Here is a 144,179-nt window from a genome sequence, read left to right on the forward strand (position 1 = left end):
TAGGGAGGCAGATCTAAGGGGTCTCTGGGCTTTCACCTCGTTGAAGCTGATGGGCACCGAAGAGGATGAGAAGTTGTCATCATCATCCACTGAGCCTATGGCAGAGGAGCTGCCTTTTACTTTCGCCTTCTGCTTAGCAGACAGTCTCCTCTTTAGTGATCCCATCAGGCTCTCACTCTTTATGCGGCCCTTATTCTGGCCTCCTTTGTCCTCTTCACTACCAAGGTCACAGCCAGATAGCTCTTTGGTGTAGCAGCCCCCAAAAAGTGACTCTTCCTTAGAAAAATCCGTCGTCACCGAGGGCTGCTGGAGCATGACAAAGTCACCTTCCTCTTTGCCCTTTATGCTGAGGGACTTGCGGATGGTCTTAAGGCTTATCTTCTTCATTCTGACAGGCCCTCCAAAGCGGGGGCATGGGATGGCTCTCCTGGTATCCTGATAAAAGTACTATCCACAGTGTCCTCCCATCAGGTCGCACCAAACAAGTCATGCATACAGTGGAGCCATCAAACCCTGCAGAGGAAACAAACACAAAAGATTATAGATATAACATTATTATCATATTTGTTCAAAAAAATATTTCCAGAGGGTTGTACATTATATTCATAATATTGAATTATCCCAATTAACAACAAAATGCAAAATTCAGAAAGTAACACACATATCATAGCAGACTAAAACGATTTCATTTAACAACAGTGCAGCTTATAAACATTCATTTTTGTTGTCACATTAGACAGAATAAAGCAGCACATCCTCATAGTTGAGAAGCAGGAACCTGAAAATGTTTGGCATTGAAGCTTGAAAATGAAGAGAATACTTTTTCATTTCCTTATTGTTTCAGCTCTGAACTCTGATTAACAATGATTATTTGTTTTACTTTCTGGAACACGCTTCTTCTTTTTTTTTTTTTTTTTATCCATACTTAGTGTCTGGTTGTAAATCCTTTGTTTATCGACTGTTTAAGGTGTATGATATACAGATGTTATTATACTTGGTTGTTTTGGCTGTGTGTTTAAGATCACTGTGGCAATGTCTACTGTGGAAAATACAAAACTCTTACACAGCCTTATAACTTAAAGCCAGCACTCATACCACACAGTCAATCTCTCGTTTAAAATGTAATTGGCTAGGATGTAAAGCCAAACATTAGAAAATATATCACGGCTCCAATATTCACTGCCCATACTGTAACGTAATTCATGACTACATTAAATGAACAAAATGAATTTATCAACACAACAAGATTAAAACAGTATCTTAAGATCTGTGCCACCTAGACTTTAGCTAAATAAAGCTGCTCGATAAACAAGACAAGTCGTAATCTGATTACTCACCATTATGTGCAGGAAAATGGTGACTCAGTTGGATGGGTCAAGTTCCACTTCCACTTCCACCACCTTTCATTTGAGGCTCTGAAAAACAAAGCCAGATCATTTGAAAAAGCCATACACGTCTGATTTACACTTGATTTTATAGGTTATTAACACATAATATGCAATACAATATATATATATATAGAATCAGTGTAAATAGAGTATCTCCTGACCTGGTGAGGCCTACAGACACAGCAGCATGCCTTTAGCTTAGCCTGACAGCTTGTGACTGTAATGACAGTGTCCTGAAACTGTCTGCACAACTGTGATACAATAGCTTGAATGCTAGGACCATAAAAACAATGTGGTGTATCGATACAAACTGCTAATATAACAGATATTGGCTTTCTTGTATGCTAACATCAAATTGCTAACAACCAGTGAGCTAGCTAGTGTGCTAGCATGCCTACTTTCAAAGCCAATCTGTAAACATGTCACATATACGTGTGTATACGTGCACTTTAACAAGCCTCTTACCTGGTCTCTTCTGCTTGTCTCACTAGTCAAAACAACCCAGAGATGATTGCATTTCTCTTGCACAACACGCTCATGAAAGGTCCGCTTCTTCCCGATTGTTGGCTAATGCTAGCGTGGCTAATGTTAGCTTGCTACCCAAGTCACTCAGCTAGCTAGCTAGCTAGCTTTGTTAGCATTTGCTGTCAAAAAAACATCACCGCTCGCCTCCTTTTTGTCCACTATTGAGCCCAAAGGAAAGAACACAGCGTTGTGATGTCCGAGTCTGGTTCCTCTTATATATTTCGGACTAAAGTGACACAATATGGTGACATCTTTCTGTCCAGGTTGGCTAACACTTTGTAGCTGACGGCCTCTTCCTTTCTTCCTTTGTTGCCTGTTGAATTGTGGGAGCAGATTGAGATGCAGCGAATCAGCAGCTCCTGCAAGTTTTGACGTCCCAGAGGCACAGAAACCTAAACACTTACATACAGACATGTGTATGTGTTTTTATCTAAATAAATCAGGAGGGGGATTGCAAAATTTAAACAAATCATGCTTTCAAAAATTGTTTCACCTAATTTGCAAATTATTTGAGATACAAACAAATAAATGTGTCCTGCAAAAAAAAAAAGCATTATAACCAACAACAATAATAATAATAATAATGGATTTTATTTATATAGCACACTTTAAAATACAAAGAAATCTCAAGGTGCTGCACAGGGTAGAACAATCACAATAATCAAATATAATAATAAAACACTAAAAACAAACAAAAAATAAAATAAAAATTTAAATTAATTCATTAATGAAATCTAAGAATATCTATTAAAACCGAACAACCACCCAAACACAAGCAATCCAAATTATCAAGACCCTAGGGGAAGGCAGAGAGGAACAGGTGAGTTTTAAGACTTGATTTAAAAGCGGTGAACAACAGACCTAATCTGTGTCATGTTATATCTTATATCTTTGCAGTTTTACCTGAAAATTACAGTTTTTCTCCATAAAAACTAAATAGAACTACGCACACAATTCTGAAAAAAAAACATGTTAGTATGGAGGTTCAAATGCAGGCAAAGACTTCAGACTGATACATTTCATTTATTTTTTTAACACAAATATAAATTCTGAACCAAGCCTGAAAATCTTAAGGATTTCTACTTTAATAACTTGGTTATAAACATAAAGCTCAACATTTTAGGGTGGTGAAGTGACATTTCACCTTCCCCCAATCACCCACCACTGGATGCTATTGAGCAAAGCATTTTACTATAATTATTCGGAATGCTAAGTTACCAAAAGTAGAAGGAAGTGATTGTGCAGGGCAGCTGCAATGGAGCAATGTGTTGCAAAATACATGCATGTTCTGTGAACCTCTGTGAAAAAAGGGTTATTGAGTTAGGATATAAATTGAACATTAAAACACTTAAATCAATGGCTGACACTGAAGCAGTATTTATTGTCTTTCTTGAGTGTCAAAGCAGAGGATGTTAAGATGTCTCACTAAATATCAGTACAAGAAAATTCAAATAGGTCAAAGATTTGAAAAAAAAATAAAGAAACAAATAAAACTGTACAAGAGGCATAGCAAAACTAGAAACAGGCAGTAGTGGCTGCAGGAAGTTGCCCATTCACAGTCCCTGAAATAATTTGCTTTTGTACAAATGACTGAAGATTATTTTAGCAAGGTGCTGCTACACTCCCCCAGACCATGGTTTCAAATGTATGATCCAAGTTATTTGGAGACTGCAGCATAGGAAGATTTTAATGTGACATGGGTGCGTGTCTAATAAAATTCCATTCTAATAAAAGGGCCATTTTCATTTTCTTAATTTTCTTAAATCACTGATATGTATTCCAGTCTTTCATCTGAAGTGTCTTTTCTTGAATGTTTATTGTAGAAAAATTTGACACTGAAATCCTAGATATTTTCAATATTTATTCATTCATTTATTCAATATTCAGTTTATTTTGTTAAACCAAGTTCTGTCTAGCCTGTGTATATACTGCAGCTGCTTATGAATATACTTAAAAGTAGCCCATGTCAAATGTAAAGCTAATGGCTGAAACATATTTTATGTGTGAGTGTATGTAAGAGCAAAGAATGTACGGTTTGCTTGTTTGCTTGCTAGTCACAGCATACAGTTTTTATACAGAACATAACTTCCCTCCAGTGCAATAATCCGGATTCCATTTTGCGCTATATCAGATAACTGAAGAAATATCAACCACTACTTGTATTTCCCTAAAGCTTGCTGTGTTTAGCCTTTATGCAGGAAGGTCTTTCTAATTTGTATTCCAGAAACATCAAGTTGGCTCTCCAAGTATTTCAAGTATTTGATACAGCAACTAAAACTTGAACTCTGAAATGATACATTGGTTGCCTAATTAGTGTCAGTATGTTTCTAAAGGAGATTGTGTTTACCACAGCCAGGCTAATTTGATCCATATACTGAACATTACATTGTTTTTCCACACTGTCAAGTATATGGCAGTCCTTCCCCAACCTGCTTAGGGCAGCTGTGTGCAGACAGGCTCTATGCAAAGACTCTAATTACCAGGCCCTATTAGGGTTGATCAGGCTGCCTTCACTTGATGTGTTGGCACAGGGGGGGGCTGGCGTAGGGGGAGGAAGGAGGGGTGGCAGCTCTTAGATATAGCACCAAGGACACTGGGAAGCAAGGATGCAATGTTTCTATGAGCTAAATTAGACCTGACAAACAAACTTTAGTCTTCTTGATATTTGTTGCCAGACAGGAAAAACAAGCAAGTATTCAGCTTGGGGCATAACCCAGACTGTGTCATGACAGGATAAACAGATCAAATAGTTACCAAAAGCAGGCTGTTTAGATTGTACACGAATGAAATCTAAGAGTTTATAGTTTATAGGAATTGAGTATCTGCATTATGTTGTCCAACACCTCACAGCACAACATGTGAGGGCCTCTGGCGCACCTCGCTCCCTCAAGATCAATATGTCCAAAAGGATTTGAATTTATTTATAAGCAAGACTCAAAACGCTGAATCTCGAGTCGAGGTGGAACATTGTGCACACGGAGTGAGGCCACACTGTTTAATGAGATTCCTCCACATGGGGAAGCTCCCCGCACTTCATCTTAATTTCAAATGAACGCTGCATCAGCCATACATTATTTGCACAATATGTCTGTGCCTGCTTCAGTTCGACTCAGTCCTTTGACTTGACTCCTTTACCGATGGGGGATTGTCGGGGGCCCCTCTGTGCCTACGCTCATATCCTCAACACTTGCAGTGGAGCGGAAGACGGGTACAGAAGGCATGTCAAACAGTGACAGGGCCAGTGGGACCACTTGTTGTTTTTCTTCAGGGATAACTGTGGAATAACATAGAAAGGGATTGCCTTAAAAATGCAGTCTGAGCATTTACTGTATTGTAAGGATGCCTTGTTGTTTTGGTGTGGTTCACCTGATTTCAGTGGCTTCATTCATTTATTTTCCTCTTTTTGTCATTGTGATATTTAAAATTCAATGAGTGTCTCATGCTTGAAACAGTCCATTATATCACTTTTTGCCTCAGGTAAATTGTCCTTTAATATGGCATATTAATTGCTATTACACCAGCTGCATGTAATGCAATGTAATGACTCAGCTATAGAAACTTGAGCTCAGTCCAATGACTGTCTGGTTAAAACAATGAATTTATTTAGCATGCTCGCCTATCTTCTTGGGGTCCGATAAAGTTCAACATCACCCTTGATTTCGCATTAAGAATTCTGGAAGTAACTGCTTGTAATTTGTCGCCATATGGGGTGCTGAATTTTGGACAAGTAGAATAATGATTTTATTAATGAGCGGATTTGACCTTGTTTTAAGCAAAAAATGCTGTAAGGGCAACAACAAATCCTTTTGCCCAGCAGCCCTCGTGAAACATTTGGTGATAGACTTACTGAACATGGTTTAGTTTACTGCAGTTTCCTCACATTTACATTTACAGCCAAGTTTAAAGTCCCTAGATGTGCAAATATGCATGGACTGTATGAAAATTACTAGAAAGGGTCGAGGAAGGGTATTTTTCTTGAATTTTTCATACAGTTCCTATAATTTGTTGTGATTTTGCAGCATGTTTTGACCTTGTCAGTGGAAAAAATGCAAATTTATGCTGCTTTTCCAACTCTATACACTAGCTTATCTCTACCAATTATCTCCTAAATGAACCGTAAATCAGCAGTATAGTGCTCCATGACTTCTCTCTGTTGGCCAATGTGGTCAGGCCCATGAAGACTCATGATCAGCTTTAACCATTGTGAGAGTCCAGAGACTGAGATGCTTCATGAGTAAATCTGGCTTCAAAGTATTTAAATTGGCAGGATTTCCAATCAGAGATCAGGCTTACATTCATTAATCGCCCGAGGTGTTTTTTGGCCCATGAGTAATTGAGCCTGATTTAAAATAAATGACAGATTTTGCATAGGAATTAAAATGTTAAAAAATCCTTAAATTGCATTTCCAAACAAAGGCAATTAAAGGCTGAAAGTGCAAAACACAAATATCCCTTCAAACTTAATAAAAACTTATATAGAGTTACAAAAATGTTTACAGGGCATATGAATAAAGGGATAACTGCAGGTTTTGGGATATGAGGGAAAACATCTGTAAAGACATCTGGGAGAATAGCATACCTTATGTCTGATGGTCAAAGATGCAGGGCTTAAAGACATACACCATACCCCATGTTTTCATTTATTTAAAGTGAAGTTTTGCTTCCTTTCTGCAGCCTATGCTAACAAACGATCGAAGACATTCAGTGGTTGTCAGACAGAAACGATGTGATGTACTGTTTGAAGCAGACTCAACAGCTATTGAGACCTCCTAGTCTGACCTAGGGCGATGTATCTCTCCACCAGGCAAAGAAGACCTCCTCAGTTGTTTGGGTGTCAGAACTCTCACTCCGTATTCTCCTTGTACAACTGCAGAATGTCAACAACATTAAAATACAAACTCAGTCCTATATACTCTATCAGAGCTTGGGCAAACCGTAATGTATTTCTTAAACTCCTCAAGTCGGACCTTTTGGCAGGTTCATCAATATGACGCATGCTGTGCAGACAAACTCTGTTCCAACCCACAAAACTTTGTTTTGAATTCTGGTCGAGGTGCAAAGGTTTCCAAACATAACAAATGTGTCACACAAAATGACAGGGATGTGTGTAAACAATAATTTTCCATTCATCCAAGCATCTTGGATTTGAATATTTGGCTCATTTGGATAGTAGCTCTGGAACAAGGATGTGATGTATCTAACATTAAAATTACTTATGATATTGTTGTGATGTACTTACATGTGAAGTATGTAAGAGTAAAAAAGTAATGGATTATAAAAGGATAGATTATCCTTTTCCCTCAAACTCTTTTAGGTGATAGTAGAAGATACAACACGCAGCCAAATTAATTATGGGCTTAAATCCCTTTGGAATTTTCAAAAGCTGTGTCATTATATTGTTATCATATCAAATTACCATTTGCTAAGTTTGTTAATTATCACCCTGTCAGCTGATCATATCCACATCACATCTCAAGTGTGAGATCTTTTGCAACTGGATTAACCTAGGCACAGAGTTTCAAAATAATTTATGCCTGCACTTGTGTTAAGAGGCGATGCAAATCACCTTTGATTTTTGAGAACATCAATGATTTACAAGATTCATTTAATAATGTGTAATCCTAATTTAGGATAATGTGGCTGCTGTTTGAAACATGCCCTGAAACACTGATTATCTTTGCAAGGGAAATTGCGTAAGCATGTTTAACATTTCAAAAGATCCGATGAGAGAGATATGCCTTAAATTGGCACATCAGATATGTCACAAACACCGTTTAAAGAAAGGCCCAGCTACAGACAGGGTGTCTTTGGACATAATGAGATTAGATCTACTGCACATGTTAGAGGGTCCTTGGCAAAGATAGTAATAGAAAGTAAATGCCTTAAAAAGAGTTTAGGGCTGCTAGTGTCATTGAAGGTGGTAGAATAAATAACAAACTTGGACAATATACGATACCAGTGTTACTTTTAACATACCAGTCAAAAGTTTGGACACACCTTCTCATTCAATGGTTTTTCTTTATTTTTATTTTTTTCTACATTGTAGATTAATATTGAAGACATCCAAACTATGAAAGAACACATATGGAATTATGTGGTAAACAAACAAATGCTCAACAAACCAGAATATGTTTTATATTTTAGATTCTTCAAAGTAGTTGAATGAGAAGTACTGGTACTGTACCTTAAGTTATTTACAAGTATCATAGCCCTTTGGTTGGTTGTGTAACTGCTGTTCAGCTTTTGTCTAAATCTTACAGGTTTTTTTTTTGTTGTTGCTTATATGCAGCTGCAATTTGGCAACACTTAATGTCTGTTCTCTCTGCACTTCCATTGCTGCAAGCTGGGTTTCAAAGAACATGCTGCCCTGTTTGTATATATGAGAAAGTATAGCATAATTTCTGTGTCTACACTCACTGTGCAAATGTTTTGTGGATCTTTAACTATGAAGTATCACAAAAATACAAACAAAAAAGTTTGTCCTACACAGTTGAACTCTTGAACGCACCCTGGGACTCCACCGGAAGTGGACCGACTGGCGCGGTTGTTGAAAACAAACCCGGGCTGTTGTGTTGACATGTCACTGGCAGACAACCACTCAAGTCTCGGTCGTTGATGGAGATTTATAAACTGTTTTTCACACAAGAGACGCAGTACATTGAACATGGAGTTATCTCCACTTATAAAGAAAATAGGTGAGCTAACTCTTTAGCTTAGCAAATGACTTTACCTGAACTTCACCTGTTGTTAGCCGCATGCTAGCTAACGTTAGCTAACAATACAAGTTTCTGCTCAACTTAACGCTTTGTTTTAACCTTAAGGTCACACTTTGGTGGAGATACGAGTTCGTGCATTGAAGAACATCATATGTAAGCTGGACCATTCCCTCATATCCGTCTCGGACATTGTCCAAGAGAAGATGCTTTTCGTGCATCTCCTTGAATGGTTCAATTTCCCCGAGGTGCCAATGCAGGAGGAGGTCCTGGAGTTGCTCTCAACTTTATCAAAGGTAGATACATGTCTAACTACATGCTAGATAACATGCATCACCAGGTAAGTGGCTAGAGAGGAGCAGTCTGCTAGCTGCACATATACTGATGAACTTTAAATGTAATTGTGGCCTCTGTGGCTTCATCCTTTCTTTAACCAGGCTAACCAAACTTTTTTGTCTTTTACCAATATGTGATTTAATAAAGTTTCATGTCAGGCTTCAGTGTTTTGCCCAGAGAGAGATTTGTTATAGCAACACCCATGCTAAGTGATTTTACACTGCTGCATTACATTGAACTATAGTTGTTTTTTTTCATTTATTATGTCATTCTGTCTTCCAAGCATCCGAGTGCAGCCCAGATGCTAAGAGACGTTGGGGCCGTGGACTTCCTCACTCAACTGTCTCCTAATGTGGAACCCAGACTGCGAGCTGTCATTGATGGAACCCTGGACCAGCTGTTTCTGCTACCTGAGCTACTCCCTTGTCACATAATGGTCTACTCGCATGGACAGCGTTCTACAACTCCAACAGGTGTTGCAAGTTAAAGCCAAATGGTTGTTTGTTTTCATTTTGTTTTCTAGAAACCTCTAAGTGTTTGTCATTTTATGAAGAAGAGAGGCCGAAGAGCATTGTGTGGGTTGTCAGTTTGCTTAATACAGATTTATGAAATAATTGCAGTATATAAAAGGGATATTTTAACAGATCTGGTGTCTCTGTGGTAGCACCTACAGTTGTTCCAGCTGAAGACCATTTTCCTAAAATGGGCTATTTCCACAAGACCATGCCAAGCCATACAGATGTACCAGCGCAGAAGATAGCAGGTACCCGTACTTTGAATACTCTTCTTTAGAGTCCTTAGTGTGCTGGCTCTCATTTTGAATTTTGCTTGCAGTTTTATCTAAAGACATACCCTTATGTTTATTCTATGAATTACTTGTTTTACACGTTTTATCCTTCTGTGTTGTACAGTGCATGAGTCTGTGAGATGTCTCAAGTTTTCTGTGTTTCCGTGGCTGACTTTGACAAACACAGACAGACACATACTTTCATCCAATGAGAGGTGAGAGGCAATACGTGAACCTAACAAATGATATATGCCTGGTTAAAATGCAATGTAATTAACGCAATGTAATGTTAAATTAACAAAATAATGATTTATTTAAGGAAACAAATCATTGAAGAACTAGTTAACCATACTAAGAAACATTCTGTGCTAACTTTTGTTACTTGACAGTTTAAATTCCAAAAAAAAGGTGTTTATGCAGTGATGTTAAATTACTGAGTATTAAATATATCTGACCTAATTCCTTTGAATCAGTTCTCTAAGGAGCAGCAACCCAAACTTGGTGCGGACCACATGTGAACTTCTGTGTGATGTCATTATGCAAGACTTTCCTGCTGAGATCTTCCTGCAAAGACCAAGTATTGTACAGGTATTATTACATTCCCATGTTCTTGCAGTAACAATAGTATTGTAAATGTGCATACAATTATGCTTAGCTATATGGTACATTTTTGAAAGATTTGTGGAAAGATCAAAACTTAAATTATACAAGGTTACAAGGTTATTATCTGCATTGTAGGACACGGTTGCACAGCAAAATTTGGATTCCAGTCCCAATTTGCTAAAAAGAAAACAAAAAACTAGTATCAGAAATGGTTTATTGCCAAGTATGTTACAGATACAAGGAATTTGGCTAGGTGAGAGGTGCTAGGTGATAATATTTTATATATGCAGGTTGGAGGATGAATTAAAGAGTCTCAAAGCCAGAGGAAAGAAGCTGTTTTGAAGTATGGTGGTGCGGTAGCTGATACTTCTGTATCTCTTTCCAGATGGTAGCAGGGTGCAAATGTTCTTTCTGGGTCAGGTTTTGTATTTTAATATCCCCTTATCTCTTTGCGGGCTCCTCTTCTCACCAATATCACTGATGCTCAGTAGATGGGTGCCAATGAGGTTTTGGGCGGTTTAATCCCCTGCTCCAGAGCCCTCTTGTCCTGTGCCGTACACATCCCATGCCAGTTTGTAATGTTCGCAGTCAGGAGGCTTTCTATTGAACTTGGTGCCGGAATTTTGCCTTCTCAAGTTTCTTTAAGAAATACAGCTATTTATGAGCTTTCTTCTACAGGATGGAGATGTGTGATGAACATGTTTTTATTATGCTGATTCCCAGGAGCTTAAAGCTGTTTACTTGCTCCACCTCAGCTCCATTGATGTAGACAGTGGTGTGTGCCTCCTTTTTTCTAAAATCAACAACCAGCTCCTTGGTTTTACTGACGTTGAGCATTAGGTTGGTATTTGAGCCCAAGTCTGCAAGGTTGTTGCATACAGAAAGATGTTGCATACAGAAAGTGTGCTGTAGTGGTTGCAGGTCCCATTATTTGCTTTCACAAGTTTAATTCCAGGCTAATACAGGTAATGTTAGAATCCAAGCACCTTCTGGTACAATGAGTTTCTTCTGAATGTTTCGGTGTCGCTGCAACTGTCGGCATACTGAGATCAAGTATGTCGCTAAAAATAATAACCAGTAGAATTTGTATAAATTTCAGCACCTTGGACAGGGCATTAGAATGGCTGTCATTTTTACTTTACAGGATGTTTGATTTGTGACAGTTCCAATGTTTATGCTTCAAGACAAAAGCCTGTATTTGATTTGCACTTACTTTACTTAAAAATAGTGGATTGTTGCTTACTCTAAAATCTCTCAATGCTTGATTCAACATGGCTGTCCCAAGAGACAAAATTAAAGATGTGACTGAAGAATTCCACCTGGGCATGTTTATTTTCTGAAGGTTCTCGGCCAACTGTTCGTAATGTAAAGCATTCTTGTTTAATCACATCAGTTAGATGAAATGGATTGCTTTGAGTGGCTAGCGTGACCATCCCACAATGGAATTTATGGGATGGTCACTCAAGCTACTGTCAAAATAATAACCTGTCAAATGGTGTCCTTGAACAAAACACCAATTTATAATTTGGTGTCCCTGATCTTGTAGGAGGTTGTGGAGCCCTCTGGGGCCTTACTTTGCTTGAGCGGGCACTAGATTGCAGCGAGGATATAGTTTGGTCATGATGAATATCAGGGATTCTGTAAAACTGGTCCAAGTTGTCTGCAGGAGTCCTTTTCCTGGTCTTGATGGCTTTGGAGAAATCTAAACTGTCATTTGTTTTCAAATAAAAAGGTAGTTTTGCTCGTGTCAAGTTAGTGTGTATTGTAACTGAATTCACATGGGGCCAACTTATGAAAATCAACAGCAATCCCCATTTATTTTTTTTTACATTCAAGAGATATACTTTCTCCGCATTACTGTAAAAAGAAAAAAGAAAAGGGGGACTGCACTTTTTGAGGTACCCACTAGTATCATGTTGGCAACATAGTTCATCTCTTAACTGAGCTCTTCTTTTAATTGGCATAGACAGAGTGTTGGTGAAGACATGCCTCGATGAGCCACACTGTGAACATTAATGTTTTGTAATAAAGTGGTGCATTCCGTTAGATCGTTCTCCAGGCAGTATTAGCAAACTGTCACCCTGCAGTCTCATCATCAAAAAGCATTATGGGAAAGTACTTTTCCAATTGTGGCTTTACTCTGCCCTCCTTTGAGTTACAAGAGCTTTTGAGGATTTTCAGACATGACATCATTAGCCAAAGAGGGCATGGAATCAAAACTTTGAGTAAATTGTTGCGGTAAATGGTTGGAGTAAATAATTCAATTCTACTTGCCCTTTTTATTTAGCGAACTTTATAACGAGTTTTCTATCACTGTCTGAGTTTAGGTCCTGTTTGAACACTGTCTTTGTACATTGTTTCAGTTTGGGCTCTGTTGTTTCTGTTTCTGTTGTACAGAGCCGTCAAGAAATGTATTTAGCCAAGATAATGTCCTAATTGGATGTTACTGGTTGGTTATTAGGTCCTCAGAAAAACTTCCACAACCCAGATTTACAGTTATGATAATGCTCTAATATCCCTTTCTGTTTTCAGAACCTTCTGTCCCTGTTGAGGCTGGGTTCAGGTAAAGGTGAGGCAAGGTACCTCCACTTGCAGGCTCTTTTGTGCCTGCGGCAGCTTTGTGTGGGGCTGCGGAGGAGACTGCGCTTTTATCAAGATCCAAGCTTCTACTCTACAAAGCAAGGTACCATGCCATATGAGTTGCAGCTGATGATTTGTAGATTTTGGATGCTTATGCTGTTAGTTTACATGTGTCCCTTTATTATGAACAAATATATTTATTATTTGGTTGCAATTTTCAATCATAAGCTTTACACGATCAATTCCCAAATCATAGCACATTGTTTTACATGTTTCAAGTGTTTGTTTTCAACATTCTGAACTATTTCATGTTGCATGTTTTGATGTGTAGTTTACCTTTTTCTTTTTCAAATTATCAATTTAATTAGAATAAATGTATTCGCTTTTTGATCCAACCGATTCATTTCTTACAAAGAATCATTTTAACATAATCTTCACTTTGCTTTATCATTCAGGGTCTATGTGCAACTAATGTGCAAGTATGCACTTTTTTTGTTTTTGTTGTTGTTTAGATCCTGTGTCCCCGAACTCGTCCTTTTCCCACTCCCAGGAAGTGCGTGGGACCCAGCGTTCCCAGGCCTCCTCTCCGGCGGCAGAGTGCTCTCCTCGGCCCTCTGTGGTGGGACGCACAGGCCAGAGAGCCAGTGGGGATGGCCAAGATGGAGATGCAGCTTCCACCAGGTGTGTGCATGTAGGCAACTCCACATTAACGTCTAACTGCATTTTCAAAAAAATTCTGAAAGAAACTAAACAGTCTCTCTTTTGGTACTTATGTTCTTGCTCGGTATTGTTTCTTTGCATTTCTCTAGCAATCATCTTGGCAGTGAGAGCAGAGATTCACTCAGCTGCACTTCTGAGGCACAAATAGTCTATCTCTCTTGCTTGATGAAATTACTTTTTGATTTGATTCAGCATTGTTGTCAACTCTGTTCACCAGACCTTACACTCAACAAGAAAGTCTCATACTTTTTAGAAACTTGTGCACTGTGAGATTTTTTGTGGCTTTGATAATGACAAAATTGCTGGTGACACCAGCAACCCCCACACTAAGATAAAACGACATCAGAAAGAGTCTGGAGGATGTTATTATTCTTTTTTAGATATGAATAAGACCAGGAGCCCTCTAGCGGACGGTTTACAGTGTTTTAAAAATCAGTTCTGATTCCTGTGATGGCTCATGTTTTATGATCCATCCCTATACAGCTCGTACGTCACTCCTTGTATTTGAGTGTTACAAGTACAGATGATGAATTTACAGTTATCCTTCTCTCTTGTCTGTGATCCATCCAGTGTCAGCTCGCACAGAGGGGGAGCATCAGTCCAGGCCCCCAGGCAGATGCCCCAGTCACCTGCAGACGCGACCCACTTGGAGTTTCCTGACCTGGGTGCAGAAGATGTCCTGGAGTTGCAGTTACAGCAGCTCACTTTGGCTCAGTTCACTGTTGCCACCATGGAACATGCCATCCCACTGCTTAAAACAGGTAGGAGTCTTTTATGTAAAAAGGGAAAGATTTTGCAAATTATATAAATCAGTTACCACTGTCTGTCTTTTTTTGCTTGGGTAACGATCACATATTGCCCATATCCACTTTCACCTGTTTCACCATATTGACTGCATTCTGTCAATTCTTGATCCTACCAAAAAAATAAATATCTTCCTTGCTCTTGCTCAGTTCCTCTCCCCCTCTCTTCTTTCTCAGAGGGTTCCCATGCGCTCCATCGTGTTCTGGAACTGCTGTGCGACGCCGTCCTCTTGCTCGGGGACAGTGTTAGTGAGCTGGTCTGGGACGATCGCAGCCTGGTGGGGATGGAGCTGGCAAGTCAAAACACAACTCATGACAGCCTCTTATGTAGATGAATGGATACACTTTACTGAAAGGGGGAACTGGGTTGGCCACCAGACAGTTTGCGACAGACAAACAGGCATACAGCACTCAACTATCAAGGAGAACTGTAGGCATTTGATTGAGCTGAATGAATTATATAATGTTACAAAGGCTTTCTGCTGGTTACAAATAGCTTCTTACACATATGTGCACACGTCTGTACCCCTGGGTTTAAGTACAAAATTGTTTAAGTGTATAAAGTCCACACACGATGGATTGTGTTAAACTGGTGTGTGTTTTTTAACCATGCAGAGTTATTTGTCACCCTCTGACTGTTTAAAGAGTATGTTCCTATGTAGGGGGACTTATGCACTTGTCAAGCCCAGGTCCCTCTGGCCCTCTGCTGTTTAATACATGCCCAGAGTCTTGCAGCCTGAGAACTGTTTTGTCATCTTTATGTGGAGAGCAGCTTTAGTTGGCCAGACCTCTAGGTTTTTCCTGTGGGATCGGGCCAAACTGTTCATGCCAGCCACAGCAATGCACAGGGCATTTACTGCCCCCTGCTGGTTCACTTCTTCTATTGTTCAATTTCTCCTCCCTAGAACAAAGTGGCTGAGAATAGATTGTTCCAATTTATTCATACTGAGATAGGGTGGATCTGTATCTAGTCCCAAAATAACCCTGAAATCTGATTACATTCAATTCCTAACGCCTGGAACGAGCAATTTTCTCTTGGCCCACAGCCAGTAGCTGTGTGTGTGTGTGTGTGTGTGTGTGTGTGTGTGTGTGTGTGTGTGTGTGTGTGTGTGTGTGTGTGTGTGTGTGTGTGTGTGTGTGTGTGTGTGTGTGTGAGAACATGCACGTGATGTGAATGCATGTACGTGTGTTGCTGTGTTTGTGTGGCATGCATGCTTTTGTCTAAATTTCTGTCTGTGTTTGTATTTAGAAGGAGAAGCTGCAAGCCTGCATGGAACTATTGGGGGACATCCTCAGCTACCATCAGAGCTATTCTACAGATATTCCACACAGCTCTCAGGTTCATCACAGAATAGCCTACACAGGCATTGCTGTATTCACCATTAAACTCCTACAGACCATCCTCCCTCCTGAGAAGGTGTGTGTGTGTTGTTTTGTTTCTTTGTACGTGCTTGATCAAATCACAATACTTTCTTTTCTGGTTTTCTGTGATTACTTAATTTAAACTCAAAAAGCAGTAGCCTAAGTAAATTAAGATTTTTTTAACATCACACAGGCTAGCGACAATCTCCCGGACAACACAGCAACAGCTATTTTTCACCTGTGCTTGGACACTTCATTGGGAAGTTTATTTCCCAGCATGCAAGAGACAGCGGTGGCCTACTTGGAGCAGGTGAACTCAGACAGCCATGACCTCTACAGGAGGGTGAACCGCGCTGCCCTCTGGATGGAATCCACTTGTAACTTTCTCAAGGAAGCACAAGCCGAGGTATGAGCCGCATGTCACATAATCACAGTAAGCAAATAGCAAAATGAGGTCTGCAGTCTACTATGAAAGGGCAGTCCTCTATTATAGATAGACACAGATGTTACTGTCACTTGCTGTGGCCCTCAGGCCTGTTTAGCCCGTCACCCATTAAGGCTTTATTTCTTCATTCATTGATTTATTTCTCCATCAAGGGAGAGAAGAACTGGTTGGAGTTACTGGAGCTGGCAGACCAAGCCATAGACGGCCTCCCCTTTCACAAGCACTTGCCCATCATCAAGGAATGTGTTCACATCTGCTCTTACCTGTACGTTAAAAATCTTGCAATGTGAAGCCAGTCATTTGTTCTGCTGCATCTATATATCTTATTTTTATTATGCTAGTTTGAATTCTTCGGTTTATCCATCACTAGGTGGAAGTTTGATCAGCCCAGTCCATTCCTCCGAACAGAGAGCCAGAAACTTCTCCTCAAGCTGCTCTCCCATCCATCACTGCCTGTCAAGATGGAAACATACGAACACACTTTAAACCTGGTCAAGGTTAGAGTGAGCCATCTAATATCAGTGTTTAAGTGAGAGTGTGCAGGTTCATGGCTAAAATTATGGCTACTAAAGCCATAATGTGGGTCTGTTTGGTGGGGCACCCATATGTAAATAAGTAGGATGAAGATGGATGAATCACACATCTTTGACAGCGTGCTATAAAAAAAACCCACTTGACATTTGAAATCAGACTTGCTTTCAATTTTTACTAACCACCGTCTAGAGCACACAGCTACGTTTAAGTGAATTGGAACTCCTGTATGGGAGCACAAGTGAGAGGATAGTGATAATTTATGATGTGCTTTGGTGTGATTACATACACCTCTAGGACTGCCTTGGCATCCAGAATGTGTCACGACAGGAATCAGCAGCCTGCGGTGGAATCAACTTCCTTACCCACCACAGGGTGCTCTATGAAATAAGTGCTTTTGGACTCCAGGATTCCGCAGAGAAGGTAGGCAATATCACATGTTTATAGAACCAACTTGACTTTTACTCCTTACATTTTTAATATGCTAGTTTAAAGTTGAAAGGAATAAATGTTATCAAACAAGAGTATTCATTGAAAGTAAAAGTAAATGTGCATGGGTTTCTGTGTGTTTTGTGTTGTTTTTTTTAGAGTTTTTGTACATTGCTTTAGGTCATGCTAAGCTGTCAGGGCTCACCTTTGTCATGTGATTTAGGGGTTTAAAAGTCTGTCACTGACAGTACTTGCTAGTAAATGTTTTGCCGGCAGCGCCTTTGTGAATTTACCTGTGATCTATAGGTGAACGTTGCTGCCAAGGATATCCTGCTATTCCTGCTCAAAGGACGATTGATGATGACAGCATCAACCTGGGACAGATTCAATGAGGCACTCTACCCGGTCATGCCCATATTACAGGTGTTGTGCTCCCTGTAGAGGCTGTGTTGCATTTGTACTTCGGAGCTCATAAGGCTGCATCATGTTCGGAACTTATTTAATTACATTTATGGCACTGGGGATGTGCCATAATCAAAAACAGCTATGATCAAAAGATCAATTCTAGCACTGTTGAACCACAAAGACTGTATATTGAGCTGCCAGTGAGAAAAATGTAGTTATTCTCTCATTTACATATTCTTTGTTATATTGTTTCCTTTTTCGGAGGAAAAAACAAGCTTTTATTAATTGTTCAGTTTCAGGCAACAGAAAGCCTGGAAATTCTTCATGAATATACATGAGACTTTGACTAGGCTGTCAAGTGTGATCTAATTCAAGGAGGCCATTCATAGATGCCCACCATTTCAACAAGAGACGAAATGAAACCACCCATAATCAAAGCGATGCATATTTTATTTACTGTTGTGCAGCTTAGCTGGAATTCCCCATTGTTTTCTCCATTGTCTGCCAAGGCAGTCTGAGAATTGCATTGTGTGTTTCTGTGTGTGTGTGGCAGGGTTATGCTGGCACTGAAGAATCACTGGGAAACTGCGTCCTGCTGATAAGTGACATGTCGGACGTGGCAAGAGACAACGTGTTTCCAAGCACAGCCAAGCTAAAAGCAGCGCTCCGACTGCTTTTTACCAAACAACCCACGTGAGTCTGGGTCTTTCTTTTGTCAATGTTGTGTCTCTTTGTGTTTGTTTGGGTGATATGTGCCTGCCCAGATGATTGCACATATCAGAGATGTGTGGTTGTGTATATGTCTGTGATGGTATGTTTCTTCTGTGTCTTAGTGTTGCAAAGTTGTTTGATTAGTTTGACGTTGGATCTCGGGGCTTTTTGTGATTCAGACAAACTCCTGAGAGTCTAAATATGCTGCTTTAAAACACATAATGTGATGGACATATTACTTCTGACTGGTGCTGTCAGCTGATGTTCATATCAAGTCATCTAAGTGCTCTGTGAGGCATGTGTAAAAACAGCTATCCAGTCCCAGCCTATGAATATTGATAGAGATGGAAATTAACACCCAACACTGGCCAGGAGACAAGCCCTGGTAAGTTTTGGAAACAGCTAATAGATTTAATTGCCATGCCAGCTGTTTTTTGACAGTCAATCACCATATGGATTTTGTGTAAGAAACAAAAGGCAGGTATTATTTTCAACCATGTATAAGTACTGAAATGCAGATAAAAGGCTTGCTTTGCCACCTGAATAGAGCTGTTTTATGTGGTTTTCAAGCTATGTTAAACAGTAGGAGTTTGAATAAAATATTTAACTGCAAGTATTGCATGAATTTTGCTCATTATTAACAGTGTGAGAATAGCAGCAGTGCAACAAATCCTGCCCCACTTAACCAGCGATGATGATGCTAACACCACCAGACCAGACCTGGATCAAACCGTGATCTCCCTGCTCCCCAATCTCTTCTGCCTCAGAAACCCTTTAGACATCACGCTGGACACCAGCAACAAGTCTGTCCTTAAGGTATAAATCCACATACACATAAAGAAAAAACACACTTAGATACACATCTGCATAAGCATATATAAAGTGTTACTTAATGTGTTTAATGGTGGCTAGGTGGAGTCGGTGGAGAAGCTGTTTGGTATCCTGTCCTCAGACACTGTTGACATCTCGCTGAGAAGATCAGCGGCGGAGCAGCTGTCTGTAGTGCTACAAGGTCAGATTTCTGTAAATGATACTGACTTTAATATACATTATTTGTTATAAACTCTTCTATTGTATAGTTTTTAAACATGCCATGCTGGATCTAGGCTCTGTCAGGCTTATACTTAAATAAAACCCTTTAAGTCTTTCTCTGGGCATTTAAATATCTTATGAGAGTGCTCTTGTTGAGGAATATTTTAATAGGAAACACACTGACTGTTTATACTGTGGACCCACTCTGTACCCCACAAGTACTTGCAACTCTGTAAAGGGGATAATATCCTTTCCTTGTAAAAATAATTTGCAACCACTGCAGCAGTGTGGGTGCCCTCCCACCACCATATGTTTTAGACAGGCAGAAAAAGCAAATAGTTTATGATTATGCAAATGTTTATTGTCTGTATATTGAATTGTTCTCTTATTTCCCTGCAGACACAGCAATGCACTCAGTGCTGAAGACTCTTGGAATAACAGAAAAAATAGTTTATTTCATTACAGGGAGTGTAAACGGCAACAAGGTAAAAACAGACCTGCTTTGGCAAAGTGATAAATGGATGTGTGTGAAATGAATTGCTGTTGACGCCAAGTGAAACAACCTCTGTACCTCATAAATGCAATTTCATGTGCTCCCGTTCGTGTACATGTCCTCGTTTATATCTGCTCATGTGAGTACATGAGTTGCCAGCGGATGTGGAGGAAACCCACTAAGGCGTGCATGATAGAAGGATGGCCTGTGTTAATAGTGTCAGACAGGCCTTGGTCAGCAGTGATTTTTGCCCTCTAGTTACTACAGTCTGCTGATCATTCCCAGGCCTTGAATCAGAAGCTGCTAACAGGGGTAATCGTCCAGCATGTCTGGCTACATGGAGGTGAAGGAACAGGGCTACAAAGAATGATTTGTCTCAACTAACAAGTGTGTATGAGAGGGATGCCCACAGGTTATATTTGTCCCAACACTCCATTGCCTGTAACCTGAGCAGTCTTGGGTTTAACGTATGTGAAGAGACAGTATAAAGACCCTGTGAATTTGTATGTGAGAGACAAAGAGCAGGAGGAGACAGAAAGAGAATATGTGTGTTTGTTTGTGTTTTCCCTGCAATTAAACACTGGGTGCGTATGTTGCTGTTCTCCCCAGAGCTTAGATTGCCTGCTGGAGCCTTGTGTATGTATCCTGAGGAAGCTGGTGTATGCGGATCCATCTCTGAGGCACAGTCTGGCACATCGCAACCTCCTGCTCCTCACACTGCTCAGGGGTACATTCACAAGGCAACTCATTAAGTAACAGCTATACACGCTGTGTTGTGTAGCTCAGGGGCATATTCTCAAAAAAAAAGATGACAAGTCATCCATTGATGCATAGCTTTTAACCATGTTGTCACACTGCAGTAATTGGCATTTTAGTATGATGCAACTAGTTGCCATGGTGCTTATCTCTGCATAATTTGTGCCTAAATTATCATTCACTCATTTTGAATTAAGATACTTTTTAATTTAAATTATAACATCTTGATTGTGACTACCTGTATAGTTGTAGATTCAGACAGACATACATGTTATTGAGAGGTTTTATGCAAAAAATATGTGCCAGGTTTTTATGCTTTACAATTGTAATGTTTAAACAACTCAGTTTTGAGCGCTAACTTGTGGCGTTAAAACCTCAAATGCCAAATTTCTGAATTATAATGCAGGAAAGGCCTGATGAGGGATGGGAAATCTAGTAGAGGGTTTCCAACTTTGTTTTTCACTGTAATGTAATTATAAATGTGTGTTATATACATTTATTCATGAGATTGAGAGTGATGGTTGTAATATAAATTGGCTATGTTATGTCCTCATTATAGCATCACTGATATTAAAGGAGAACAAAGGCAATGGAAATGAGATCGCTGTCCTGATGAGTTTACTGCTATTTGACGAGATTGCCAGCATTGAAATATGGTGAGTTTATTTTCCCCTCATTTTGAGCTTTACATTTCCTAAAATAAATGTGCATCCATTCAATATTTTGTTGTGCAACCTGCTTTCATATCAGGTCGGACATATCTAACACAGATGTGACCCTCACACCATTCTCCCTTCCACTGTCAGTAATACGCAGGTAAAGTCATCTGTAAAATTATGAAGATCAACATTTAACATTCAACATCTCTGCACAAGCAATACAAACAGTTTACTCTTCTCCAAGGTACAACCTCCCATTCCAGGCAGCGAGTCATCACGCTGTCAGCCCGTACTGCTGTGTCCTACCCCCGTCCTCTGACCTCCTGACCCTGGCTCCCGCCCGCCTAGCCCTGCAGGTGGCCTGGAACACTGCATGGCATTCTGGGATAGACAACCTTCTTGAAGAGTTACATGGCATCTCTACCGATGTTACTGAGTAGGAGCCCTAATGTTTCTTACTCTTACGAAGGCAGTGGGGTGTTAGCATATAGATATAGATATAGATATAGATATAGATATAGATATAGATATATAGATCCTGCCACACAGCACTCTTATACAATGTTCTCTCTAGTGGAGAATTGTAGTAAAGATTTTGTTTCAAAAGGCTTGGCATCTTGTGTTTCATCTGTCTTCATTTACTTCTAATGTGACCTAATTCAAAAAGATGAGAATGTCTCCCACACAGTTCTAACCAGCTTGATTACAGCAAATACGCTTCAAGCACACCATAGATTGATCAATCCACTAAGTTTCATACATTGCTATGATTAGGAGAAAAGTACTTGTTTGAGATGAGTTAGACAGTGAAAATTGAGAGGTATCTTCTTTTTATGTAAAACACAAGTCCTTGTCTCTGATAATACTGTTTTGTCTTGTTTATTTTACTACCTTATTACTTTTTTGATATTGTTTTGACATAATTTTGACAGTTTTCACGAGAATTGCTTGTTGATCGAAGCTGGTAAGATGCCAACCTCTGCTTGGTTCAGTTACAAGTAATTCTCAAATAACATCTCTCTTTGGATGACTCGTAAATGTCTCATCCCCCCAGATTGGTGATCAAATATGTTTGTTAATGAAGTCATTAGTATGCTTCTGATGCAGCACACTTGTCAGCACATCAATAGTCACGTAGTCTGCTTTGGAATATATATATTTTTTAACCATTTACATGTTGTTCCCCACAGATTTCATCCTGACTTAAAGATGTCAGAAGCACAGATTCTGTTGCTGCAGACAGTGCATCTTCCCACTGCGCTGCAGGACTGCATCAAGGCCATCGTCAAGGCAGCAGGACACAGCTCTGTGACCTCCGCCCTTTCCAGGCTGAGCCTCTATTTACTGATTGACCGACTGGCCCTCCCTCAAATCCCCACCCACAGCTTCAGAGACACCCTTCACTCCCTCAGCTGGCAGGCAGCATTAACAAGGTACACTGGATACAAATTCAGTTTAAGAGTCTTGTACTTTAGGTTGACATGCTAATAACCAGTAAATATGTCTTGTTAAGGTTTATGAATTAAGATAATGATGGGGGGATTTTATGACATTCAACAACAGTATGCCATTATTATAACTGCTGCTCTCAAAACAAAACAATACTTGCTTTCAGCCCATTTATCTCCATGTGTCAGTGAGCTCAGAATGGCTTTGTCTTTTTGTCTTATTTTGAAGAAATTACATAAATTATAAGTGTTAAATGCCTTTTCTGGTTACAGTGCCTGATTTGAGTGTTAAAGCTTTCCTGAGGAAGTACGACAGACTTATGACTTGTTTGACAAAACTTTTGAGCGAATTAAATGACAAATATATTTATTTATTAAAGTTCTAAAAATAAAAAAACTCTAATCTTGAAGCTAAAGTTTTACTTAATGAAAAAAAAAATCTGTAATAATGAGGAAAACAAGAGGAGCCTCTACCAAAGTGCATTTAAGTATGTCAATTATTTCAGTTAATTCCATCAGTTTATCACTACCCCTCTGCCAAATTATATGTTTTTCTTATTCACTGTTGCAGCATATGTCTTAAAACGTATTATTGGTTTGTGCAATTATCCACAATGCAATGATTTTTTAATTATTAGTTTCATAGAAAAAAACAAAGAAGAGTAATCCGTATACTAGACAAATAATGAATTTGTAAGTTATTACTGAGTATTTTTCTTTTAACCATGCTCACTTCCTCGTTGTCACGGTCTCTGTCACTTCCTCCCTTCAGGTTTCTCCAGGTGCGTCCAGCCAATGTTGAAGATGAGAGGTTGCTAGTGGGCATCGTTGCATTTTTGAATGCCTACTTCAAACAGATGCACACAGAGTCTGCATCTGACCCAGAAGACAAGGACCTACGCTGGATACTGGAGCTGCTTCTCCACCAGGTGAAAATATGTGTCTGCAAGCATGAAAGTGATACCTCACTAAAAAATGTGTCTGCAAGCATGAAAGTGATACCTCACTAAAAAATCCTGAAATTCATTTTTAGCTTTTGACTTAAAGGGATGTTTGAGAATTCTACACAAACTGGTTATACATTACAGTGTGGTTGGGGAATAGATTATGTACTATTTTCTGCTATTATGTGTACTACACTGTAGCTTGTCTTTGGTGTGTGTGTATAAGCTTGTAAAATACGTGTGTGCATCTCTGTTAGCAAGTAATCTAGTTAGACTCTCTCCTCTCCAACACAGAGGGTTATATACCTGTAATCAAAGCTTGAATAAATCACATGCCGGCAGAAAAGCCAAACATTACTCTCTCATAACGATAAAATAGTATCACAGCGTACCACCTCAGACCTGCAGAAGAGATTATTTCCTGAGCTCTTAGAACAAAGTTGGATTCATAGTTTTGCCCGAGGAGAAGAATCACCACACTGTTTTAGCGGGGAGATCTACTTTTAGGATTTAATCAGTCTCACCTTGGTTTTCTCATTAACGTGTGTGTAAACAATAAGCCCTCCCCTGGCAGCTAAAGCAGACTCAGATTGAATGCCTGGTAGGGGTGAGCAGCTCTGCTTTGCTCAGACTTTTCTGTAATTACTGAGCTGTTTCAGGAACATCTGTCGCTCTCTACACTTATTAATATTATTAACTCTCCATGTGCACTGCTCAACAAGAAATTCTGCATGTTTGGTTCTTCTAGATCAGAGTTTTGCAGGGAAAGGTTGGGTGGTATAAAGAAGGATGCGCTTGCTCTACATCATACTACCATAGGTCAGTTTGGTTTAGTTTAGAAATGTTGGCAGATAAGGTGATGTGTTTTTAAGATGTGTAAGAAATTAGTTGGCAAAACAAACATTTAAAGGAACCAAAATTAATTAAAAGAAGAATATATATATATTTTTTATACTGTAAACATAAAATCAAAAAATAAACCAATAGAAAATTCTATCAATCTTCCAGGAGACATCGTCCATTCTTAATTTGCTGCTTGGTGTGGAGACCCAGGCCTCGACTCCGAGCCCAGGGGAGCCGGAGGAACTGAAGAACCATGTCAGCCAAAGACTGCAGAAAGAACTCACCACCTTCTTTAACATCTTACTCCTCCGACTCACGCAAACCACTGACAGGTAGGGTGATTTCACACGAAAACGTGTGACACTCACAAGACAGGCAACAGACACGTTATCAGCGTCAATATCAGAAATCTTTGTGACTTTAATTGCAATTTGAATATCATTATCAAGTCATAAAGTTTTAAATGAAACTATTTTATAATTATACAAGTTGTTTATAATTTTGAAAGATAATTTCATTTATTATACTAATAGAATGGGTAAAATTGCTTACAATCTGCTTATAAAACAGTCAAGTACTAAGTTCTGCCTTAACTACAGGTACACAGTATATTTCAGGGCCATATAGGCATAGTTATTAGAAATGCAACAATATTTTCTACATTTCTTAAGGAAAAAATTAAAATAAAAGAGCTATAATTATTACCTTTAGTGTGTTGTAGCCTGTATGGGAAAGGTGAATGCACTCTCATGTTATGCTATTCAGCCTTCCTGTGGGGTTAGAAATTGGATTAATATCATCAGGACGAACAACGATAGTGAAGTGTTCTTCCACAGTAGGGAAGGGCTTATTTTAGAGATGGAAAAACCAACTAGCTTAGTCAGTTAGAACATGAAAATGAATGCCAAACGCATAAAAGCCAGAGGCTTATGAAAAAGAATTGGAATGCTAATTGTCAACGTTATCTTGTCTGTTTTCCTCTCTTTTCTGCTTCTTGTCTGACATCCTGTCTGTCTGGTTTGCTTGTGCCTTCCTCTCTCTCACTCTGTCCTTTCCTGTCTGTCCAGGCTATGTCTGGCATTAGCAGGCCCCTTCAAGAGCCAGCTGGCAGTCCGTTTGCTTCAGAGCCTGCGGGTGTCTGACGCCCCGCGATTCTATGGCCTTCCCAGCCTGGAGAGAACACTGCAGGGCATGGTCAGCCTGACGGCCCAGCCTGGCTGGAGCTCCCGCTACCCTGACCTGGAGCCCATCTTGCTCTGCTCCAAGTACCTCAGTGGGCTATTAGAGGTCTGTGTGTGTGTGTATGAGCATGTGCTTGTATGTGTGTGTGAAGCTCTGTGTCATAGTATGTGTGCATATGTTCATGTGTTGCATGGGCATATGCGAGCCTCCTACCCTCTTATCAGAGATGAGACTGCCTGCAGAAATGAATGAAAGGAAAAAGCACGGTGCTTTCTGAGGAATTAATTAAAGTCAAGCAAAAATGTGGTTACGGGACTTGCATTGCAATAGGTAAAAATATCATTGATTAGATGTGCCACACTGTGAAGATGCTGGTGAGATCAATCAACCTTGCCTATTCCATCTGTTTGGTTGTTTAACAGTCCATAAAACAATAGCGCAACACGTCGTAGACCAGCTTGCACAGCAGTCTTAAGCACTGAGGTGTCCAAACTTTTAGTTTTTATTTGGAATGAAGACCCCAGTGGAATAACACAATACCTATGCTTGTTGATTTGGTTTGTTTTAATGGGCAGCTCTCATGGACATGAGTTAAGATTGCATGAAGATAGAAGGTTAATATCCTTTTCAGTCATGATCTCCGGTGGCTGCTTTCATCTCAGTGATAACAATCAGATACCTAATATTTTTACCCCCGTCTTCACAAGCCTCTGACCCACCTCTCACCTGATACTCCTGGCACTGTAGGGCCCTAAAGCTCAGCAGACCTTGGGCTCATCTCTCTTCATCTGCTCTTCGGTGCAGTCTCACATCCTGATGGCACATCAAAGCAAAATAATTAGTCTCAGTTGTATTTATTTTTCCTTTGGATCCAACGAGTTGCTTGACAAGCATACAGTAATCATTAACTCAGAAACCGCTACGTCTTTGCCAGAAACAGGGAGCAACATGTCAAAACGCCACTTAGTGTACCAAATCCAAATTACTTGCAGTTCTGGCAGCTATGTCTTTGCAAAATGAAAATGAATGGGAAACAAAAAAACACGTGATTGCCCTGAATTGCTGCTTAATTCAATATCCCCAACATGATCTGTTTTCCTTTACACAGGTGATCTCATCATTTTATGTAGAGTGGGGAGGCAACTCCATGTCTTTCATGGGGAAAGGTGTGACCAAGAATGCTGTCATCTGCTTACTTCACCTGTCCCATGAGATGATGGTCGAGAACAAGGACAAGGCAAGTGTCAACAATGTTTATACTACTGTGATGGTGCTGGTTTGAAAGAAATCAGTGTAAAATGCAAGTACTGAAAGTCTGCACCTTCAACAGCCAGACACCAGACTACACAGTATTAAAAAAAAACATGTTTTGCTCTGTTTTGTCTGCATCAGGACTTCATATCCCAGTGGTCTTTGGGGAATGAGGCAGCTGCTGAGGAGGCAAGTGCTTCTCAGCTTGGTTTGGCCTGGCTCATCCCACTATGGGTCGACCGCGATCAAGAGGTACGGACTATCTCTAGCTTCTCATTCTCTTCAAGTTATAATAATTTGAACCCTTAAACATATATAAACTATATTTATATGATGTTTAGCTGTTCGCTATTCATTCTTCAGCGGAACTTCATAAACTCTTTCTGTCATAAATAGAAGTTTCCAGGCGCCTGGCTTTTGGGACTAAATAAAAATGAGTTGCGCAAGAGCTCGCAGACAAAAAGAAGCACATGACAGCTAGTCATACCAAAGTCTCTGTCTGTCTCCCAAAATAAGTTCTCACACAAGTCAGTCTAAGACGCTCCCTTGACAAGGTAGACTCTGTCTTTGCCATCATCTGTTTAAATGCAAGTTTAGTGTTATGAATCACCAGCATGGCCAAATTCACATTCACACTATTGCTATAGCTACCCATAACATTAGCAGCCTCCCTGTTTTTTGGAGATTCATTATTTTTGGTCTGTAAACGTATGTATTCTTACTTCCCTGTTTTATCTCAAACATCCGCTCAAATTTGTGTCTCCCCTCTCATTCCTCATCAGGTGAGGTTTGCCAGTTTGGGTTTAGGTGCCGCTCTGTCCTCGGTGCCCAGCGGGTGCCAGGCTCTTTGTGCCAGCTGTCAGAACATTAGCGGCGGTCTGTGGGGCACATTGCTCAACATCCTCCTGGATCAGCAGGAGAGCAGCATGGTTCGCAGAGAGGTACGATGTTAGAACTACAACCATCCTCTACTGTCATTATTTTCCTTGTTTCTACACGGGTATTAAATGACTTCCTTTGTTGTTGTTGTGTCCAACAATTTCCACGCACATATCAAAATGAATAAGAGTAAAGCCACTTTCACTTCTATTTCATCCATGGTCAGAAAATGTGGCATGACTGTTATGTGTTACCAGACAAATGCAGGCAGATGGCACTGTTGCTGATGCAGTCTTACTTGGCCCAGTGTGAGCATGTCTCTTTTTTTCTTCTTGTGTGTCCAGGCTGCATTTATCCTGCAGAACTTGATGGTGATGCCCATGCCTGCCAATGCAGAAGAGGCTAAGGACTCCCACTGGCAGGTCAGCAGCTCTGCCAACCAGTTAAAAAGCTTTTATAGACCATGAAATGTTTTCTCTCTCTCCTTCTTTCAGCTTCTCTCTGTTTAGGTCCCCCCCACTGTTACTCCCTCCCATTCCCCTCTTGTTGAGCCCTGCAGGTAGTGGAGTAACGGACCACTGTTGAGCCGTACTGATCCACCCTCACGGTTCAGCACGCATGTGAACCACAGATTACAGTTAAACATTAACCATCAGTGTGAAATAAAGTATAACTGACGATCGCTATACGCCGATATTCAGTAAAATATGCGATTAGGATATGATGTTATCATGATGTGTTCACATGAAATCTAGTAAATTGGAGTGTTGGTGAGAAACTTGAATAAATCCAGTTGTTTGAAGGATTTTTTTTCACAACAACATATATATATATATATATACATATATAATAGATATTAGACATGAATTATAACTACTACTGTTATGTCTACACTAGCTCTAAGCAGCGGATAATACATAAATAAAACTACTAATGACAAGATTTGTTTTAATCAATAAAAATACAATCTTTTTTTTCCCCCATCATTTGAATTGGGTGTTTTTATGAGGGGAAAAAAACACTATTGGTGACTATAAAATCTGGAGCCTTGTAGACCAGCTGCTATAATCAAACAACAATATGGATCACCAATAATTGGCAATTAGTAGCATCGGCAAAAAAAACGTGATCTGGGATTTCTTAAAGTTATATTTCCTCCTTTTTTTTCTATTGTGCTGATCTGATCTACGATCCGAACTGTGAGTTTTATGATCTGTGGCATCACTACCTGAAGGGTACAGACCAAAGGTGTTTCTAAATTTAAAGCTCTACTGGGGTGCAGGCACCAACAGCATCTTAATTGGGGAGGTCATCGATGAACATTATTAAGGCTTGTTGTTTTCAAAAGAGTTGTATTTTTTAGAAAAAGTTAATCAAGACAGATATACAAAGCTTAAATCAGACCACAAAAAATAACATTAAACAGTTAAACTTTGTGATCTCCAATCAGGGGCTTTTATTAAAATAAATGTTTGCAAATTAGAGTTCAGGTAATAATATTTAAGGTTAAAAATATAGATCTAGTTAAGGTTCAGTCAAAGTTAAGTCCAGCTGGAATATATCTTCCTTTTCTCCCCTCTCTTCTATTAGCTCTGTTCTTCTCATTAAAATGTCAGTGGATGTGGATCTCTCTCCTCTTCCAGCACCCATGTGTCCATGATGAGGTGTCCGGTGTGTCTCTGGTGGGTCTTCCAGCTCTCCAGGCTCTGCTTTACCACTGTCAATACTTCCAGCATGTGGCTCTCTCTGCCTCAAAATGCTACCTAGGCAGATACACTTTCCAGCTGCAACCTCGTGCTGGTGCTACCAGTGGACCTCATCCTCAGGAGAGCAATTCTCTGAGTATGTTTTATTTTTTGTGTTTCATTATTTTTCACTTGCTTTCCCAGTGTCAATTGATGTGTCATTATGTGCATGTGCTTGTCTAGATTCTGAGAATTCTCTGTGGTTTTGGAGATGTGACGCCCCTGCGCCAACTCACGACTCTAGCAGACCCTCCAGCTCCCTCTCCACATCCAGCACTGTGGTCAGCCAGGCCCTTGTACCTTCAGACATGCACACACATTAACATGTTGGAAACAAACTGCTGCAATAAGTCAAGCGGATCCTCAAGACAACTTTCTTCATGTTGTCCATTACAGATAAGAGGTTCGGGGCCACACACCCCGATGGGTCCCTCCCCATTGAGCACCGCAGAGGATACCCCTGCCAGCAGACTGATGACTCAAGGTACTAGTGCAGAGAGGAGTATGTCTGTGTGCATACATGCATTCCCAGTAATATTAACAAATCAGGGTTTAGTTCTTCATACCATATACCGTCATATTATTCTCCTTAAGAAGCACAGAATCTCATTGTATTTTTTAATTATAAACAAAAATCATTCCCTACATATTCTATCTTACATATACATTTTAAAAAAGTAGAGCATTGCTTTCTGTATTTTATCTCGATTGAATGTTTTTGATTATGTGGTTAAATACAGACACAGTGTGTGAACGACTGTGGAGGCGTCTCTATTAGCTGTCTATTGATGTGTCTCATAGGCCAGAGTGACACAGACACCAGCGACTCAGTGGCCTCCCAAGACTCCCGACAGGGCGAGACCTCGGCCCTGGAACCCGTTGTCATGGTAACTCCCGACCTCATGACAGCCCACTGCGGCCTGCTGGCTAACCTGCTGGCCATTCTGCCAGACTTCACCCTCACTGCCCTCCGACACAACCAGCTCCTCCAAGCGCTGGCCAGGTAAGAGGCCACATGCTCAGATGGCATAAACACAATCTCCTCTCCAATGTGTTAATCATGAATAAAACTCAGATCGGCTTTGTTGTATAAAATTGAGTATAAATTCTTTACTTGTTATACTCGTTCAGCTGCTTAAATGTTTTGTGTTTATTTGATTGAATGAATAGTCGCTGAATAGAAAAGTAATTATTTGTTTTAGTTGTTGGTAAAAATTTCAAATGTTTTGTTGTGGCAGAATGGTTTTGCAGTGTAAATAAAAGTCATAAAATCAACACTGAGCTCTGGTAACATATTTTGTCAGTTTTTATAATTATTAAAGATGATTCAAATAAATATGTATATCAGTTGATAATTCATGTTAATTGTTGCTCTAGCTAGTTTCTTACAAACATTTCCCATAATCTTTCCCTTTCCTCTTCAGTCTGGTGGATATTGGGTCCATTGAGAAATGTCTGACTGAGCTGAAGACACCAAACATTTTATCAGGAGAGAGAGAAGACATCAAGATCCAGGTGAGGAACACTGTGATAGACAGTTCTGAAGAGTTTTTCAACTTTTTTTAACCGCAAAAAACGTGGGTTGGAGCAGTACAGTGCTTGGTTGCCTGAGAGCACCTCCAGATTTTGGTGTGGGTGGAATACTCAACAAGTTTTGCAGCTTGGAAAATGATCTATTAACATAGAATAACTTATTCTTACTATGCATCCATTTTCATATTTCCTCTAACCTTAGCTGCTCAATAAATGTGTGCAATCTGTTTGCATGCATGTGTGGTTGGCGGCTGTGGCGTAGTGGAGAGCAAGGTAGTTCTCCAATCAGAGGGTCGGTGGTTCGATACCCGGCTTCGGCAGTCGATGTGTCCTTGGGCAAGACACTTAACCCCAAGTTGCTCCTGAAGGCCATCGGTGTGGACTGGATGTTGCATGAATGTTAGTTAGAGTCTGATGGTGGCACCTTGCATGGTAGCCTGTCATCAGTGTGTGAATGGGTGAATGATATGTAATATACTACTGATTGTAAGTCGCTTTGGAGAAAAGCGTCTGCTAAATGACTGTAATGCAATGGTTAATTTGTGAAAAAATGTCTTCCTGTGCCTGCTTGTTTCTAGTTCGTCACCCTACTTCAGTTCTTGTCCAGCTTTTCCAAACTGCTGCGGTCATGTGTCATGGTGAGCCAAGAGCTGATTGGCCAGATGGACTTCCTGAAACAGCTGTTGACTACTCTGGTGGCAGTGCTCATGTTGGATACCAAAGGATTAGGTCAGAGCCTTATTTAAAATTAAAATTGAAGTCATCATTTTTAGTCCAACAGTAGTAGCCCAAAAGCTTTTCAAAATGTTCCTTATATTCTACTGTGTATGTCACCATTATTGATCTTAAAAAAAAAAATCAATGCTCCTTCAAATGCAACCCCTATTCATACATTTATCCAACTCTCCCTGCAGTACGTTCTACAGTGATTTGTGTGTGGCTCTGAGGCTGTCTTGTGTCATCAAATTTGTGACTCACTCTTTCCCTGCTTTAGATGCAGGTACCCGGGACCTGGTTTGTGTGTGCTGGGCAGACGTGTTTACGCTCCTGGCTACTCTGGTGAGGAGGGACAGCTCGGCAGCGTACCCATCTGTCTCTGCCGCGCTGGGGAGACGCTGGCGGACATTTGCAGGTACACAGATTCTCGTGTGTGTGTGTGTGTGTGTGTGTGTGTGTGTGTGTGTGTGTGTGTGTGTGTGTGTGTGTGTGTGTGTGTGTGTGTGTGTGTGTGTGTGTGTGTGTGTGTGTGTGTGTGTGTGTGTGTGTGTGTGTGTGTGTGTGTGTGTGTGTGTGTAAAGTGTTAAAGTGAGTGAGTGAAAGAGACAAAATTAATTATTCTGGTTTAGGCTCCCGAATTAGTTTATAATCATCTAATTATGGATCATTTCTCACTATTTAAAATAATAGATTATTGTCTTTTTGGCAACATTTAAGTGTTTCATTTAATTTGAATAGCCCACTACAGTTTAAGAATCAAGATCTTGATAGATGACATTAAAATCATTTTTCACCTCAAATCACAAAGACTGATAATCATCATTAGGGTAATTATGCTGATTGCAGTAACTCGCTAAATAACCAGGATTAGCGATTTACGTAGAATTGTGCAGATTTAATTCTGGTAAAAAAAAGAAAAAAGAAAGCATCATTACTGTGTGTATTAACTTCCATGAACAGATGCTGGGATAAGATAATTGCATTCTGTCCTTATACTACCTCTACTCCTCCTTCTCATCTTCCTCTGTGATTAATGGCGCTGCAGGGAAATGTGATGAGTCCAGTAAAAGATGAATGCTGAGCCTTTGTGCTTGTATTTATGTCTGTGTGTGCTTGTTAATGGCAGCTGGGTGTCTGCACACACATTCAAATGATCAGTGTGTTCCCCACCAGTGCATATCGCCTCAGTCATGGACAAATATCTGTCAGGGGAATTTAAAGAATGGATTTGCCATTTTGTATATAGATATATTGCAGTGTCACTCATTAAAAGACCAACTCACTCTTTTTTTTATTTTCCCCATGTATGCAGGAACATTATCAGTGTGTGTGAATGAAATGGTCGCAGACCCTCTTCTCCACACTGTGGCGCTGCAGTTTCTCAGTACAATTTTCACAGTGGAAACAAAGAGTGAGGGAGTAGAGGTCACAACCTCGAAATCTAAAGATGCTGCAGCTTTGTCTGACATTGTGAAAAGTCCCTCAGCCAGCCAGCTGTGCGAACTGTTACTGCAGGTACGTGTAGGTGGGCGGGGCTCGTAGTAGTCTGCCTAAATATTGGTACACGGTGAAAATGACAATATACTAAACTTGCTTACTTTTTTACAACACTTTGTCCCTCTTTGACTGTTTATACCAGAGTCTTGATAAGAGGACACTTCAGGACCCTTTGAAGAAGCTGACAGCCAGAGCACTGATGGCCCTGTTAGCCTGCAGTCCCACTGCTCAAAACCACGCAGCCAAAGGTAATTCCCCAAACCTCAGGCTGTTATCTGTAACTTACTCTGAACATTTAAAAATAGGTAATTAGCTTGTTGTCTGCTGGTTCCTCATACACTAGAAACGTTTCCAAAACACTGCATCTACCTTGTAAAACAACCATTACCAGAAGTTCATCTTTCAATCAAGTGTTCAATTGATATTATCATTGAGAGCAATTTTTATCAGTAATGGTGGATATCTTATTATAACTCTTCATTTAAAATGAAGTTTACACTACGATGTCCCATTCTGAACTCTGACTATTAGTTTTTTTTTTTTTTTTTTTTTTTCATAGCTGGTCTTATTGACAGCTGTGTGGAACAAATGAAGCAAACTCACTCCCAGCTCCACCTGGAGTCCATCCGCCCCGGCAAGGCTTCCCACCGCAAAAAGGTGACTAGAGACCCTGGCTGGAAATTTCCAGTCTCAGCGTTTCTGTGCTGCCTTTGTTTTTCCTATTGCACAGAATAACAATCTGAATTCAACTTGAATGATTTTTTGGCACAAATATTATGGATATCTAGGGCAGTTTTTAGCAGTAAGTCGCAATGCTGTTATGGCACAGTAAAGATGCAGTGTTTTCAAAATGTTATACAACATATTTGTCTTTGTTTTGTCTTTCGTTATCATCAGGAAGAAGGCTATTTAAAGGAAGTCAAGCTGACTGTGGAGATCCTGCGGAATGCTCTTTATCTCAACGATGAATGCAAAGTGAGTCTCTGTACCAGCCTTTATATTCTCCATTGCTAATTGTTTTTTAATGGGACCTCAGACTGCCAATGCTGTGCCTGTAAATGAGATTCAACTTAATGTGCTTGGCCCTGCTAACATCTCAGCAAGATTAGCTTCTTCAACCCTGTATTGGCATAACTCATGGAGGATAGCTGGTTTTCATTTTCTAAGTGGCCCTTCACTGGTGGTTACCTTGGATTAAATAACCAAGGAGGCTCTACTGCAGTATTTACTCTGCCATTATTCTCCACCCGTGTGTTCTCCCTGTACATTTAGGAAAACAGCTAAACATGTTATGTTGATTACTGCCATCTGTGTTTGTGCTGTTGTATAAATCAGGGTTTTCTCTAATGTATGATGTGTGCGACTGTAATCGTGTACATGCCTGTATGTGGGTCTTAATATAAGCTTGTGTGTGTGTGTAATCCATTTCTATTTGTGTGTGTAGGGGGTGGCCACAGATGCTCGCCTAACACTGGCACTCTATGCTCTTTGGCCTTGGCTACTATTGGATGACCCCACCATGGAGGCGGTGCTGGAGCTTCTATGCGTCTATACGGCCAACTGCACCACAGGTCTGTGTGTGTGTGTGTGTGTGTGTGTGTGTGTGTGAGAGAGCATGTGTGTGTCTGTTTAGTCTGTCTGTATGTCTCATGTGTTTGTGTAGGCACTGTGCCTGTCCCGTGCCTGCCCATCGCCTCAGTCTGCGGTTAGCAATCTGACTCAGTCACAAACACTTTACACTAACGCCCCATTGTCCTCCCCAAAGACCACTGAACAACATTGTTTCTCACTGCATAAGACCAGCGCCTGCTTGCCTGCCAGTCACAATGGGCACAGTGTCACGGCTGTCTCACTGTATGTACGGCAACGGGTTTCAGACCAGTGGGAGATGATGAGGGTAAAAACAGAGCATCTCTGTGTGTTGAGATATTGGCATTCCATCATGCAATTGTAAGAGTGGAAATCAGAATAGCAAAAAGACTAGCAGAAAAGGGCAAGATTCACGGGGAGGAAACAGTAGGGAAATTTTACTTTGATAAACGGCTTGTGGTCCCTTTGATCTGTTTGTGTGTGATGTAGTTGTGCAATGGAAATCAGTTTCATCAGTGAAGGAAAGGAAGTTTCATGTGCAACGCTTAGGTGTGTGTGTGTGTGTGTGTGTGTGTGTGTGTGTGTCTGTGTCTGTGTCTGTGTGTCTGTGTCTGTGTGTCTGTGTCTGTGTGTCTGTGTCTGTGTCTGATTCTGTATCTCTGTTTGATTGGCACCAGTTCCTCAGTGGGTGCATGTGCTCTGATCTACACTCTCTCGCTTTAGACCCCTCATAAGCTCAAGCTGTGAGGCACCAGAAATCAGTGAAGTCAGGCACAGTATTTCCCTAAAGGTTAACGGAACAGCAGGTTGTGTTCAGGCTGCGTGCAGCCAGGCTTAGTATTACACCATCCACCCTCAGGCTGCCATTTCTTCTCCTGAGACTGCTACATTTCTACGGAATGTTTCATCTCCAGTCTACCTTCCTTCATCCAAGGCTTTGTTTGCACTGCTAGTTCAAGTCAGATTGTTGTTTTCATCTGTGCCACACATTTGTTTGCAGATATTTTTGCAGCAGGATTTGCTCCCACAGACAGTCAGAAAGTTCAAAACAAAACAAAACAAAAAACATCTTCTATGGAATGATCATAAAAAAATGGAGATTTGTAGTGGCAGTGGGAACGCCTTTGACTCACATCATTGAGGCAGTAAGGTAGATCCATTATAAAGCAGACCTCCCTCGTCAATTCTGTGATAGACGAGCTTTCTTGACAGGTATTGAAATAACCAGAATTCGTCTGTTGCTGTATCTTACCATTCCAGGATTAGCATAACCGACAAGCTGTCATGTTCTCTAATAAGCAACATCAATCAGTGTCAGACTATGTCTTGTCAAGCTTGTCTTAAGCTTGTTATTTTCTGTATTTCGTATGTTATCTACAGCTGCAGCAATTAGTATCGTCAGTTGTACTGATGTTAATGTGGTGCAGAAAGAGAGAGATTTTTATTTCCGTTACCTATTTGTGTTCACATTTCTGTATGGATGGCCAAGTTGTAAAGAAACTGTAGCCATAGCCTAAGGCTAAATCATTTCCCTCCTCGCCAGAGTCAGAGGAATGTGTTTTCATCATCAGGCAGAGTGCGTTCATGAGAAATGAAGATGAAACTGAGAAAATAAAAAGCTTACAGAGGCAAAGCTACCTGATGCTTCATGTGAGACTTCATTGCTTCATAACTCTATTCAGACTTACGTCTTCATTGCACCGACTAAGGTGAACTTAATTCTGTCTTTGTACAAGAATTCCACACTTCATCATTTTTGTCATTTGGGATAGACAGCTTCTACAGCAAACTCTCCCAGTTAAACGCATGCAGTCATGCAGAGATGTTTTGGTATAGCGAGCAGACAGCTTGACGGGTCAGTCTTTATTTTTCTCGGTACCGGTGCTGCCGGCTGGACAGTTAGCTAGCTTTAAGATAAACAGTAAGAAGCAACCAGTTCCAACAAGAACAAGAGAGCATTTCGCTGAGTGTTAAACTTAGCTTGTATCTGACTTTCTATTTTGGTGATAATATGGCTACCATAGCTGCTAACGGTACGCAAAGCTGACTACAGTACAATACAGTTAGCAGAGTCATTTTAAGAACATGTGATGTTTTGACCCTTGGCATTTTTTACTGAAACCAGTTTGGTTGTGGGTTTTTGTAGCAGTATAGGTTTCATGCAATATTGTGTTTTCACAATTTTCAGGAAGTAACAGCCAAATCAAAACATTAGAAGGTAAAGCATTAGTTGGAAGGCATATTTTCTGCACCCACAATCCACTGCACAGGGCATGATCATTGACCTTAGTGAAAGAGTAGAGAATAGTTGTTTTGTTGTGATATCAGCACAAACATGTCAATCAGCAGTACTCTTGATTGGCTGCCTCAGTGATAGGGAGTATGACATGTGTATACAGTTGTGTCTGTTGGTGTGTGAGAGATGAAGATGGTTCACATCCACAATATTTATCAAATCTGAGTGATCTTTGTTACCTTGAACGTCGATCAAATAAAACATAAATCAGATTAATCATAGGAAGTTGTTTTGTTCTTTTTTCCTACCAGCATGCAGTTGTGTTTGTGGCGGTGGCCCCAGTGTTGCACCAGGATCTAAAGGCACCCCTGGTAACTCTCTGATGCACTCCGTCATGAAGCTGGCCTCAGGGGTCGCCCCAGATAACAGCGCGGTCCAGAAGCTATCCTTCTGTCTCTTGGCTAACCTCGCCATGTCCCGCGACTGTAGATGCCTCCTGCAAAAGGTACAAGCCTGGTACACAGTGCACACAACATCGTGGACAAGATATATTGTGCGAAAATGTAGCGGACAAGACATTGTTTAATTGCTAAGTGACAGAAGCTTAGACTTAGTGATGATATGTTTTGTCAGAGTGAGACAGTTTAATCCTAAATGAGGGATAACTTTAATATTTATCTGATGAGCCAATTCAACAGTTTGAAGTTCATCTAAAAAAAGTGTGATATGCCGTGTTACAGAGTGACAAAAAAATTCAAATAATCATGATACTTTCCGAAAATAAACATGTACTTCTCTCGCACTTAACATCTCCGAAATCTCTCCCTCAAACTATGCTGGCCGGGAAAATATTTTCTAAACTAGGAAGCAGCTCTTAATGATCCGTCCACATGCAGCTAAATCCCTGCTTGCTTTTTGTCTTTCTCAGAATAATTTCCTGCAAGCCTTCCTGTCAGTGCCAATGCCCAAGGCGGGTGGTGTTAAGGTCACATCCATAGGTTGTGGCGGTGGGGGCCTACTGGGCCTGTGGCTGAGGCTGCTGGTCAGTCTGTCATTCGCAGAGGACGGCCAGCAGAGTATCTTTAGGGTGACCGGAGCCCTGGAACTGCTGGCAGACCTGGCATCACACCGGCGCCATGCACTTCTCACCCTTCACAACCTCTGCTTCTGCCCTGCCAACAAGCCACATGTCATTACCAATGGTACGGAAGGAAAGACACATTTAGCTTCTGTGAAAGCAACAGACCACAGTGAGGAGTTATGATGCAGTGTGTGACAATTCTGTCGAAAGCCACTCAACTTCTGATTGGCAATCTTATCATATACAAAAGATAATCAAAGCATCTGATATTAAATAAGTGGTTCAACATTTTGGAAAAGGCATTTATTATAATACGTAGGAGGAATGCTAGAAGGTGTACAAAGAGTAATGATTCGAAGACATTTAGATGAACAGGGGGGAGGAAGTGTCCCCCCCGTGCAATGCAAGCTGTAGGTGAGAGTGGGAGGCCCAGGTGGGTTTTTGTTTCCTGTGGAAAGATCACATTTCCTGTTTATATTGTGAAATATGAACGCAATCATCTTTCAGCAAATGATAAGACCACATTGTCATTGTCAAATATATACATAAATAGGTTACACTGCTAAACTAGGCATGAGGTAATTACCCAGATAATAAGAGTCTGGTTAATCATTTATTATCAACAGGTTTTTATATGCTAATGTATTATGTGTTTGGATAACTAGGAACCCTTTAAATGGTACTGTTCTATGTTCAACACATTTATGGTTATCTGACAGTTGATGGATGCCTCTGATTATCTGCATATCTTTCTTTCAGACAAAGCCATGAAGGTGTTAATTTCCTGTCTGAACAGTAAAGAGATGGAAACACGCTCTATGGGAGCATCTGCTCTTTGGGCGTTGCTCAATAACAATCAGAGGGTAAACACGTGCACAAACACACACATGCACCCAAACAGTGAAACTTTATTTTTAGTGGCTGTGTAGTTGACTGGCTGGTATTGCAGTTTATTGGTGATGCATGTCAAATAATATCCTTGCATGTCTTCTTTCTGTCTGCTCCTATAAATCAATGTGCTTGAAAGCTTCCCCCACACACACAGAGGAAATTACCCTTTTTTTTAGCTCCTGATTATAAACCGAAAAAAAGAACACTCATCTGCCTCCTAATCTGTCTTTGTAAATTTCCCTCAAAGGCTAAGAATACTTTGAAGTGTCCCTCTGTTCGATTGAGAATTGAGGAGGCGCGTATCATCTCTAAGAAGGGTATGCATTTATTCACTTTGATGAGGACACATGAGTACCTGCCCTTGTGCTGAATGTGAACATTAGGTTTTGATGTCCTATTGTTTTACAATGCTTTTTTTCTACAAACTGCAGATGCAGAGAAGAAGCAGGATCCTAAGAGTACCTACCTGCTGAAGTGCCTTGAGAACCTTTCCCAGCTGCTAAATAACTAATTGTATTTATATTGTTGTTGTTTTGTTTGTTTTGTATTATGTTTTATAATTATCAGATATTAATTAATTTTGATATTAAAGTGCCACATGGCAGATTTTAGCTACGGTCTTGTATGGTCTGTCTTCACAGGGACAAATTGAACACTTGCATCATACTTTGTGGTGGTGGGTTTTTTTATGCAGTTGTGGCTGTGATGGTGTTAAGCTGCTGTACAGCATATGAACTGAGGTGATTTTCACAGAAAGACAGTACAGCTGAGGCTGATGTGAATGTCATCAGTTTTGCCATAATGGGTAAACTGGATGAAAGTTCTTGCCAATCGTTATTGGGCGACCAGGAAAGTCTTTGCCAAATTTCATGGACATCTAGTGGAGATATTTCAATAACAAGGCGCTAGAGGAAAAGTCAGGGTATCACCAAAGTAATTTATATTCAGGAAATTTTGTTAATCGTCGGAACATTCCTTTAATCCATTAAATAGCTGTCGAAATATTTCATTCTCAACCACAAATGTCAACCTCATGATAGCGCTAGAGCAAATGTTGGGGCTCATAAAATTAGTAGGATTCATCCTCCATGAATGTCTGTACAATATTTGAGATAGATTTTTCAGTCCGGACCAAAGTGATGGACACAAACTAAACATCACAAACTAAACATCAATTTAGTTTATGATTTCATTAAAAGAAAATATCATACTTTATGTTTTATGAAATGTCAAAAATATACTCAAAAGTCCTAATTGAAGGATAGAAATTCTTGCATGTAGCATGAAAATCATTTGCATTATTTCAGGTAGCTGAGGACAACATCAGTACAATTGAGAAAACGTCACTGTGGTTCCCACCGTGCCACATTATGCCATAAGCTTGCTTCCCATTCCCAGCCCTAGTGGTAGAGTGCCCCTCTGTGTGCAATGAGCCAACAGTGGGCTACCATGCAGCGCCCCAGTTGCTCAAGTGTTCTCCTGTAGCCAGAGAACTAGCAGGAAGTGCAGCTCGGGTGCCTCTCTACTTGTCTCATCAATGCAGCTTTCATTCTCCCTCGGTGGGGCAAGATGGAAGCTGTACAAAAGGACCACTGGTACTTCGTGGTACTCATCTTTCTTCCTTTTCTTAAAGGTATGGAGTTGATATATATATATTTTTTAAATGTCTATACTAGATTCATGAATGTCAATGTATCATAAGACCACACTTTTATTCTCCATTGAAAGTTACATTCACTGTCTCGGTGGGCTACTCTGAAAAGTGAGACTAATTTATTTAACTACTTTTCATGTAGTTTTCATCAGTTTCTTATCTTTCATTCAAAATCAGAAATTAAAACTAAACATTCCTTTATTCCATTATAATACTTTTTTTTTAATTGGCAGAGAAGATGGTAGGAAAGCTTGTTGTGAGTTTTGAAAGACATTATTATTCTAAACCTGCCAGAACTCTCCCAAGGGCATCACTGGACTTGAAATCGATTGTCATTCAGCTCTGATAAAAGGCTTTGAAAACTTGGAAGCTTGATCACCAACTATTGTCAGTTGTGCTTTTGTGTAGTGGCTCAAATGAGCTTAATTACCATTAACTGAGGGATGGCCTCATAGCTGTGAATGGCTGTGTTAATCTTCAAGTAGGGGAGATTTAGGGGAAATATTAGCATTTCTTCTGGGTTTTTTTTAGAATATTAAAATGTAATCAATCACCTATAATATATTCCTACAACTTGTTATTCTTGTAGGTGATTTACTGGTTTAATTTAAATAGTTTTGCACCTTTATCAGTTATGATTTCTAGCTTCTGTCAAGATTGTGATTGAACACAAAAATCAACTCTATCCAGCTGCAGCCCAGGAGATGGAGGCTGCTACAGTCCGTCTGGAGGAAGGGATGGTTCTCAACTGTTTGTGCCCCTGGGACGGCAACCTCAGCATGGTGTCCTGGACCAAATTACCAGACAAGAATATGGTAGCTGTTTTCCATCCAGAGTATGGGGTGGCCTTCTCTGACCGTTACCGGGAAAGGATAGAGTTCCTGAGGAGCACGCCTATGGATGCAAGTATTTCCATGAGGAACGTCACTCACCAGGATATCGGGGTCTACCACTGCTCTGTTCAGACCTTCCCTCAGGGCCCCTGGACAAAGAACATTCAGGTGGAAGACTTAGGTAAAAGATGGGCGTAAATACTGAGAAATCTTTAACCACAATGCCCCGCTGTGTGAAATGAAACAGCAGCGATTGTTTCAGTTCTGTCTTTCATTGACGAGTTACTTCCTGTGTGTCATCCACCTTCCTGTGTTCTCAGATGAGCCCCCAGAGGAAGACAACGACACAGAGCCCCCCAGCCCGGAGGTGATCAAGACGGACACAGAGTTGGTGGCAGAGCCCAACAACAACCTGACCATCAGCTGTAACCACGAGCACAATGGTACCGTTTACCAGGTCATTTTGGAGAAGATGCCGCATGGTCAGCCCTGGGGCATCATCGGGGTTTGTAAGAAGGTGGAAGGCGGTCTGCTGAGCGAGGACTACAGCGACAGGGGCCAGGTCAGCTGTGCAGAGAGCCTGGACGTCAGTCTGCACCTGACAGGTGTGGTGCCAGAAGATGGTGGTTTCTACCGCTGTAGCTTCAGCACAGATGCAGGGTTGAGGGCCACCACAGTGCTGCTCACCGTTTCCCCTCCAGGTACAGAGACAGACGCCATGCAGTACTTAACATAATCCTATAAATATACATATATTGTCTTATGGCTTGGACAGTGAATCATTTCTCATACTTTAAATGATTTATGGATGCAAATATGTCTCACAGAGTACAGTGATTGATGAAGCATAAGTAATACTATAAAAAATTGCCTCAAACAGACTCGCACTGCTGAAACACCAACATCCTGTGGCCTGTCTCTGAATACTGAAACTACAGACGTGTGTGTCTGCACACTACGTGTGTCTGCACACTAAATGTATGCATTGATGTGATGCTGTATCTGTGTCGTTCACCACAAATGCTTTTGTATTATTTTCTCTCATTTGCAGCAGGTGGATTCAGCCTATCCATGTACATGATGTATATTTACATTGGGGCTGGAGCTGCTGGGCTTATTCTACTCATTGCTATCATCATACTAGCAGTGAAGCACAGGTAAGATCCAACAATGTGGTTTAATATATCTTTAGCAAGCAAAACATAAATATTCCTGAGTACAACAGCAGGCAAGTCATTACAAAACCAAATAAAACATAGATGCAACCTTAAACCATCTCATACAAAAATGACAACATCATACTATGTACAATACCCACTGTATATAAAAAATATCATCTTCATAGTGCAAGTATTTACAAAACTATGACTCGTTTAAAGAGGTAAATTATTGAGTAATTCACAATAAAAAGCAGATTAATGGGAGGTCTAGCAGAAATATGTTTTTTCTGCTTTCCTGTTCTGTTAATCATCTCATGAGTCCTCGGATTTATCTGACTTACCTTCTGGGGGCGATGAATGGGTTAGGGTTAAGGCTACTAGGGGTTAGGGTTAAGGTCACACTTACCATTTCATGGTAATCATAGATATTTTAGTCTAAACCAAAGCAGACTGACAGACTGACATAGACATCCTTACAACAAATAACTGCCAGCATGGCTGAAAATGTGACTCTTTTATTTGATTATTGGTGCTTTCAGAAGAAACTTACAGATAAGAAATGATCACAGGGTTGCATCCGGTAATTTCAAACTCCTGAAAAAAATCCTATGTTTTGTTCTTTTGTTGCATCTGTTTACTTTTTTACCAATAATCATCACAGGAGAAGGAACAGGAGAGAGGAGTACAGAGTCAAACTGCACCCATCCCAGAGACAGGTGAGCCTCACATTAGTCATCATATCTACTCTGGTCTTCTCGCTTGACACATTTAAGGCGCTCCCTTACCTTCTCTTCAGACATGCACTCAATTATAAAAGTGTTACACTTTATTAAGCACAGTCTTTCATCATGTAACTTGCTACACTCTATTGATGCTTGCTGAGTTAACTAATACTCCTTCACAACAACTTACAGTGTGATGGCTTTTGGATAATGTATATGAGCAGCTTGTCAAGATGTTAATTGTGTGAAATTGAAATTGAAACATTAATTAATGATTACTTCTTTAAAGTAGTCCTTGTACGACATTTAATTTGACTTAATTTAACTTAATTGAATAAAATGTCTTAAGTCTTTGTGGATCAAAGACTGTGTAATATAATGAGGTATTTTAATATCATCATAAAAATTTCCAGCCATTTACATTTTCCTACTTTTTGCCAAGCTCATCATCATCATCTGTGACATTTCCTTATCTAACAATTCATATACTAAAATAAATCTACCTCATATTCACAGCCAAACCTCTATGAGAACATCTCTGTGTGTTCCAAGATGACAAAGACGTCCAGGCAGATACAAAATTGCCCGATCTATGCCAACCTACACACTGTGAGATCAAACAAAACCAAACGTCAGCTTCGTGACAAATGAGCATACATAAATATGATGTACTGTGTAATGTCAATGTGTAGTTTTTTCCACAAACAAAGCTCATTCGTCTACAGTGGCTTCGGAATGCATTCATACCCCTTCACTTTTTGAACACTTTATTGTGTTGTAGATGTCATTTTCAATTGCTGAAATTTGCTCTTTACGTCCCATCAGTCTACATTAAATAATCCACAATGACAACGTGAAAACATGTTTTAAGAATCAAAAACGTCGTAATTTAGACGAGTTCAGACCCTTTGCTCTTGCGCTCCAAGTTGTGACCAGGTGCATCCTGTTTGCTCTAATTATCCTTGAGACGTGTATAGAGCTTGATTGGAGTCCACCTGTGGCACTTTGCATTGATTGGACATAGTTTAGAAAGGTCTCACTCTGCATGTCACTTCTACTACTCAATAAAATGTGGGACTCAATACCTTTCTGAGTGAACATATAATGACAAGTGCTGATTCTAATTATTTCAATAAGATGCAGAGAGGGACCACACTGATTAATATTCACACTGTGGTTTGAGATGAGTTAACAAGCTGGTGCTCATGTAAGTCTCAGATAGCTGACGGGTTTGTTTGTGTCCAACCCCGCTCCCACTAATTAAATGTACTATGTTCTTCATAATTACTGTTGAGGAAATATTTGTTTTGTTCAAAACAATATTTGACAGTAACCGTCATGCCGAAAAAGCCGACAAAAGCCTGTATAATCATTCCTTTCACTTCTCCAACCCCCGAGTAAAACGATTGACAAAAGCCTGTGTAATTGCTCTCCTTTTACTTTCATCCCTCCTGGTTTCCATTCAAAGCCTGACAATGGTGTCTAATCATCTAACGGAAAAGAGAGGCAGTCACTCAGCACTGTACCACCACTTGAGACTGACGCTTTCCCCAAAGGGCTCTTCGTCTAGGTTGGCTGCATTCTAGTTACAGCATGCTCTTATTGTGAAAGCTAAACTCTAATTAGATAATCCTCTGCTTTAGTTTACAGCTCCTTATACATTGTCTCTCTACTGTTTATTGATGAATGTGTTGGCTCCTTTTTTACTCTGCGTCTTGAACTTATAATTGTTTAAAAAACACAAGTCATTTTTATGATAAGCTGTCACAAGTCTTCCAAGTTGTATTTATTTTGTTTTATTTCTAAGCTTGCCTATAGGCTTCTGTAAATCAATATTTAAGGTTTATAGTCGTGCTAGTAAGCTGTGTGTTGTTTATGTGCAATGTGATTCATTTATCTCCATAGATATGGAGGCAGTGGCAGAGGCAGTAATGGATATGCAGGCTATCCTGCTAGGAAACAAGACAAATGTGGACAAGCTAGAAATGTGGAACACAAAGGGACTATATAGTTTGGAACCACAAGTGTTTGCTTTCATTTTCTCACCTTGCTGTTTCAGCAAAACAGTAGAAGCTGCAACTGTACACTTGACTGTGATACTTGCCATGCTGTGTGTTACCAGCAATACCGAAACTGATGTGTGTGACTGTAAATGATTCCATCCATGTGGTATAAATAAACAATGTCATAGCCACAGCTCGTTGATTTCCTGTGAATAAGACGAAACAAATAAGAAGAGTGACTGAAATCTATTTCTAGGAAACCAAATGATCTTCATGCTTGAATTTTCCAGTGAATAGTTCTAGAAATTTGCTTATTCACTTTTTCTGCCGAGAGTTAGATGAGAAGAATAATACCACTTTATTATTGTGGCCAGCCAGGAAATAGTAAAAGGCCTTTACACACCAGGGACGAAATGGAATTTTTTTTTGCATTGAAACCTTTCACACAAAGACCATCAAGAATGTTAGCGTTCTGTGCACTCCACCGCCATCAGATCACACAATCACTATTCATTTTACTACTATTAATAACCAACATTCAACTCGACCCACTGGAGAAGGGGCTATTATTCAAAGTATAATTATATAGTATAATATATTAGTATAATAAAAGTTACAATGTGGTTGCATTTCCTATGGGTGGCGCTAAAGATAGAAAAAAAACATTTGCTTCTAATGTGAAGCCTGGTCACTTGCCTTCAGTCACTTATGTGTGACTTGGCCTTTATGACATTTGCATGTGTCAAAATCTATTGATTTAAGGGAGCGAAACTCATTATATTGGCAGGCTTGTTTTTATCTCCATCCCAAATTTGCAGAAAGCTTTCTTTTTATTGACGTGGGATTTATTCTCACAAATGATTTGCGTTTGGTCTGAGAAGACCTTTAAACTACTAAGTGTCATCACTTCAGAGGTCGTCTTTCCCTTTGGAGAGAGCCAGGCTATTTGTATTTCCCAAGATGTCGGACATTTCCACATATGCTACTTACCTTGCATTCAACATTACTTTTAGCATATAAATTGTGCTGATACATGATAGAACATTCAATTTATTACCTTTTTGTCATCAAAAACATTACATATGTACATTTAGTGAAAACTGTAGTCCTACACTCAATGTTTTCAAAGTGCTATAAACATATAATCTGACAGTACCAGAACACAAAACCTGATGGACACAAACAAAATCATAAAGCCTACCGTAGCAACAATAACAGAAATCGGACACATCATACCTATAAACAAGTGAATGGCTACATAAAGAACAAAACTTACAAATGGTAAACGGTCAACTAGAACTTTCTCCAGTCTTCTCAATTTTGCTCTAATGCTCCAGATGTAGTGGAACTATTATACATACATGTATTAACCACACTTGAGCTAAGATTCAGAACAACTAGGGCAGAAATGTAGCCAGATATGTCAACAACTGTCCTCCTACATACTGTCACAATGGGCTCTGTGATGCTGACACATTTATAGATGGGCACTTTGTTCGAGACTCAAATTAAAATGAAGGTTGAGTTCTTTTAATTACAATATACAAAATAAAGTGACTGACTGTGAACCTTAATTTAACACAAAATAATACTTGTATCTCCAGCTCTAAAGGAATCTTTCAACAACAACAAAACACATTCAAATATATTTGACATTAAAGGACTGCTTCGCTGCCTCAAACTGATTGTCAGTGGATCATTTTTAATTTCATAGTTGTGGCTGGAATTTCTGGATTCTTGCCTTTATTATTATTTAACATAATGTAACAAAAAGCATGACCACTTTTATCACAAATATTTAAAGAGATGAACAAGTGTCTTTCTCATCTTTTTAAAAGAGCTCTAGTTAGGTTTCGCTAAAGGTTTTAGGGTTGATATGACATTTCACTGCTGGTTGTACAGTATTTCCAGGAACTTAAGACTTTCGAAATGTGTTGAAGGTAAGCTACAGAGCTAAACTCCACATCTGTAAACTCAAAGCCCAAAGACGTTGCTTTGGTTTCGCTCCCACACTCTGCGGTCTGTGTGGGAAGGCACTTCTTACTCAAGGAGGACAATGCAGAGAATGTTATCTTCACAGAGGTCATGTACTCTGTGATAAATGTCACTTAAATGCCACAGAAATAATTTACTGAAAATATTTGATAGGTGTTTTGATTTTGGCTATTTTAGTGACAACCACCACTAATAGCATTTATTTATAGTTTTATACAGCTGCTAATGATGGAAAACAAAATGGTATAAGGTATTTTTGGACAATCTTGGAATACTTCCTTTTAGATGAGAAGATTGTTACTGCTCTGATATCAGGCTTCTCATCTCATTTTCAACAAGAAAGCAAATTTCCCAAAATGTCAAACTATTCCTTTTAATGACTTTCCCTATTTTATGTATTTTAATAAGCACAGATTTTCTCAGTGAAATACAGCTTATGATGCAAATATTTTTTCTAAATTTGAATCTTTTATGAATATACCAGCTGGGCAAAAATCACCATGATTTTGTTGCCCCGATCCACATCTGAGTCCCATGTCATGATGTACCACTGCTTTGTTTAACTCTCCCCATCAGGTCACCAAAGTCTCGCTTCTGTCCATTTGCTAATGAACCAGTTATCGTATTTGAGGCTGGAGAAGAACAATAGGAAGCTATTAAAATCAAACTGATCTGCAAGTGTAATGTATGGTTGGCAGTTTAAATCAGAGGCTGTGAGAAGGTGGCATTCTACCAATCCTATCATGACAGTCCACTCCTATATCATTACATTTCTGAATGATTTTTTCCCCTCTGCTTGTTGTAACTGATTACGGGCTTTATCTGATTCATCACTGCCATCTAAGTCTAGCGGTTTCTATGTAAGACATTGATCAATTTCACATTCTAGAGAGGGAGAAAAAAATACAATGAGTTTAGGAGGATTTGTGTCAAAACGTCTGAGTACTCTTTAAATGTTTGCTGTTTTGTGTGATTTCATCAATTGCAGAACAAAACCTTTTTTTAACACTGTTTTATAGTGGGCCATAGTGTGTTTGTACCTCTTACTTCTTAAGGTAATGTAGTGATTTAAAAAAAAAAAAAGTTCCTGCTGGCTTAAACAGCATAATGACAAAATAAAACACATTAAAACTACACTTACAGGATTTTTGGTGCAATCTTTGAAGCTACTGCTGCCGTCTCACACCACACACAAAAAGGTCAGTTTTCAGGATCCTTTTCATGTGTCAATCGCTCTACAGTTGACACTATTGTTTAAGTATCACCAGGAAATAATATATTACACATGTCACTATACATATTTCTACAACCTCTCTACAGTGGTGGGGAAAGTGTCCAGTTTTGGTGGAGCAACTCTTTGTCATTGAAGGGGTCTCAGGCTGCAACTGGATTCAGGGCCACTAGAGGGCGACGGTGCCTGTTCCTGGTTCTGGTTCTGGCTCTCCTCCTGTTCATCACACAGAAAGCTGGGGAAGGTCTGTGCTCGAGGGATAAAAGTCATTGTCAGGCCGCTTCCTGTGGGAAAAAAGTGGAGAGAGAGTCAATGAAGCACTTCTTTTTAAGGAATAAAAAAGTTCATCTGTCTCACTTAACTGGACCTTGCTTCTACACAATATGTCCTGTTTTCTTGGGCAATATATTTATGGTACAACTGTTGCTTAGCTACTGTCCATGCTATTACCTTCATGTACAAATAAAGATTACAAGAATAATCCTGGCCTTCTTCATTTACGTAAAACTATCTTTTAAGGCTCTGTGATGTAGGTGGTTCTATATACAATATAATATATAAAACCTAAATCGTGCAATAGTTCGACGGACGTTGAACATTTCACCTCTAATAAACGACTTATTTTTCAGAGTGATGTACACTGTCTAATCTTTTTGGACTGTCTGCTGTTTCCCCTCCTTCCCCGCTCTCTCTCCCTCTCCACCTTAATTTAAATTAATTGGACCAATTTGTTCTGCAGTTCATATTGGTTAACTGCGCTGAGAGGGAGTAATGGATACTTGCGGGTTGAGGGCTGTTCTGTGCAACTGTGAGACCATTAATAATATATTAGAATGCTGTTTGGAGACGTGCACGGCGAGGTAGGTTGAGGATAAAGTGGCTGGCAGGCTGCTGATCATGCACAGGACAAGCAGGAAGTGGCCAGTGATTAATATTTCAGAACCTAACACAGCACTGTTAATAACGTATAGCATATATGTTACCAACTGATACAGTTGGCTTAGAGAAATTGCTGCAGGTCAATTCACTTCAAATCAATTTACTTCCAGAGGTTAATTGAAATTTGATTAACAAATTCAAATTTGACTTTATTTTCTATAAGCCGTCTTCGTCCAAGGCCGCATTGACGACAAGATCGACAAGGAGATCATTTTCTTTTTCTGCTCGTGGTTCTAAAGTGCTTATTAACAAATATGATTTTAAGCTGTGCTAATCATTCATAATACAGCAAACACACATACACAATCTTCTCTGTGTTGTATAGTCAGCAGCACCAACCAGTCACGCTGACACCACAGGGAATCAGGCACGGACCGTGAGACGCACCGCCAACTCACCACGCCGTGGAATATAAAACATGACCCAGACGCCTAATCAATGTCAAGTGGCTGTGAGAACGCGTGTCAGATCCAGAGAGAGTTTAACAGAAAGGTGGGTGAAAAAAATAACAATCCACAAGTAAAGAAAGACAACGAAAAAAAGGGAAAGCGAAGAAAAGGTATTTTCCTGTGTGAGTTAAGGGAACAGCCTGCAGGAGGAAGCACAGAGGGGGGCTAGTGTGGGTGGGAGGATGAGACCACAGCAGTACCAGCCATAACAGGTGAGTCATACACACACACACACACATACATACACACCTCTGTCCACTAGTCTTTCCCTTCCTCCACTCCCTGAAATTAAGAAAACCGAGATAAGGCTCCGGCTTAAGGTTTTATATGCAGCTCAGTCCATGTTCTGGTAAAAAAAAACCACTGCAGGTTAAACAAAAGGAAGACACTTTCTCTCCTCTCCGCGTTGTACTTAATAGATTGCTGAAACGACTGGTGCGTAACCAGGCATATCCTTTTCACATCTTTGCCAAGACAATCCCTTTACCCCAGCCAAGGCCAATTTGGTGCTGAAAAAAAAAAAAAAAAAAAAGGAGGCAGGGAGCCCAGTGCAGACAGAGAGGGCGAAGCAGATCTCATCATCTCCTCAGTCGTAAAAACAGCGGTGTTTGTTGTGTGATGCCAGACCCCCCAACAAGAGCCACGCTTTTGGGACGGAGACGCTAATGTGGGCTCACTTGCAAAAATAAATAAATAACAGATATAAAAACACAGAGAGGGGACGGTGTCAACATCCCTCCTCCTCTCCTCTCCCTATGAGAAGCAGACAGTGATTTGTCAGTGCCTTTTCATTACCACGGAAGGTCATGTCATCCTATCTGGCCTGGGGTGGCAGCTGCTGGGCCGGAGCAGACAGGACACGCAGGGAGGGCACACACACACACACACACACACACTCACACACACACACACACACACACACACACACACACACACACACACACACACACACACACACACACACACACACACACACACACACACACACACACAAACTCACACACACCGTAGCAGATACAATGGTGGAACCCGGACACACAAGCAGCCATTCATGAATGTTTGTACACACACACACACATACACACACCTGTCTGCACCTTCCTTCCTCACAGTGCGATAACCCAGATGGCATTCTAGTAACAGCTGTAACCAGAGAGAGAGAGAGAGAGAGAGAGAGAGAGAGAGAGAGAGAGAGGAGGCTGCGTGTGTACCACGAACTCTGGATTATGCAAGACTGCTGACATGCAGCTTTGTGTGTCTTTTGTGTGGTAAACCAGTCACAGGATCAAAGATCAGTCCAATGCAGCCTGAAGATTGGGTCGGTTAATTTTAATTTCAAAATAATGCATGCTGATGACTGAGATTAAAAAACTTTCAACAGAGAAAGAGTTGAACTCAGTTTTACCTGGCTGCAATGAATTTTTCATGTGATTCACTTTTTTGCATCTCTGTCTACTATATTCCTTGTCGCCTGTTGCAGATAAGATAGTGTTATCGTCCTGTTCTCCTATCATCTTGTCCCTGTGCCTTTGATACTTACTCCCTCTCTGTAAAATCCCCCCTCGTATCACTCCCAGCCGATCAAACTCGGAAAAGCGCTCCATTCCATTAGAATTGCTAATGTTACGGCACTAAACTGTGGTGCACAATGAAATGCAGAGAGAGTGAAATGGCAATAGATTACATAAAAATGAATCCGGGAAGAAATACAGGCGTTCTTGTCGCTGTTCCATTCCAATATTGGTAATTGAACCACTTCTGACAGGCTTTGCGCCTTGCTTTTTCCACTCAAAAACTTTAAAGTGCACTTATTTCTATGCATCAGCAAACTGAGAGAACACAGCACTGAAATGCAAAAGAGGGAATAACATTAGGAGAGTAGAGGTGGGCCCAGTAGAAAGTATACATTGTATTATGCATAGTTTCTGGACATTAAAACATCTACCTTTGGTTTTACTTAAAAAGGTGAATACCATAGGTGAATTTTGTTTCATATAGCAACATGATCAAGGCTGAGAGTTATTGTTTTACACACCATTTCCCTCAGTTTCTTTTAAACAAAACACACTTGACAATTATTACTTTCAATTACAGCAAACAAGGCTTTTGGGATGTGTTTTTGAGACGTTTCCAGACAAATGAAAAGCAAAGATGTGAAATATATCAAAATAAAGAAGTTACAGTGCTGTTCTTTGCAGCCAGGTCCTCTGTTAACCAAGGCAAAGAAATAAACAAATAGGTGGATAAACCTCAACGGGACAGAACACCGTGTTCCTTAATTATTCCCCCAGACCCACAGGGGTATTTGAAAGCAACCCGAGCATGACTCAGCAAATTGACTGTGCTGATTGGATATTCATCACGCACGCAGTGATACATCCAAGGAGCCAAGGCAGCCAGCCATCATGGTCTAAACTCCTGATTTCTTACCTCCATATGCTTATATTGTTATATTGTTAGAGAAAAATAGATTGATATATCTATTATTTGGATTCCTGTTGAAGCATACACCTAATACTTATACCAAACATTTGATTTTAACATGAGGCGTTTCTTCAAGTTGTATTTCCTTGAAGAGATTTGCAGCTCTTTACTGTATCCTAAATATGTCTACAGACTACAGACTAAAGTGTCAAGAAAAATGACTATCTATACTTGTTTATTTAAGAAAAATATCTGTTTGTGTATTTAGTGTGGATTTGTGTCACTAGGCCCCGTAAACTGTGTTTATGTATCTTTTGTATTTTCAATTGCACTCCAATGTTACAGTTTACTTCGGGGTAGATTAGCTGCTCAGCAGCTCAATCAGGGATAGTGTCTAATTATGTCCTCTTAGCAGGGAGGGTCTTGGCCCTGGTAATGTGGAGGAAGAAAGGTAAGGTTGTTCTGCAGTAAATTACGTTTTATTATTGATGGTGTGCTCATTGGTATTGCCTATACATAAATGGTGTTGTCAGCAGTAACCCAATACTTATTCATCAATGGGAGGACTCTTAGAACACTGAATGTATTTGTCTTATTACAGAAGGACTCTGCAAATTCATTGGATGATGCAATTAGCAGTTTTTTTCTGTTAGTGTTTTAATTGTGCATTTATGTGGAAGTCTGTAATTTGTGCTTACATGCCTGTTACTTTTACAGTACCGTCTTGGCCAGGACACCCTCAATTCTTTTTAATTTAAATCTCAATGGGACTATCCTGGAAAAACAAAATGTTAAATAAAGGAATGGTTTGTTAACTATTTCTTGTGATTTAGATGCTTTCTCTGTTTTGGTCATTCTATTCCTACCAGCTAAGACAATACCCTTCACTGGTTGGCAGCAGCTTTCATTTGTTTAGTGTTCTTTTGCTTCAGTTTAATGTCTTATTGAATTGCTCTGGTTCCATTTTGCTCCAGTAAACGTTTTGTTAATAACCAATTGACTTCTTCAGCGTCCCTTTTGAAGTTTTCTGGTGTCAAACCACCTCATCTGGCGCTTCAGCCAGAAATGGTGGGAAATAATCTAGTTCGCTTCGCACTTGATTATATATTTTTTAAGGCCATTTATTTCACACAGCTCACAAAATAAATGATAAATTAATTAATTAAAATAGCTAATGAAGCATTATTTGTATTTTAACCCCAAGTGTTTATTAAAACAACGAGAAAGCTATTGAGATGGTCAATAACTTCAGCTCATCAGATTTTTCCCGTTGTAAATTCACATGCAAAAACCTTTTATATTTTATTTTAGATTAAAGTGACAAATAAACAGGAATTCTCAACCAGTTTTCTGGGGCCAGGTTGCTGGGGGAGGAAGGTATTCCAGACATCCCTCTGCCCAGCAAACTCCAGGGAGAGCATTAATCATAATCTGTGGTTCAACAAACAGTTATGTTATATGCCTTTTTTGTGTTGTTCACACTTCACATTGACACAGTGACAGTTGTACGTGGTCAGCGTGTAACTATGGTAACATTATGCTAGGAGTAAAGTGTTTTCAACGGTTGAATATTAGTGTTAGCTATGCTGAAATAAGACACTCCGTTGTGTCGTCAAAAAATAAGTTGTCCGTCTCTACTTTCTTGTAACATCTACAATATTAGTATTTATTTATGTCCATAAAAAAACAGAGACAGAACCTGAAAGAAAATATTTCAGGACCGTCACCTTGCACAGAGGCAGTCCGTCAGAGAAAAGATCGTAAACAGCAATCTTTCTGATTCTGATTCAAAAAAACCTACAACAGGTCTTACACGGGGATTCAGTACAAAGCATACTGGAGTCAGCATTATGTTCATAAAATAAAAAACGAAATAACATGCAAGAAAAAGGCCTTTAAAGGCCATAATGGTTATTATCGATAGTGAAAAAACGTTTGATTCAAATGAAGTTTCTATGACTTTAAAAAAGTTTATGAAAATGTATCCTCTGTGGACACTATAAATCCTGATATCAATGTAAAACGGAACTTGTAGCAGTCCCTCATTTTTTAGTTCTTGCTGTTAATTTTCTTTTACCCAATTCAGTTTAGCTGAATGTCCCAATTCCCCTGCGTTGATTGGAGGTTTATTTAGATCACCTGTTGTGTTGGGTTTGGGGACAGGCTGCTAATTAAGAATTGAGAACAGCTTGGTGCATTTCCCCTCTTGGCCAATCAGAGTGTGACGACGCCCTTTCCTTGGGGCTTAAGACAGGTGGGGAACTACGCGCTCAGGGCATTCTGATCCTTCTTCAACTTGATGCAAACCTCATTTGTCGGCCAGAAATGTTGGTCTTTATCACATGTTATTAAAGAACACCTTTTACCACTAGGTTACCTGCATCAGGACAGACCTTATTGCAATTAGTGCAAGAGTCTGTGCTTGCCTCACAATAACCTTATGCCTGCAGGCGTTATCTGGTTTATTGGTTTATTTTCATTGAAACCCCCTTTATATAAACTTCCTTATTATCAAAGAGGAACATTTTCATAATTATTAAGAAGGCATTTCTTTATTATTGTGAAGGCGTTTGCAAGATTTTTGTATCCAAGCAAATATTTCTATTTTATGTGGGCTGGTTCTCGGGCTTCTTCCCGATCAGCTAAAATCTTCTGACTCAATACCGCCACAGAATGTGTGAAGTCTGCTTGTTTTGATTTCTGATTTCAGAAAAAGTGGTGTGATGTTTGTGGCAAATTGTGGTGAAATATTACTGAAAAAAAATCTAGATGCTGCTCATATCAGTTCAGAAAGCAATATCTATTTATATTTAAATTCTGCTTTAATATTCCGTTACATCCCTACTCAGGATACAGTGTGTGTTTTTGTGCTGTTAAAACATATAAGGTTATGCTAAGAGTGCAGAGAGCAGCAGAGAGAGCAAACACACAGGATGTGAAAGAGCTCTGGGGAGGTGGAGACCTTCTGCCAATGAAGAATCAATGCAATTACTCTATATGGCTCTCCCCATCTGAGACTGGCCCGCAGCCATGTTCAAAGCAGCACCAACTCCCCGCCGTGTGTGAGCTTCTGCTGACATGCCTCTCGCAGTCCAAACATCCCGTGTCACAACCAGAGTTAAACTCCTGTCGCTCCCCAGAATCACCTTGTCGTCCCCCTTGTCTGACGACACCTTTCGCTGCGTCCTCAAACACACTGATGCATTCAATTTATTCATGGAGAAAGGAGGGGGGCAGATAACAGTAGCGCTGTATGTGTATGAGCAGGAGAAGGTGGAGGGTTGCTCTGAATCGGACAGACAATGCGGAGAAAGCGTGGGAGGACCAGAGGAGATGCCAGGGTGATGGATGAGAGAGAAGCTCTGCTGCTCACCAGAGTTTGGAGGGGAAGAGTTTAAAAAAAAGTAGAGTTTACAGAGATTGGGCCTATAAATAACGACCCTGAGGAGGAAGCTTCTCTGTTTAGTGTAAATGAATTAAAAAAAACATGTTGATGTTTGGAATATGAGACATATTTTTGCTTTAAAGCTTATCAGGCCACAATTAAATGATAGTGAAAAAAAATAAATCCAGCCTTAGGTTTTCAAAAGAAAGTGATGACGACAGAGGGACTTTCATCTTTGCCTGGCTTTCTTTTTTGCTCTATCAGTGAAAGCCAAAAGGCCCATAATCCTCAGATAAGACTACTAATCAACTAAAACCATAGACGGAGAGTAATCTCATCAGCTCTCTAATCACCTTTCTGCCTCTGGTCTACATCTAGACGTTAATACACACAAACTAACGCACCCTTCCATGTGTAAATGAAGTGCTCCCAGGAGACATACAGTGCTGAGCCTGAATGCTGTCGAGCACCTGCTGCAACATCATTGTATGTATTTGGGGTGACATTTATCCGTCTTTCCCTCACAGACACATGTATATAGACATGAACTCATTCACCTGCAATAACACCCACGCATTATTTTGTCCCTCATAATTGAATTAAGATTATTACTCCGTCTGTGTCTCTCTGTTTTTGTTTATCACAGAACAAATGACTGGTCTGACTCAATTCAAAACTTTTTTTGGACTGAAGCTAAGAATCTAGACTGTTATGGGATGAATCAACACTTCAAAGCTTAACACATTTAATTTGGAATTCAGAGGTATCCATTATATTCTTGTCAAGTTCAAAACTGATCTGTGGATGTCACCAGTTCTATTACCGGCACAATATTCCTCTTGTTTCTCCACCTGTCTTTCCTCCACCTCATCCAAAGCGCTCCATACATCACAACACCGACACAAGCAGGTGAAGAAATAGCAACACGGCACAGATGATAATTAGTAACTTCATGCATGTACCTTGGTAACTGTAGAGATCTCCCACGCTGTTTTGACGTGTAATGTGCTGCCAGTAGGCGCTGCGTGGCAGGGAGATGGACTTGGTTAGCGTTTCTCTGGGGTGGATCTGAAAGAGACAGAAAGTGTACAATGTGTCTCAGTCAGTCACTCACAACAGAGTGGAGTGCTCTGGGCATGTCATTAAACAAAGAGCACTCATAGTACGGTATATTGCTAGAGTTTCCACTCTTGAATGGCTGTTTGGCGGGCGATATGAGGATTCATTTGGGACTGTGATGTTGTTGTACCACTGGATGAAGTGTTTTTAGATTTTTATTTGCAGCTCGAAACTTAAGGCTTCATCTTAGAGCCAGACTACTGCTGGAAATATATGAAATACGTCAATATTTAACAGAAACCACCTGAGTAAACTGAGTAAATATGCATTTCCTCAGTTTCCTCCATTCTGCAACTATGAGTGGTCAGTTTTGTGTTGCTATCCGTGTGATTTATAGAACTGAGGGTAAATGCTGCATTTGGAAATGTTCCCAAATGGTGGGGTCCAAGAGCATGGCCATATGGTCAAGGCTCATCAAACACTAGGCAGGCCTACATAAATAAAGAATACAGATGATAGCGGAGAGAGAGGAGGGGGAGGAAGGATGGAAGGAAGGAGGGAGGAAGGAAAGGGATGGACGGGTGTTGTGATGGAAGGAGGGAGCGGAGGCCAAGACTGTGGGGTGTCAGAGGGCTTCTGGTCCAAGGCAGCTCATTGGTGAGAAACCAGGCAGCAATACCTTGCCAGAATGTGCATTTGTGTGTGCATTTGTATGTGTGTGTGTGTGTGTGTGTGTGTGTGTGTGTGTGTGTGTGTGTGTGTGTGTGTGTGTGTGTGTGTGTGTGTGTGTGTGTGTGTGTGTGTGTGTGTGTGTGTGTGTGTGTGAACACTTTTTTGAAAATCATGATTTATTGCCTTGGTGTTCACTGGTTTCTAAAAATAATTCTGTGAACAGCCTCAATGACATGCTGCTGTAGTTTGATCAGCCTAAATCAAACAGACAGTGAAGAATCCATTGAAGTAATACAGAAGCCATTTTTAAACCAAACCATATTATTCATGTGTACATATACAGTCTTTGTACAAATGGTTCCTCTGATATAATGTGTAACAGGGTATATTATCGAGCGCGTGGCAGAGACGCACACTCTGCATGTATTGAATAATTATTCCTGAAACAAATGCATGCTGACACTCGCACTCATTATTAGCTGTTTGCAACGTTGACAGTACTAGAATAAAAACTGATGGCCTCATTCTGAGCTGCTGTGGATAAATCAGATAACCATGAAAAACAAAAAAAAAGCGTACCTGGGAACTCTTCTCCATCTCCTCCATCATCCTCTCATGCTGCTGGGCAATGGCCAGCGTGGCCGAGTGGACCCGCTGGTAGATCATCTCCCCCTCCCGCGTCTGGAACGTGAACAAACCCTCTCCTGTGTCACACATCCTGCGCCAGGAACACACACACAGAGACAGAGAGAAGTGCACACGCTTTGATCGTGCTCACTCTTGGATTGCTGATTTACAAAAATGCATGGTTGAATGTGCACTTACAGAGAGGCGCATTGATATAATAGTCCACTGAAGTCAAACACACACAAACACACACACACACACACACACACATGCATGAGTAGATACAGTACACAAACAAAGACACACATTCACAGAGGCACCTGTCACTTCAGTGCCTGAAGGGCTCTGCGGCAAATGCTGATATCCTAGGGATGTTTCAATATTTAAAGTTGCTTTGTTGAAGTTTTTATGACATTTCTAGAAGTTATTTTTTACCCTCCCACCGCTAACATTTCAATCACACACACACACACACACACAAGACTACAAGCTCCCATCATGCACACACACCTTCCGGACTCAAAAGTGAACCAGGTGGAGTCTCGTCCGTATCTGCGCAGGGAGCTGAGAGGCCACATGACGAGTTTGAGGCGAGCGTTGTGTATGTCCCACAGGTAGATGTTTTCATGGGTGATCTGCATGGTGCACTCCCCGTAGATGTCCAGGTTAGGAGTGGGCATTAGGTACACGTTGAAGCGTTCTGGAAAGATTCACAAACTACAATTACTACCTCGCGTTTGTGTGTCTCTGCCAAACAGTTGAGTTGAAGTCTACGTCTGTCCAAAATGTCTTCACTGTATCATTTTAACCTATTAGGCTAACCGTCTCCTGGCAGAAGCTTCATTTTTTCATCGTACAGTCTTGAAAGCGCTATCAATGTTCTCATCTAACTCTTGGCAAGAAAACATAAAAGCGAACTACTCTTTTATGCTTCAAATGACAGAACTTCAGATTTCTGAGGGTATCAAAATGTAAATCAAACGTGTTTTTCACTCGCACGTCTCACACAACAGATACACTCTCCTTTTAATCTATGCAGATGTCTGCACCGGCTCTGTGCAGGCGTGTCCCCGCTCCGTCTCACAGTGTAACCCTGAATTGAAGACTTCAAGTCTATTTTTTGACAATACGGGTGTAAACGTATTGTACGAGGCTGGAATAAATGTGTCTCTAGCTGCAGAGCGCTGGCCATGCAGTCAGCTCTCTGTGTAGTTCTGTTAGCTGTAAGCCAAAACAATAAAAGTGAGCAAACTGTTTTCCCACACTGTGTCTCTGGACAAAGAGCAGTTGCTGTGGTTTGGTGACCTCCTGTGTTATCACTACAGGCTCCTACCAGGCAGGAACCAACAAAACAGGCAAAAAAAGAAAGGTTTTTGAGAAAATGTGAGTCACTCCCACCACGAGAGCCAGCTGAATGCAAGATTAGCAGCGGACACTCACTCATGCATGCACGCACACAAGCGAGCATTCGCATGATTCTCTTGGCGCAGATAACTATTCTTCATTAAATATTCTTTATTGTAGCTGTAATTTATCTAATGTTATTTATTGAAACCCCAATAGCAACCTGAAGGAAAGTGAAAGTTGAGCCACCTTCATTTTATAGTTTGGGATGTAGCTTTAAATCATACAAGGGGTTGCAGTGAGCCTGATTAAGATAAAGGATCTATTTTATGACGTGATGGATTATTCTTCACTACCTGCTAGGTGAGATATGGAGTGTTGGAGGGATGCAGAATTTATTTATTTCTGAGTCTGGGAGCATGAAACGCATGGCTTCTAAATAATTTGCAACAATATATAATGTCTATACAATATAAGCATTGTGCATTCAGAAACAAATGAGATGGGGGAGGGGTCTCACCATCTTCACCATTTTTTGCATGCAATTATCCATCCATATCAGTATCTTTAGTTATACGTAGTAACAATGCACTAAATTGACTGTACTTAGCCCTGACTCACTTTCACTTTGTGTTTTTTATGTGATGTGGCAAAAAGTACAGAGTACAGTAACCATAAAAAAGGTATAGTACTTTATCTGACTTTAAAGTGGGTCTAACTAGCCGTCCAGTGAGCTAGACTGGGATCAAGGAGCCAAATCTGCCCATTCACATTATCTCTCTGAGGCAGACAGAGGGGGGAAAATAGGGAGCGAGTTCTCCATAATCTAAATTAGTTTTCACTAATTACGCTTAATGATTCAAAATAAGTATGTGTCTGCAGTGGATAGAAAATGACAATGTCATAGTGTGGCGTATTTTTAGGGACAGTGAAAATGAACTCTGATCTAATTATCGGCCCCTGCTGTGTGGGGAGGGTTACTAATTGAAACATGGTTGCAGGCCCAAGCCTCTTGTTTCATTCACTCATACAGGCAGCAGACAGGCTCAATTTATCTCCATAACACACTGCTGCAACTATCGGATGAGCACGAAACTTCTGCTGCAACGGAAGTGAGCAGCATTGTGTTGTTACAGTCCAGTAAAAATCTTATATTTTTACATCTTTTATAAAACGAGGCAAGGTTTTGTTGAAGAACACAATTTTATTTGCAGTGAAATGAAATGGGCTTAAATGAGGGCAGATTATTTTCAATTACCCGCCCTTTTACAACTTTAAACGGCTCTTCTTTGCCTGTTGCCTTTTCAATTTCCTCTTGAGAGTTTACAAATTACACAGACAATGAGCTCCACTGTGATAGCAGCGCCCTGTTGTCCCCCTCTCTTTTCCATTTCCATTTCCTGTGAGTGGAATATGTGGGGAAGCACATTTATTTCACATGGCTTTAGGAGCCATAATCTCATCCATCTCTGTGACAAGCTTCATTATGAGGGAAGCCAGTGATGCACAGCACTTCTCATTAGGGTTGGAACAGAGCCCCGACCACAGCCTGTGACCTGTGCTCTAACTCACACACACACAGGTTCCCTTCAACACACACACACACACACACACATCCGAAACGTCCTTCTGAAGTTGAACCAACATGTGCTAACGTAACTAAAGACTGTTACAGGGGGGACTTCGGATCAGATATTGACTAAAATGTGGCCCTTATTAGCACGGCCTAATTGGACAGTGGCTGTTCTGCTCCTCTAACCCTCTGAGGACTCAGTTGCATTAACACATACCGGCCCGGACTGCAACCACTAAATGCTTGGTGGCGAGCTGAGTGTGAGAGATTGACCCTGAATGGCTGTCGGTGGTAGCAGGGACTAATTGGGCACTCACCGTTCTGCTCCCGCTGCACCCCCGCTGCTAACAGGTCTGGCTCTCCCAGGCTGATGTCGTTGAGTCGGCTGCCCAGGCACTCCACGCACAGCAGCTTACACCATTCCTCTGCATCCAGCTCTGCACACAGCAGTACAGCGTTAAGGCATGTCCACCATTAAACACACACACACAGCACCTCCATATCCAACACTGCAGAGATAACAAAACACAAATCATACCACCACAACTGTGCTGCCTGTTAATGTGTTGTTTACACATGCAAGTAAATCACCAAAGGAATTTCAGAATAAAATGCTGCATGTACAGAACATGAGTCCAGCTAACAGTAACCAGGGGGGAGGAAATCAATCTGATCGATTCGATGTAGATTAAAAGAGGGGGTGGGTTCAGCAACAACGACAGATGAAAGACGGGTTTCTCCTTCCTCCTTTATCATTACTCACTTCCAATGCCGTACAATATATAAGTAGCTCTGCTGGAACAATATGGCCACATTCACAACGGAAACTAGTGATCTTCTACTCAGATAATCAATAAGCTATTTTCCAAATTGAAGCTGCAGCTACTTAATTGGAAAGGAAATGTACTCGGTTAAAGGAATAAGCACACTTATATGCTTACTAGTGGAAAGTAGGATGACAAATTTATACAACTCATGTTTGTACGTTAAACATAAAGCTAGCACCAGCATTCAGTTAGCTTAGCTTAGCACGTCTGCAAACAGAGTGAAACAGAGAGCCTGGCTCTTTACAGAGGCAACAAATCTGCCACACGTCATTTCTTTTTTTGTTTAATCAATACTTAAACCATTGGGGTTTTACATAGTAATGCACATGTGGACATGAGAGCAGTATCAATCTTCTCATCAAACCCTCTGCAAGAAAAGCCAATTGAGCAATGTGGAAGAATTCCTTTAAGGGTTCACTGTTATTTGGAATAAATCTGAAAATTGAGATTATTTACTCTTTTTTTAAGCAGCAGTCTTGGTTTTAGGAACTGATGGGAGTTATATAACATGGGACAGCTGGCACGTAAAGGCCGGGAGGGCATTCATTGTAAGACTGATTTTTTTTAATCTGAGGCTAAATGGAGACAAATTATTTCATGTATAAAATCTGGAAGTCTGTGTGGCAATCTGTTGTTTTTGAATACCAATTCATCTTCCTGTTAAGTCAGTAAAAAAAACACTGTTTACAATGGAGAGGATCCAATTGTCTTGTGTGAGCTTTTGGTGAGAGTTACTGAAGTATGAAATGAGGCAAATGCCAAAGTTGGTTATCTTTCTGAAGCTCCTTAACTCCCGGCCCTGTAGAATTCTGGGATATGTAACTAGGGCCAGTGATGGGTAAAGAGACACGTTTGGAAGTGCGGGAAACACAACCCTGTTTTTCTGTGTCGATTAATCAACTCAGTGCATGCTTGTGTAATATGTGTGTGGAGGTATTTACACTCCATTCACTTGGGATGCTGATAGCCTGTTTGTCAGAACAACTGTAATGTCCAATGGGACAGATATACACAACTTTGCAGGGTGAAGGAAAGGTCTGCTGCTGCCTGAAGCACCTCATTCACACACAACAAAAAGCAGAAATACAGACACACACACACACACACACACACACACACACACACACACACACACACACACACACACACACACACACACACACACACACACACACACACACACACACACACACACACACACACTCAAAGGCAGCAGCTCTGCACTTTAGCTCCTTGCTCATGCCTCCCAAGATTCAGCTTTCTCTTTCAGAGTTACCATGGCCTCTGAGTGCCTTTAAACTCCCACACTTTTAAGGCCACTGAGTGGAAAATTGGCTAAACAAACACTTCATCCACACAGAGGCAGCCTCGCTAGTGTGTGCCATGCATGAAGAGATATGAAAGGAGGATATCTCTGTGTGTGCGGAAGTGTAGGTGATGGTGTAAGATGGAGTGCAGTTTTTTGTGCAAGAATAAAAAAACAGGATGTTACACTGCCTTGGTTTTTCCTGATTTCAGACAAATAGGAGATAATATCACGTGCACAATTTCTTTGAACCTGATTCAGCTGTGGAATATGAGGAGTTGACGCATTATTCAATCTGCAGATCACACTCTCTCTTTATGGTGCATATTTGACAGATGCACCCAAAACACACATCTGTCAAAAGATGTAAGATCTGTTACCGTCTTTTGTTCAGTGTTTCATTGACAGCACACAAGGGTTATTTTATATATTAAAAAAAAATATATATATATATATATATATATATATATTTATATATCTATTCTTTAAAAAAAACAGTCAAAACTTCAAAATAATGTGGCTTCTTTGGATGGCGGCCCTCAAATAAGTTTGAAATTTGCTTCCCAACTGCCAGGGTCAGTTTTCAGATCCAAACTCCAATTGACATTGCACAGTAGTGGGAAGGCCGCATGCCAAATTTGCATCCGATGTAGGTAAGCTCTCCTCCCAGCTGGACCTGGCAAATAATATTCAGCTCTGGAACCCATTAGTACTTTCTTACTATACGTACATAAAGCCCCCAAAATATACCTATTTTAGTACAAAATAATGGATGCCAATTCCCTAACATTCATTTCCTCGTACTTATGCCCACACAAGGTACTGGTGAGTGAGGGGTATAACTGTAAAGGGCTTCCAGAAAGTGAAGGACTACGATAGGTCATGGACACAGGGTGATAGAGACATCCATATGGTGGTGTGAGGGAGGGGGGGGCAGCTGTGGGCATGGAAATGAGCCAAGAGTGTGAAAGAAAAGTGAACATGGGAAAGTAAAGGTAAGAGAGAGTTCACTGCTCTTAGTTCAATATAATTCCCCCTGAGGTTCCCTGCTGCACACATGTGCACACACATCCACGAGGCTGGAGTTAAGATGGAGAAGTTTATCCTCGTCTGTTTAACGCGCTAGCACATTAAGGTGCATCCGCCTTATCTAGCCCCTGGCTTCCTCTACACCCAGCTCCATTTATTTGCACCTAAAGAACAGACTGTTGAAACTCAACCAACCATGTGCAGAGTATGTGCCTCTCTGGCTTCCTGTCCACGTTTTAGAGGCAATCTCTATTGTTACAGTCCGTAATTGGGTTGCAACACACAGCAAATGATGCCCAATATAGTTTTTCATACCTCTGGTATGAAAATCAATATTTCGGAACAGATCCTCCAACTTCTTAATATAGCGGCAAATGAGCATCACTTGGCTAAACTCCAATTCCTCCACTGCCTCTTTCACCTCTCTCCCTCTCTCTCTCTCTCTCTCTCTGTCTTTTTCTCTGCCTTTCACTGAAGTTTATTCTTCTTCCGCTTCTTCACAAAGTTTTTTGCAAACCATCCCTCCACTCCTCATGCAGCATCTCCCTAAACACATTCATGTTTTTGCATGCAATAAATAAAAACAAACACCCAAAACTACAAAGCTGTCCTGTCTCCACAGCTAAGCTATTGTGGCTAAAAAGACTCTTACCTGAATCGCAGGCAAATGTCTTGGATTTGTCGTCACAGAAGATGATCGCCACAGCATGCTTTTTTGTCTCCCGCGGCATCCGTGTAATGTTCTTTATGTTATGGAGCTCAGTGATCTAAAGAGGGAGGAGAGAGCGGTATCATCACATTACTTTGAATGAACACACCCAGGAGCAGCAGCCGCGCCAGCAAAGGCTTAATGGGCATCTTGCACTGGCTTCGCTGAAAGTGCAATAGTAGTTAAAGGCTTAGCATATAAAAGATGGCAATGTAAAACAGAAATGTGTGTGGTGATCTTAAGGGATACATAAACAATGGCAGTTTTTTTTCCACTGATTACAAAAAATCTTTTTTAAAAAGCAAGAAATCATCCTCAATGTAAGGTTGTTGCAGCACAGTGATTGCTGCAGTAGTGTAGTATGTAATGCATTGCTAAAAGCCCTTTATGAATAAATGTGACCTGATGTATAATGTATACACTGTGTATCCACAGTTCAAGTGCCTCCTTGAAAGGGATTTTCCAGTCAATAGGGTGGTGGAGGGGGGGTGCGATCAAAAGCATCTAAATCACTTTACCAGGATATTGATCGCGAATGGAAAAAAAAAGAGAAGATTACATTTAATTGAATATCAACCGCATTTACAGGCCATTTTGTTCAACAGTCTCCTCTGTGTTCACTCTGCTGGGGAGATAAGGCCCATTACATTATTGTAGTCCATTGTGTGCTAACTGTGGGCCCATTGCCAGACTGTTGGAAATGAATTAGCTGGGCTTACTGCCCGTATTGTAAAGCTTGACTGTTTAAGGTTAAAAGCCCAGACCTAATAACGCACACAACATATGTGGACTACAGATTTCTTTTAACACTACATATTGTAAATGTCCCCTCTATTGTAGGATATCCTCTGCCCAGCATTCAAGTGACATAGAGAGATTTTTAAAAGCAGGAAATATTAAGATCCTATGGGTATTGAAAGTTTGCAGATATTTTCCATTTGTAATTACTGATCCTCCTTAAAGATAGTACCAACATTTTTTATAAGAGATGAGGTGATTCTTATTTCTTTCCTGTGAGGATACAGTATGTATTTGTCCTCGGGCAGACCATTCATACATATAACTGCTACAAAGCAAGCATCAACTGTGGGAATTTCTGTGTGGTGTATACCACCAGCCACTATTCTCTGTCTGTTTGTGCAACCGTGCATGTTTTAGTGTCTCTTCATGCATGTGTGTGTGTGTGTGTGTGTGTGTGTGTGTGTGTGTGTGTGTGTGTGTGTGTGTGTGTGTGTGTGTGTGTGTGTGTGTGTGTGTGTGTGTGTGTGAAGCCATGTGTCTAAGGAAAGAGATTTGGGTGCATTCCCAGCCTGAGGCGCTAGAGTCCGAGCAAAGTGAATCATTTTGATGAGACTTATTCTTCATCTCATCTCTTCTCTTCCTCTTCCCCTTCCATATTTCTTCTTGTTTATTCAAAGGTGTAAATTAAATCTCATATTTCAAGAAGGCTGCATTCAAACCAAATAAGGTGTTACAGTGAAAAGGCCAGTCCTCCCATTCCTTTGAATGTGGGTAGTGCGTTCGGGCTACGGCTATGGGGACCGCAGGAGATGCCCGGAAAAAGAAAAATGCAGCGGCCTACAGTGAAAAAAGTTATAAAAGAATCAACTTTTGGAAAATCAATAGGTCGTTGATTTGAATGGGTCAATCGGATGGGTGTCACTGAGTGCTAACAGTTATATGCTAATGTCAGCTTACGATTACGTGATGATTTTTAGCAGGTAATCTGAACAATGCTGGCTCTGTCAGTTAGTGTGTGGGCATGCTCACTTTCAATAATTGGCACAAAACCCATGTAAAGTGGAGGCTAATGGAAATGTCATTATTTAAGCATAATAATTGGTAAACCAAAGTATTGGACACATTTGACCTTATGATGTTGCTAGTAGAAAGTTAAGAGATCACAATACATTCTGAGTGGTTCATGTCTGTATGTCTGTATCAAATTTCATTAGAAATGCGTTTGTTTTGTGCCCATCATAAATAAGGCCCCTTTATTTGTGAGTGCCGGTATTTCGTTTCTATTGATCCTTGCTGCAATAATGCACCTAAAACAAGAATTGCAGCTGTAGCTCCACACTATATCTGTAGTAAATGTCATGCTAATCCCTCCAATGGCTGTTGAAACATGTCACTAAAAGGCATATATGTCAACCTGCTGGTGACGCTAGAGGAGAACTCAGAGTTATTAAGATTCATCCTGAATGTCTGTACAAAAATTCATGGCACAACTATGCAATTGTTGAGATATTACTCCCTCTAAAGTGGTGGACCAATCAATCGACTGCACACATGTGACTTCTTCCATATGGACATACAGTGTTTAGGCGTTTAAATACAGCTCCATCTCTCTACTTCAGCTGCCTCTGTCAGGAGCTCAGGAGAGTTCGAGAAGTGTAGCACACAGAAAAACTACTTTTCACAGGGCTATAAATATTGCTAAAATATTCAGGGATTGTTTTACTGTGTGGACCAGCGCCTCTAAGACAGGGAAAAAGGCACAGAGAGAGAGAGAGAGAGAGAGAGAGAGTGGGAGTAGGGAGGAATGGAGAGAGCAAGAAAAAAAGTGGTATAGAAAGCCAATCCCCTTTGTGTTGATTCTGTAAATCAGCCACCAGTGCAGCCTATTTCCTCCCAAAGCACTGCAGCGTTGAATGAAGCCCTCAGATGGGACCTTTCTTGATCTTTGTGGCGATGCATTACCAGGTGCACTGGTGCATGTGTTCGCTCATCGCTCACTTCGGCGCTCGGTGTATGAGATGCCTCGGGGGGGGGAGGTTACAGCCACACAGGACGCCCAGTGTGACAGCATGATGCAGTAGGCAGGGAGACGCTTCATTCACCATACACGGCTGATACTGTAGCAGCGAGGGACGCTAACAACAAAGTGGATCTAAACCTCTACCTAGCCAGTGAGAAATCCACAACCTAATTCATAATAACATGGGTACAGTAACACTCAATCTACAGCCACATAGGAAACCTGGTGTCAAAGTCCCCTATCATCTGCTGTTATCGCCTCTCATTACTATAAGACTCCGTTCACGGTGCTGCTCCTTTTAACATCATCTCCCATCACCATGATAATGAGCCATAATTGGAGTTTCAAAGGGCTTAAGAGGCGGGGAGAGATATATTGCATACTGGATTATTACTTTCAAAAGGGAGAGAAAAGGCCCCAGAGGAGATGATAAAGTTGCAAAATGTGTCTTAATGGATCTTTAACTCTATCATCTGTGGCCAAAGGAAGAAAACCAGCTTTTTGGTAGGAGTGTGTAACACAGTACTCACAGTATTACTGGAGCATGTTTCCTGATGTTTTAAGAGAATACATCTACTGCCTAAAAACAAGACAAGGCTCCTTATGTTTGGTCTGCAACCAATCTCCGTCAGATTTTATCAGCTTAAACTAATTAATTCCACCTGTTGTCCAAATTGCGAAATGAAATATTGGCTGTTGTCTGGTGAATCTACCAATGTCAGTAACATAGAGACTCCAGAAACTGATCCCTGGTCCAGGTTTATCTTTTTTTGGTATTCAGGAAAACCAACTTTTGAAAGCCATATATGTGTTTATATATTAGCGACATTATCCTACTTGATGGTGGCATTAGACAAAAGGTCACATTGTTACAAAATCTTTAGAAATCACACTCTGGAGATTAGGAATGTTGATTACTTATTTCAAGAAAATCTAGTCACTATGTTGCATATTCTTGATTGACCGGATGACTGACTGATCTCACTACCCTTAGGCCTCATCGCTAGCGACTAAAATGGAAATTTAAACTCTTTCCTTATGCTCTGATGTATTGAAAAAGGTATATCAATAGATTATCAGTTTGAATGAAAACCAGAATGTAATCTATAATGAGTTTCAGTTGTGTGTGTGTGTGTGTGTGTGTGTGTGTGTGTGTGTGTGTGTGTGTGTGTGTGTGTGTGTGTGTGTGTGTGTGTGTGTGTGTGTGTGTGTGTGTGTTTGTACCTTGTGGAAGCTCCTGAAGTAGGCTGCCTTCTCGTCCGGGTACTTCTCTAACCGTCGTGGACCTTTACTGGAGGCCTTCTTGAACACCAGCCAACACCTCCGGAAGATCTGACAACAGAGAAAGATGGCAGCCCCGTTACTAAAAAATAACTCTGCCGGAGCAAAGACATGCGTCTCCAGTAACTGCAGATACAGACAACAGCAAAACACAAACTGACTGTGCAGAGAGGTTGAACACTGTAACCACAAAATAATAGACCAGGAAGACTGAACCTGACACGTATAAACAGAACCGAAAAAACAACACCTGCCCTACCAAAACTGAGAGCGGAGAAATTAATGCCAGTCCCAACCCTTGAATTCAAGCTTACTGTTAATCACTAAAGCCACCTCAGCAAAATGCCTAAACATCAAAGCAATTGAACACTATAAAGTGGCTATGAACGTTTTCCCATTGATCTAATATTAGATTGGCCTTAGGGTTCATTTATGTTGTTTACAATGGAAAGCGCTGGGACAACATTCACAGAAAAGTGATTCACACCCTCATTACATACTTAATCAAGCTGAATGTCAAGAAGACTAAAAGTCCCAAACAGAATTCTTGGGAAAGGAAATTAAACCATTCTTGCTCATAAATCAAATACATCTGTAAATACGTTTTTGGGGAATATATCCCATTAAATTGTTATGAGCTCGTAAACAGTGCGTTTAGACAATTCATTGGTCTGTCAATGGTACATTATCAGAGTTTTGGGACTTGACTAAATACTTTGATTTTCGTCAATAGCAACTCCGAATACCTATGATTATATGCATAGGGTTGGAAAAACTGAAGTAATATGGGCTCATAGTGTCTGTCAATGGCAGAATCCTTACCAGCGTCCTGAATCTTAAAACTTAAAGCTTACGCCCACCAAATTTTCCTCACAGCATATACTAAAGGAATATAAAAGATAAAAACGTTTTTTTTTCTTGCCACACATTGTGAACGCACACTCACACAAAAAGCCTCGCTCTCTATCTCTCGCTCTCCCTTTCTCTCTCTCTCGCTCTGTCTCTCTCAGATTACTATACATTGTATTGATTACTAGACCACAGTCAGGCCTATCCACCAGCTGATGATGACAGAAATACAGAATGTTGTATATCAGTATACTTCAAGGTCAAATCATGTAAAGGGACACAAATTAACGCATACAAACACACACACACACACACACACACACACACACACACACACACACACACACACACACACACACACACGTGAACACACAAAATCACTATATGTATATGTACATTTGTCATTTTACCTCCAATCACATAGCAGTCTTTAGCAAACCATGTTATCATCATTCAGGAGCTAAGAGGAAGTGCCCTGTTTTCGGCTTTGATGCAATACATTTTTCAGCTAATACAATATGCAGCTTTTAATGGTTTAAGGGAATTTTCCTAACCCCTAAATAAACACTTTATCCCTCAGTTTATTTGACACATTTCAAATCGCTACATTTGTAGACACATGGTTTTCTTTGGAAAGCAACATCCCTGAGGATCAATAAAAAGAGCTGTAAATATCACCCCACTGTATTAACCCACAGCAATACTTTGGAGTAACAAAACATAACCTTTTGTCTTTACACAGCCGGTGTCAAGCTGTAAAAAGCCAAAACATACACAACAGTGCAGCTGAGAGACAGAATGAGTGTGATGGCCAATAGCTTATGAGTCCTATGTGGTTGCCTATCTTTAAAAGTGGGACCCTTCTATTTCCTGGTGCAGACAGCCACTATCACTCTGCCTGATGTATGATTGCCCTGGGCCGCATGGTTGTGTTGGGGAACCATGGATGTACGATTAATTTGTTTACTCAGCCGGTGTACTTCATAAAAAGCCCACTGAGTTGAACTTGGCACTTTGCAGTAATTGACTAGAGTGGATCCCGAGGTCCTTATCGGTCTGCCTTGATGGGCCTCCATTCTAGTTAAGTGTTGCTTAGGCCCATTATAAACAGCAAACAACACAAAATACATGATGCACAACACACTCTCTTATGCACGGTGGATCATTCTCTACACCCACCATACATAAAATGCTTTAAAGTAAGGAGAAGTAAGGAAACAAAGGGGCAATCAAATCTTCCTCAAAATTGAAGATACTGTATTTATGTCTATAAAAATGCCTATTAAAACTAAACAAATCTGCAGCTTTGACAGAAAAACAAGTTACAATGTGCATCCCTTTTGACAATGACCATTACCACATTTGCTACTTTTAAACAATAAAATTAAAGCTAGCCTCTATTCCCCTTTGGGAACTTGAGTCAAAGCAATGCTGCCTGCTTGCCAGACACAAAGTAATTCACCCTAGGAGTGCTCAGATTAGGTAATTACACCAGCACAAAAGCAAGCTCAGTGAGATATCTTCTGCATAATAAGAACTAGGGGCTATGAATGGAGAGGGCTTAATTTTGCCTGTTCCACAGTTGTCAATGCTTTGTCAAGGCAGTCCTGTTTTTTGGCTGCTGGTGGATCTTATTCAGAGACACTCTAACAGTGATTGTAATTACACAGAAGTGAATGGGACTCTCTGCTGGTTTGGTGCAACTCATTTAATGCCAGAACATTGTAGAAAACATTGCTTTTCAGTGAAATCCAACCCACCAGTTCCAGAAAAATACAAAGCAATGAAGAGGAAGACAGTTTTGATGAAAATTCTGGTAGTACACCTTTGGTCAATGACATAAAGCAGGCTAGAGTTTGGAAATAATATCCCATGCATAAAGTAAACTACAAGTGACCAAAAAGCAATGCTGCCTTTTGTTCACACAGGCTCTAAAATTACAGCCTGGTCTCACTCCCAGGGCGTCAAATACCGACGCTTGGGAATAAGCCCCCTGTCTTTCTACTCATAATAAGAGTTAGACTACTTGTTTGTTTGTTGCTTAATTAGGAGAGTATGACACGTCTGCTAGAAATAAGAGCATGTTTTTTTTCTATTTGTGTCAGGGAGAGAAATGGCCATACTAAAGCTATTTCTTTTCAGATTATAAAAAATGTATCTTGTGACATCCCTTCAGTGAGTCTTGAGGTGTAGTTCTGAGTCAAAGATAGTACAGAGAACTCTTCGTACTATCTAGTATAGTGGTAAGTCTGTCTCTGTAAATCCAGATCTGTTCTCTCAACCTAGGAGCATGTAATTAATAGTTTTGTTTTATCCAATAAATCTGGTTGAGCTATCAAGGTTTTATAACATCCAGACATTAAAATACATCTAAAAAGAGTATTCATTGTTCTTAGGTCAGCAGGAAACACAGCCACATAAAGCAGTGTATCATCAGCATATGGGAAGAGACGCAATGTCTCAACTAGGTGGTTCATCCATAGATTAAAGAGTACTGGTCCCAATATAGATTCTTGAATAACCCCACAGGGGATTTTTGAGTGTTTTGAGAGAAATAATCATTCTTTGAAAAAAATATTTCTCTGCTAGAAAGATGCGTTAGAGACAGTACAAGGCAGTCTTAAGTAGTCTAGTTGAACTTATCTAATTATCAACTGTTTTCGAGAGAAGAGCTCAGATCAAGCACAAAAGCTCCTCCATTTTGCATGGACAACATTAATTAACCCAGAGTCAAAGTGACTTTACTGATATTTTAAGTTGGAGAACACACAAAATTCTGACTGAATCCACTTGAACAGATTACATTAAGCAACAGGTCCAATCGTTTTGTGTTATTTATGTTTTCTACATGAGTTACAATAAGCAGTTTCTAAACAGTGAAACTCTTAAAGACTAAATATGAGCTCTGGAGTCTGTACCTTTCCCGTATAGGCCTGATTGGCAGGTCTCACTCTCAAAGTCTGATTAAATGAGGGAGAGTCTCATTGAAAGTCAGAGAAGGCTGCCTTGTCTAAAACACACACATAAACCTCACTCACCATGTACCTGCTTAGAAACACACACACGCACACAAACACACACACAATTCCCACCATCTCAGCACTTCTTCCCAATGACAATTAAAATAAAAAACTATGTACGCAAGTCCTTTGAAGACAAATTACTAATCATCATTATTCATGTGATCCACTGGTCAAAATGGTGCTTTGAGTGAGCGGCAAAATTCAGCAGGTCATAAGGATCACAAAAGAAGAAGTCTTTTTTATTGTGCATTCATTTAAATTCTGAGAGGTGGGATGAACCCACAGGGCCACTGGAATCCAAACGAGATTGGGTCATTAAAATTTAACACTTCATTAACACAATCTTAGAATGATTTATTAAAGAAAATTATTTTTCCAACACAAGTTCCCACAATTTGGGTGGTTTGTGTGTGTGTGCATGTGTGCCTAACTGTTGTTTGTGTGTGGTTCATTAATAAGTAAACAGACCAGAAATAGAAATGATTGAGGGGAATATAAATAAAAGTCTTTCTCTTTATGGTTTAACATGGCCTACATGATTGTGTGTACGTTTATTTATGATAATTTATCGATAAAATATTACAATGAACTTACTGTTAAGAAAATCTTGTATTTAACCAAAAATTATAACTACCTAGCAGTGATGAGATTCAAAGCTTTGGATTTAACCTGATATTTGTTCAACTGATTGGACATGATTCAGAAATATATATTTTCAGTTGTCTGTGTACGTGAATCATGACAGTGCAGGTCAAATGCATGTTGCACATCATATATGTGTTGTTTTGTTTGACCATGGCAATGGCAAATTCTAGAAACGTGACGGTAGTTGTTTTACAAAAAACTGTATGCAAACAGTAATAAATTATTTATATGATATATTTAATTGTTGAATTGCCAAACTTCAGGTATTGTGACACCCCTAATCTCTGTATGATTCTACAGTACTGAAGAACAACGAGTACATCGCCACACATAGCAAGGCAGTGTGTAAACTAGTCAGCAGAAAAGAGCAAGGAGCTAAAGCGAACATTTCAAGGACAATCCCTTCACTTTTAGGCCGGTCTGTCTGTGGCAAGGAAAACACTTCAGGAGGCACTTGGCAAGGTGCAGCGAGTTCATCAACACCGGCTCTACTACAACAACCACACTGATACTGTTGTTTGGGGGGACCGGAAGAAGGACTGGAGCCAAAATATGATCACAGACAGACAGATGGAAGCAGACTGTTGGATGGGCTCTTGTAAAAAGTTTAAAAGGAAACTGAGACCATATCTGTCTACATATAAAATAACCTTGCTTTATTGTGATATTTAATGTTACAATAAATGCCATAAAGTTTAACTTGGGATACTGACAGGTGGTAATATCAGACAAGAGAGTGTGTAAAACCATGACTGAGAGGTCTAGTAGACAATTTCGGAAGCCAGACACCTCAAGGACCTCAGTAATGAGCCGTCTTTGAAACCTTGGTGATTTTCTGTAAGTGGCCTCAAACACAAAGTCCATTCACTTCACGGAAACTTCTGGCATTATTAAAGAACTGTCTCGCCTCTCAATAAAATATGGGCCTATTTCCCCCACAGGCAAAATCACTTGTCAATTGGATGAACTGAGGAACCGTCTGAAGACATGAAAATGATTTCCAATGACAGCCTGCTTCAGTTAAATGACTAATCCCATGGCAGAATAAAAATAGATGCCTGTTAAATTCTCGGGAGTTAATATTGAAACACAATCATAGTACCTCAGAGGCGCACTTGAATTCACTATTCCAATGGTATTTGATTTTTTTCTAAAGGGACAAATGTGGGAAGGGTTTGTAACCTCACCATGATTCATCTGCCCTACAAGCTATGATTTAAAGATGATTACTGGCACACATACTGGCAATACAAGACATGAGAGCACTTCAATCAAGGTAGTCCTGCAACACTCAGACATGATGATAGCAGACCGGATTTAGCTGGCACTTAGCATGTTGAATACTGAGCTATTTCTTAACACCTCTTTAACCTTGTAATCCCAAAGAAAAGACATGAAGAACCCTCTGATATAGCCTGGTTCTGTCTGCTTTTGTTTTTCTGTCTAACTCCAAGCAGTAGCGTGGATGAAGTCATCCTCCTGGTTCTGCATGAGGTTTACTGTTCCCCTGGTGATAATGACGGCTGATGGACTATGACAGACCGGGCCCGACAATATCAGCTCCTGGTGCTGGCAATCAATTTCAGACGGCAGCGGGGTCTGTGCCGCGGTGTCCATCTTTATAATTTGATTTGTTATTCTGTCGGACAGTTGTTAGAGCAATCATTGCGGCGATCACTCCGCCCGCCATGACCCCTGCCTCCCCCCTCCCCAAATCCTCCCAGGACTGTTACACCATTTCAACAATCCTCTGCCGAATGCGGCCACTAAAAACGTTTGCCTTGGATGAGCCACTGCTCCCTCTGTCACTCTCTTCCCTATTTGCCGGCTGTCACCTTTGACTTTATACATAACACTCATCCCCACTGAACCTCCCCTCCCTTGTAAGGAAATATATTTCCCTCCGCATCTAAAATGTTTGGACATCCCATAATTTTGTAATTCGCCCCTGACTACAGCTGTTGGCAGGGTGGCGAGCCAGCCGCGCCCCAGTTAATCATAGATTACTTTATCTGGGCCATTCCAAATCCTCATGTGTAATGCAGTGCTACCTCAGCAGCAAGTAATCACTGCCCCCCACTTCATCCCACACACACACACCCACACACACTCCCTCTCTTCACTCTTTCTCCAAGCCTGGTTCATCTTTGTCTCTCCTCCTGCCCTTCTGTCGTCACCCTTCTCTCTTCTAAATTTCTCCTCTCCCATTCCTCATCTCTTTCTTGTGTCTATGCATGATTGGACATTCTCATCAAACACACATGAGCCAAATTGGTCCTGAATTGTAAAATTACAATATAAGTAACCCTTATTTTCTCTTGTTAAGGCCGTGGCTGTGGCTGGGTGGCATTACACGCTGAGTATTCATAGCTGAAAACTGGATTTAAATGTCACAATGTTGAATGAAACACAAAGAACAACAGGTTACAGCTGATTCCTCACCCAAAAGCAAAGGGTACGTCTACCCAATATGACAAATACTGCAAGGGCAAGTGATATTAAAATAACCACGTTACAAAAATAAATAAAAGAGAGCCAGCAAGTGAATAGGAGAAAGCCAGGAAGAATGGAAAATAAAAGAGAGCATTAAAGAAGGAAACAGAAATAAAGGGTCAAAAGAAAGTTTGCTAAAGAGAAAGGTTGAAGATGTGAAAAGGACCATGAGATGTTGAGAGCAGCTGCTGAAAAAGTGGTGTATTGGAATAGGTCAGAGCTACAGAGGCAACTAGCTGCAGCCCTCCATTAGGATTCATGATGAATAATGCTCGGGGCTTGTGGTCAGAGCACTGATCACAGATCCAGACAACATCCTTTTGCTGTATATCGTCCATAAAAAACCCTCCTCCCCTCATTTCAGGCACAACATATACACCTTGGAAAGGTCTTTTTGTTGAAAATGTTTTTGTGCTTCTAATTGTCATTCTTGAGTGCAGAGAAGTATTTCTACTGTTATTTATTATAACTGTGGGGGGGAGACAAGGGAGATGTTTGACCCACGCTGGGCAACGCAGCCTTGAGCAGGAAAACATTAGTTAAAATGTCACACACTGTGCTGAATCCAGCCATCACGGCTACGGTAGCGGGTTTCTTTTTTTTTTTTTTTAAAGCACAGCACGAAAATAGCAGTCAAATTATTCTGAAGGAGATGTAGGTCAATATTGAAGTTTCTCTTGCACGTGTGAGGGAGTGAAGAGAAGTAGAGGAGATTTTTTTTTTTTTATGTTATAAACAGGGCGGCTCGTGTGGGCGTAGACTGTGGCTTCACCGGCATCCACCCTTGGGTATTGTGCATGGACAGAGTCAAACTGACAAAAGCTAGGACAAATGACTACACCACAATCATAATCCCACAATACACCCATACAGTTTAAAAATGTTGCTTACTTCAGGTCTTCCATCGTAGATTTCAGCCATTATTGATTCTAGTGACAATGAGGTTGGCAAGCACTGCTGGCTACAGTACACAAGGCAGTGTATGTGTAAAACATTTTTACGGTGGTACAATTTTGCTTTAAGTCATCATTATGACAATTGCCTGCTCTTTAAACCATCCCTCATCCAAACCTCTTTATGTATTACAGCTTTAGTCAGCAATCCTCTCTACACACACACACACACACACACACACACACACACACACACACACACACACACACACACACACACACACACACACAGCAATTTCCATTTAATCCATGTACAAGGCTGGAGCGTTAACAGACAATAACACGCAGACAAAGGAGGATTTGACTATGGCAGAATACCCTCGCCAACAAGCAGTAGGAGACCACTGTAGATAGAAAGCAACAATACAGAGCAGTGTTATTTTCCTTATGAGGCTGGAATGAGTCCAGCACAGTGTATCCTCGAGCATGGCTGAATGTTGAGCTGAACTTAATCCATAAATGAAGAGGAATATGGTCTGCATGCAGAAAACTATTTAGGTCTAGTTTTCATGGAAGCAGAACCTTATTTTTCACTTCAGTATGTCAGTGCTTGTGCTGCCGGCGGCTTCCAGATGAGCAAAATTAGGATCTAAGTTTGGTGATGGGCTGTTACATGGAAACCAAATACAGTGCCTCAGAAGTGACCGACTAGCCTCTGTGGGAAGAGAATACAAAGTAAGATTATGAAAGGAGCTCTCGCCCACAACAATGACGCAACCCTCTCAATTACCATTATCTGACCACTTGATTATCATATCAATAAAGACTGTGAAATCGAATGAGGCACAGACCACTGCGAGGTTTTTCGGCAAATACTTGCATGTTTAGCAGGATATTATGAAACGCAGAGTGTTTTCCAGGACACTTTGTGCAGGCGTTTGTTATTTGAATTTCATCAGAAGCCCTAAAAGCAGTAATCCTCATGCATTGGTGCAGTCATTCCCCCCCGAGGATTAATTCTAAAGAGGTACTCGCTCACTGATGTTCAGGCTGCTTCTGTGATACGGTTAGCTGGGGAAGCAGTGGGCTCTGTGTCTGCAACAACTATTCCCTCGCAACCAGAAAGCAGAGATTTGTGCTCCCTGGAACTAACTTGACTCAGCCACATTTTAGTCTGCATATCAAAGAGGACGCTGGGGAAAAAGACGCGTGTGTTTGCGAAAGTAGGGACATGAGGAAGTGCACTTCCACGTCAAAGAAAGGGGTCCGATGGACTAGGTCATATTGTTTTTGTCTCATTTCCTCCCAAAGAACACACTCCCTTGGAATAAGTGGGCTGTGATTCGGTGTCACTGTGTGTCTCAGCATGAAATCATTGAGGAATGCAATTATCACTTAGCTTAACATTTCTCTGAAATGTGAGCGAACATTAAGACGGGAGTTAGTGGGAGGGAGGTGTGTGTGTGTGTGTGTGTGTGTGTGAGTGGGGTAACACCAGTTAATGTTGACCCCAATGTGTGCTCTCAACTTCAAACTTCCTTTGGTTAAAAAGTCCTAATCTGCCGGCATACTTACGATTCATGATGGGTCACAAGTTTGCCATATTAAATCCTCTTTCTACTATTATATAATTTGCTCCAATAACCTCTTGTTTTCAATTGTTTTATGACTCTTAAGAGCCATTATTTTCTCCATTATGACCTTTAAGTGATCCACTCAAAGTGCCCCTGCCAAGGCTACTATTGTGTGCTCCATTTCTCTTGGCAGACCTTATCCAAAATTCATTCCCTGAACAATCATTCTTGGGGAAATATTAAAAGCTGGTTAATAGAAAAGGGGATCAGATTACCTTGGCCTACACTCAAGGTCATTTCTGCTCATTAGAATGGAGCGCGAACTTAAAAAAAGAAAGCAGGCAGCTTTTGCATGCAACTTGAGCGAGTCATCTGTAATGTTTCATGAGAGCTGGGCAGGTACCAAACTGTCAACCCAGTGCTCAGAGAGAGGTAAACTGTCACCTTCTTACTATTAAAAGAACTCCCCTGAGACAGAAAGAGGGAGTGAAGGAGAGTGGAGTGTACAAACTCCTCTCAAAACAAACAGTGCTTAGACAAAGACGGGTGACATAAACTGACTGCTTTTTTTCCCCCAGAACTTACACGAGGTCAAGTTTTTTTTATAACAACACATTAATAATACAGAGCCTGACAATTAGTGCCACATAAAACAAACCTTGTTTACTCCACAGCTTGGAATAATTTACATTATTCAACAAGGCTATTTGCTTGCAATTAAAAGCAGATCAGGTGTAATATTTCATTATTTTTTAGCAAGGCCATAATAATGTTTACTTATGCGCCGCACTGAGTAAATTAAGAACACAGACAAAGACAAGCCCCTTAACACACATAGACACAGCTGAGGCTATCTTTGGCTGCGCACTGTACTGAATGTGCTTGGCAAGCAGGCTGATGAAAGGTAACAGCAGGAGAAGAACTCATTATAGATCATGATTCAAATATAAAAAGGGTTGTTTTTTTCTAAGAATAACTTCATCTGGTCTTCTTTTGAGACAGTATTTACAAATGTGATTGTCATGTATGACAATTCATCTTTGAAGACCTTATACTATTTCTCTGAATTGAATTTGGAAGCAGTTTGAGAGGGACGACTGACATTTCTCACAATGTAATACATCATGATAACGACATCTGAGGAAATATCTGATGGATCTTTCTCCGATTTTTAGTCCTAAACTTAACGGCACAGAAAGAACATCGCTCTTGAAATTGTATTTTTACATATCTGACACATGATAACACATATGCAAATGCACATTAACACAATGCCAACATAGTGAATGGACACACACACACAGACACACAAAGTGAGAGTGAGCTTAGCTGCAGAGCAGAGCCCCAAGGGCTGGTCTGTTGATTAATGAGGGGAGGAAGGCGAGGAGAGGAGGATGAAGCAGAAGTGTTAATGGAGCTATGATAGATTCCTCTAGGCATGGTGTTTTATAGGTGAGCCTCCAGTGTATCGGCACAATCTAGCATTACAGCACCACAGAGAACTGTAAAGCCCCAGCCTTGCCTGGGAGGTGAAATATGTGAGTAAGATGGACTGAATATGGAGAAAATACATTCACCTTTCAATATCACACAGCTGACATAATTAAGGGAATTCATTTCTTAATTTTGTTCACTTAATTGAAAATATCTTTACCAAAAATGTAAAAAGGAGCAAAGCTACTTTTGTAAAACACTACTGAGGACATATGCTGTGCTTACCAACTTTGTGACAACAGTGACAGCACAACTTTACAGGAAAATCCAATTTGTTCGTGACTGTCACATCGCAGAAATGTAATATTTAACAGCTTGAACAAATATTCTGAGTCAACAGTCTTCACTTTCTTGTCAGGTGGAGGAAAATCTCTCAGTGACATCACATCACAGATAGTGTGGAAATAGTCTGAGATAGAAATGGTCTCACTGATTTGAAAAATGTGTGAAATAAAGTGATTTTGGCTACAAAATGTATCTATGAAATACAAAATGGATAAAATGTAGCCGAAAGTATGTGCTTTGTTAAATATAGTTAGTGTCAATATGTTAGTTTTTTCTACAATGACTTGTTGGGCCATTTGTGGACAGCAGAAACAAGCAGTAAACACACCACTAACATTATCACCTTTTAAGTTTAAGTCTATTTACACATTCTGCATTTATTTGTAGTTGTTGTAAGACCAATATCCTTTAAGCCCTGAATTTGGTCTTTACCAACTCCTGAAAGAAATATCTGCTTAATGCTCCACTAAACAGCTACTTTGCTAACTTTGTTTGTCCATTGTTTAGTGCTTGGAAGTTAGTATGCAGTCCATTTTTTTTTCTTTCTGCTTAAATCAGCTGCCAATGCCGCTGATGAGAGTGAACCAAATCAGTAAAGTTGCCGGCTGTAAAAACCAAAACAAAGAGCTAAAAGTTCTTAGAGACTCGGGGGAAAATTCTCTGTGGGTTCATCGCTATGAGCGACCCCTTTCACATACAAATCCTTGTGTGATAGATTATATAAATCTTAATAAAGCTGCTTTAAATGATATGCTCTGTTTTGTTTTCTGCACTTAATATAGAAGCAGAATTACTTCAAGTGGAACAAAGATTTAAATGTGGTTGGATAATATGCTTGTTCTCTCTGCTTTCTTTTATTGGTGTTGAATCAAGTGTCTCGTCTGTTGTCAGGGGGCACGGTCTGCAGGGATTGGAAAGATTAAATAGGCATGAAGAGAGTCCTTTTCCATTGAGCTGTGACTTCTCCCCCAATGGGATTAGAGAACTTTGCACTTTACAAAGCAGCTCATCAGAAAACATTGGGAACACAAAGCTGTTATGGACAGCGCCAGCTTGGTGTGACATGTGTTTGTGTTTGGATTTCAGGAAGAGAGACAGAGGCAAAACAGAGCCGACAGCGAGAAAAGAAAAAGGTTGCTGGAATTTGAAAGAAGGGTCCTGTCTGCTATTTTTGAGCATGACACTGAGTGAGGGCAATAAAAGAGAGTGTTTATACAATAGAGCATTATTAACAACAAGTCTTTTTATGGTGCATTACTAAATCAATTGGGTTTTGGACATTACGAACCACTAATAACAACATTCTGTCATGACAAAAAGCTTTTTTGATAATTAGGAACAGCGGGAATCAATGATGTGAAAATGTTCAAGTGGGGTCCGGTCAGAGATTTATTTATGAAAGCGACTATATAATGGAGGCACATTTTTCACCATGAGTAACGACAGTTGGACTGTTGTTCCCATATCCTGCTAGGGATGCAATTCATCAGGGCCAATAAGAGCTGGTAATTCGTCTTCAGGTCTTTGTCTGATGGAGGAAGCTGATGAAAACCAAAGGAAGTGACCACACGATGTATAGCCCCGCATATCTGTGAATTAATGCACCGAGTTGAAAAACATCCATCACAAGAAGAGCTGAAAGTAGGCTACATGCACCCACAAGGCACAAATAAAATCATAAACACAACAATACTTGTTAGAAATCCTCTATCTGCTACGGTTACAATTTCTATTTGGCAATCAGAAAGATGGAGTGGAGAACACGGCTAATTTTGGCCACTGGGTGTAATAGTCTAATGATTTGTTAATAGATATATTCGGATTTCTTCGCACAAGTCCGGCCACATTTAATCCATGTTGCTTGGAAGTCTAAATTGCTACAAGCCAAACATAGCTGACTGTGTCGTTTCTACGCTCCACTGACGGGTACATTTCCTGGGGTGAAAAATCTTCTGACATCCACCATTCTGGACGGCCTGTCATTGTTAATAGTGAGTGCATGCAAGTGGCAAGATCCTATCTTAATATCTTGGACAATAGATCCATTGTTCTGCACTTCTTTGCGTCTGCTTTGGTGGTAGCTTGTGCGGCAACAAGGGGGAACATACCCACACTCCATTACAATAAACGCTGTCCACATAAAGGCAACTGGTCACTGGACACAAAAAAAACCTTTTTAAGACAAAAACAGCTGAGTGAGACAAAGCACTTATTAACTGTTTTATTTGTAGACAGAGGTGTGAGGAGAGCACCATTTGGTCCAAAAAAGTACTTTAATACGAGTAATAACTCTTGATTTTGTAATATATTGGTTAGAAAATGCTTCATTTGCAAAATGAATGTATTTATCAGTGTAAACTGCAAGCTTAGCATCAGACTCAGGTATCAAAGGTCTGCAAATATTTTGAATTTTTTATAATCTCTTTCTGTAGATGAAAAGCTCCTCAATAGTTGTTTTGTCTGACTAACAGTCTTAAACTCAAACATATTTGATTTAAAAAGATGTAAAAATCGTCACATTTGAGAAGCTGAAACCAGAGAATAATTGGCTAAACATTGCTCTAAATGGAATTATTCCTCAACTGTAGTATTGACATACTTAATTTCTTACCCAATAGAGCAAATATAGAAGGATACATGAATTTCACATTCATCTAATGAGCAAACATTCACACAGAGTAAGAATAGCAGGTAGGAGTATTACACAATGCAATTTGATGGGTTCCAACACTTACTGTCAGTATGTGCTGTATTGTGGCCACTTGTAACACAAGTACTGTAGATTGTCACACATTAAACTTCCCTCAAACATTCCTACAAGACCAAAGGTGGTAATGTTCCAATAAGTGCTGAGCTACAGCTACAGTCTTTTTTTCAGTCCTTAAATTACAGAGGGTCATTTGCCGCAAAACAAACAGTATACATTCCCAAGATTGTGAAATGGTTATCTAGTAAAAGAAAAAGTAATTTTAAGACCCCAAATCACTTCTGTAAATCTATAAGCGGGGAAGTAACCCATCTTTTTGCAAATTATATCCTTGTGTTTGGATGATGAATAACTCAAATTCTCAATCTGCAGGCCTGATTATTGCTTTACTGATTATTTGTTTACAACCACACTTTTGGCTGATTGTATTTTCACTCCTCCTCATTCTGGACCAGACATAATGCATTTTTAATGTGTTTTCTGCTTTGACATTTCTGGTTTGACCAAGGCATTCTCATAACTACACTCTGATGGCAGTAGAGCACAGCTTTGTGCTTTATAATTTTATTCTTGCTATTGTGAATTATTACATTAGCAGTCTATCAAATATATTATACAGTGTGTATCTTTTTAAGATCGAAGTTAGTTGGTTTTTAATTTGGGCTTAAGTGTCAAACCAACTGTGCATTTCAACACAATGACGGTACACTTTTCATTTTAAGATGCCCAACATCTCCTCCGGATCTAGAAATGATGATGTTTTAAACAATCAAGTCCAAGTTTCAAAATATCAACAGTGAGCTGGAAGGGGAATTTGGGGATTTGGTCGGCTTTTGGGCAACAAAGCAAAATCAGGGAGAGTGCAAGGCAAGGTGGTCTAGGCTAAAAAGATGACTGTAATCATATATTTTAAAGCTGCGATAACAAATATTTTTATATAAATAGATCAATAAGATTTACTTTCATTTTCCTTTCCTTTCCCATAAGAGTCATTTATTTATAGGCAAATGTTAATTATGGACACTTTAAATATCTCGTATGAAATCATAAAATCATAATCTTCTGTTTCTATTCTTATTGCACATTTGTTTGTATGTAAAATAAATAAATGTTGACTTTTTTGAAGTAATACTATTTGCTTTGGTGAAATTCCTTTGGCATTAAGGTGGTGGGAAATTTAACAAGAATAACCTGAGTGTGAAGTCTATGTGTGAAGTGCTCTGCGTTCTCCTAAAATATGACATATTCTACCTCTGGGCCAACATCTAATCTACAGCTCCTTTGAAGTGTCAAAACATGTTTGTGAACGGAGAGACTGAATGGCAGACACTCACCTGCAGCAAACTGAAATTGACCATTTAAGGCTTGAAGAAAAGTTGGACAGACGAGGGGAAAAAACATCACATAACAGCTGACCTTTTCTATTTACCACAGTGATGCTTAACCCGAGAAACATGTACCTGGTCTGAGACTGACGCACAAATTACTCAAAGGTCATGCTATTCAGCTCGTCAAATGGGAGACCATCCCCCTGATAGCATCACTGAAAGGGAGAAAGAGAGAGCTGCGTGGGTGACGCCAAAATAGTTTTTTTCTGAGTGCAGAGACACTTGTTTTTTGGCGCTTTTCAGCATTTAGTTTATCTTTATGCAGTCAAAGAAATACTGTATGGTACAAAGCAACAGGATTAAAATTAATTGAGAATCCACACACTGTTCTCTGGCAGCGGATTGTTTACTTGTTTGTCGGGTGCATGTGTGTGTGCCAATTCTTCACCGCTGAACCGAGCCAATTTGTGTGTATGTGTGTGCGTGTCTTTGCACTGTGGGAATAGCCTGTTGGGGTTATGGAGGGTGCAGTGTGGGGTGATGAATAGGATGCTTTTGTGCTCAGTCTCTCAACTGTCTGCAAACCAGTGAAGGAGAGAATAGTGAGAGAAAAAGGGGGATGAAGTGAGGGAGATAGCCAGATAAAGAGGAAGAAAAAGGAAGGGAGATAAAATAGGGGGAGGGAAGGAGTACAGGTGAGATGTGAGGTGTGAGAATGGGTGCAGAGGTGAGGAAAAGGAAAGGGAATGTGAGAAAGGAAAGGAGAGGGAGAGACTACTTGTGCATTCAAGAACACTGCACCGTTGTCTCTTCAGCCAACAAAGAGACAAAGAAGTTGGCTAATGTAGGAAATCGTTGCCATTCATGTCAGTGGAAAAGGAAAACAAATGTCCCAGTAAAAAAATAAAAAAAATAAAAAAACTGAAGAGAAAGTGCCCCGGCTGGTAGTTTTAAACTCAGGAGAACACAGGCCTGACCTCACGGCCTCATCCTTCACACATGATGGGGTTTGGAAATGAGCCAATCATATTGACAGATGCTGATGAGTTCAGGCGAAGCTGTTGGTCCGGCCACTTTAATATCGCATAAGGATAACCATTCAACTGGATTACTATCGAATAAAAAATAACGTATAATGCATTTTAAATGGCACAGCATTATAATAGAGACTTGGGTGGGAGCATTAGAAGGTCAAGTGTGATGCAAAGTCTTGATACGTGATATTTCAAAGACCTTTAAAGCACTAAAAAAAAGAAAACATTAAAAAACCATCACATGAGGTGGAAAACACCCAGGACCTTTCTGTCCTAAAACTGAGAAGGTGCAACCTGACAGGCAGAGCTGGGTTTTGAATCTGAGTACTTTTGTGGTACCTTTTTGAAATGTGCCTGTAGAGCTTAATATCAAAAAATTCAGAAAACTGAAAGCTTACATCTAAGGCTTAGTTTTCTAAATATGTAACCAGAATGTCTTGGGGGTTTATTCTGTTGATGGACAAGACTAGTGACTTGAGTCACCTCGGTTTTTCATACATTTTGTACTTTTTTTAATCCATTTTATAAAGCAAACAACGAATCAATGAATCATAAAAAGCAGATAATTAATCCGCAGATTAATCTGTGATTCAAATAATCAATAGTTGCAGCTCTACTGGCATCAAAAGGTGGTCGAGAATTCTGATCTTGTTTAAGGATCCTTTGAAGAGATAGCTCCTTATTTGAATCAGAATAATTTTGCCAATTTTAGACTGTTTTTGATGAAGGCAACATGTCTATATTTAACATTCAAGAACTTTTATTTCAGAGCTGAATGGATTAATCAGTAAAATGATCAGTGGATGGACAGAAAATTAATCTGCAACAATTTTGATGATAAATTCATAAATTGTGAAGAAAAAATGCACTGGTTTCAGAATGTCAAACGTGAAGATGTCACCCTGGGCTTCGGGAACTTTTGGCGGGAAATTTCTATTTTTTCTCAAATCTTATAGATCAAAGATATAATCAATACTTGATTACCTCTTTAATAATCCTCAGCCCCATCGGCATGATGGACCATTGGATGGAGCTCTTCAGTATGTTGCATGTTTGGCTACATTTTAGTGATGAGGAATCCTAAAAAGCAAAGAAGCTTGAGCATCTCCTTGTCCGGGATACTAAATCTGAGTCTCATTCTGTTTGGACTCTCTGTTCAGCATAACAAGTGTGTCTTCACAGCCATAAACATAATCAAGCTGTTGAGTCAAACAAAAATGCTATTTGAGATCACGCTACAAAATAGCTACAAAATAAGACTCACAACTCTAAATAGCATCCCTTCCATCCAGATGTGTATTTTACCAGTGAGCCCACGCATGTGCCACAAATTTGTATTTTCATCTCCTTCAAAACACTTGAAATTAAGACATCTAGCAATGTGTTTTCCCCATAGAAAAGAAAAACCAGGCATAATCACAGAAATATACTCTATTGGTGCCTGTTGATTCAGGCACACAAACACCTTATTCCTGCTCCATTTTGTTGTTTCTTTCTCTAACTGATTCAGAATGAGAATCGGCCTGGAATAACTAACCCTAGCGTGGACAGATAAATACTTTCTGTCTACCCACACCAGGGTCCTCTGAGGCCATCGCAGCATGGCTTTTCTATGATGAAACAGCAGCGAGCGGCGGAGGGCTGAGGGAGTGGGCGATCAGGACACAAACTGGTTTTCTACACAAACAGCAGGATGAGATGTGGAGCTGGCAGAGATATGGCATCCATACCTCAACGCAGCAAACCCAGCATGCGTCCTCAGTTGCTTTGCAAAGTCATACAGACACACACACACACACACACACACACACACACACACACACACACACACACACACACACACACACACACACACACACTCCCTCTTTCTCTGAATGCGTCTAGCTAACAGCATATGCAAGAAGTAAATAAACTGAGCCAACAGTATGTGAGCAAGCTAATTTGCATCCTAACAACAACAAACGTCTTTCGCTTTCATTTGTTACATCAAGCTCGTGTTGTGCAAGTCCTTTAGGGGCGGCAAAAGGTTGCTCTTACTCGACAACAATTACTCTTTAAGAGCAATCAAAGATAACCTCAAATGCAGCAAACAATAGTAGAATAATGTAGATGAAGCCAGGTGATGATGTGAGGAGGCAGACACCATTAGCCTCCATCATCACACTTCATCAAAGGAGAGGGAGTGTGCCCGCGCTGTTGGCGTAATGAGCTGGAAGCATGAACAAAAGCAGATGGCTTTATGAGTCAGACAATAAGGCGCTCATAATTGAATATATATCATTCATTTCAATTTAAGCAGTGGAGCCATTTTTTCTCCCTGCTGTACCTCAATGGAAATCTATTATCAGGGCATATTGAAGGGCTGACATCACACCAAATCAGCTGGGTTTCAATGAGACTATACAGTACTAGGAATAATTCATCGTGACTGAAAGAGAGTTAAAGTACAATATGGCTCTGACTGATAACAGGCCTATGACAATGTGTATGATAAATGGCATTCCCAGTATTCATATTATGTTTTACATCCTAGAATCCATAATGCACTGTGTTAATTAGCACCGTGCACCGTGATAGAGACACTTACAGCCTGTGGTGCTCAAATGTAAGACCAAATGTGTGACCTTATTTGAGTCAGTTATGGTGGGATTCATGTCTGTTGTATACCTTTACAAAGTATCTAAGTTAGCTTTTTATCATAGCATTTTTTTTAACTCCTTAAGATTTGTAGTTTGCCCATGTTTCTCTTATATATCTACAGCTCTGGTTGAAAACTGTGTTATCTCTTTGCAACCCAACACATTCATAAACCTACATACAGCCTTAACTTTCTCAATGAAAATAAAGTTACAGGCTATAGGTTGATAATAAAGACTGGGAATGTTATTTACAACTACATCACCAGCCGTCAATCATCTGGACTTTACCAACATCTCAATATGTGCAGAAGTAGTTTGTTTTTTGCACATTGAACTGAGAGAAACTTGGCTCTAATCAGTTTTTCCTCTTGAAGAGCTCGCAGCAGGACGGCTGCCTATGGAGCAATTAAAGCCTCTTTCTTAATCCTGCAAAACAACTGGAACTCCTCTTCCTCCTCCTCCTCCTCCTCCTCCTCCTCCTCCTCCGAGCTAGACAGCAAGTGCAACAGTACTCACCCCCAGTTTCTTACTCCGTATCCGCACGTATCCCTGTTTGACTATGTCGTTGAAGTTGGAAGCCATGACAATGAAACAAAGTAACCTCTTTTTTACTTCAGGCTCGGTGGGTGAGACATCCAGCAGCAGGAGAGTGTCAGCGGCTCAGGCTGCCCGGCTTCATCCGCTAGAGGAGGGAGATACCATTCAGCTGATTCACTTGAGCCGGAGAGGAGAGCAGAGGAGGAGAGCAGAGAGAGGAGCGCTTCCTGGACCACACCATCCCCGGAACAGTGAGGGGGGTGGGAATAGCTGCTGCGCAGTGAGGGAGGGATAAAGACTTTCAAACCAAAGATGGCATCATTGTTAACTTATTTCTCTAACATTGTGAGAAGGGGCTACTGTAGCAGACAACCATGCATTCCATCATTTCTCCAGATAAATGATAAGATAAGATAAGATAAAGATAAGATAAGACTTTCAAACCAAAGATGGCATCATTGTTAACTTATTACTCTAACATTGTGAGAAGGGGCTACTGTAGCAGACAACCATGAATTCCATCATTTCTCCAGTGAAATAAGATAAGATAAGATAAGATAAGATAAGATAAGATAAGATAAGATAAGATAAGACTTTCAAACCAAAGATGGCATCATTGTTAACTTATTACTCTAACATTGTGAGAAGGGGCTACTGTAGCAGACAACCATGAATTCCATCATTCCTCCAGTGAAATAAGATAAGATAAGATAAGATAAGATAAGATAAGATAAGACTTTCAAACCAAAGATGGCATCATTGTTAACTTATTACTCTAACATTGTGAGAAGGGGCTACTGTAGCAGACAACCATGAATTCCATCATTTCTCCAGTGAAATAAGATAAGATAAGATAAGATAAGATAAGATAAGACTTTCAAACCAAAGATGGCATCATTGTTAACTTATTACTCTAACATTGTGAGAAGGGGCTACTGTAGCAGACAACCATGAATTCCATCATTTCTCCAGTGAAATAAGATAAGATAAGATAAGATAAGATAAGATAAGATAAGATAAGATAAGATAAGACTTTCAAACCAAAGATGGCATCATTGTTAACTTATTACTCTAACATTGTGAGAAGGGGCTACTGTAGCAGACAACCATTAATTCCATCATTTCTCCAGTGATAAATAAGATAAGATAAGATAAGATAAGATAAGATAAGACTTTCAAACCAAAGATGGCATCATTGTTAACTTATTACTCTAACATTGTGAGAAGGGGCTACTGTAGCAGACAACCATGAATTCCATCATTTCTCCAGTGAAATAAGATAAGATAAGATAAGATAAGATAAGATAAGATAAGATAAGATAAGATAAGATAAGACTTTCAAACCAAAGATGGCATCATTGTTAACTTATTACTCTAACATTGTGAGAAGGGGCTACTGTAGCAGACAACCATGAATTCCATCATTTCTCCAGTGAAATAAGATAAGATAAGATAAGATAAGATAAGATAAGATAAGATAAGATAAGACTTTCAAACCAAAGATGGCATCATTGTTAACTTATTACTCTAACATTGTGAGAAGGGGCTACTGTAGCAGACAACCATTAATGCCATCATTTCTCCAGTGAAATAAGATAAGATAAGATAAGATAAGATAAGATAAGATAAGATAAGATAAGACTTTCAAACCAAAGATGGCATCATTGTTAACTTATTACTCTAACATTGTGAGAAGGGGCTACTGTAGCAGACAACCATGAATTCCATCATTTCTCCAGTGAAATAAGATAAGATAAGATAAGATAAGATAAGATAAGATAAGATAAGACTTTCAAACCAAAGATGGCATCATTGTTAACTTATTACTCTAACATTGTGAGAAGGGGCTACTGTAGCAGACAACCATGAATTCCATCATTTCTGAAATAAGTGAAGATAAGATAAGATAAGATATGATAAGATAAGATAAGATAAGATAAGATAAGATAAGACTTTCAAACCAAAGATGGCATCATTGTTAACTTATTACTCTAACATTGTGAGAAGGGGCTACTGTAGCAGACAACCATGAATTCCATCATTTCTCCAGTGAAATAAGATAAGATAAGATAAGATAAGATAAGATAAGATAAGATAAGATAAGATAAGATAAGATAAGACTTTCAAACCAAAGATGGCATCATTGTTAACTTATTACTCTAACATTGTGAGAAGGGGCTACTGTAGCAGACAACCATGAATTCCATCATTTCTCCAGTGAAATAAGATAAGATAAGATAAGATAAGATAAGATAAGACTTTCAAACCAAAGATGGCATCATTGTTAACTTATTACTCTAACATTGTGAGAAGGGGCTACTGTAGCAGACAACCATGAATTCCATCATTTCTCCAGAAATAAGATAAGATAAGATAAGATAAGATAAGATAAGGTAAGATAAGATAATAAGATAAGATAAGACTTTCAAACCAAAGATGGCATCATTGTTAACTTATTACTCTAACATTGTGAGAAGGGGCTACTGTAGCAGACAACCATGAATTCCATCATTTCTCCATGATAAATTCCATCATAAGATTCTCCAAAGATGTTAACTTATTACTCTAAATAAGATAAGATAAGATAAGATAAGATAAGATAAGATAAGACTTTCAAACCAAAGATGGCATCATTGTTAACTTATTACTCTAACATTGTGAGAAGGGGCTACTGTAGCAGACAACCATGAATTCCATCATTTCTCCAGTGAAATAAGATAAGATAAGATAAGATAAGATAAGATAAGATAAGACTTTCAAACCAAAGATGGCATCATTGTTAACTTATTACTCTAACATTGTGAGAAGGGGCTACTGTAGCAGACAACCATGAATTCCATCATTTCTCCAGTGAAATAAGATAAGATAAGATAAGATAAGATAAGATAAGATAAGATAAGATAAGATAAGATAAGATAAGATAATCCTTTATTAGTCCCCAGCGGGGAAATTTGCAGGCTTACAGCAGCATAGAGTTAAAGTGCACACAAGAGACATAGTAAAGAAAGACAAGATAAAAATAAAAAATAAAAAATGAAAAATAAAAAACAAGTATTATAAATAAGCAATAAAAACAGTAGAAAAACACAATAACTGAAATATAATATTTACAGACAGAAATATTATTGCACAGTGTTTTTATTGTCATGTGTCATGTGGTCTGCTGGGAGCAGAGCTGGTTGTGTAAAAAATGAAGGTTGCCTATAGGCATGAGTCATCCTAATGGACTTTAAGGCCTGATCCGAAATGCCTAATATGTATAAGGAATGTGCTCAGTCAGATTATCGTGTGCACATCAATGGAATGAAACTAAAAACTAAACTATATATATATGAAAAACAAAACATTATTTATTTTTTAGCCTTACCAGCAACCTCTGGTATTTTATTTATGTGTTTGTTTGTTTGTTTGATAGGGACACAGCACATGAATGAACATCAAATACAATTTGTAAACACGCTGGAGTTAGCAAGAATGCTAATTTACATTCATAGTCCCTATTATGGTAACAAAAACAGAAACATTACAAGTGAAATAAAAACAGATACAAATATATCTTATTAAAGTAGAAAAGACAAAATACATTGTGCTTCATGTAAATGGGTCACAGTCGTGGTTTGCCTCAAACCATTGTTTGAGATGGGTCCTAAAAGTGTATTATGTATGGCACTCTCTTATAGCACCTGGTGGCCCGATGACCTATTGCTTATAGTGGTGTATGTTATCTAATTTGAACTATTTAAGAAACGTATGTTTGCTTACTTTATTCAATTCAATTCAATTCAGTTTATTTTGTATAGCCCAGAATCACAAATTACAAATTTGCCTCAGAGGGCTTTACAATCTTTACAATCTGTGCACATGCGACATCCTCTGTCCTTCTCACATTCTGTCCTTACACCCTCACATCGGCACAGGAAAAACTCCCCTAAAAACCCCTTTAACAGGGAGAAAAAAGGAAGAAACCTCTGGGAGAACGACAGAGGAGGGATCCTTCTCCCAGGATGGACAGAATGCAATAGATGTCATGTGTACAGAATGAGCAGCATAACAGAGATACAACACATTCAATGTATATGACATAAATGATTCATATAATAAGACTACTTATAATAACAGCAGCAATTATTACAGTAGAATTATAGCCATGAAAATAGGGATAGTAATGTGATTAATAATAATAATGGAAGTAGCAGTGGGTGGCACGACTACGGTCCAGGTACCACAACGATTCATGGAAACCTGCAGAACGAGAAAGCAAAAGGGCTTCAGGGTGGAAGTAAAGCTAAAATGCTTAATGGTACAGGTAATAGTAATAGTAATGTGACTAGTAATAATAATGGTGGTAGCAGTCGGTGTCAGCAGGGCCGTAGCAGGATGCACGACCACGGTCCAGGTACAGCCACGATTTATAGAAGCCTGCCAAGCGAGAAAGCACAAAGACTCCAGGGTACAATTTATGGCTCTTGTGTTACTTTGTCCCTATGTTTTAGCATTCAGTATCATCCCATAATGCAGGTAACCATGCCGCAGCAAAAGTCAAGATCACTATATATATATATATATACAGTATATATTTCATTTATCTGAGAGAGCATCATACAGATTTGATACAGAAATAACCTAACAAATCTTTCGATTTTGGGTAATAGTTGGAAAAATTCTATGAATCACTCATTTTAAGAAGTTGGTAAGCCTATAACTTTTAAATGGTAGAGAATACAGACTATGTAGTGCTACTGTATTTTTGTTGTTGTATCATGTTCATATATTATAAACAAGCAGTCAATTAGTCGATTAATCAAGCGATTTATTTGTTGACAACCATCAATGAAAACAACAATTAATTGCAGCCTTAATATTTTGGTGAATATAAATTGCAACAATGAGTTGACTAAACCTTTTGTTTTGCATGGTAGTGAAAGGTTAACAGGACACATAGACCTACCTGGAGTCAACCTGCAATAGCATATTACTGTTCTTCCATAACCTATACAGGTCACTGTGCTCAGTTCTGGCACATGTGTGGTCATGATCATATTAATCACTAAATTAAAAAATGCTCAAGGTCAAGGTTAATGTGCTTGGTTCATTTGTAACACTCAACATGTTTTATAAGACAACTTGTTTGGTGAATTTCAAATAAGATAAGATAAGATAAGATAAGATAAGCCTTTATTAGTCCCGCAGCGGGACATTTACAAATGTGACTTTTGAAGTAACCATTCTAATTCTGCCCCCCCCCAACAATATCTTCAAAGACAATATGCAAATGTACGGCAGAGCCTAGTGTTTAGACTAATTTGCAAAGCAGTTTTTTACATTGCCTTTTGCTCATTATTACCTGTCTGAGTATGAATATCATTTCCATATTTTTCACCAGACAGCCTGCTAATAAGGAAATACAATTGCCAGTGTGTGAGCACCGTGTTTTGTCATTATTAGGTGGCCTTGTCTTGATGTTGTTTGATTTGTTGAATAATAAAACCCGCTAGAACAGTAAAGGATCAAATAAATTGTAAGCGAATCAGACTGTACAAAGCATAGAGCCACCGCCTGCAGCTTGTATATTGTTGATACAATACTGCAGATTGGCAATCAAAAAAGCTCTGAAAATAAGAGCACAGGAACAAATTTTGATCCGAGCCACTACTGTAATCCGGATCGGGATGTAGTGAGAGGCGTAACTCTGGTTGTGCAATTGCAGAGAGTGAAATCCTTGGTATAGGGAGCAGATGGCTGAGGTATATTGATATGAGGGTCTACTATTACTTATGTTGATTAAAATGTGGAGAAGAGGGATGGCTTATGTAACAGAGTTATATAAACAACTGATCACTTCAGGAATACCTCTTCACAGATTTCTTTATTTTGCACTCTTCAATCTCACAAAAAGAAAGCACCATAACTGAATGTGGCAGTATCAGAAAACAGATAAACGAGGACACAAATATTTTATCTTTCCTAGTTCTGCACAATTACCCTATTGCTCATACTAATGTATTATTTGTTGTGTTACACTGAAAGAAAATGTCATCAGCTGAGAAACAGCGGGGCTTTGTTCAGTGCGTATAGACGGCTGCCACTTTGAGGAGTGCTATTCTGTCAAGTGTCAGCTTTTGAATACAGAGGTAAAACTCAATGACTGTATTCTCTGTCCTGTCTGTTCATCACATTTAGCAAGCTGCCACCCCCTCTAACAAACAGCTTGACTTTGATAGTGTTCATATCTCCGCGGAAGTGTCCTCAAATTTCAGACTTGTCAAAGTTGTTTTGTCTTCATAATCCTCTTTGTACAACATGGCCCCGTCCCATTCGTGCTGCCTTGTCATCCTCCCTCTACGAAACCAATTCTGACAGCGACAATGTCTTTTCGTTGCGCTAAATATTGTGCTCTGGTGTCATTACAGAGAGCTGTCCTAGTTTTTTTGGGGAAGTAATTGCCTGCTGCGTTACAAGACCAACAACCAGTTTGGCCTCAGTCGGCCGCGGTTAGAGAGGCTCAGCATGCAGGCCGCCACACAAACCAACATACGGCCCTGACATACATGAGCGGCTGCCAACAGGGTCAAATGTGTGGAGAAGCACTCAAGAGCGGAGAGACCTTCTTCAAGGTCAAGAGCATAGCAGCCAATATCTGCTGAGCTGTAAGAACAACTCTTGTCCAATATGGGCAATTTATCAGGTATTGACCTCATAATCATCACCATTTTTCATAGACGTTCCGCATCACGTACCCAAGTCCATCCACGTCTATGATGATTAATACTGGGAAGACCAAGCTGCTCATAGAGAAACCACATCATCCATTAAAGCACTTAAGCGTTCCAAAACAAGTACCCCTGAATAGTTTATTTAATCACAGCAGAGGAAAGCAAACTTTAGATGGTTTTGATGGTCTGGTAAAAATACAAAAATTGCCTTTTGCATTAGATGCTTAGTTTGTCTCAGTGCTATTTGGCAAGCATTCACGAGCACAAGCGGCTAAATAATTAACACATTCTAAAAAAGATAAGCAGGGGTGAATGAGTGGAAGAGGGAGAGAGTGAGAGAGAGCAATGCCTCCACGCTTCGTTGTTTGCCAGGTAAGCATTTTTACATGTGGGCGGAGGAGTGAAAATAGAGATCACACAGGCAGAGTTATGGTAATGATCTGCTCCGGGTTCTTGTACTCAAGCTTTTTACAGCAACCCGTATCAGCCTGATATGTTAATAGGCACAATGGGATTTGGGTTTGATTAAATGTCAATGCCTGAAGGAAAAAAAGAAAAAGCAAGCGTGGAAAGAGATGGAGAAAAAAAAAGCCCATTTCTCAGAATAAGAGATGTGGGCTGTTCTGGGCTCAGTGGGTCCTCTGCCATCCAAGGAAGACATTGGTTAGTCACACAATAAAGGACATCTAAGGTTGTGTATAGTCCCAGAGGATCAAGCTATGACATGTTTGTGATTTACTCCATAACAGCTACAAGTGAAGTGGTTGGAGGGCCTCTCTGTCCTTCTCCAGAAGGTGAGTCGTGAGAGTGGGAGATTCAAGAGGGTCCTTTACTTCAATCTCTGAAGAGCGTATGAGTAGAGAGTATAAACCTATAACAAGGGTTCCTCTCATTACCAAATTAACCAAAACTGTTATCAGAAACTCGGAGGATAAGATTTAATTTGCAGCAGCGTGTCTGTTTGTTCAAATTCATGGCTGGCAGATACACCTTTTATGATTGTCTGTTCTAAATCCTGGCTTATCTACATTGAGATAAAGCGAGCATTTGCATTCAGTAAATGAGCGCATGACTCAGAAAATGTACTTTAGAGGTAAACTGTGTAGAAACACTAACAATCATTATGGTAATGGGATGGGATGAAGGGCGAGGAAAGTGAGTGAGGGGATGCAGGAAAGATACGCAGACAGATGAGGGTGAAGGAGAGGGGAAAATAGAAAAATAGTGAGGAGAGAGGACAGAGCATGGTCGCAATGAATAGAAAAGGAGTGGCTCATTCTCAGGGTAAAGCTATACCTCCTGCTGGTTTGACCCAGTCTTTGTGTCCTAAATTGGGGTCCATCTTATGCCACAGTTAGACTGAACCCGGGGTTGGATCTCTGGAGATGTAGCTGTTCTGCTGCTGTGGTGTTTTTCATAGAAAAAGACAGGTTAGGGCTGAATCCATCACACTCAGCTCCTCTTGGAAGACAAGAGGAGTAAGGAAGGTGCTTCCCCCCACTACCACAAGAGAGATGAGACACATCTTTCTTTCTTCTTCCTCTTCTTCTTTTTCATGCCACGCAGCTAATTTGGAGACCAGAAGCAGAACTCATCAAATTTCTAACTGAAGGCGTGACTGGTCTTGGATCAGTGACCAGGTCCTTCATGTGACCATCTCATTCATTTTAATCGTCTTTCATAGTCAGACACACTTGATGAATTAGAGCCCATGGTCATTGGATTAATTCATATCTTTTAGTTATTAATTAGTCTGCATAATATCTTTTTAATTCAATTTAACGTGATAAAAACATAATTATTTTTCTTGTCAACACATTTTTTTTTAATTTATAAGACTGACATAATGTCCTTTGTCCTTTTTATGAATGTACTTTTGGATTTACTGAGTTCCTCGCTGTCTTCCTTTCTCCTGTGGCCTTCACAGGGAGGGTCAACTACAGAAGACCCGATATGAAGCTTGTGGTGATTCATGCTGAAGGACACCAAAGCAAGGCAGAGACTAAATGTCAAGAGGGTCCAGGGTCTTGATCTCACAGTGCCAACCTGCAACCTGTGAATCTCAAGCTCTCTAAACACTGAGTAATTAAACATTCATCAGCACATGTGGTGCTGTGTCTCTTTAACTCATCACAGCCTCTTCCACCCCCCAAAAAAAGAGTGGAGACGGACAAGCGTGACTAATGTGTATGCCCTGTAGAGGGCAATATTGTCTGCTGCGTTAGGGGGTGTACTTTGAAAGGGCTGTTTAAATGTCTTCATGTTTCTACTCTATGACAATAAGATCTCTGTACTTGTTCAATAATTTAACAAAGTGACGAATGAGCAACTTATAAGTTGTATAAAAAAAAGTTATATTTTGCTGCAGGAAAAGAAAGATCCATCAGTTTAACCTTTAGGGATTTAACACGAGTTGCATTATCCCAAATAGAAACCAAGTTGTTTGTTGTTGTTGAAATATAGAAGAACATGTCTTCATCACTGTGCATCTCATTTAATATGCAAAAAAAAGCTTTGGTGCAGTTTAATGGATTTCTTTGCAAAGGATTCTCTCCTGTCGCTCAACTCAGTGTGAAAACAGTTTGAACAAGTATATGATCAGAGTAGCAGAGGGTCAATTTTGGCTAAAACTGCTCCCTGAGAGCTGCAGGTTATTGGTTTCCTTATTTAATCTGACAGATTTAATATAAAACAGGTAATGCTTGTGCTTCTCTCAATGGCCGTGGCTTGTGGGTCCTTCTTCGGGATTGGCAGAAGCACATGACTCCAGTGCTCACCGTCCAGGTCGGGACAAAGCTACTCTTTTACCTCCAGGGCCCACTTCACAACGGCTCATGTGTGAGCATGGAAAAAGAGTGGAAATCAAACCTCCTCTGTAAATACACGAAAGGTCAGTGATGACGTCAGAGTCCGGGGACAGCCTCCTCCGTGATTTTGCGGCCTGTCGCCGGCGCCTGATTCGTTGCAGCTCTTTATATTTTGCACTCTTTGCTCCCTGACCATGATCCCAATATAAATACAGCCGAACACTTCTGTTATAATTGTGTTTGGTGTATCACCCACTGCTCATAAGTCTGGCTACTGAACTATGTAGTGCAGGCAGCTATAGAAGGAAGAATATTTTTTGCTGACTCGTTCAAAAAACTTGAAAATAAACATATTCTGGGACTTCTTTTGATTTAGTTTACTATGAACTGTATTTTCTCATGACTTTTCTCATGATGTGCTCTCCTCCCACTACCCATGGGCCCTCTAGGCCTTGGCTCAAAGACTCTCCCACTTTCTTTTTCTTCTATTATGACTGACTGCAAAGAAGTGTGCCCATCTACCATGCATGGCCTTATTGTTCGGTCAAGACCCTCAACTCGACTGTATGTGGCTTTTTCAGAGTGTTCCTTGTTGTCTTGCCAGGCATCTCATACTTTGTTTTTGTTCTTCCCCACCATTTATTTTTCTTTCCTTTGCAAACAAGTGTTTGTTTTACTCGCAGGCCGTCTGATTGTGTCTCGGATAGGCAGGGCTCTTTGAAACTCAATCCATTTCCTCTATTATTCATGGATTTTGTGTGAAGATTAATGCCACATTTGCGCTAGTTTTATTTTTATTATTATCATTAATGCAATCACATCTGGAGGATAAAAAAGTCACCTCTGCAAGGCAGCTCACTTGTGGAAATGTTTACTGTATAAGTTAAGCTGCTATGATGAATTATCCGGAGATAACTGGTAGGCTTAAAATTTGGTCCATGCACTTACATGCCTTCAAAGAGGTTATGTAACTTTTTTTTGTAAGTGTCCAGATGATGTGGATATTATTTATTTGGAGGGATAGATCTAACAGCAGTGCAGTCTGGGAGGCAGCCAGCCCCTCCTGGAGAGGTACTGTAAGCACAACTTTCCCTTCTCCACAGTGCCTGTTTTTGGAAAGGTTTTGACATGTGGCCCACATCTGCATCCAGAGCATAAAACTGCTTCACTGACACCCATTTATACAGGAACAAATGTCAGTGTTAGTGTCTTATGTGTGCAAATTGTAGACAATAAATCGTCTGACTTGCAGGTTCCCCCCACCCCCCCTTGGTAATAAAGTGTTGGCTGTTGTCCTGTCTGTCACAACAGGGGTAAGATGAATGCATATGTTAATCATCGTATGCATACTGATATGTCTGTGTACAAGAGGGACGAAGACAGTGAGAGACAGCACAATAGCTAACATGTAAATATATACATGCACATTATTGTGTTAAGCATAATCTGTCAGGAGTTACATTGCCACATGTTCTCGATTGGGTTTTCTACTCCTACCTGTGACCAAAATAATCTTGCAGGACCAAAAGCTAACATGTTTCTTAGTTTCCCATCAAACAAAGGAGCCTTTTCTCTCGGAAAGACTCATTTATTTGTGTTGGGCAGAAGAAAGGAGAGAGTTCTTGATCTGTGGAAGCCTCTTGCAATTAACCTGGTACAACACATTGGCAAAGTCTGAGTTGCTGACATCGTGCAGCTGCTATAGCTTCAGCACTCTCCGATGGCACTATTTTGTTCCAGGATTTAATGTGCAACACTAAAGCCCATATTGCAGATTATACCAGCATGCTATAACCATGCAGATTATACCAGCATGCTATAACCATTCACATGAAGGTAACCATTGGTTTGACAGTATTAGGTCACATTGTTCACACCTCAGTAAAACAAATAAGGGAACCATGTAACGTATTCTTTTTGCAATTTGAGAGGTTTTAATACAACCTTTTACGATGCTTCACGTGAGCAGAGGCTAGAAAACATAAACACAAAAAACATTTAACAAATCTTCAGTCATCCATTGTGTGCACCTGATTGATTTGAAAGTATCCAGTTAAATATTATGTTTCCCAGTAGAACTCACAAATGGTCTTCAGCACCTATTTGACTGCATGTTGTAAGATTTTTCAATTTCAGTCAAGTAGTTGGGTGGGTTGGTCACAGCAGGGCCAGTTGGTAATGAATGGTTATTATAAATCAAATGTGTAAGATTTGTCAGTGGTTTGTTTTAAAAGCACAGAGTCCTAAAATAACTCAATAATTATATGAGTCACCTTGCCACTCAGGAAAAGCTTATTTTTTCTCCACCAAAGTACCCACTCCATCTTTGCAAAAACACATTCACAATGTGGCTATGTACGTGTAATATTTTTGGATCAGGAGGGGAAAAAAGCCCACTCCCTGTCAGATTTTATGTTTTGTTCATCTGCCAAAGTAAAGGTTTGACAAGGAGAAACACAGTCATTACCACTGGCAACCGTAACTTTTCACCTCGGTGCTGACGGCTTCCCTGACTGCATCGCTGCTATCTGATTCCCATCCAACCAGAGTGGGACAGGCGGCACAGACATAGCACATAAACAAACAGGTGAGCGAGTGAAAAAATAAAATTAAAGCACATGCACACACACATGTACAGCACAAACAAATGCAAAAGCACATTCAAACTTTCTGTCTGCCTCTCTCTCTCTCTCTCTCACTCCCTCTCCTCAGGTGTATATGGTCTCTTTGACACAGTCTGCCAGTCTGCTGCCATGCAGTGCCACATTTAGCCCTGCAAGAAGCGCCAGACTGCAGCTGAGCAGAGCACAGTGAGGAGGTTATTAATGGCCTTCCTTATTTTAAACGACAGTCTGAAAACACTGGTGGCACCATGCAGACCCTGCGAGCTGCAAGCCTGTCTTTCATCCCATCTGTCTTCACGGCACTCAGTCTCCTTGGCCCTAATGGGCCTGTGGCTGTCGCTCTGTCAGTTTGCTCCTAACACACCCTTGTCTGTCTGGTGGGTCGCACACGAAGGAACACAACGATCTATCACCCACAATTGATGTGTTGCATCTCTTCCTTAATTATTTGAAATCATGCAGCATTGTTTGGACGAATAGTATCCAACAATGCTATAAAACTGCTTATAAACTCAAACATTTTCAAAAAGATGAAAAATTCTGCAGATGCTACCTCAATGTCATGCTCATGAAGGTGTCTTTTCACTACGCTCCTCATCCCCTTACCTTTCATTCTTCAGAGCCCCGCCACCTATCACCACACCCTGCTGTGACTTTTGACACCTGTCTGATGTATGCCTCTCTTTTCTCTCACAGGATCTGGGCGCACATGGACAGCCTATCAATCACTCCGCAGCCCTTTCTCCTGCAGAGCTCAGCCAATCACAAGTGATTGGGTTTGATCTAATCGTGATGTGTCAAAGCGTTGATGAGTGAATGCTTGCAAACATATATAAACATGGTGTTGTATGCATGTTTTTGGGCAACTGTACGGTCAAAATGAAGTAATATAAGTTGTCAACCTCATGCAGAAATGCACCTACACACTTATCTCCCCTTTCCCATGGTTCAAGACCAATAAGTTGTTTTCCATATGTTGTGAGGGTCAGAGTGCATGTAGCATGTACTCCACCACATGTGCAATTAAATCTGCCAATGCAGATATATATGTGATTACGATACCCATTCATCTAACCCATAAAACTCATACAAAACTTATTTAAGAAGACTGCATTCATATTGTATTCATATTGTGTCGCCTACAGACCTAGTTGCATCATGCGAGATTAAGTAGCACTTGTCTGAGCAATAACAAAGACTGGCAGACTAAGTCACAACCTATTGCAGCCTTCCAGACATGATAACACTGTCGGACATGGATATGGTGGAACCCATTACGGATTGGTCATTTTGCTCCGTTGCTTCTCAAAAGCAAATGAGGAGTGACAACTCAGCTCCCTGTTGATGGATCTTAAGAAGAAAGCTGGGGCATTTAAATTCAAATGCTTCTGCTCTCCAAGGTTTGGATGAATAAACGCTATGGATATCAGGGAGAGGGGTGCCACATTATATGAGTCTTTGACATCGATAGTGCAGGCTTCTCCCTCAAATACAGCAATGGATCTGGAAGTCCAGGGGATTGGGTTCAGTTTCCATCCAACCCACAAAACCTACCACTTCAGTGACTCCCTGCGCTACTTTGATCTTTGACTCTGCATACTTATCCTCTGGGTAAGAACAAATGTGAAACGACTCATTGCCATCGAGGTTTTAGAGCAGATTGTCAGCTTTGAAATGCGGGTATCAAGACCCACATCAGATCAACTTTCAGGGCCACTGAGAGCCTTCTGTGGACATGGCTTCCCAGTTTCACAATGCCAATATTTTTATTTTTTTCATATGTTATAGCTTTTCTATTTTTTGATTATTATTATCTATTAAGAGAGTGTTTTTTGTCAAAGTCTGGAACTTCAAAATACTTGTGCCAGAGTTCTCTTTGACTATGATTAAGGTAAAGTGATTCAGTGTGGTGTTTGAGGTTAAGCAAACATGAATTACAGTAATGTTACTTACAAGAAATCTTCAAGAATAGGAATGAATATGGTCCACCACCGTATCACCATTGCCAGCATGAAATCCAATACTATTGTAAGTTTAAAAGAGACATTTGTCAATTTCTAAACTAAAAACTGTGCTTAGATTTTCATTGCATTTCATGGAATTGCAAATTTTGGGGCAGTGGCTCCAAAGCAGATACTTCAACACTTGAAGTATCTTTGTATCACAACAAAGGCCAATAGTAATACAATCTGATTTCTGACATTTTTAAGTGTATATAGTCCAAATGTAAATATTTTTTATGAAAGCATATCACGCTGACTTTGAGTGATTTAAATGTCCCAAGCCAATGCCTGGGAGAGAACGGTGTTTGTTGTAATATTTTATTGCAAAATGGACTTTCCCCAACAACCTGAGGTAGGAAAATACGTATAATGCAGATAGACTCAGTGACAAAAAATACAATGAACTGAACATTATATTGATTGCAGCTTGAAAGAAAACTGAGAGCTGGTGAGAAATATGAGCTAATATATGTGTGGATTCCTCTACATACTGTATGAAATAAAATTGTTCTATTCTATATTGTTTATCTATGTCAAACGGAGATGGATGGATATGACCTGAAAACATTTATGGGGTAACGACATCCAGTAAAATGCAATGCATGATGAAGTCTGGCACATACTGTATAGGTTTTGTTTAGATAATGACAACTCTGAGGGATTAGTATACTTCCCGACCGGCAGGGAGTTTTAACTAAACATCATCTGGAAAAATAACCAAATAAACAAAACCCATCCCACTGGCAATTACAACAGTAATACAAAAACAAAAACATATAGCAGCATCCTTTATGAATCATATTGATATAGAGCATAATCATATAAAAATAAATGCATGACATTTTGTTCCCCAATCATTAAAAAAGTACAAAATATGAGAAGAAACCTCTCCAGAGCACCAGTAAAAATGTGCCAGACTTAATACAATAAAAATGATTCATCCTTAAGTGCCATTATAATGTTATATCGTAGGATTTTTAGAATCAGTTTTCATACACAGCTATTTGTTAAAAGGGCAAAGTAATGGCACAAGACACAAGTATGATACTATTTACAAATATGTACAACAACATTTTCAGACATATTTACAGAAATCTCCTGCTAAAAATAAAAAATTGTACCCTCACTGCTTGTGAGTACTGACAGCTTCTCATTGTGTATGTGTCAAGTTTTTCTTGCTAGGCTTACGCTGTCATGGAGACAACCTCTAACCTCTGGAGTGTAGCAAAGCCAGAAACATTTCAGTCATTGAGTTTGAGGGGCTTGATTATCGCCTATTCAACAGCCCAAGTGCGCTTTCTGTTTGGTGAAGACGCCCTCTGGGCCACTCAAATCACAGCGAACACCCGGAAGGCCTTTCCTCCGGGGGGGTTTTGAAGGCTGCAGGGAAAAGAGAAAGAAAAGGGGAGAGTCATTCAGGGTGCGGCGCCTGTCAGATATACAGAACATGTCCCAGCCTTTTGCAGAGAGATGTAGATGACATGCACACACAAACAAATAGACTTCAGGTTTTTACGGAGAGACGTCCACATCAGTGTTGCCTGACACTTTGATGACAGATAGGACACAAACAGATAGAGGTTGGGGCTCCCTGAGAGAACAGATAAACCACCCATGTTTACCCAAACACAAGGGGACCTTCATGTGTTAATCCAACAAAGACAGACATGTTGTGGAGTTGAAGGAGACAGATAAATGATGGGCAGATACTAACAGACGTCAGGCATCTCAGTGAAGTGACAAAGAATAATGTGGTGGGGAGAGGAAAGGGAAGAGAAGGGGAGGACAGAGAGAGAGGGGGAAGGCCTTAGAATAAATGAGAGTGTGTGTTTGTCCTCTACGCAGGTCAAGTTAACAATAGTCATTCTGCACACCATAAAACAAGCCAAAGGTGGTGCAATTTTATATTTAAAAAAGTAGAACATACTATACAGTATGTGGGTCACTCTTAAGCTTTGAACAGAGGCTGGTACAGACCTGTTACCTTAATGCTGTTGCAAAGTGGTACAGCATGATTCAACACATGCTTTCACTTTCTAAGCATCGACAAAGTCTTTTCCTATGCAAACACAAGCTCCCTCTGTGCTACTCCCTTTGAGTCTCAGAGGACCCATTATGTAGGAAGATGGTGACAAACAACTATCATTATTATAATGAAACAACGCACACATACCAAAGGATGAAGTAAAACAGTATGTTGTCAATATCGGAGAGGCATCTAACATTATTAATAGGTATCCTGGTCAAAAGCTCATATCTTCTCAGTTCTCTTGATGCAGAAGAGCTGTATCATCTCCTATAGGGGATTTTTGAATTGGCCTGTGCTTCCTCACATACCAAAAGCCACTGTACAATCAATGACAAACCAATCTTGTTTGCTGCTCTGAGTTAGCAGATGTCTTCAAACAGGGTTGTCAACTGTCGACCCTCCTCTTTAAGGAGGGTGGGAAAATGGGAAAATGATGGGGCAATATAGGCAAAAGTATACTAGTATACTTTAAAAGTATACTTTGCAGATGATGTAGTGTTCTATATGCTAACCTGCCATTTCGTACTTGAGATCCTTTATCCTAGAAGTATGTTTGGGGATGCCTTTGACAATAAGTGTGGTAAACATTGGTAAACAAGAAATAGTTAAGCTACTACGTCTGTGAAGGAATGTGTTGCATGTATTCTATCCTTTCAACCCTCACAGAGCTTACCCCTCCTTATCATTCAAGTGTGTTGTGTTTATTCAAATATTCTCATGCTCTTACTGTGAATTACCCACATGTTCTCTACAGCTGCAGTGATTCTTCTTAACAAGGCCAAGTTAACAAGCTTCCAGTCCAGGATATTCCACCTAAGCCTACCAAGACCAAACTCAGACTATAATGGTGATGCAAAGAAGTTGCCTTTTGTGTACATGGCCTGATTTCCACCTGTTTAAATTCTACACCATTGTTTGGTGAGATTACAGTAGGGCACTGATTTGAAATGCAGGTTTTCACAAAAAGAATGGAAAGTCTTTCTTCAGATGCACTTTTGTCAAGTTTATCCACCAAATTGGTTCGACTAAGCTAAAACGGTCTAACCCTACATTGATCCCCTTTGTGTTAGATGATGGCAGGATCCCTCTAACCCAATGCATATGCTTTTGTTTGTTTACTGCTTTGTATTCTTGTTTTTCTGTTTATCTGAGCCACTATATTAAGCTTCAGACCCTTGTCTGCTGATTGCCCTTATGACTTACTAACGAAAAACAAACCCCTCCCAGGACCACATTAACATGCACTCATCTTCTCTGCACTAACTGCCAAGCAATTCATTATTTTAAACTGGAAGCATTGTTAATCACCCTCCCATTCACACTGCATGAGAGATGTAATGAACTGCCTGCATATTGAAAAGACTAGATCCACAAGGGAGGGCAGAGTGGATACATTTCTCTCTACCTGACAGCTGTTGATTTCTCATTCCTTTACTTTGAACCACAGAAAATGAACCCCTTCATGTCCAACCAAAGTTAAAGACATAATACTGACATAGGACCAGTTATCTCCCTAAACGATGATTTCTATAATAGAATGCTATCCACCCTCTGATTTTGACTTTGGTTTTTTATACACTTTGATTCTATTTCATATATATTCTTCTATACACTTTTATTTCACTTCTATTCATATAACTGCTGTTTCTACCAATATAAGGTACAACTATTTGAAACGCTGTTACAACAGGGGTGATCAGTTTTACTGTAAATGTGAAGTGTTTTTTTTGCAAAATTATCCCTTGAAGTTATACAATTTAAAATGTTTGTATCTTACTTAAAATTTGTACTTGATAATTTGCACACATACTAGACACTGAAGTCAGCTTGGCTAGATTGGGCATCCCATACCTCTCTGAGAAAATGCCATTTTGGTATGAGGCAATGTATTGTTTCCGCTTGTCCACTGGCATTACATCGATGTAGCCACCCACATCATTCCTGATTACTCCAGCGTGGATCGCTGCTCGGCATATACTTGACTTCTACAGAGGAATGCAAGATTAAAGTTCACGTAAGAAACATTGATTTATTTCAGCAAACGTTGGTTTCCCTGGTGAAGAATTCAGCTTCAATAGCGTCACTTACATCTGAGTATATTCTGGTGCCGATTACTCTAGATATGCGAGGATTCTCTTCTAAACAGTTTCTCGGGCAGTATAACCTAAAAAAAGAACAGTTGGACATGGTTAATGACTTGAACTTGAATGATGCCGGATAACTAAACTAATGCTGCAGGCAGACATTAAGTCAGGTTCATACCTTGGACAATGTTTTGCAGGCTTTTGGTATGAACATATCGGTGCAACTGTGGTTTCACATGTGATGGCTTGGACTGTAAGAAAGAATTACATGGACTGTCAACACACACAGTTGCAGCACAGCTTATAATAATTTTAATGCATAATGTGACATAACTCAAAGTACAGTATCACATTTTTGTCAGACTAACCTGCTACTCTGGAAACTGTGAAGGAATTAGCACTCAGATATTTTCTGTTACGAGGAAACACAAACATTGACATGACACTACATTATTTTCTTGCTATCAAATATCATCAGTATAAAACATGGTGATGTTTCTAATATTACTGTCTCACCCAAGAGATTGAACTCCGTTTTTATTGGATTTGATGAAAAAGTCCTTTCTGCCTTGTCTTGTTACATCCATCCATCCTCCATCATTATCTATGACACCAGCATGTAGACCAGCTCTGCACAAACTGGATTGCTGCAAATAGAATATTTGATTTACAACATAACATTGACGGCCTTTTGCTTACACTTAAGGAAGTAGCACTTCAATGACTGTAGTACACTTTAACAGGACACACGGCTGTTTATTGGCTGAATATTCACCCCCTCATTTGCATTACTCAGCCTGAGCAACTGAAGTACTCACCATTTCATAGTATACTGTCCCAACTATTTTTCCTGTAGCATCTAGGCACCCAGCTGGACACTCATATCTGTGTTAGTAATATGGGAAAAATAAGGTGAAGTGAACCGTATACTATATTTGTGGTGTTTTTATGATACGTATTCTGAACTGTACCTATTACATGGTGTTCCTTTACACTGATCTCGGAGCTTAGTGTCACAGGTCACAAGCTGGGCTGAAAAACATAAACATAAAGGTCTTTCAGTGCTCGTACAGGAACCAACACGCATGAAGTGGCAGCTCTGATGCAGACGACTAGTTTCTTAAAGGCTGAGTTGAGAGACACCCGGTGAGTGCCATTGTTCTGATGGTTCAAGAGCCAAAGAGAAGAATTCCTGCAACAAGGTTCGGGGTGGGCAGAAATTCTAGAGGAAGCGTCTCACTTTACAAGCACAGGCCCGTTTCACTGCAGAGAGGAAGCCATCTAAAAACCGCATAGAGCCCCTCTCACCCCTCAACCCCTCTCAGCCGGCCAAAAGCAAACACACCCCCTGTAGGGGGGGGGGGGGGTCATGCTGAAATAGACCTCCCCTACATGCTCCGAAAAGTGACTTGCTATATTAAGTACACTTCAGAAACTGTCAGGGTTAATCAGGGAGATGACAGATAAAAACTACAGAACATCAAGGCAATTTAAGATAAATTGCAAGAAAAATAATTCCGATCAAGGCCATTTTGTTGTGCTTGTTATCTATCAATTATTGCGTGGTAAACAATTATTTATTTGGTTTTGACCCAATTTTTCAGGCTCTTTCTTTTTTCTTTTAGATCATGCTCTAAATTTCTTGCCACTCTGTGCACCTCCCAATCCTAAACCAGATCTACCCCCCTCCCATTTTAAGATGAAACTAGATCCAGAATAAACAGTTAAATGGCAGCTTACACATCTGCTGTGTGTTGACCACTTCATTCTTCTGCAGGTCCTCTGTGGGGGGCTTGGTGGGGGCTGGAGCGGGGAGACTGGGGGACTCGGGCTTGGAGGCCCTAGACCGGGGCTTCTGGGGAGTATGGGGGGCCTCCGGCTCAATGAAATTGTTTTCTTCTGTTTCCTCTTGTGGAGGGTAAGAGCTGTCATCTTCAAGTAAAGTCACAAAAACAGGGTATGTTAAGCTTTTTTCTCCTCAGGCTTTCTAACACTGTCTTTATTTATTTCCACACACATACCTTTGTAGCAGAGGTTGTCCTTGCAGCCTCCTCCATAGCTGGGAGGACAGGCAGAGCATGGGGTCCCATGTTTGTAAGGCGAATGCCCCCACCAGTTTCCCCTGATCAGGTAGTATAACAGAAAGGGCTTGTTGAACAAAACACATACTACTTGACCAAAATGAATAACCCATTTCCTTTCCAACCCCTTTGTGTGTGATGATTTTGAACTTCAACTACGAGTGAAAGAAACCTTCTAAATTCAGCAGCAAATTATTATAAATCAACCTGTATATCAATCATGCAGCTGTGAACCGACCTCACAACAAATATGCTTACTTTGGTGAATAGTTGCAGACGAGATAGACGGCTTTGGCCCAAATCTGTCCCCACACATTCATGTTGTAACACATGTTGATGGCACAGCCGATCCGACTGCTGGTGGCCCATACCAGCTGCAATAGAATAACAAAACAGACCATGAAAAACAGATTATGAAGTCATAAATCCCTAAAGGATAATGTCTTAAAAGGTTAAAAGTGTGAAGAAATGGTATTATCCAGACCTAGCTACCTGTGTATAATGAGTACAAACTGGGCCAGAGCATCTGAAGGGGCAATAGGGGTTACACTCCTGTGGGTAAGGGAAGGAGTAGTCCTTCACTTCATCATACCAGGCCTGCACATGGAACGTTGGTGGGCGATACCTGTGGAGATGAGTAAGCATATGTACCTTTGATGACAATGTTTTAAAAAACATTTATATTGTCTTGGTGTGGGAGTTGGTATTATGCATCAAAGTCCTCTTTCAAGAGCCTATCTGCATATGCATGATACCCATTGTGGGACTAATAAAGGCTTAATTATTATTATTATTATAGCCTACAGTTTATTACTGCAAAACAAAGCAACTCTTGGATTTGTAAACCACTAAGCAGTTCGTCAAAATGTTTTCCAAGATACAGGTGGTGGCTAAAGAGATAACATACTCCAAGCATGTCATAACTTCAATATTTAGCCTGGCAAGGTGTCTCAAGACCCAATCAAAAGAATAATTTACCCGACACTGCATGTAACATATGTAGTTACCATCTGTAGTCAGCACTCATTGGTAAGCACAGCGATGTAAACACATCTGCTGCCCGTAAGCATCTGGCTTTCAATCAAAAATGTATGCTCTCTGAACAGACTGCAGTGACCGAGGATTGCCCCTTATTTGGCATCATGTGTGGCAAGTCAATCTGATTAGAATCAAGTGAACATCTTGACAGTGAAGTGATATGAGGGAACAAGAGTCTCTTATGTGAAGCAGTGTTGTTTTCAGACGCTCGATGGGGGGTTGAGTTTACAAATGTAGCAAATTATATGTCCTGTGTGGTGAAGAAAGTGGCAGAAAAATATGGCCGACTAACTGTATGATTAAAAAGTGGCTTTCATATTGATTTTAATTTTTTAATTTTTACCTGTATTTATACTGAATGGTCATATTGAGATTAACATTTTTCCAATGGGCTCCTGGCAAAGACGGCACCCTAAAATAATCATATTTGGACCATATCCTTGTACACAATTTCATGCTACTGTATTTGTAAAATCAAATTATGCATTAATTCTGTTCTTATACATGTCCCTATCCACAGAATTAGACACAAGTCTGCTGTCAGTCCCAAACCCAAACATGCTGACTTTGAAGCATTTAGATGTTTTCAGCAAAGCAACCCTTTTACCCTCAACCTTGGATGAAATAAAAGCCTACATATGCAGAAACTGTGTATACTCAATTATTGTTTACCTTCCCCAGTGTGCTCCCAGGTTCTGTCCGATCTGTGGCAGTAAACTGGCAGGACCGTGCTCCCACAGACAGGTTTCTGCCCACTCCTCTGCCGTGCGCTCCAACTCTGTGTCCCACACCTACACAGGACATGAGATGGAAAAACAATATGAAGTTTTCAGGATTATGTTTGATACTAAGTCAAAATAAACCGACTCAGTGCAACACAAAGCTGCTTATATTGCAACTAATGGGCCATAAGATATAGCAATGTCAGGTCATAGAACGGCTAGTGTGAAATTGAAAAAATTCACTGCCTTGTAGGGTTTGTTCAGCTGTCAATGATGTGGGCTGGTATTCAAACACCTACTGAACAAGGCTACTTATCATATGTCATGATAAGTAATAGTAACAAGGAGCTGCTATGACTGAGAACTGCACTAATCTCCTTACTAAGTGCAGAACTATGTTGATGTGTTGCTGCTGCTGTAAAAAGAGCTTTTTGACTCTCTTATTGCTGCTCAGCTGACTTTGCCCAGATGGGTTTTCCCGTAGGATCTGGTGTTATTCGAAAAATGCAAAAGCTGTTTTTCCTTAAGTAATACTTTCCATATGTCCCTGGTGAGATGTCTGGGCGCAAGCTTTTGTTTCACTTTACCTCTTTCCGAATTGCCCTCTCAGTTAAGTTTGGCTCTGGTTGGATACTAAGGGATCATATTCCCATTCTGGGGTTTTCTGGGAATGCAAAGACTGTCCTTCCTCTCTGCTGACCTACATTCTACCATAAAAAAAAAAAGTGAGAAAAACTCCAGCTGTAATTCCTCTGAAGGACACAGTATGTGCCTTTAATTGCACACCTTCACTTTCACCTTCAGTGAGGGTTATCTAAAGGAACTGGTTTCTACAAGAAAGTCAATTAGTTTGTGTGTGTGTGTGTGTGTGTGTGTGTGTGTGTGTGTGTGTGTGTGTGTGTGTGTGTGTGTGTGTGTGTGTGTGTGTGTGTGTGTGTGTGTGTGTGCATACGAATGTGTTAGTGGGCTTTAGAATTAGTATACCAGTGGAGGTGTCAGAAGTTTTAACATCTCACACATTGGGCCCTGGAAGTAATAGCTTACCCTTGCTGAAATCTCATCCAATAACAGAAACTAAAATAACTCCCCCGCTTCCACCGCTACCTCCTTCGTCCGTCACCCACTTACAGTCCCACCAGAAACAACTGCTGTTCTCTGCATTGCTCCCGAAACACACACCTACCTAACAACAGGATGTCTGGCAGCGCTGCAAATTAACTCTTAACTTCTTTAGCTCTTTCTGGGAATCCAGCTAGCTGTTGAGAGGACCTTGTCGTTAAAACAATAACGCCATGCTAATATTGTCTGACTCTTCCATATTAACACAGCGTTCTATGTCAGATTTCAACACAAAGCCTGGTAGAAATGTTACATAACTGACATATAGAATAAATAAACCTATTGGAAGTGTGGAGTATATTTTTCATTCATTTCTACATGTGCAAAGAGGGAGCATTTTGGTGATACAGCAACCTTGTCTAGAGTTGCCTGTGGTCTGTCTTGCACAATAAGGCCAATTGATGACTGACAGAACCAGAGCTAAAACAGGAATGAGAATTTGTTTACCTGAAACTCTATCTCTGCTCAGGAATTACCTCTGTGAGCAGTGAGCTGAAAATAAATGTCAGTGTATCAGTATTGTCAGATCTGTTTTGTTTCTAGTTATCCCTTTTTTGTGAGAGAGTTTACGATCCTCAAACAGACACTCAGAAGAGATTTGAGCCTGGTCATCATCAGTAGTGAAAGAATGCAATCATTTATAACCGTTATTTCTGTCAACGTCATTTTAAACTTTGATTTTCTCTACAAGTGACTTTCTTGCACAAAAAAGAAATCAATGTTCAAACTGATAAGCAGACTGAAACACATTGCTTTGAGCTGTGGTAACTACCAAAACGATCTGCAAACCAAAGCACATAGTACGCTCTGTGCCAAACAATGTTGTTGACCATTAATGAAGGGTTATGGGTCTAAAGAACATTCAGCAGGCCACAACTGAGGTTTCAAGCCAAAAATGACCAGAACTCTCTCACTGGCTACAGTGTCTTGGGGAGGAATGTGGATGATTACATTTTCTATGATTTGTGATGCTCTTGAAGCCTGTCTTAGATAATGATAAATACAAGCAGCACCCTTGCATCTGAGGAACTCATTCCATCGTCCAAAATCTTGCAGGAAAGCAGGCTCAGGAACTGTTGAATGAGACACATATTTTTCAGCTGTTGAACCTGGTGCAGAGTGCAGTCGGCTTGTCAAGCTGCTGTTGCTTGCACAGTATCCCAGCAGGTGAGGCCTTGTAACCAAGACCCCCCCCACACACACACACACACACACACCCCCACCCACCCTGACCGCACTTCTGCTGGGGCCCGTAAAGAAAAACACCTCCCCTGCTGAAGTCTTTCAACACCGTGCACACAGCATTGTGTATTTCGCTTAACACTTCATTTGCGGCCAGGTTTTTTGGTTATTTTTTTCTCTTCCTTGGTCATCTGGTTGCATTCCAAAGAGTACAGAGTTGTACTTCCTTTGCAAGTCTGGTTTTCCTGTTCATAATCGATGGTGCATGCAGAGAAATCTTAAGAAAGCACTAGAAAGATACGGGAATTGGAGAAGGTGACATTAAAGAGTAAAAAAAAAGATAATGGAAGAGGAGATGTGATAAGATGGTGTAAGGGAGGGGAAACAGGGAGGCAAAGGGGTGACTAGGGAAAAGTATCTATATATTGCCTTCCCAAACTACTTCTTCAATTTCCCACATCAATATGGAGTAAACAGTGTTTCATGCAGCACATTCCAGCCACATCAACTCACTTCAGAGGACATGGGCCTGACCATTGTCTGAATCTTGTCAACCAGTGTATACCATTATCTCCCATTATCATGATATAACAGGAGCATAGTTTGACCAGAACAGCATAGCCAATTATTGTAGGCTTGACTAAGGAAGCTGTCTCACTAACTGGGCATCATAAGTGTGCCAGTGATGGTAAGGGTAGCCTGATATCGTGATTTGATCTGATATTGGGATTTATACTTTCTTGGAAATAATAATAACAGCTTCAGCATTCTTAACAATAAACAATATCAGCCTTTCAGCAAAAACGAGTATAGCTTTACAAAAGCAGTCATTTTCCCACAGTTCCCTTACACTTTTCATTGCCCAATAATGGTGGTTGGTGCTCATCATGGCGGCAACCCAAGAAAGTTGCTGAGTCACTCCTAAACCACATTGCAGTCTGCACAGGATGCGGGTTGAGGGGGTTGTCTTCTCGGGCATCAAGCTTCACAGATATTTGTGGGAATATTGGAATTTGCTAATTTGATCTACATGTGTTTTGCATCTCTGCAAAGTTTTATGAGCATGCTCCCTGAAGTATTAGTATAAGGTGCATCTGTTTACATTCTTGGCATTACATCAAGCAAGTTCACTGTGGGCACCTGCCTCTTCTGATTGTGATATTGGTGGACAGGATGCAGCCGGTGCAGGTGAGGCCAAGAGAGTTGCCAGCTTTAAGGTGGCATCTTTGCTTTTTGGGGATAGTGTTGTCCTTTTTGCTTCACTGGAGCATGACCTTGAATGCGGATTTGAGCGCTCTTAGGAACTACAGAACAGTCTTTGAGAGGACCAACATTTTTTTCATACTATGATATTCAGTTGCTACTCTTACCATTTAGTGAAACCAGTTGATGCGGTTTTCCTGGGTGTGACCAGCTGACCAGACCCAGGGACAGACCCAAGACACACTGGAGAGATTCAATCTCCCAGCTGGCCTGTGTGAGCTCTGATGTAATCTACAGGGGAAAGTTCCAGGAATAAAAGTTTGGACAGCTCTCCTTGATTTTTTTGCCACTGTAGTCTGGTAATGACTAATTATTTGGCAATCTTATTCTAAAGCACTTTCTCTTAACATTTCAGCTGTCTGTAATACATGCTTGTCCACATAACCACAATTAAACATCTTGGGTAAAGTTAATGCAAGGCTAATTTATTAGTCTAGACCTTAATTATTGTCTGATTGAAAAGCCAAATTATCCAACAATAAATTAAAGTGGCTGACGCTTTCAGCAAAACTCTGACTCATCCCAAACAGAAAACTGTCAATACAGCTTTATCTTAAACCACCTTAGCCTTAGCGCAGCCCGCCAAGGCCAAGTTAAACATCAATGAGGGTGGGGCCCTTTCTCCCATGATGCCATCTGTTTGTCTTGCAGCCCTTCAAACACTGACACTTCTCTGTTTATACCTGTGGGTCAACATTTGAGTGAGAGGCAGAACCGCTGTCCCCACTTCTAAAGGTGCATTGAAGCTTTGTGGATCGCTGTGGTGTGTGAATGCTTATCCGGGGAATTTTTTGGGCCTCTGTGTTGGATAATGACAGAATGGGAACGGAGCCACAGGGATAAGGGAGAGGGAGGCTGAGAGAGAGGGGGCAAGAAAAGGAAACAGATGAGGGGGGGAGGAAAGATGGGGATTTGAATTGATGTTATCTCAGAGTTTTTGTGATGATTGCCACAGAGGGTCAGCTGGGTTATGGTTTCATACAATGGCAGACAATAACAGAGCTGATGGGGAAATGGCCATGTACGTGCACTTGGGTATTTGTTTGAGTTTGTGTGTGTGTGTGTGTGTGTGTGTGTGTGTGTGTGTGTGTGTGTGTGTGTGTGTGTGTGTGTGTGTGTGTGTGTGTGTGTGTGTGTGCATCTGCATGCATGAGTGTGAAGGGAGAGCAGGAGAGCATATGAAGTCTTCCAGTACAGTGAAGCTGTGAGGTTTCTGAAAGGTGACAGCAGTTCAACACAGACTTGAGGAAAATATGAGAAGTAGGGAGACCCTTTCAAAATAAAGCGCAAAAAATCACTGAAAATCCCTGAGACCTGAGCATGTACCTTTAAAAGTCATAGTCTCTTTTCCCTTTGTGCCCATTCCAAATGTATCCATTTTTCTTTTACTCTGTCCTTACTCCTTTTTAACCATTATTTTAACTCTTTTTTTATTCTGTCCGTCATTCCATCCATCTCTCATTGCCTTGCTTTTTCTATGAGCAACTCCTTTATAATTTTTACGCCCTTATTTTTATTTACCTACTGTATTCCCTGCTAGCTCTCACTCTCTTTCTTTCACCTAACGTCCTCTTGTTGCATGCCTCTTCACCCCTGGGTGCCCCTGGAGCTAAAAAAAAAAAAAAAACAGCCAACTGTAACAAGAGACAGCAGAAAGGAGCTGCGTTTTGCTTGCTCAGCATTTCTCCACTAGAGTGTGCCTCAACCAGAAGCCTGCCAGGCAGAGTGGTGCTTTCACACACGTACATGAACGCACACGCACACACAAGGGGTCCTCAAGTCCAACCTCTCAATTATACAATTACACAGTCCAGCAATTGCCCCCAGCAGGAACTGTTTATTTGCCTTAACCATCGAATAATACTGCCTTTTGTTCTGTACCTCTTTAAGTGGAGATGAAAGGATTATAAAACCTCATTACTTTTTGCACACTATATTGATTTTTAACCTCCAAAGTACTGTTTGTGGCAATGCACTGTGGCGGTCAAGCAGTGCCTATACACATGTAGTGTATTTGAAACAGTTCCAGATCTACCGTGGTGTGCCTGTGTGTGTATGGGTGTATGGGTGTGTTTAGTGGGGGGTAGACAGCTGGTAAAACAAGCCCCGGTGCCGTGCTCTGATTCTAATTGCACTGTGAAAAGTGATCTGGCACTGTACACACACGTGATGGCCAAAGGATAAAGTCAAACAAATCTCTCAGCATGAGTAAAAGAAAAACGCAGTAGTAATGTGATCGTTGGCAAGTTGGTGGAATTCTGGCAAAACAACCAAAGTCACATGGGTACAGACGTGTGTGTGGGGGGGGTGTCCTCGTCTTTGAAGGTGCTTAGATGCTGGCATGCTGCTTGTGTGTGAGCCAAGAGGGACAAGTGCCAGCAGGTCTGGTGACTGGGTCAGTTCACTAAGCTACATGTTCCACAAGTGTGAAAGACTCTTAGGGAGTTCAGGATGGGGACAGGGCGTTCTTAACACACATACACTGCATGAAGCATGCATGCACTACTTCACGGGAATCAATCTCAAAAGACAAAACCTCCGCATCCTCCATCTACCTACCATGTGCTCCATGTTGGAAGAAGGAGGGTAAACCTGGCCTCTGAGCTTGTTGTGAAGGTCCAGGATGAGCTGAGCGTCACCGTCGGTAATGGCCCTCTTCCCCCTCTGCTTGGCCTCCCACCAGTCCCCATCCTCGTCCAGATACTTGTCCAGAATCTGCTCCCAGCCCGTGGAGTTAGGAAGCATCACCATAGAAGTGGCGGCCTGGAGCAGCAGGAGCAGGGAGGCGCCCCTAAGCCAGTGCGGAGATACATGCCTCATCCTGGAGAATTGTGATGGTGGTGGTGGTGGTGGTTATCCTCTTAAACTCAGGCAGGGTGGATGGTGAGGACCAGGGAACGGGCCAGCACAGAAAGACCCTCCTTTTTTTCTCCAGTGTGAGCTGGCAAAGAAGTCGAGAGGAGAGAACAAAACTGGATTATTGGGAAAATTGGAACTGGTGTTCTGTATCAAATGTGCTGAATAACTTGGGTCAATATTGAACTTGGTGAGGACACCGCATTGGCTTGCAGAGATTTGGTTTGGTGCAGTGCCACTTGTAACCTCATGGAGTTCACTGGGGGTGAAAGTGTGGATTAAATAAATCACTACCTGTGTTGACTCCCTGAGGATTTCTTTCCTTAATAAAAAAAAAAAAAAAAGAAAGACAGCTTGCTCAAAATAACTACTGCATCAGATCACACGTATCAGTACAGCTGTGTGTAGTGTAGTATACGGAATGCACAATGTAGTTAATTAATTCACAATACTATGCAAACATATATTTTCAGTTTTTTGTTTGCATGCTTGCAATGCCGACAGCAGCTGATATAACGAGCCAATAGCTAATGACTAATGTATATTGAAATGGTGTGATGGATGGAGTGATGTGATTTAAAAAAAAAAAGCATACTTGGGAAATAATTTACCTTTAAAGAATTGGAATGCAGCCTGCTTCCTGAGCTCCTGACAGAGATCTGGCTGGTGACTGTCACTGTCTGCCGTGTGATAGGAATCAGAGACGAGATGTGGTCGCTTCACTCCGTTTGCAGAGAGAGAGAGGCTCTTTCTTCTTTCTGGATGCTTGCACCAAAGCCGCTAAAGCATCATTTATCCACATTTTATCCTGAACTTGGCTGCGCCTCCAGAGAGCCGCCCCTGATCACGCCCCTCCAGAGAGGCTGGAAACGGCCCACTCTGTCTGTGCCAAGACCTCCGAGCTTTTTTCACTCCAATGTTGGAACAAGTTTGACTCTCAAATGACCACAAATGACCAATTAACCAGCTAGAATATGCAAACATGAAAAAATACCACAAAGAACCATAAAACAACTACAGAGAGATGCATAACAACTTCAAGGAGACTCAAAACTATTTCAAACAGACACAAAACCACAAAAAATATGCATTACAACTAAATCTCGATGTTGTACATTTTAAATATGTCTCTATAATCTTCCAATTTCTTTTTTTTTATCTCAAGTATTACAGTAATGATATGATATTTGTAGTTTATTCATAATGGTTCTTTCATGTAACATGTATACGGTTGTTGACTGACTGTTGCCCTCTTGCCTGGTAACTAGCTTTGGTCAAAAATACATTAATTTAAACCAGATACTCGTCCTCTGTGAGGCCTGCAAGCAAAAAGTGGCCCCATTCTCCCGGGTCTGACTGTTCACAGGTGACTCCTTAGGGGGATTAAAACACAAACCAACTCTGTGTTAATTCCAAATCCTAAAACTCATCGTCACTGTTTCCCCTCTCGTTAACACAGTACAAGTTCCATAATGGAAACAGGCAGGTTTTGTCTTTTGTCATCGAGTCATTTTCACCATGTGGAAACAGAAGCTAATCACCAGGCCTCTGTGTGTTGGCCCCCTGTACAGACTTACTTTGTACTAGGGGAGACACAACCTTCTTGTATTTTACCTAACAAACATAATAAATCAAATCCAAGCCAAGTCGACCATGTAGCCGGCACTGCCTTTGCTCTGTATTTTTTTTTAGAAATCTCCTTGTTTCCATGACTCCCTTATGTTTTCATCACTTCTACCCATTAGGTGAGTCAGGGACTGAATGGTTAACCCTGTCACTCAGTTATGGATGTATTTGAGTTTTGTGATTCATGTGCTACATATCACATTCAAAATGGACACTAGAAGCTGGGGAAACATGGTTTGGCAGATTTGGGTTGAAAAGATAAGGCATGTCATTGCACTATATTATGCTTTATGTTTGTTATTTATTACAGTATTAGGTTGTTGATACTGATGCATCAATGCATTACAGCAGTAACGCTGTAGCTGTCGAGTTGGAGCTAGTTTAACCTACTTTAGTTAGTCCAGTGGTTCCCAACCTATGGGTCTCGATGTGACCCAGTGGCCCCCTCCAAGGGTCACAAGGGGTCGTGAGATGATAAATGGGGTATGGAAGAAGAAGAAAAATTGACTTTTGACCTCAAGCAGTTAATTAAATAAAACAACCTGCGAAGTATTGAGTGGAAATGTCTCTTTCGTGGAATTTCTTATTTCTTATGTGCTTGCTTGTTTGTAAAGAGTCACAAGCCACAAAGGTTGGGAACAACGTATCTTTAACAATATATTATATATCATAAGCTCATCATATGTTGCAAGTAACCGTCAGATACATGTAGTAGATTAAAAACTTCAATACCATCCTCTGAAATGTAGTAAAGTAGAAGTATTAAATAACATAAAAGGTGAATAAGAAGTGCCTCAAAATTTAGGGACAGTACTTAATAATTAATAATAATTGAAAACCGTGTCTTCCAGGGTGCCTGTCTGCTCCCTGGGTCAGTAGCAGGGGCCTCGGCCAAAGCCCCAGCAGCGTTTGTGTCTCTCTGCGGTCGAACCCGGCAGACCCCCCCCCCCCCAACATCTTACCCTACAGCTGAAACAGCAACGCTGCAACTCCCAGGAGGGAAGCACTGCCGAACACTCATTCATCTGCTATAGAATTAATGCCGCTCTACATTTAGATGTGTGTGTGACAGGATGGAAGAGTATGTGTGTGTGTCTCTGTTTGACAGTAAGATCGAGAGGAGAGGTGAGTGACAGGGTGCATGTGTGTGTGTTATTGTGTGTTGGTAAGGCATCATGACATAAATACAGGAGTCAATACATAAAACATGCAATTATTTTAAACACTCCAAATAAGTTTTACGGGCTTTGGATATGACATGACTTATATTACAATTAAAGTTAAGGTTGAAATACACAAAGGCTGACTGTAAGAGCATGTCTCTGACCCTGACTATAAAATAACATTTTGTGGATAAGGAAATATTTACCAACTGCTCAGGGATTTCTATGATTTACGGTGTGGTAATTTAGGTTAAGCCATCTGTAACAGATGAGACGTTCTCTGATTAATGTTTATTACAATGGCTGCCAGTAAATATACACTATTTGTGCCTGCGGTAGAGCAATATAAATGATTTCATGCTTGGGCTTCTTGTGTTAGCAGCCTTTCTTGGGAGTTCTCCCTATCATCCCTTCTATTTCATTGCATCTATTGTTTTGTACTGCTTCCTGCTGTGCTGTCCGTCTTAATATTTCACATTTTTCATTTATTTTATAACTGATCTCCTCTCTACCTGTATGTTTCTGTCTACTCACACTTTCCCCCTCTCCCTTTCTCACACACAAGACTTTCCAATCCTCTGCTTGTCTTTCTCACTCTCTCACTCTCCCCCTTGCTCTTTCTCTCTCACCCACACATTCATTGTTGAGTCACAGGTCCAGATGCTCCATTTGGTACATCGTCTATTCAGCATGTAGTCTTGCGAGAAGCCCCTTGAACCCAGCAGAATGCATCAGCTGAGCCAGACTCGGCATCCACACAACAGTAGCCTCTGGACTCAACAGCGAACCACACAAACACTCTTGAAGAACACTTTTTGTTGGCCCACGTCATCTGGCACGTTGCTCCCTAATGGTTCTGGTAGAGCTGGATTGAGGTCACAGCGTTGGAACAGCGTTTGGGTGGGAATGGGAGTAAAGAGCATCAAGGTCATTTGGCAGACATTCTACATCATTCGTTGTTTTTGTGACATTATCAGCAGTGTTCAGCAGAAGGTTGCCTCAGATATCTACTTCAGGTCAGTGAGTCCTAGTTTGTCTGCCTCTACCCCCTTGTGGTGCAGAGATGCCAATGCATCTTGGAGGAAAATGTTCTGTCAGTTGCTGTGAGTTTGGTTCACACATGTTACTGTAGAGTCAATACCACCAAAATCAGTTTGTTCCCTTCAAAATAAAATCCTATGAATTTATTGTTGGCTTGGCTGATTGATGTTAAATTATATCACTGGATTATTATTATTACTGATGCATTAATGAGTAAGCATCTTTTCTTTGTTGTAGATGGTGAAAGAGTTTATTGTTATTATTGTACATACCACTTGAAAGTTCAATCTTGAACGATGCATCAAATTTAATATTTATGTTGATATGAAGTTGATCTTTTGAAAATCTTTCATGTTTGCTTGTACCTGCACGTTGAAACTTTCTCTTTCTTTCAACCCATTATCCTTCTCATTAAACACAATTTACCTGCAAGTCTTAATGTGTGTTTTTTAGCATGTATACTTCAGTGTGTTTTCCACAGTGTCGTCTGTAACAAGTTGAAGATAACATCTATGAGATATCATTTATGTATCATTGTAACAGTGGATATAAGTCCAAACAAGAATCATGAAGTTCTTTCTTTGCCATGATAACATTGACTCTAACCGCAGTATCATCATATGACATACAGTAATCCTTGAATTACACTTGTGTTTATCCTCCTGAACAGAAGTGACTGTTAATAGTTTCAGATTGTTCACATAACCACTAGATGTCAGTGTCCTTTAACATACATCATCATGCTGTAACCTTCAGACAGAATGCATCTCTTAGGGAATCCGGAGGAAGAAAAAAATCAACAACATAAATCTAGTTCATGATGACAGACTAAAATGTTTCAACTTCCCTTACTTTTGTACGGCAACTCTTGGTAATTATTCTTCTTCCAGTCTATCGCTGATCTGCAGGAGGCACTGGGGAATTGCGGGTGCCCAAACTCCCCCTGTTAAGGTCAAATTCTACAGATGTTCCAATTAAGTAACTCTACCGGAAACTCCTACTACCTTATTTCAGAGTGTGCTTTGCTTCTCTGTGCTGACTGTTAAATGGATAGCTGCTTAAGATGCTAACCAAGAACATGACCAAATAATGCCAAATGCCAACTGTTCTGGAAGGAATCAAATAACCAAGCACTCTCTTGGATTTGATAAGTGTTCTGGTTTGCCACATGTTGTCATAAATATGAAAATTAACTTTGATGGAGTTGTTTTTATGTAATAGAAGAGACACACATTTGGTGTAACACTTGTCTTTGTACACAATATCCCATTAGAAGGAATCATGTAATGCTACAATACACCATGAGCACAAAGATGTAAATGTTCTATAAGGCAGTATGAGCATCAAAGCCTCTGTGAGCTTGTCAACCACAGGTGTAAAAGAGAGAAGAGAGTGAAAAAGAAAAGCCTATCTGATTACGCAGCGCTGTGCTTCTGAGGACATTGATTTTGGCCTGCAGATGCAGGATGTTGCTCGTCTGAAGTCCCTGCTAGGCCCGGCAAGGAGGCACACTTGGCTCCATCCAAGCATAAGACGACAGTAGGATATGGAGGGCAAACACAGAAGACCAGCCACCTTTGCCTCAGTTTATGTTCTTGGACTGAAACAGAAGGGTCAAGTGTAGTCTCTCTCAGGGTTGGACATACTGTAGACTTATTCTTATAGCCACTGTGGTGGAGATAAACAGTGGCTGGGTCTGACTTGTTGGATTGACAGCATGTCATTACTTTTAATGTCAAATATGAGGTGAATACAGACTATACAATTTTACTATGTTGCACCAGCTTAGTCCTTCGTCATAAAATGGAATATCTATACTGAGGTATGCCAGATATGCTTTATATGTATTTTACTAGAGCATGTGATGAGCTTACTTTGCCAAGGAAAAGTCACTAGACGAGAAAAGTGACCATAACATAAACTGAAATTAAGTCTTATTTCATTGTGGCTTATGGATGAAGCTTCAGCACATTGTTAGCATAGGGAATACATGCAAATTCAACCATGAAAACCTGGGAGAAATGAATATTTCCCCACATGTTATGGCGGCACTCTCTTAAATAAACACAATTACAGACCAAAATAGTCACATGAGACACCGCAAATGATTTGTGTACCTAAAAAAGGTTATTTTCTACTACTTGTTTGAAGTAAGGGCATCCAAAGCAAAAGAGTGCAAAAAACGAGCCCTGCAGTTAACTCTGCTGCCCCGACAGATTTATGGTTGCAAAAGGGTTTTAACGTTAACACGTTAACATTTGAGGAGATCCCAAAACATGCTTCAAGTAGCTGACATCAGTCTCTGGGAAACTCATATGTCAACATACTCCTGCCTGACCTAATCATGTGTCAGAGTTATAAATACAAGTAGCAAGTTTGTCTTAAAGTTTAAAGTTAAATATCTGTGGATGTTTTCTGTGCAATATGTATGATGAGATGACATACTGATGCATGTACATGCATACATGTCTTATGCAATTGTCTTCTATTAAACATTCTGGAAATACATCAACATGATATTATAAATTATATTAAATAAGAATCCCATATTTTCTCTTTCATCAAAATAGAAAAATAAAAAAAAGTATCACTTGGTCTTTACCAGGTTATCTAGTTTGCCCTGCTGTAGTGGAACTGAAAACTATGAATTCTTCCAATTATTTTGACATTTTGGGCAGTTCTTAAGGACATGTGATACTCTGTGATATGGTCACAAGCAAGTATGGGAACATTGAGTTGAGACTTGATTGACAACAGCTGTTTCCAAGATCAAGAACAAATTGTCAAGGTCAATTTCAAGAGCTCAAAGTCCACAGAATAATGAATGAGTTCATTGAGTTTCAATAATTGTTTAATGACCACTCCATCTGCTGATGAAGAGCATGCAGTGCTTGTGGTCAAAAGTCCAGAACAAGCAAGTTAGTGGACCTTGAGTTGGTATTGTTTTGTGAAGGTTATTTGTTATTGGGTGTGCTATGTTCAGCAGCCTAGCATTGCAGCTCTTTTCTACATTGAGCATTAACTCCAGCTCCATTCAGATGACCTCAAACTGTGGTCCCAGTGATAGATTATGGGGAGGTTTGAGGACAGGCTACATTTCCGATGGTTGGGCTGCAATGGGAGCAAAATAAACATAGTTGTTGTGCTTCCAACAGAGACAGAAGAAAAAGTTAAAAAAAAAATTGCAATGAATTGGACAGAAGTCTCTCCCAATATCCCCCTCGAGGCACAGAGAGGCCAAGTTTTCCACCATTCAGTGCTTTAAGTCAGGGAGGGCAGAGAGGTTGTAGAGTACATTGAGGAGAAGAGAGGAGGAGGAAAGGAGAGGAGGGGAGAGGAGAGGAGGGCAGAAGAGAGGAGCTGAGAGGAGAGGAGGGCAGAAGAGAGGAGGGGAGAGGAGAGGAGATTTTTCTGTAGCTGCACAGCAAACATCAGCGAGCCTCTAAACCATTAACAAGCTGATGTATCCCCCTTTTTCAGCATTGTACTCACTAAAACTCTTTCTCCCACTTCTCACCATTATTGGAATTGGACGGCTGCTTGCACATTTTGGAAACCGACTCCCCCAACCCCACCCTACCCCCGTTAATAATCTATCACCCTGCCGTAGTCCTTGTGAAGTCTCCATGTTCTTTCCAAATAAACGTTTCACCACCTTCACACTTGAGGGAGGCGAAACTGTTTGAGCAATAACAGTTTATCTGACAGGTCAGTCATTCACGTGTGTTATTAAGAAAAGTGGTACACATTCGGATGAGCTGCAGATGCGTCATCGTGGCCTCAGTGGGTGTTGGCACTGGCTAATAGCATAAACTAGTTGAAAAGGATCTATTGCTGTAGCAACTGGAGACTGGCAATCTCTGTTTCTTCTTCCTGTCTTTCTGATTGTGCTTCTCTCTCGCTCCTCTTGGTCTTCAAGTCAGCTCATCGCATATTTTTTTTTATGACACCTGAAAGGGTTTGAAGTGTCAGTCTATGTGTTACAAGGTAAAAGCCGTTGAAATGTCATTTGTAAAGATAGAAATGAATGATGAGTAAGAGAGGAAAGCAGTTGACAAGGCAGTTGATGTGCAAGTGTTGAAGATAGTTCAAGTGCGTGGGTTGAAAGCTGTTGAAACAAGTTGTGTATGAACTGTGGAGGTTTTGTGAGTTGAAGTAATAAGAGTATGAAGTTGAAATTAAGGGGAAATATGAGATCAGAAAGTAGTTCAAGTGTCAGCTGAAGAAAAAAAATGAAAGTTTCAGTTGACATTGGGGTGACAGGGTACCACGTGAGGCTACTTTCATCTTAACCCAAATCAATATCTTTAACCTCTGATCTGCCTCTGATGGATAAGCAAAGTCCCATCATCCCGCTCATGGTGTGCCTCTTAAATATCCACCAATCATCTGTTTGGCTCCAGGTCAGGCATGTGCTCAGACAGAAAGATCTTTCCCATGCATACTAATAAGTTCCTGAAAAACTCTCTGGTGGTTGTTTCCAGGGAGTGTGCTGGTTTGCCTAGATGAAGCTTTTTTTAAAAAGTGTAGGAAAAGGGTTTGAAAATGTCACGCTTTGCAAAGCTTAGCATGAAAACATGAGGCGTTGTATTCCAACGTGCCAAAGTGCATTGAAGTGCAGCAAATGTTTCAACTTAAAAGATGTTTTCTGCAGCCCAGTTTGTGCTTGAACCTACGCAGATGTTTGTAGTCTTGTTGTTTTGTTCATTTGTTTGCTTGATAACCTGTTGACCTCATGCATATAACTTTCATTCCGACTGACCTAGAACCATATCCTGCAATTCCAGCTGGAAAAATAGAAACTTCAGCACCTGCCCAGTACATCAGAACATAATAGTTCCAACTTTTCCATCATCCTTTGCACAGAAATTTTAAAGTTATAGTGAAAGGCAATATCTAATCTTTCAGACTGACTGTCGACTTGGCCACATTTCGATTTGGTCTCTATGTATAGTGGTGACACACATTCTCAGTCTCTCTGCTTCTAGCATTCCACTGTGCTCCTTGTCTTTTCCTCTGAGGTCAGTGGTTTCATTGGACAAACTCAAACAAGACAGTTCCCCTGAAACCCTATCAGTTATCTGCTCATTTGTGTAGACATGGACCGACTGGGCCAAAGTCAACCTTTGCTTATTAGGATTCAGATGTAGTCCCAGCATGTTTTCTCTTCTCCCCTCGCAGCCTTTGATGTGCAGGACTTGATACTTTACAATGGCACCGTTTTAACTGAAAATGAAAGCTGGGAATCAAAGAGCTGGATTGAAACTGTGGTTAGAACCTCTAATCATGATCAGACATGAAGAAGAGCTCAGATGACACAGAGACAGACAAAGGGCAATGGTACTGATTTGGACAGCAGAAAGCCCTCAGTTGAATTAAACAAAATAAAAAAGCAGGTGTGTCCGGTACAACTCAAGGTCCATGTTGAAGGGAAAAGGTCTCCAGCAACACTTGTATATAGAGCAACTTTATTGTTTACACCAGGTCTTAAGAATAAAAAAAGGACACAATCAAAATACACCATTTTATTACAAATACAAATCACAACAGTAAGCGCAGTTCATTGCATAAATAGCTTGTTGTTGATTTAAATACAGTCAGTGCGGTAAATGTTCCCATTCTGTAAAGCATTATCTCCCACTTAAGTTTGCATCATGTCCTTCTCAGAAACTGTCCCGATTCGAAAAGAGTTTCTGATATATTCGCCAAAGTTAAAAGTGTTGAGACACTCGCTTGTCAATATTCCGCTAGTGCTTAGTTCATAGAAATGTACCAAGTTACTATACATTATAGTAAATTTCCTTCAACATCATAAAAGCTGTCATGCAAATGAACCATATTAAGTACCTTTTAATCGTTCAGATATATTTACAATCCTTTCACAAACAATACAAAAATTGATATCAATTAAATATTTTCCCATATAAAAATGAATAACTTACAGTATACTTGTTTTACGATAGTCAAGTTATAATGATTATCTACATGTACAAAACAAAACATTTCCTGGTATTTCGGAAATTCAAAAAAATTAAGGTGCACTTGAGTGCCTAACTCCAAAAACCAAGCTACATCAGTGATCTTAACAAAATATAAACAATGGATTTTTCCTTTATATCAATATATTGGTATATAATATACCAATACACCGTGTACAAATATGATTATAAAAAAAAATATGTTGGCCATATTTATTGTATGTGCTCTCTTCATCATGAATATTATTGTATGAATAAAAATATAAGTATGAACTTAACCTGTGAAACATTTTCAATGAAACAAAACCAATCGGCATAGATTTAAACTGTTCAGACAAACAGGGCTTTTGACAACAGAGGCATCATCAATGCTACCATAAGGCTTTTAAATAAAGACCTCTTAATCAGACTGATGTATTTTCTTTTTGTCATATACTTCAAGTTAACAGTAAGTGCACTTTTCGGCAACAATTTGTTGCCGGACACAAATGGAAATTACAAAAGGGTCGAGTATGAAGTTTGTTGTACCTACTGCAGCTACAAACTTGACACTGACAGTGTAGGATTTACCCTCTGAGGTCAAAAGCTTTGATCTTAATATCACAACATTCCTGTGAAGGCAGAGCACACAACATGAAGGTGTGATGCCCAAAGCACCAGAGTGAGTAGGTATGAGCAGCTATGATCTTGTTATGTCCTTAATTACCACATTGTCAATGGTAAACAAACAGTGAAATATGCAGCACCACATACAGTATATTCTGTGTTTAAGGACCCATTCTACACATAAATTATATTTCATCAATTAGAAAATAGCCATGTAACAAATTAATTTACAGTTTATGTACAAGTCATCAAAATCATCTGCTGCCTTCAAATGTATGTTTGTGTCTTTAAATAAGCCCATATATACAAAATAGTGTGGTCCAAGACTTTTGTGCAAATCCTTACGGGATTAAAATAATGTCTCTGTGGTACTGTAGGTTGTCAGCTTATGTCAGGAGGAAACCTGTGTTTATTTGAACCAGTGCAGGTAGTTTGTCTTGAGAGCCGGGAAGCACATGTTGTTGCTGCAGGAGCCCCCGTAGCTGGGGGGGCAGGCGGAGCAGGGTACTCCTACTTTGTAGGGGGCCTCGCCGATCCAGTTACCCCTGGAAGACAGAAACATGCACAGTGTCAATGGAGTTAGAGGTGACAAGTGTTTTAGACTACAAATTCCTCTTTTATATAATAGATTTCCTGCCTAGAAATGCCTAAAATGTAGGAGTAAAAGATGATAAATGAATGTGGGTTTTCAAGATACTTATTCTCAAGAAGTTAGAGAAAATGATTAATTGTAAGTCTAAAAGTGAAAAATATTGATGTTCATTCTATACATTGGAAACAGCAGTCCCATCCTAATGTCCTTTTAGTAGCTGTTCTGGACACATGATCCCTCACTGAAGATAAAGTCTTTCCAGTGTGCCCAAAAGCCCTTACAGTACTCAGAAAAAAGTATATCTAAACATCTAGAATCCAATGACAACTGGGCAAAAGCTGTCTGCTATTGAAGATCAGTTGATATAATGGAAAGCTCCAAAACAGCTAACAAATGACCCTCTACATGAAATAAAAATATCATAATGATATTGTTTTGTCCAGAGCCAAATATCACTTATTGAGCAATCTGTACTTTGTGAGCAAATGAGAAATCAGACTTCAGTATGTGTAACAAGACACATTATAATATAGTGAAAAAATGGAAACCAGCCAAATTTTAATTTGACAGATTCAAGATGTCTGTGCCAGCTAGTTTTATAGCAGGATCAAGTTATTCACTTACAGTGACCTTTGCAGAGCAGACAGCCTGAACCAAACTCACAGACTGTCTGTTTTCAATTGGAAAACTAAAAATAGGTCATCATGTCCTGAGCCTTTTACTCTTACATATGTGTCAAACCAGTGGGATTAAAAAAACCTAGGTCACAAGTCAGTCACAACAGGCTTTGATTCTTGGAATTTTTCTTCTGTTTCGTGGCTCTCCGGGGCTTTAGTAATGCTGTACCGGTTCACAGGCTTGTATCCAGGTTATCTGAATCTCCAAGCAACATGGGTGGCATTTCACAACTCGGCACAGAACAGAGCCGCCTGTGTCGGGATTAAGCCTGCCGTCCCCGTATCGTCATCCGGTTAACAGGTTCATTAGAAATAACAGGCTTCCTTACAGCATGTAATTAACACTACACATGATTTTCAATACTTACTTGGGTGAGTAGTTGCAAACTAAATACGTTGCCCGTTTCCACACTGAACCCCATACATTCATATTATGGCACGTGTGAACAGCACAGCCCACTTTGCTGGATGTTGCCCACACCATCTGTCAAAACAAAAGACAGCCAATTAATGCCATTGTTACACCAGCTCAACAGTGTTACATGTAATACTGATTGTCCTCTCTCTACCTGTGTATAATGGGTACACATGGGCCCGTAGCATCTGAGAGGACATCGAGGGTTGCAGTCACGGGGGTACGGAAAGGAATAATCTTTGACCTCATCGTACCATGGCTTCACCAGCTGGAGAATGGATCGATAGCTGTGGACAGAAGACAGACATGTTCAGAAAACTCCACTGCACATGTCACAACCAGTGATAAGGAACTAACACAGGCTGGGATTCAAACCGTGATTATGTCTGATTTGTCATTTATCAAAATATTTTAGAAAAAATTCATAAGATGTCGTCGTGCAGTTCAGCTGCAGGTGCATTCAGGATTTAGGGAACACAGACACCTTTAAACACTGACTTCAAAACCACAATCAAGATTGACAAACTGGCAACATTTCAGCACATCAACATTGCCATTTTGAAGATGCCCAAGAGCTTCAGGGTTTGCAGCCAAACAGCAAAACATTCAATGGCAAGGTTTATTTGAAAGATATTTAAAAATTCTCTTCACTGCGACGTGCTGACAATGCAGTGCATTCAGTGAATTCAAATTCACAGAAAGGTCAGTCTAATGGATAACACATTTCCAACTAAATAAAGAATTGTTTCTACATTACTTTCTGCAAGTCAACAAAATGGTATCACTACTTAGATCCAGTAGATTTTTTAGGAAATAACCTTGATGCAGAAGTCTCTCAGCGAGTCACAAGGAATAGTCAGAATAACCTGTATTCCCTTGAGTCTCATGTTGTTCCTCAATAAAATGTAAAAGAGTAGGAGCATGTGAAGGTGCCCTGTGTTTCCAAATGGAAAGTCAAGACCCACTAAAGGGATGCGCCTTTGTCCTCAGGGGTCATGGCTGGAAACACAACTTGTGTTTATTTGAAGGGTCACAGGAGCATTCCTCAAGCAGTCACCAGGTCACAGTGCAAAAACCTTTTGGAGAAAGAAGAAGGGGGCGGCAAGGCAACGACCATGACTGCTGAGAGAGAGTCATCCCTGAGAGGAGCAGCAGATGTCGGGGAGGGGGAGGGGAGTCAAAGGTCACTCACCGTCCTGTCCTGACGGAGAGGTTTTGACCCAGGAACCTGAGGAGGTGAGGTGGCCCGTGCTCCCACTGGCAGGCATGAGCCCAGTCCTCGGCTGTCTTAGCCAGGGTGTCGTCCCACACCTACACACACAGGGAACATGGAAACCCGTCACATAACTGAAAAATATCAACACCAGATTCTCATTCAGCAGTGAGATGTGAGAAAAGAGTCGGCACTTGAGTTGGTAGCTATGTTACAGGTGTTGCCATGGCGAGATGCAAAAGTCATCCATCAAATCGGTTGCATAAGTGCAGAGAGAGTTAGTTGCCTAGTGTCCAATGTCACTCTTTAACTGAATAGACTGGGAGTTGGAGAGCATCGCTTTAAGAATACCAGATACCCAAACTTGTCAACAGCCACACTCATATATGGCTTCGTTGGGAATCGACTGGGACTGGAGAAATCTAAAGGGACTCGCTCCGATTACTTCATTCTACAGTAGTTTTGTCATCTTATTGCCAGTTCAACTGTAGAGGATGGAGATGCTGGCAATTTTATAAATGGAAATATGTCACCTCATGCGTCTGAAACAGTGGCTGGAACAACCTTTAAAAGGAAAATGAGCATTGTATTGCTTCACACACCGTTCCAGTTTATTTTGGAGCTTAAATATGGTGAAATGAAAAAGTCTGATTTAGACTTTTCCATCAAGTGACCACGACAGCTCTCGCCGTATTACTCTGCCAGCAGGCTACTGGCACCATACATGACCCCTCTTCCTTTGGAAGTGAACACTTTGGTGGTCTCCTGCAGTGCAATCTGCCCAACAGCTGAAGACATTTGTCACTTAACTTCTATGCAAAACTACCGCTATAACAATCTGATTCTCCATCACTTTCTATGTCAAAAGATTGTATTTGATGCATGCACTTTGGTCACCACCAGAACATGCACATGATAAAAAAAAAACATCAGAGGAGGTATATGGTACATGGATCCAAGAATATCATGCATTGAATGGAAACAAGTAAAAACAATTAAGAATTCAGTTTGAAGGAAAGCTTTCACTCACCATGTATTCCATATTGGATGCTGGAGGAAACACCTTCCCTCTTACTTTGTTATGGTAGTCAAGAATGGCAAGCATGTCGTTCTGACTGATATAACGCTTCCTCCTGGTTTTAGAAATAGAGGTGATATCGGAGCCATAACGGTGCACTGCGCCGAGATTGCTGAAATTGGCGGCTGGCATGAAGGTGGAGACAGCAGGGATGGTCGTTGCCAATGCACTTGCTCCACAAGATAAGCAAAGCAGTATTAAGTCTACGACAAGTAACTGAAGTTTCATGTTCGGTTTTTAGGAAGCTGCAGGCACAATATCCCGAGTCTAGGAGTGATCTGGAAAGAAGACAAGAGTACAATCAATAAGTACAATAAGATGCATTGCAATAACCAAAAAAGACATGCTTAAACCAAGTTTATGCACTACTTATAATACAGGAGAAACCCAATGACATTCCTTCACACAGTCTTTGGTCCTACCTTTTCTTGCGCAGCGGTATCCTGTGGCTGCTTTGCCAAGGCTGTCAGCTCGAAAGCCCCAGTAAGTGATTACAGAGAGGGAGGGGAGGACTGGAGCTTTTGCGTTTTCCAAACTTTGTGAGTGCTTCAGGAGAAGTCCGTCTGTGGGGGTTTATATAGGCTGCAGCAGTGGACGGTGCAGGGAGTGCGAGGTAAAGGCAGAGCCCCTCCTTGTCACCTGAAACACATTAGATGTTTGTTTTTCCCTAACCCCTTACTGGCATATCTTAATATTATGATGACGTCTACTACTAGGGTTGTGAAGCTGCTGGATGTGGGAGGACAACTCATAAAGAACGTCAAGAAGACTGGAACATATTATTGACTTTCTCTTTGTTCTCAAGAGCTTGTTGTTGCAAATGTTTGTTGCAAATGTGGATGTGATATATGGTCATATTTCATAATTTGTGACTCGATTGAAGTCCTTGACAGTCGTTGTCACATCAGCCACATATGCTGGTTTTAAAATTTGAACTTCCCAAAAGCTCCACTGGTCACTGGTCACTGGTCAGGACAGCCACATCAACTCATGGGTGATAGGAAGCCAGAAGTTTTATGAGTCAAATCAGAACTGGGTCCATGTGTCATTCATATCAGTCTTCTTTGTAGTATTCATTATACTATAAAGATTACACTTGTTCAGTGCATAGCTCCAGCTGTGTGGGGTGCCAGGGCAGATGCAGAGCCAAGAGGGAGGGAAAAAAAACCTCTGCAGGTCTTTTTCATTGGCAGCTGGTGAACAAATTAAAGAAACGTGACGCAGGAACATTTTTCCTTCCCTCTTTTCTTCTCTTTCGCTCTCTATTTCTTTCCTTCTGTCTTGTTGCCAACAACTGGTGCTTTCCCCCCAAAAAATCCTCTTGGAAGTGATGGACTTTTCAGGTGCTGGAACTGGTGGAAGAGATATATCGCTCAAGGTTTTCTCCTCCGTTTCACTCCATCCATACATTTCAGCTGCTACTCCCCGCTGCTGCTCTTCCTCAGCAGACATGAGGTTTCACTAGGATGGAAAGATGTCAGATAAATCATGACAGATTAGTTGAATATTTCTACTTTCTAGACCTGATCCAGGGCTCTGCTTAATGCCAGGACACTTACATTTTGACAGGAAAAACTTATTTAAACGTTTTGGTACGCAAGAGGGTTTAAGTTGTGATGCTAGCTTTATTTATTTTTACTTAACTAACATGTCCGACACCTTAGCAGGAAGCCAGATAGGAAAAGCTGGGACACAATGAGAAAGAATAGGACTTCAGTCTTAATTCCAAAGTCAAATAGACCATCAGCTACCTCTGGTGACTCTGAATACTTGTTGTGAAAGATAATATTTGAACCAAATATTATCATAATTTTTAAGTTGTTATAAAACTATACCCAACAACCAATATATTTATTTAATCCCTGAAATATATTTTGACATATGACGTGGTTTTGTTGTCTTTTTTTCTGTTATGACTATGCACCATCACATCTGCTCAGTATTTTGACTCATCCTCTCATCTGGAATCAATAGTCGGGCTACTCTTCGGCCAGCATGGCCCGCCAGCCACAGATTCTGATCAACACAGCTCTGAGATCCTATCCCCGGATTTATAGCCATATTGTTGTCAGTTTTATCAGATTAATATAACGTACACCTGTTACACAGCATATTTATGTTTATTTGACTATAGCCTTTGGATCAAAGACTTGAGAACTGAGTCAAAAGTTTAGATTTATTGTGGAGAACCAGGATTTAATAAAATACTGTACTTCCACTGTATCTCTCTTCCCCACTCTTTCTCTCTCTCTCTCTCCCTCACCCACACACAAACACACACAGTTTCCTCACGTGCGGTCTCCTCAAGGCCCCAGATGATATTCCCTCAGTCTCAGAGTGCTGGTAGTCTTTTGCGCAGTGAACCCAGTGACTTCGAATAAGGTCGAGGCTTTATTATCATATTATCAGAGTAATTAGGGCATTATTTAGGGCAAATGTTACGAGGGGCCTTGGGTCTGTTTTGGAAAGGCATTCTTTTTCAGGCAGAGTACTTATTTACCTACAATATATTGTTCCAAGTTTCCCCTACATTTTCCCCCCTATCCGGAGGCCTCTCGAAGCCCAGTGTTGATGCCAGGACAGCAGAGAGAATGAGGTGCAGTGGTGAGCGAGAAGGAAAGGAAGAAAGAGGAATAGCATAGAGATAATAGACAGCTTCAACAAATGTTGCATTGGTTATGATTCTAGATGCATCCAATGAAGGCAGAAGAGTACAAATAATTTGAATGGTTTTGACTAGCATCATGTGCAGTACATCCAGGATTAAAAGTACCAAATATTAGTATTTTTTTTCATGAAGGTTAAAGCAATTAATTGTTCTTGGACAGTTCCTGACCCATGTCAGGAGCATAGCGACCTGACCGGAACAATTCAATAAGTAACTAAATCTCCAAAGGATGGGTCCTCGCTCTATCCAGTATTCAAGCAATCAACGCACATGCTTTAAACTCCAGCTGTGCACTCCAACCAAGGCTATTGTTACTGCACTGTCAGCTTCCACTGTGAATGGGAAAGCCACTAACAGATTGCACGTGAATGGACGAATGAAAAAAGAGCTCTCGTATGATTTATAAGTCTAAAACTTTTAGAAGGAGTTTGAAAGTTGATACAGTAGGCTGTGTATCTAGTTGATCACAGGGTGGTCGGGGTGGTTTGCATTTGGAAGTGCAATAAAATCTGTTACTTTATCAATTTGATTTCAAGGTGTAGCTCGATATTTTTGGAAATACCCTAATTTGCTCCCTTGTTGAGAGCTAGATGAAAAGATTGATGCCAATCAGACATGAAAGTTGCATCTATCTTCTCACCAACTCTCGGCAAAGAAGCAAATTGTACGTCCAAACTGTTGGACCACGCTTTTAATCAGCCATGCCAAGTACTTCAACTATAAGTCTGATAAAAGAGAATACTTAATAATATGAAAGTAAGTCATATTGTATGTTAGATTCTTGAAAGGCGATTGTATTGGGGCAGCTTGGTAGTTGTTATGTCATGAGTTGGTTTTTGTTGGCCAGGGGGCAAAAAGAAAAAGTGACATTTCAATAGTGGTTTACATTGGTAAGAAGCCCAGTCTCTAACTTCAAGCTGTCCAGGCTGCTTTCTTCCACACACAGCTGTTAAACATTGTATCAGTGCAACATGCAGTAACATAGCAAATACTGTATGTTTCACACAGTCTGCTAACTTACGACGGGTCGAAGGCTTGTTGACACTGAAAAGACCTGCGGGTGATAAAGCTTCAACCCTGTGTCCCCGTCAGAAATTCAGGAGTGGATTATTACTCCTCCTTTGTCTGAAGAGTAACAAGCTCAGTAATTAAGTCAATAAATATCTGAGTCTTCTGATCAAAGAGTGCCCTTGCTGAGCTTCAATTTGATTCAAAATTAAATTCCTGCTGTGTTTAGACTGTATATACACCAAGGTGCTAATACAACATCACTGATAAAATACTTTTTCTTCATAGAATCCAACCTGCAAGAGACTGCTTGCAAAGCCAGCTGGTACTGTAAGTCGTATTGCTGAAAGATTACCCAATATAACCCAAAGCCACATTGTCTTGTGTTTACTGAAAAGCGACCTCCACAAACATGACCGTAGAGAATTTGTCCCAGACGGGATGTTTTCCCCCTGTTGTCTAGATACAAGTCTGGCTGTTGTTTGGCTGCTCAGTGGAATCTAAGGTGACTTTGGTCTCAACCTCAGTTACAGGAAAAAACTATAAAGACCATTTAAAGCAAGAGCAGTTTGAGGTCTAATATTCAGCAGAATGAAAAAAAATGTTTTATTTTCAGATAGGGTGGATAATTGCTAAAAGACGATGACAAAAGGTAAGAGACAAGGGAAAAGACAAAACTAGCAAGATTCTGCACCATAAGCTTTATGCAAGGGCCTGTAAAGTGCTCCAGACAATCTTAACAAACATTATGTCTGCAGAACACACACAATTAAAAACTCTTTCCCCGAAACACTGTTAAGAGTGTGGGAAAAAACCTGAGGGATTACTAGAGGAGGGGGTGGGGCTCTTTCGTCAGGAATAAGTCTCTCTGCTTTTGGATCTATTTTTGACATGTTACATTCCTTTGCCCCCAGATATTCTCACCCATCTATAAGACATTTACAACCATCTTTGATGCTCGGGGCTTGTAAGACTGCACAGAGACGGGGCTGTGGTCACACACAGACATTTCTCAAGAGGTTCAGATGTCAGCTGAGAGAGAGACAGACAAAAATCCAGCAGGACCTAAAGTTAGAGCTGAGGCGTTTTATGATGTATCTTCATGACAGCAGGTAACCAAAAATATCACCTGGGACTCAGGAGTGAGCTGCCAAAACCAAAACAACCTATACAGAGTTTTCTGGAAAGCTGTGATATACCTTTGCTTTTGTGCCAGGAGAACATTATTGATGTTCCATTTTTTTATGATTTATGGATGATTATATTTAATTCTTAAGGGAATAGTTTCACGTTTTGGGAAATGCACTTATTTACTTTCTTGCAGAAAGTTAGATGATCGATTCCACTCTTATCTGTACACTAAATTAAGCTAGAGTCAGGAGACGATTAGCTTATCCGTATAAAGACCAAAGCATAAAAACAACAAGCTTTGGTTTCACAGGGGATAGTGACGGATTTGGCGGCATCTTGCAGTGAGGTTGCAGATTGCAACCAGCTGAAATGTATTAGCCTATAGCTAATAAACCTATAGCTCCCCCAAAGTGCTTCACACACTTAGCTAGCTAGCTGTTCCCCCATGCTAACTGACTTTTTGCTGAACTAAACTATTAGTCTCTAAGAGTCCTGACTCTATCGTTATATGTAGCATATATATTCAGTGGTGTCTAACTCTTTGCAAGAAAATTAGTTAGAGCTTTAGTTAAAGTATTCTTTTAAGCATTCCTGCTCAAACAAATTGCAGGCACACATTTAGAACTCCACCGAATGACGATTAGTAGCTGATTCTTCTGATAAGGTGGATTTCTTGTAGCCTTGGCCAATTGGGAGCACAAGACAGGGTAAGATGCATGCTGGCTGGATCAGGCTGTGGCTGGGTAGGCCTTGAGGCAGTCTAGACAGCAGATGAGCAATGAGCTGGGCTCTGGCAGACAGGCCCTGTGGCTGGGACCCTCTTGGGCATGGCAGGGCCTCTGGGACTCTTGTCCCTGGCAGAAATGATAAATGCACTCGACTATTCTGAGGTCGAGACACCTTAGCCTTTGTAACTCTAATGCATGCTTCTAATTGATGACATTTTATAGGAGAAAACTGAAAACCGACCATAAAGCAGCTAATGTCCACTTTTATACGTGGTCCTACCTTCTGATCCCTGTACTGAAATCCTTAGCTGCTAAAGTCTGTTTATCCTATAGTGAAAGATCTTCACAAGATTCATGATTTCATTGAAGTTTACACCACTCCTCCTGAAGTAGTGGCCATTATCACAAAGTGAAAGAAAAGCTTCAGTCCCGATCCCTACGTGGGTGGTTTAAGACTTGATCTTTGCTCACTTGGCACCTGGTAAGAGCTTTTGTTTGGCTGGAAAGCACAGGCAAGGACGGCAGCTTGCAGAATTTTCATCCAGAGTGCAGCGGTGACGTCTGGTGAACTGTACCATTCACAAGAATATGCAAATTGTTATGTTGGATAATTTTTTATGTCAGCTTTTTTCTCGTTGATCCTATTAGAGCCGTTCAAGCAGCTACCTGCCAGAAGACCATGCAACAGTACAATAACACAAGTGATACCATTGTTACACTCATGGTAGCTCCTTTCATGATCTAAGTAGACACTCTTGTTACAGAAACCTTCATCTAACAGTAGTTAGGTTTAAAGTGGATTTCTGCACTATGGATTTGGCACAGTAGATTCAACATGATGTTTGATTTAAGTTTGGTGTAAGTTGACTGGACATGCCAAACCTGGGACATTGTCCAGCTCCAACATCTTTCAGAATATTGTGCAGAGTGATGGGAATAAATGTGTTTCTTCCAACATACAGTTTGTTGTGATGCCATGTGCTAATCTAACCTCTTTTTGGTCAGAAGCATGAGGCCTCAATTAGACCTGAAACTTGAGTCAAAACTAAATGTATTATTCAGTTGTTTAAAAAAAAAAAATTGTTTCTACCCTTCTTCCACAGTTGTTGTTTGCTCTGTAGAGTTTGACCTTTAAGATGACAGGAATCTGCAAATCAAGCCTTGAGGTCCAAGGAGAGTTCAGAAGGCTATGTACTGAAACAGCAATGATGCTGGAATTAAAACAGATTCATGTTTGATTTTACTCTAATAAAATCATAAAAGAACTAAAGATGTTCAGAATCAGACAGGCTTCCTGCGTATATCTCAAATGACTTTGGGTCAGTGACGTCGAAGGAATAATCATCAATCTGTTATCTAGCAGGCTCTTGCCCAGGCCGTCTTTATGATGACATCAGTGTTTTTGTTGGATCCAGTTTATCAGAAAAGTTTGAGCTTTCTTGTACTCTGTGTTTCATGGAAATTATGGATTTTAAGTTAAGATGAAGCAAAGACCCTGTGGGTTTTTGTGTTTCCCACCTTTAGCCTCTTGTTTTCGTCATCCTTGTGCAGTTTCTGGGTTTTCCCAACTGCAGTTGATGGAACTAGTCAAAGTGTCTCATACTTTTATTGGATATTTTCCAAACATTGGGACCCACTTGCTGTTTGGGGTAAAGGCTGGAGACATGGTAAACAAAGACCTTTGTGTTTATTTTATTGGTCAAAATTGTGATTTGAAAAGAACAATTAAGGGGTTCAATGGTGGTTTAAGACTAGATACTGGATCTTCCTCTCTCTCAGACTGTTTTCATCCAAACAAGCTGACCTCAGATGTTTCGCACTGCCCCCCACCCTTGTGAGGCTTCAACCCGCTGCAGCAGGTGGCATCCCTCGTAAGAATTTACGGCTTGGTTCTTCTGGTTCAATGCAAACAAACCAAGTTTTACGGTGCAAATACTGAGAGGTCATGGTCCCTGCAGTTTGATTGCACCATCGCAGAGAAACCTGGCATCATTTATCCTGTGGCACCTGTGAGATGTTTTCAGAAATTTGCAAGTACTGTGTCCCGGCTTTTTAACTCTTTGACATCATGAAAAAAATCATTTATTCAACATATTTGACCCTCATATACTTTATTTCATGTTATAAAGACCTACTGTAAAGTTGAAACCAAAATCAATGATTGCTATGGAGCCCTTGAAGGGGACAAAATCAGTGGTTCTTACTGAAGACATAAATTAATTTCCTAAAACAGCTCTTTGCACTGTAGGTTTAAGACACACTACTCAAACATTGCACTTTTTGTGCTGTGGTTTAACACATTTGGTGCACTAGTGAACCTTGGAAGATGAAAGACTGAGCTGGCAAGCACGAGGAGTCACAGGAGGATTAACAAAATAGCTTTTATTAAGACAAAAATTAAGCAAACAACTAACAATGCATGTAATATAGGTTTGGGCCCATAGAAGAGGACAACTTAACAGAACTTAACTGCTAACTTACGATAAACAGCTTTCGGGTGCATTACCACCACCTACTGATCTGGAGTGTGACCTTACCCGCTGAACACACAAGCTGTGTCCCAATCCAGCGGCTGCATCCTTCGGAGGGTGCATTTGTAGACCGATTACGTCATGCAGCCTACTTTTCCCAGATTCGGAGGATATCCCAAAATGCATTGCGTGCCGTTGAAGTTGATTTTTTTTTTTTTTTTTTTGACATGGCGACTAGTGGACCAGCAACGGGAGAATTCACATTTAAATATAATTATTGGGTTTTAACTCATGTGAATATTTACAGATACAAGTGTTAAAACTAAAAACAAGGGAATAACACTTACACTTGCACTTCAAATTTAACAAAACAGGACAATCAGACTCAGTATGAATGAATATTCTTGCAATTAACCAAAACAAACGCAGCAACAAACTTAAATAGTCTAAAGAAATAAACAAAATATCTAAATTCTAAATCCCAATCCCCCCATGATGTTGGGCATTTGGTACATTCTGATTGTACGCTTAAAAATGGCTGCTTTAGGGGGCCATCTTTTGCTCTAGCCTAACAAGATGTCCCTCCTTCAGCAGCAGCAACCAGCAGCAACACCCTCAGTTCTGGTAACTGAAACTATAATGACTTAAGGGAAACTCATCTAAGAAACAACTAAAGGGTGACTAAATGCGTGCACTACAAATAAAAATGTATCTCCTGCCAACAATACCAAATAATGAGTGTGATGCATGAAACAAAATCTATGTGCCATTTAACTCCTGCTGATGTGATGAATTTCAAAGGTCAACATACTCTATCAGGAGAAAACAAACTATTACTACAAGTGTTAATTATAGGAAACTAAGGTGTGTGTGCAGGATGTTATCAACATTTAGATCAGCTGTGTGGCAGCAGGAGCGGCCATCACACCAATAGTTTCTGGATAAGTAAGAAAGTCTGACAAAGAAGAATAAGCTACTCCTTCAATAGGAGTCCTGAGACCTTTGAAAGCTTGTACGTCTACAGGAGAGAGATGGGAGTTCATAGCGTACTGTTTTTGTGTTATCCCTTTCATTTGGCATGTTTGTGTTGATCGGCTACTCCCCGTTCCCATTTCTGCTGTTTACACGAATGTGAATGAGAACAGCATATAATCAACATCCTCTTGAACTTGGGTTAAAACTCTCATATTAATGAGCTCTGTCAGACTGTTTTGTAATTATATCCTTTTGGATCTTTCCACATAGTAAACTTTCTCCATGTTTCCATAAACCTCCGACCCATGTCGCGTCAATATGCGGTGTGTGTTTGGCTGTTGTGAATTGCTGTGGTGGTTTTAACCTTCTTTGCATCAGCAAGTGTATGACTCTTCACTGCTGCTTGGTAGCTTTCCCATTCATGTCACTATAACCCTATCTGCCAAATAGTTTCACATCTTACAAATTGAGGTTTTATCATCTGAAAACACCGTTCCAATCTCTAATCATGCAGGCACATGTATATATTACCCCATGATTGACCCTTCCACTAACATTTGGCATATGCAAATGATCACTACGTTTCTAGGAAACAACTCATTACTTCACTTTCTATCAACTCTTCCCAATTTTTGACCTATTTACTCAACTGTCGGCCGATATTCACATGTTTCTCTGCAGTAGTACTGAACATCCAAAGTTCATAGAAAACAAAGCCAGGGTACTACGAGGACCATCCAAAGATTATCATTCTTTTTCAAGTCGTTGTTGTAATACTGAAAAGGGCTCATATAATTTTACCCTGTACCTGACCTGAGCAGCATGTTCAGTTATTCTTAATGTATCACTTTTTTCCCTTTGATGTGCTTGGCAATAATTTTAACCTTTTTACTGTGTTATTGCTGTTAAAGGAAAGTCCCAGACTCTGTTGGGTTTAAACTATCATATGTCCTCCGTTTTGGATGTAACATTTGTTCCAGGTGTTATTTTGTGAATAATTTGTGCAGTTTAGCCTTTTATATTCTTCCTTCTTCTCTCTTAATAGACTTCTGTAGCTCTGGATATACTTTGCTGCTCCCAAATGATGAAAATGGCATATATAGTTGGTTTGTGACTAGCTGGTTAGTATATAATGTCCTGCTGTTGTTTGGTGCTGGAAAGGTAGCGCAAAATGGGTTTTCCATTGTGTTGTTGCTGAAAACTGCCATAGTTGAAGGTGATGCTGATGAGAGCCATGAGAGTGAATCAGAACAGTAAAATTGCCATCCGTAAAACCAATTCAAAAAGTTAAAAGACTCCTTAGGGTGTTTTAGCATCTTTTAACTTGTGTTTACTTGTGAAGGGTGTTCGTTTTCTGCAGGTTTGTCTCTACAAGCGACTCCTTTAACATTACAAATAGTCATTTGGTGTATTGCAATATAAAAACTATAAATTAGAGACCCTTTAAGTAACTTGTAGTAGTTGCTGGAAATAGTCCCATCCATCTCTTTTGTGTTTAAGGCTGGACCTTTCCTTTGCACACCCTTTTGAAAAGTTAAAATGGCATTCATAGTCAATCTTCCCAAAGCTGTGCTTCTTGTTGTGACAGAAATTGCTTGTTATCAACCAGGAAATTTGTCTGGGTCTTCTGAGGCCCTGGATTGGTCAGCCCTGGGCCAAAACAAATCCAACCAGCTGCTGGATTCCTGCTCTGGTTTGTTCGTCGGTGAGTGCGTATGTATCCCAGCATCCCCAAGACAACGCACATTTCCTGTCCCTGTCTCCCTTATTTTAAAGTGCTATAGAGACTCATCAAGAAACACTGCTGCTGCACAAGTGGTCAGTATTCCCACAAACTGCACATGGTTACAATTAGTGCAAGGTCTTTTCTTGTCTTATTGTCAATTTAAATTGTTTTTAACCAGATGACCATCATGTCAGAATATAAGACTGAAATTGAGGCCACAAGAGGAATAAAAAAGGAGCAAACTTTAACTGGAGCGTCTTTGCTTTTTGGGACTCCTGGCAAAGGAAGCCGAAGAATTTGTAGTACTTGGAACAGCGGTGGGAATGTATTGAAAACCCTACAGCTGTCAGTTCAATGAGAGCAAATTCACAGTGGTAGGATTCAATGAAATATGAAAAGGCAGAGAATAGCAAGCCATGCTCATTTTTCACTGCACTAAATCAAACCGTGTCCGTCATTTTATAAGCTGGTATTTGCCCAAAAATGACAAATAAACTTATGGTGATTTGGTTGACAGATGTGAAACGTGGTTTATCTTTCTTCCAGCCAAAATATCTACAACTGTCCTCACAGCAAATCAAGACGTCTGTTGCTATGACTGCCCAGGCACCACCCTACGACACGCACACATGCACACATGCACTGACACTAGTCTAATGAGCATATGGAAATGGGAAATATGACATGATCTTACTGTGCTATACATAAATGACCTTTCACCTCTTATGTTCTATCTCATGCCTTAAACTCTCAGCTTGCGTTCCTTTACATTAGCCCCAGAGGTTAGATAAAAGCTCCTCCTCAGTTTAGAGGACCCTGTGCTGCTTCTCTGCATCTGTAAGTGCTGGGCCTCCTCCATTTTTCAAGTTTCCCAGCCCCCGACTCCAAGCTCTAAGCTTCCCAGTGCACTTACCCTTCCCTCTAACCCCTACCCCACTTCCTGGCACCTTGGACTTGGTACAATGTGAAAAATTGACCGTTTCTTGGATGCATTTTATTAGACGTATTGAATTTCCTGCAACCTTCCTTTGAGTTCCCCCAAGTTTTTCCCTTATGCACTCAGTCGCTTACAGTTCACTTTATTTCACCAGAATGTTGCACTGTTTCCAGGGCATGCTTTTGTCAGGTGCGTTGTATAGTTTTTCCCCTTGTCCTGCTGGGTTGGGAACTGTCGTTGTGGTTGGCATGTAAAGCCCAATTTATTTGATGTGGACTGTGAATAAACTTGACTTCCCTTGACTTGAAATTCAGATGAAATGTAGACATGAAGGAGCATTTTATTCCTCCACACAGCAGCAGCATGAATATAACCCACAACGTCTACACATTCCTTCCTTCCAAAGGTAAAAAGGCAAGTTTAGGCAACCAAGTCAACTTTTCTTAAAGTTCAAAAGTGGCTAAAATCAATATTTTTATATTGAGAAATCTCACCCGAAGCTTCAGATCATAAAGACTGCCATTCCCATCAGCTAGTGTTGCACCTCCTCCTCTGTCTATTGTTGTTATTGGATGGATGCATGGTTCAGCAGAGTAGCAGTGTCCTGCCGAGGTATTTCTCAGCACTGTTGTAATGACAAACCTTTCTCTGCCCTCTGACCCACAGAGCTCAGTCCCCAGACACACAGTAGCAGAGTGATTCCAGATGAAGGGAGTCTGTGGAAGAAAAGGTGTCGCTGTTGAAGCATCATTGCCACAATTTTGGTTTCCAATCCCAATAAAACCATTTACCATAGAGGTTATGAGTATGCTTTCAGATTATTTAATGTAATGCCCCAATTTGCATTTAACGATGTCTGTTCAAAAAGCGGTTTCCATATTTTATGGTCACCTGTATGATTGATGTAGACTTGCTGACAATCACATCCATTACTTAAAGCACTACCAGGTGTTGCATGTAGGAGAGCCGAGCTTTATAGCTTCTGTGAAAATCATTCCTATCAATGTGCAATACAGTGTGGGTTCA

The 144,179-nt window shown here is 40.3% G+C and overlaps 6 protein-coding genes across 7 annotated transcripts in view; 2 read left to right on the forward strand and 4 right to left on the reverse strand.

The window, feature by feature from the left end:
- LOC129110991 (suppressor of cytokine signaling 6) overlaps positions 1 to 2,297 on the reverse strand; it is a 5,135-nt gene extending 2,838 nt beyond the window's left edge. The window contains exons 1-3 of the mRNA XM_054623273.1: positions 1,854 to 2,297; positions 1,338 to 1,415; positions 1 to 513 (exon numbers count right to left, since the gene is read on the reverse strand). The exon at positions 1 to 513 is cut by the window's left edge and continues 2,838 nt beyond it. Of these exons, the coding sequence (XP_054479248.1) occupies positions 1 to 387 (387 nt within the window). The 5' untranslated portion in view covers positions 388 to 513; positions 1,338 to 1,415; positions 1,854 to 2,297. The remainder of the gene's footprint in view (positions 514 to 1,337; positions 1,416 to 1,853) is intronic.
- Positions 2,298 to 8,451: 6,154 nt separating this feature from the next.
- rttn (rotatin) lies at positions 8,452 to 39,730 on the forward strand. The gene is made up of 49 exons (XM_054622888.1): positions 8,452 to 8,608; positions 8,735 to 8,922; positions 9,246 to 9,435; positions 9,627 to 9,725; positions 9,874 to 9,964; positions 10,223 to 10,337; positions 12,885 to 13,035; positions 13,445 to 13,613; positions 14,223 to 14,413; positions 14,633 to 14,748; positions 15,705 to 15,872; positions 16,011 to 16,223; positions 16,415 to 16,527; positions 16,633 to 16,759; positions 17,091 to 17,216; positions 17,529 to 17,645; positions 18,181 to 18,320; positions 18,983 to 19,154; positions 19,251 to 19,350; positions 19,770 to 19,855; positions 20,473 to 20,590; positions 21,179 to 21,275; positions 21,370 to 21,435; positions 21,523 to 21,714; positions 22,469 to 22,711; positions 23,499 to 23,655; positions 24,679 to 24,845; positions 25,581 to 25,800; positions 26,804 to 26,932; positions 27,088 to 27,198; positions 27,729 to 27,887; positions 28,170 to 28,247; positions 29,469 to 29,667; positions 29,754 to 29,851; positions 29,967 to 30,054; positions 30,372 to 30,573; positions 30,995 to 31,085; positions 31,682 to 31,832; positions 32,098 to 32,235; positions 33,133 to 33,335; positions 33,460 to 33,565; positions 33,877 to 33,974; positions 34,215 to 34,292; positions 34,762 to 34,888; positions 37,455 to 37,648; positions 38,072 to 38,345; positions 38,984 to 39,087; positions 39,363 to 39,432; positions 39,547 to 39,730. The coding sequence occupies exons 1-49, from the start codon at positions 8,578 to 8,580 to the stop codon at positions 39,624 to 39,626; spliced, it is 6,741 nt and encodes a 2,246-aa protein (XP_054478863.1). The 5' UTR covers positions 8,452 to 8,577; the 3' UTR covers positions 39,627 to 39,730.
- A 948-nt stretch (positions 39,731 to 40,678) lies between these two features.
- Positions 40,679 to 45,672, forward strand: cd226 (CD226 molecule). The gene is made up of 6 exons (XM_054623122.1): positions 40,679 to 40,748; positions 41,460 to 41,783; positions 41,923 to 42,303; positions 42,654 to 42,759; positions 43,424 to 43,478; positions 44,001 to 45,672. Exons 1-6 carry the CDS (start codon positions 40,685 to 40,687, stop codon positions 44,133 to 44,135), a joined length of 1,065 nt encoding a protein of 354 aa, XP_054479097.1. The 5' UTR covers positions 40,679 to 40,684; the 3' UTR covers positions 44,136 to 45,672.
- A 3,140-nt stretch (positions 45,673 to 48,812) lies between these two features.
- dok6 (docking protein 6) lies at positions 48,813 to 88,644 on the reverse strand. The gene is made up of 8 exons (XM_054623299.1): positions 88,579 to 88,644; positions 69,042 to 69,149; positions 65,000 to 65,114; positions 61,503 to 61,622; positions 58,779 to 58,968; positions 58,206 to 58,359; positions 56,873 to 56,978; positions 48,813 to 48,997 (listed from the first exon to the last, which is right to left on the reverse strand). Exons 1-8 carry the CDS (start codon positions 88,642 to 88,644, stop codon positions 48,843 to 48,845), a joined length of 1,014 nt encoding a protein of 337 aa, XP_054479274.1. The 3' UTR covers positions 48,813 to 48,842.
- Positions 88,645 to 103,062: 14,418 nt separating this feature from the next.
- crispld1a (cysteine-rich secretory protein LCCL domain containing 1a) lies at positions 103,063 to 117,869 on the reverse strand. 2 transcript variants are annotated; one of them, XM_054622978.1, is made up of 16 exons: positions 117,732 to 117,869; positions 117,415 to 117,442; positions 116,824 to 117,205; positions 110,651 to 110,769; positions 109,433 to 109,565; positions 109,199 to 109,314; positions 108,881 to 108,981; positions 108,600 to 108,791; positions 107,831 to 107,891; positions 107,678 to 107,744; positions 107,376 to 107,506; positions 107,228 to 107,271; positions 107,038 to 107,110; positions 106,864 to 106,939; positions 106,627 to 106,760; positions 103,063 to 104,126 (listed from the first exon to the last, which is right to left on the reverse strand). In XM_054622978.1, exons 3-16 carry the CDS (start codon positions 117,082 to 117,084, stop codon positions 104,075 to 104,077), a joined length of 1,560 nt encoding a protein of 519 aa, XP_054478953.1. In that variant the 5' UTR covers positions 117,085 to 117,205; positions 117,415 to 117,442; positions 117,732 to 117,869; the 3' UTR covers positions 103,063 to 104,074. The 2 variants fall into 2 exon arrangements, with proteins under 2 accessions (XP_054478953.1, XP_054478954.1); XM_054622979.1 differs by lacking the exon at positions 117,415 to 117,442.
- Positions 117,870 to 127,943: 10,074 nt separating this feature from the next.
- On the reverse strand, positions 127,944 to 131,752 carry pi15a (peptidase inhibitor 15a). Its single transcript, XM_054623321.1, has 5 exons — positions 131,462 to 131,752; positions 130,411 to 130,529; positions 129,373 to 129,505; positions 129,172 to 129,287; positions 127,944 to 128,079 (listed from the first exon to the last, which is right to left on the reverse strand). Exons 1-5 carry the CDS (start codon positions 131,735 to 131,737, stop codon positions 127,944 to 127,946), a joined length of 780 nt encoding a protein of 259 aa, XP_054479296.1. The 5' UTR covers positions 131,738 to 131,752.
- Between the last annotated feature and the right edge of the window lie 12,427 nt (positions 131,753 to 144,179).

This window comes from Anoplopoma fimbria, chromosome 21, assembly GCF_027596085.1.
Source record: "Anoplopoma fimbria isolate UVic2021 breed Golden Eagle Sablefish chromosome 21, Afim_UVic_2022, whole genome shotgun sequence".
Lineage (NCBI taxonomy): Eukaryota > Metazoa > Chordata > Actinopteri > Perciformes > Anoplopomatidae > Anoplopoma > Anoplopoma fimbria.

Coding starts and splice junctions, on each gene's coding strand:
- rttn (XM_054622888.1), top strand. CDS start 8,578: ATGGAGTTATCTCCACTTATAAAGAAAATAG. Junction 21,715..22,468: donor ATCTCTACCGATGTTACTGA/GTAGGAGCCCTA, acceptor TGTTCCCCACAG/ATTTCATCCTGACTTAAAGA. Junction 27,888..28,169: donor GCAGCATGGTTCGCAGAGAG/GTACGATGTTAG, acceptor TTGTGTGTCCAG/GCTGCATTTATCCTGCAGAA.
- crispld1a (XM_054622979.1), bottom strand. CDS start 117,084: ATGAGGCATGTATCTCCGCACTGGCTTAGGGGCGCCTCCCTGCTCCTG. Junction 107,745..107,830: donor AAAGGAACACCATGTAATAG/GTACAGTTCAGA, acceptor TTACTAACACAG/ATATGAGTGTCCAGCTGGGT. Junction 106,761..106,863: donor GCACCAGAATATACTCAGAT/GTAAGTGACGCT, acceptor ATTCCTCTGTAG/AAGTCAAGTATATGCCGAGC.
- cd226 (XM_054623122.1), top strand. CDS start 40,685: ATGGAAGCTGTACAAAAGGACCACTGGTACTTCGTGGTACTCATCTTT. Junction 41,784..41,922: donor CATTCAGGTGGAAGACTTAG/GTAAAAGATGGG, acceptor CTGTGTTCTCAG/ATGAGCCCCCAGAGGAAGAC. Junction 43,479..44,000: donor TGCACCCATCCCAGAGACAG/GTGAGCCTCACA, acceptor TCATATTCACAG/CCAAACCTCTATGAGAACAT.
- pi15a (XM_054623321.1), bottom strand. CDS start 131,737: ATGAAACTTCAGTTACTTGTCGTAGACTTAATACTGCTTTGCTTATCT. Junction 129,288..129,372: donor TGTGTACCCATTATACACAG/GTAGAGAGAGGA, acceptor TTGTTTTGACAG/ATGGTGTGGGCAACATCCAG. Junction 128,080..129,171: donor GTTTGCAACTACTCACCCAA/GTAAGTATTGAA, acceptor TCTGTCTTCCAG/GGGTAACTGGATCGGCGAGG.
- dok6 (XM_054623299.1), bottom strand. CDS start 88,644: ATGGCTTCCAACTTCAACGACATAGTCAAACAGGGATACGTGCGGATA. Junction 65,115..69,041: donor ACTTCAGGAGCTTCCACAAG/GTACAAACACAC, acceptor CTCCCTCTTTAG/ATCACTGAGCTCCATAACAT. Junction 58,360..58,778: donor TTCACTTTTGAGTCCGGAAG/GTGTGTGTGCAT, acceptor TTCCTGGCGCAG/GATGTGTGACACAGGAGAGG.